We start from the raw sequence: 144,179 nt of genomic DNA, 5'->3' as shown, positions 1-144,179 counted from the left end.
CACTACTAATTTAACACAACATTGAATTTTTGTACCATATGCGATATGTCATGCTTCTTAATTAGAATGTGCCAACTCACAATAATCAATACAGAGACTATAGATTTAATTACGGATTTAACCCCTTTTAATTTGGTTGAGAGAAAAACAAGAGGAAGATAGAAATCCAAGATAGATATTTCTTTAGATGGAATAAGGAAAATCTTTTACTCAGTCTATAAATATGTTTGAGGAGTAATGCTTTGTTATTCGATATGAATTATTTGTAGAGTTATGTTAACTGTATACCAAAGTCAGCCACCAGTATAAAATATATGCTGAAATATAAATATACTATGAAAATAAATTAAACCACACATATATTTATACACAAATATATTGGTGGCTAATTTTAATGACTGATTTTGGTGTATAAGTAGCATTTCTATTGTTTGTAGTGTGTGAAAGCTAAGGAACGAAATAAAAGGAACCTGCCATTCTTGGAGGCCTTGGAGGCTGTCGGGGTTAGACTTCTTAACGGCAACCGGAATTCCAACTCCGACTTTGGAAGGCTTGAGGGTATTTTGGTCAATCCATCCTTTAAAGACGCGACCAAAACCACCCTCACCTAACATAGTGTCCGGTCTGAAATTCCTTGTCGCAGTTTTCAGCTCATCCAATGTAAATATTCTCAGATTCGGCGTCACCTTATTATTCATCACTCCCTTCTCCTTCCTACTTTCTGATGCAAATATATATTTCTTTAAAAGAAGAAGAGACTTAAACCTAACATATATAAAGAATAAGAAAGAACGAAAGAATTCAATACCTGCAGGTGGTTTATTATTATTATGATTGGAATTAGTAGCATGATGCTCATTAATCTTGTTATTACTCGGCTTCCGGAAACAATTTCCCATTGTTGTGATTTGTGAGTGATGTAATGAACACGTTCTGATCCAAGAAGGTTAATATGTTATATATATAGCGTGAGAGTGACATTGTTGGGTTCTACGAAGAAGGAGACGAGAAATTCCAAGCAAACAGCGTGAATACTCGTACTACTAGCTACTTGCTTCGTTGACTTTGTCTCTCTAATATTTTTATTTCCTTTTCGATTCTTCTTTCTCTTTTATTATTATCAATTCATTTTTCTTTTAATTGTATCCATAAAATAAATTCATTTTATATACACCTCTTATTAAATTTATTTTTAATATATATTTTATATTCTAATTACTATATCACATACTATTAAAAAAATTATTTTAAACAATTATTTATTTTATTTTAATAATAATAAAAATATAAATTACATAAAAAATAATAATCACCGTATTATTATCACTAAAAATAATTTTTATTATAATAAAAATGCATAGATAGTAATATAATGGCAGAGATTTACATAAGCGCCACTAAATAAAAGAATTTGGTGACTAATTTGTGTATAATTTTTTTTTATATATTTGGTTGTTGTATTATTATTCTGTTAAATAAATGAATGCGTCTAATTATATAATATGATCTATAATTTATAGTCCTTCAACTTTTGCATTGCTTTTGTTACTTTGTATCTGTCTATATATAAATTAAATATCTCTAATGGGTAACCTATGTTATCCACAAACAAACTTAACAAAGGAGGGTAACTATATATATTGAATTTATTTTAAAATAATAAATATTTTAATTGAAATTAAATAGAGAGAGTGATATACAATAATTTAAGAATATTGCTAGGGAGTCAATGGCTTAAGCGTACAATATGTACAATAGACTAAATCTTTGGTCCATGAATAAAATGAACATCATCCATACTATCCAGAATAACCATCCGGATACCAGGGATAATAAATATCTCATAAAATTACTCATCCCAAAAGCTTAAGCTAATTTTGGGGTTCACCAAAAATCAAATTCTTGACCTTTCGAATCTAAAACTCTAATACTATGTCATGAAATCACTCATCCAAAAAATGTAATCTGATAAGACAATGTAACATTAATGGTCATATTTCTAATACTTTTTAAACTTCCATTGTACACATTATACGCTTAGAGGTCCTATACTTTCTCATAATTTAAATGTGTAAAATATTAGAATGCAATAAAAGAACGCCAACACTTGAATTTCAAGGTCAACCATAGCTTAATAATGAAAACTAAACCCCACACGTTGATTGCTTAGGTTTTAACTTGATGAGCAAACAGAGACAATTATACATATTCTACAAACAATTTGTAAGAAACATTCTTGTATATACAGTAGTAGCTAGCCCCATCCTCCAGCATGGACCCAATCAAAAGTATCACCTACAGTATTATTAATTATTATTTTTTTTAAAATAAGTCTTTTTTTAACCTTTTAGAGTCATCAGAAAATAAATGTATTTCGATAACTTTCTTGATTTAAATGCATTATTTTTTAAATAAATTTAAAAATAAAAGAAATACTTATTTTAAAAAAGAGGAAGTATTATTTATATGAATGGAAGAAAAATCTCATATCCTAAACTATTTAAGTCATGATGTTGATGATTTGATAAACTAGAAGGAATTAAGAAAGAGAGAAAATAAGTTATTCTCATTGTTGAAGAGAATAAAAAATCTCCTTAAAAATATCTGTTGAGTTATTACATTTTATATTCTATGTATTCTTGTTAGTATTGCAAGTGTGAGGAGTGTTAAAGTTAGTCTCACATCAAAGAAAGCAAGGAAGAGTGAGGAATTTATAAGATGAGAGACCCATTAACTTGACACCTTAAGGTTTTGAGTTGGATGTGGTGTCTTCTCATCTTATGTTCTCTCGCTTGATTCCTCCTCGAAATCTCCCGGTAGTCGAGAGCTCTTCACGGTTGGCCCAACAAGTGGTATCAGAGCCGATGGTTTAATCGGTCTGGTTTTAAGGAGTATTCAAGGTGAAGCATCGAAAGTCTTCCCGGCAAAGGTGGTCTGGGCGGCGTGTCCCGCGGTGTTTTGCGGCGGTGTGATGGACGGATACTCGTGGTGGTGATAAAAAAAAAGCAAGGAAGAGTGAGGAATTTATAAGATGAGAGACCCATTAACTTGACACCTTAAGGTTTTGAGTTGGATGTGGTGTCTTCTCATCTTATGTTCTCTCGCTTGATTCCTCCCCGAAATCTCCCGATAGTCGAGAGCTCTTCACGGTTGGCCCAACAATTCTTTATAGACTCCGATTAAAAAATATATAATAAATAAGCCAACATCTACTATGGATAATGGTAATGTGAATGGCTGATTGGTTGTCACAGAATAGAGTGATAGACTTTTGAAGCGGCAAACCAATGAAATCCATTAAGAAAGATAACCAACTAGCTTCACAAGTGGCAACAGCAACAGATCTATATTCAGCTTATGCAGAGAATTTGGCAACTGTGATTTGCTTCTTACTCTTCTAGCTAACGAGAGAGTTCCCAAGTATGAAGCAATAACTGGAAACGGAACGACGAGTATCGGCACAAGTAGCCCAGTCAGAATCGGCAAATCCGGTGAGATGCAGATTAGAAGTAGAGAAGAAGAATAGATCAGTTGTAGGTCTGCCCTTTAAATATCGGAGTGTGCGAAAAGCATCCTGTAGGTGAGAAGTGGTTGCACAGTCCAAAAACTTGCTCAAACGTCCCACATCATAATAGATATCGGGTCTAGTGTTTGTGAGGTAAAGGAGTCGGTCAATGAGTTATCTGTAAGTAATGTTGTCCGTTAAAATGGTACCGGATTCCTTCGAGAGTTTCTGACTATAATCAAAAAGAGTGGAGAGAGGCTTGCAATCTAGGTAACCGAAATCCTTGAGAAGGTCCTTGACGTACTTCCGCTGATAAATGTGAATTCCAGAGTTAGAGTGTGCTACTTCCCAAGAAGTACTTGAGATCATCAAGATCCTTTATTTTGAATTTGTCATCCAAAATTTGCTTGATTTCGCCAATGTCATTCCCGATTAAAAACAAGTCATCAACATATACTAGAATGGCAGTGAAGCTTTCAGATTGTTTCTTGATGAAGAGTGAATGATCATAAAAAAACTTTTTATAACCAGCATCCACAAGAGTCTGAGTGAGCTTAATGTTCCATTGCCTGCTTGCTTGCTTAAGCTCATATAGAGACTTTTGCAATTTACAAACCAAACCTGGTTGTGACACAACCAAACCAGGTGGTATCTTCATATAAACTTCTTTGTCCAAATCTCCATGAAGGAAGGCAGTAAGTAGTCATTTTAACAATTGGACTAAAAGTATCACCATAATATACTCCTTGCACTTGAGTGAATCCTTTTACAACTAGCATCGCTTTGTGCCTCTCTATGGTACTAACAGTTTTTGTTCTATTTGGCAATATCACATTGATTGGAGGAATATTTTGAAAGCTTGTAAAATGTTTTAAGTCAAAAGTCACATGATCTATTACACCGGAGTCAATGATCCATAGTGCATATTTTGGAGTGATAATACTTATAATTCTCGCATTAAAATGTAATGCAATAGTTTTACTTAGAGTGGAGGTCTGAATGGAATTAGTCAAAATTTGATTTGCATTATGAGGTTGTTGCTGCACACTTTTGTCTTTGATAAACTCTAACAAGGCAAATCTTGACTCTGGAGTGAACCCAGATCTTGATATTCTAGTATTCTCTTGAAGACAATTGAGTTGGGATTGCTTGTCACTGAGTATATCATCATGCCCCTCAGTGATCACGTGATCGATGGTGGTGCTATATTGCTGCTGTTGCTACCATTGATAGAAATGGAAGGAGTACCCATGCTTCTTATAGCACACATCTTTTGTGTGGCCTTACTTGTTACAATGAGAGCATGCCAATGTAGCTCCACGACCTCTACTACCTAGATTTTTTCTAGGGGAAGAAAATAGGAGTTTGATTGATATTGAATCAGACTTGTGGTGTTCTTCAAAATTTGAGATTGAAGATTTGTGAGTTGATGGAAGAGATTGGCATTGCTCTAGTGGTCAAAATCACCACCAGACGATTTGTTTACCGTGTTCGCCATTTTGAGAAATCAATGAATCACAAAATAATAAGAATTCAGATCTTCTTCCTTCCAACTCGTTGATCGGAACAACTATGTTCACTAAGAAAGAATATTGCGAAATAGCCTCTCATCAAGCTTTATTGAATGAGTTTGAAGGAAGAGGTAAGAAAGGGAGAAGGAAATGTCGAAAGAAAAATTAGGAAAAGAAAGAAAATGGCAAAATTGTCAACAATTAGATCTCAATTCACAACTTTTTCAATTTGATTCACAGCTTTGTTGCTTTCCATGCTCACCACACCATGAAAAAAATCTCATGTCCTAAGCTGTTCAAGCTGTAATGTTGATGGTTTGATGAACCAGAAGGGATTAAGAGAAGGAGAAAAATAAGTTCTCATTGTTGAAGAGAATAAAAAATTTCCTTAAAAATATCTGTTGAGTTATTTCACTTTATATACTTTTTTTTTTGAAAGAAAGGAAGAGCTCAACACTCAAGGTGGAGCAAAGAAAGACAAACAACTCCTATGTCATCTCCGGCATAGCCATCGACCACATGAGTTATTTACTATACCACTCTGTAGCACATGAAAACAATTGATCCACACACTCAGCCACTCCTGTTGTCTTGCTCTGAAATAGTCCATATTACTGAGAAGAACCCAACTAGCCAAAACTTGTGCTACTCGTTTCTCATCGGCATAGATCTCTAACTCTCAAAGTGATCTTTCAGAGTACCGGGAGCAGTCCACTCTTGTCCAAACGCCGATATCCATGCACACCACACCTGCCAAGAGAGCTTACACGTAACAAATAAGTGTTGTATATTTTTAATACCTTTTTTACACAACACACACACACACACACACACACACACACTATCATTCTGTTGTAGTATTCCCAATCTACTTCGCCGATCTTTTGTGTTGACCCTGCCTACCAAAACAAACCAAACAAACAGCTCGACCCGAGGTGGGACTAGACCTTTCCAAATTTCCTTCGTGAATGTATAGCTCAGAATCTCCTCATTCATGGTCTCTTCCTACAAAACCTGCACAAATGAGTTAGTAGAATAAACTCCTTCCTTGCCAAATTTCCACACCACTCTATCTTGTACATCTGCTACTAATCTAACAGATTGTAAAATGTGAAGCAGCTGATCCAATGTATCAATCTCCCATTGGCAGAGTTTTCTCTTCCATTGGAAGTGCCAAACCCACTCTATCCCACCCCAGAACCCACAATCCCCAATTACTGATCCTTTTTGGTTTGAAATCAAGAAGAGTCTCGGAAAGGAGTCTTTCAACTTTCCCACTTGGAGCCATGTCTCCTCCCAAAACCTGGTTGATCTACCATCTCCTACTTCCATGGTAAGACCATCAATCATCTTCTGTCTGACATGTTGCTCCTTTATTTGTAATTGACATATGTCTCTCTACGGGTCCCCTCTCCTTGGTAACTCCTGGGTTGACAACAAGTGATTCGGCTTCAAGCTATTACAAGAGCACAAAATCTTCTTCCATAGAGGACAGTCCTCCTTTGAGAATTGCCACCACCATTTAAATAGTAAGGCAGTATTGTGGACCACCACATCACCCACCCCAAACCTCCAAGCTTCTTTGGTGCCTAGACCACCTCCCACTTCATGAGAGCCATACTAGGTCGTCCATCATCCTTTCCCCAAAAGAACCTCCGCTGCAAGGAAATGATTCTTCGTGCAACTGCATTTGGCATCTTATACAAGCTCAGATAATAGATAGATAGGCTGTTGATCACCGACTTAATGAGCACTAGCTTTCCAGCCTTACTAAGAACCTTCGCTTTCCACAAGCTTAGTTTTTCCTCCATCTTATCTAGAACTGGCTTCCAAGTTTTTACTAACCGTGGGTTTGCTCCTAGGCTAATGCCAAGATACCTCACCGGTAGTGCTGCCTCCTGATATCCTAGTAGTTGACGAAAAGAGGTGCAACATATTACACTTTATATACTATGTACTCGTTATGGACTCCCATAAAAAAATATATATAACAAATAAGCCTACATCTACTATGAATAAAAAAATAATCTAGGTAACATGAATTATATCCAACAAAAATTTTACTTCCATATAAACCGTTTATATATATGAAACAAATAAAGATTAAAAAAAAGAAATCCAAAAAAGGTGCACCACATAATGTCAAATGTAATAGTGAAGTGATATATACATATATACAAGAATTTTGGTATTATTAAAGCTAAAATTTGTATTAGTAGTATAATAAAAAGTAGTATTATTCATCTATATATCATCGTGGCTCATGGATCCGATCACTGAATATCTCAACATGTAAAGCAATAAAGGATTAGGTCAATTAGATTATTGACCTCTATATAAATAAAATTAAAATCAGTTATGCTACACATCTATGTATTCAAGTTATCTAAGTTGGTCTAACCCAAATTCACTAACGCACATTAATGAAGCGTGATTTCACGCACCAAAGACACAAAACACCTCTTGCTTCATTCGCGCTCATTATGAAAAAATGTTACTTCTTTCTCAACACGAAACCACTATACAAAAACGCTCTTTCTCTTCGAATCTCTCTCAAAATCACCCAAACTTCACTCATGTTCTCTACGAAAACCACTACTGGAAAAGAATCGCGAGAAGATTTTGCAAGGAACAAGTAAAAACAAACGAAAACAGCAACAGAAACTGACAAAAGTATGAGAAAAACTACTATTCATTTGAAATATTGCAATGTAGCATTTCTCCTAGTTGCATTTTAGGTTTACTGGATTGATTTACTTTGTTTGGTAGATCAACGTATTCTAATTGCATTTTTACAGTGTAACAAGGACTTTGAATAAAATTTGTTCTTATTTTTATACAGTTCAGTGGATAGTGTAACTAGAGCTTTGAACTTGATTGTTACTCTGTTTAGCTCTTCTTTTGCATAGAAGAATACTATTCTTGATGATTGAAAGATTATAATGATTCATTCACCACATTAATTGTGTTCGGTTTGGTGGCCTTGTTGATTTTCATTTACTTGATATTTAGTGTGTTCAGGGTTTAGGGTTTATTCTGATTGCATTTTTACAGTTTAACCAAGGGTTTAAATGAAATTTGTTCTTATTTTCATTTAGTTCAGTGGATAGTGAACACCATGTGTGTCCTCTCAATATTTGTTCTTATAACGATTTATTCACCACATTAATTGTGTTCAGTCTGGTGGCCTTGTTGATTTTTATTTACTTGATATTTAGTCTGTTCAGGGTTTAAGGTTTATTCTGATTGTATTTTTATAGTTTAACTAGGGTTTTGAATGAAATTTGTTCTTATTTTCATTCAATTCAGTGGATAGTGTAACTAGGGCTTTGAACTTGGTTGTTACTCTATTGAGTTGACTTCTTTTGCATGGAAAAATACTATTCTTGATGATTGAAAGTTTATAACGATTTATTTACCACATGAATTGTGTTCGATTCGGTGGGCTTGGTGATTCTCATTCACTTGATATTTAGTGTGTTCAGGGTTTAACGTTATTTTGATTGCATTTTTACAGTGTAACTAGGGCTTTGAATGAAATTTGTTCTTATTTTCATTCAGTTAAGTGGATAGTGTAACTAGGGCTTTGAACTTGATTATTACTCTGTTCAGTTGACTTCTTTTGCATGGAAAAATCCTATTCTTGATGATTGAAAGTTTATAATGATTTATTTACCACATGAATTTTGTTCGGTTTGGTGGGTTTGGTGATTTTCATTCACTTGATATTTAGTGTGTTAAGGGTTTAGGGTTATTCTGATTGCATTTTTATAGTGTAACTAGGGCTTTGGTTCACCTGATTGTTAATGTATTCATTTGAATCCTTGTACATGCAGAAACAATTTTCTTGATGATTAAATGTTTGTCACGTTTTATTCACCATATAAATCTTGTTCGGTTTGGTGGGGTTGCTCCTTTGGTTCACCTGATTGTTAGTGTGTTCAATTGAGTCGTTGTGCATGCAAAAATATTTTTTTGATGATTAAATAATTATCACGTTTTATGGAATTTTATTCAGCTCATTAGTATCATTTGGTTCAGTGGTTTGCTCATGTTAATTTAGCTGATTGTTAGTGTATTTCTCATTAAATAAGTTTCTGTTTTAGGGACTTCTCTACAGAAAGCTAATAAAGAAGCAAAAAACAAAAACAAAGAAATTAGAGAAGAAAGAAAAAGGAAAGAAAGAAAAAAAAATAAAATTGTTGATCTGGATTCTTCTTCGGAAGAAGACAAATTTTTCGAATCTGAATCTGAATCTGAATCCGACAAAACACCACCAGCAAAGAGAACAAGACAACAGAGGATGGTTAAAAAACAAAAGCTTGTTGAGACAGATTCAGAAACAACAACACGAACTGAAAGCAGTCCCACGGATTCAGAAAGCAAAAGTGAATCCGAATACCAGTAAGTTTGATCTTCATATTGATTTCATTTAACTTGTATTTGCTTAAAGTTGTTCTTATTCGCTTGTTCTTATGTATTGAAGAGAAGAAGAAATTGAAAAAACTGCCACAAAGAAATTAAAACAACCACAGAAGGTGATTAAAAAACAAAGCAAAAAAAGGAAGCCTGTGCCGACAGATTCAGAGAGCACAAGCAAATCTGAAGGCCAGTAAGTATTATGTATGCTTGTTAAGTAAGTTACAAATGTGATATTGTTTAGTGGAGTTGCTCAAGTTGAATTCTTTTTTATCCAGAAATGTTTTTCTTAATGATTGAATGTGTATCACGTTTTGTTCATCACATGAATTGCTTTCGGTTCAGTAGTCTTTCTAATTTTCATTCACTTGATTGTTTGCGTCTCCACTTCTCCCTTTGTATGCAGAAATATTTTTCTTGATGATTGAATGTGTATCACATTTTATTCAGCACATTAATTGAGTTTGATTCGATGGAGTTTGTCAGTTTCGTTCACTTGATTGTTAGTGTCTTTTTCTTGCTTATATTTTTCTCCGGTATAAATTTGATGTGTTTGTCTGTGTTGCAGAGAAAAAAAAATCGAAAAAAATAGCCATAGTAAAAAGAAAACAACCACAAAGGGTGAAAAAAAACAAACCAAATCTGACAAGGAGTAAGTTTCTCGAATCATATTTTCTTTTATTAATGCTTTCGTTTTAGGTTTCGTGATACTTTTTTTATGAACTTTTAGAACTGAACACGTAAAAGACAGTGCTGCAGAAAGAAGAAGACAAGCGTTGGAGATGATAAGAGAAAAGAGATCAAAGAAAAGAAATGATGGAGCTCAAACAGTAAACGTTGCTCTGGATCGGTTTGACTCGACGGAGGGGCAAAATGATTTCTCTGAGAAGTAAGATTGGTTTTTTATACCGAGTTATTTTTCTTTCTTTGCTAACTTTTGCTAGAACCTTTTCTAATTCCTCTGGATTCAATTACTAATATTTATTTATCTTGCTTAGACTACCGACTGTAAATCTGGGTAGTGAACCTCTCTTACAGACTCAGGCAAGCTCCATACCGTCTGTAAATGCCCCGAACATACCAGGTAAATTGGTTCATTTCAGGCTTTACTTTCGGTTCAGTGGTTTTCAAAAATGAATTTCGTTTGTTTCTAGACCTCTGCTTTTAATCTTGGTTTCTAATTATAATTTGTTATCTTTTTTTTTTAGGAAAAATACCCCGGAAAGTCCGGTAAAATATTTTAGAAAAAAGAAAATCCATCCAAAAAAGAGTTTTAAAACTCCAACAGTGTAAGTTAAAAATATTTATGTTACTCTTTTAGATTTAGGTAATAATTTTTGTTTAATTAATCACATAGAAAACGTGTTTAAATGTCACTAGCGCTACACCTTATTTTGAGGTACAAATCATTGAGGTTCGAGAAGATACTTGTTTTGAACCTTCGAAAATGTGAGTTTTTCAATGTGCATATTCCCATTTCTCAGAACCAATTCTAATTATTCAACATTAACTTCTTCCTTGTTTATATTTTTTAGAGCTCCTCTTGCATTGTCTCTTCCAAGTTCTCTTAAGGAAGAACTGATAAAAGATGACTTTATCTATGTCCCTCCAAAAAGTCAAACACAACAAACTTCTGATAATAAGTAAGTTTACAACTATTTATTCACCACATGAATGTTGTTCGGTTTAGTGGGCTTGTTTATTTTCATTCACTTGATAGTTAGTATCTTCAGGGTTTAGGGTTATTCTGATTGCATTTTCACAGTGTAACTAGGGCTTTGACTGAAATTTGTTCTTATTTTCATTCAGTTAAGTGGATAGTGTTTATGAGTAGATAGGGTTTTTATTGAACTATTTTCTGTTTAATGTAGCAGTCCCTTGGAACCGCAACAGCAGCCCTGCAAAGAAGCACCGACACAACAATCAGAACAACAAAAGCAGGCTGCTGAGGAATCTTCACCAAGGAATATAGAGCCAGAACCTCCAATAAATGTGTAAGTTTTAATTAATATAATTTTTTCTAATCTTCTTGTCAAGCTGGTAATTAGAATTCTTTTTAATAGTTTTAATGGTACATGATAATAATTCTGCGTCATTACTGAACTCTTTTCTATTTAATGCAGCAGCCCTCCCAAACAACAACAGCAACAACAAGCTCCGGTGGCACAACAATTTAAAGAAAAAGCACAGCCTGATTTGTAAGTTTTATGCTTGTTCATATCTGGATATTTTCAGTTCACCACATTGATTAATTTCGGTTCACTACATTATTTAATATCATTTTTGTTTAATATCTCTATCGTCTTGCAGTATTGCTCATCCTAGGCAATGGGAAGATGATGTGCCTTCCTTTAGCCTTGGGATAAGTCCCCTAGCATCTTAAGTAACTCTCCCCTCTGAACCAACTCAGCCCTATGAGTCGACTGTTTCACAGCTTGAAATCCTGGAAAAGGCAGTGGTAGATGCTGGGGTGACGGCAGCATTGAAGTTTGCTAAAGCAATAACTGCTGAGCCAACCTTCCCAGCTGCTGAAGTTTACAAAACTCTGGAGAAAAAGAAGGAAATCACAGAGGAGTTGATCGAAAAGTGTTATCATCATTAGATGACACATGTCAAACAGACCAAAGATAGTAGCAACGAATATGACGACATATTCGTCTTGAAGCATGAGGCAAATTACGAGGGGGTTAGACAACATTTCATGTCTCTAATACCGAAAGACAAGTGAAAAGCACGGTAAATTCTTTACCAATTGTATTAACGTTAATGATTTTTCCAAAGAATTTTATACATTATATCTCATAAATTTTCTTCCTGTAGGTGGTCACTATACATAGCATTATTCTTAACGAAATAAAAGGTCACCGGTTTCAAGAACAAATATACATTGTGCCCCTGGATATTGTGATAAGCTAAATTTCTTATTTCCTGCCAGTGGAGTTCTGTTCAGTAGAATTATTCATGTTGATTGATTTGATTGTAAAGTGTTTAATTTAGTCCTTTTGCATGCAGAAAATATTTTTCTTGATGATTTAATATTTATTAGGTTTTATTCAGCACATGATTAGTATTCAGTTCAGTGGAAATGTTCATATTGATTCACCTGAATGTTTTTCACGATTTATCTAGCATATGAATTGTGTTCGATTCGGTGGTGTTGGCCAATTAGATTCACTAGTCTGGTCGTTTGTGATTTAATTGATGTTCATTTTGCAGATATTTATGTTGGAAAGCCATGGCATGGACTACACTGATCCAAGGACAAAGAAGGCCTATCGGTTCGATATTGATCAATATGCCCACCACCGTCGTTTCCTTGACAAAAAAAAACTGGCATCGCATCCATTTGTAAGTTGTCATTTCTGAAAATTCTTCAATAATTTTTTCGTTTGCTATTGTTTTGACTGAAATATTGTATCATTTTCCCAAACTTCAGCTTTTTGTGCCAATTTGCAACAGAGGGCATTGGTGGTTGTGGATTGCCGATGTCGGGAAAAAAAAATCTATATGCTTGACCCTATCAATAAGAACAAAAAAGATATACCTGAATCGATAGTGAAATTGAACAAATTTGTCGTAAGTTATTTTGTTGTAAATTATTCAAATTATTCAGTATATGAAAGGAGTTCGGTTCAGTGGTTTTGCTTGTCTTTATTTGCTTTTTGTGTCCCTTTCAGGGATTAATAATTTTCTAGATGAGGGTTTATGCTGGGGCGGAACCCTTAATGGAGGATGGAGAGGGAGAAGAAGCAGAGTATATCACGCTGAATGGTCAACGTACAGAGTAAGAATCTTTCTCTTCTATAGTTTTATTTTTAATGTATTTTATTTTGTATACTATTAATCGTACTATACTCAATTCTCGCTTAGCTATGATTGTGGCATATACGTCATGAAATGACTTGAAACAATTGATCCACGAAAGATCAAAAGCGGGAAGAGATATCAATATAAAGCTTGGATGCAAGTAAGTACTTTCTAAATTAATAAAGTTCTTTTATTTCTTATTTCGGTTGGTTTCATTTCTTATGTAACTAATTCCTTTCAATTGAAAAGTAGGAAGGGATTGACGGCTTTAGGTACGAATATGGTCCACATATCCTGTTGCACGAAATGAACAAAATCAGAGACCAAGTGATTTGGGCATGTGAAGTAATTAGACTCCCGAAGCCATCTGCTGCCCTCTCCAGCCCTTATTGTAAATTCTCATATGTGGATTTAGAGAGTAAATAGGATATACTATGGTTCACTGGTTGTAATTAACAATTTTTTGTTTAAGTTGTTTAAAAAAGCAAACAATACTTCTTTCATTGTATTCATGTGAATATTAATGTAAATGTTAATCTATATATCTGATCTTAATATCAATGTATATATCTGATGTTAATATTTTTATCTGATTTAAGATGGATTGCTCCTTGTCCTGTCGGTCTGAGATGTTAATCAATATATCTATTGGAACTGTCTGGCTGCTGTTTTGTTCCAGCTTCACAGTGAATAGAATCAGCGTATTTATCAAGATATTAATAACCCCAAAAAATACAGTGAACTGAAATTAATACACTTGATAAAACGAAATTTGAATATATCAATATAGCAGGGAGCTAATTATAAAAAAATGTTTCTATCAGTGTTCAATTTCAAAAACACCTGAACTCTCTGACATAGCACACTATATTGACTATTAAATAAAGAAAAAAGTGACTTTTGAATAAAGAATTTCACAAAAGCAAATATCAAAAACAAAAAGAAGTGACTATTCATTAAACACTAACAACAGTCAGAAATTAACTCTTCTATAACCTCAGTGAACCAAAATTTGCTCATGAGTGAAAAGAAATTTATATTAATAAAAACTAAAATTCGTATAATCCTCTCTGAGATAATTCATATCCGGTGCATTGTAAAGGTTGAAACTTGACTGAATTGTTGATCTGCTGTCTAAAAGGTTCAAGTACAAAAGACATAATAAAATCGTATATTAGCAAAATGCACAAATGAATTTTTCCTTAATCGAAAGCAAATCAATTTTACCTCACTTGGATCTGTCTTTTTCTTTTTCTTCATGGCATTTGAGATCTTTTTTCCAGGTTTGATCCAAGTCTATTCTTGGGACGGCTTCTTGTTTTGATGCGTGGCGGGCTTTGAGGGTCGTTTACGTCGCTCAACGTCGCTTCTTCGTGGGATAACGAACTTTTTCTTTGCTTCTCTCTTGATATTCTTGCATCTCGGCCATGACCTTGTCAAACGCCCGATGCAGAATTCTGGTCAACTCCTCGGACTCGAATGCAAATTTGCATATATTGTGCAACCAAAACACTAAATCGTCAAATCTCTTGCTTCTCGGCTCCAGTAGAGGCTCATCTTGGCTGCTCTTGATGTGTGTGTGCCTCCTCTTTATGTTCTTACTCCACCGTTCCAGTATGTTTTTCGGTGCCACGTTATCCACTCGCTCGAAGCTTAGGATGCTCAGAGAATGGTGGCACAGTATGCCCCTTGACTCGAACAGCAGGCACTGGCACCTTACTCTCGTGATACTGCGTCGTAGGTGACGAAAAACTTGTTGAATGTGGAGTTGGAAACCTGCTCTACGACTTCATATGTTATAAACCTAAGGTGGAATGCATTGATCTTGTGATGCATTTTACTTTACCTCTATATTGTGCTTGAGCTTCCCTGAACTTCTCGTGGGTATACACGTGCTGAAACTGGGTAGAGCGAAAAACGAGTAACGCTAAAACGTTGGAATTTGAATTAAAGTGAAATAAACATCCTAACCATGAGTAAGTTTCAAAATAAAATTACTTATAGGAAACTAAAACAGGAAAAGAAGCTAACTACGTCCTAAACTAATCTCGTTGAAGAGGCTCCCCTACTTGCATCCTATCCTATCCTCGGTCAGGAGTCTTTAGTTATTCACGAATCGAGGTACCAGGGGTCTCCCTCCAACACCCTTTCGCGCAGTGAAGACCTGGTTCCGTTGCGTGGGATGGACCAAAACTCGACGGGGTGCCGAAGTGGGGGAATAAGGTACGTATTCTACCCTTGGACTTCCGCAAGTGTTCAACTCCTCCTCTGGATCCTCCTCCATGGTGTCTTCCTTCTGGCCAGGGTCGTCGGATTCCTCTTCCTCGGCTTCGGAGTCGGACTCGAGGTGTACCACCTTAGGTGACCGCTTTCTAGATGTTGAAGCATTCCTGTCTAGGAAGGTTATGACGGGCAGCTGGGGTTCTTCTTCCACGGGATCTCGACCTAAGTAGATAGTCTGGAGCACGGTAGTAGTGGTCGCAACTACCCACGCGTGCTTTGAGGGGTCATACTCAGAAGTTACCCTCGGGGGGCACTGCGTCGTCTCTATCCGCTGTGCCATGTTCCTCTGGAGACAGTATGGGAAAAGAAAGGGGGTGAGAACCTAGTGTCTCAGTAGGAGTGCTATGCAACACCTCCATATCCATCTCCAGCCCACGTGCGGGATTTTAAAAACAAACGTATAACACGGCATGTAATATGCATCTTTTTCTTTGTAAAACATGTGTATAAAAGAAAGGGAAAACATATAGGAAAATAGAAGGATAATCATCAACATAATCATAATTAAATCTAAGGAAAACATAGAACTTAAGCTTTCATTCGTGCCTTCTTTCTTTCTTAATTTATAACTTATATGGAGGGTATTGAGCTCAAACCGGTATAAGTGGGAGTCCCCTTCCCTTACCGAAGGTTCTTATCCCAAACGTTTTGGCGATCACCTTCCCTTACCGAAGGATCATCTCGATCGATCACCTTCCCTTACCGAAGGATCATATCGATATCTTGTCTTTGGGGGTCACCTTCCCTTACCGAAGGATCATTCCCTCAGTTTAATTTACAATCAAGGTTATTTAGACATACACAAGAATGGGGTCATATAAAAAGATATCTTATTATATAAAATTGATGGGATAGTCCCCTTCCCTTACCGAAGGTTCTTATCCCAAACGTTTTTCGATCACCTTCCCTTACCGAAGGATCATCTCGATTATCTTGTCTTTGGGGTCACCTTCCCTTACCAAAGGATCATTCCCTCAGTTCTTTAACAAGTACGGTTATTTAGGCATATACAAGAATGAACCATGCGAGAGGAGAGGCATATATCATGATAAAATAAGCATGTTTGAATAAGATTTTATACGAAAGTAGGTACTCTCGTCCCTAGAGGGGTATAAAATAGATGTACATTATAAAAAATAGGATATTAATTAGCTGAATAAAACAATTATAAGAAAACATATACTTTTGACCCTAAGAGGATATTAATGATATAATGTAAAAAGTATAATCTAAGTGCATATAGTAAGAAAGTGAATGTTTGAAATACTTGGATTAGATATTATAAAAAGTATGTACCCTTGATCTTTAAAATAAAGGAGCAATAATGATATAAGGGGTCATTTAGTTGCATATAATAAAATAGGGTTCCTTGAACAAGATATAAAAAGGAGCATGTACTCTCGATATTAAAGGAATAATAATAATGTAACGGTAGCAAAGGTCATGTAAGGGCACATAGTAAAATTAGGGAATGTTAAATAATTTAATAAAATGTTATAAAGGGGCATGTACTCTCAACATAAAAGGAATAATAATAAGGTAACGGTATCAAAGGTCATATAAGGGCACATAGTAAAATTAGGGAATGTTAGATAATTTAATAAAATGTTATAAAGGGGCATGTATTCTCAACATAAAAGAAATAATAATAAGGCAATAGTATCACAGGTCACGTAAGGGCACATAGTAAAATTAGGGAATGTTAAATAATTTAATGAAATGTTATAAAGGGGCATGTACTCTCAACATAAAAGGAATAATAATAAGGTAACGGTATCAAAGGTCATATAAGGGCACATAGTAAAATTAGGGAATGTTAGATAATTTAATAAAATGTTATAAAGGGGCATGTACTCTCAACATAAAAGGAATAATAATTAAAGGGTCATGTAAATACACATAGAAAAGATATGGGATACATATTAATGGATTTCCAGAGGGTATAATTGACAAAATAGATAATCATGCTTAATGTAGATGAGAGATAAGCAAAGAATAATTCATGCCATAAAATACATGAAAGGTGATAGCCATGCATGGATAGAAGAAGACAAAATAAAGCATACTACATGCCATAAGTAAGAAAGGCATAATTCCCTACTCTTTTTCTTAACGCTTCTTCGAGCCTGCCTCTTGTGTTTGCACACAGAATATTATTTCTTTGTAGAGAGAAGGGAGATGATTGGTATCTGAGAGGAGTGATTTTCTACCTATGGGTGCTCTCCTATTTATATACGTCTGGGGATGGAGTGGTTGGGATATTTTAAATTTCAAACTGAGGGCGGTTACTAGGTTCCTATCCAAAATTTCAAAATTCTAATCTTATCTCCTAACCGATTTTCAAACTTTGAAATTTAAATTTTGTTTCTAGAAGGGGTGGTTGTTACATTATCACCCCCGTAAGAAAAGAATTTGTCCCCAAATTCCATGTCTGAACTTGGTCGATACGGGTCATCTTAATTAACTTAGGGGCCTTACTGAAATTTTCTATTGTTGGGGAGAAAAGAAAATCCTCACCACGATTGTTACCTGTAAACAAATTTGGGAACTTCTGTCTCATGTCTGCCTCTTTTTCCCACGTGTAGTCTCTGGAATTGCCGCTACCCCATGCCACTTTTACCAGTTGTATCGTCTTGCTCCTTAGTTGCTTCATGCTTCTGTCTACAATCTCCATGGCTGGTAGTTCAAAAGTCAGGTCGTCTTTGAGTGTTACATCCTCTTGCTGCAACACATGGCTTGGATCGTGCTGGTATTTTCAGAGTTGGGACACGTGGAACACGTTGTGTAGTCTTGATAGATTTGGTGGTAGGGCAAGCTAGTATGCCGACTTTCCTATACGCCGGAGGATTTGGAATGGACCCAGGTACCGGGGGCTTAGTTTTCGTACCTTGAGAGCCCTTCCTACCCCGGTGGTGGGGGTGATTTTTAGGAATACGTGATCGCCTTCCTGAAATTCGAGGGGTTTTCTTCGTTGATCTGCATAACTCTTTTGTCGACTTTGGGTGGTGCGTATTCTTTCTCTTATCCTCTTGATATCTTCTGTGGTCTGTCTTACTAACTTCGGTCCTAAGTAGCCTTTATCTTCTGGTCCGTACCAACATAAAGGAGATTGGCATCTTCGCCCGTACAGTGCCTCATATGGTGCCATCCCGATGCTACCATGGTAACTGTTGTTATAAGCAAACTCGATCAGTGGTAGGTGACTCTCCCACTTTCCTGGTCTGTCCAGGACACAAGCTCGTAACATGTCTTCCAACGTCTGGATGGTCCTCTCTGTTTGTCCATCTGTTTGCGGGGGGTACGATGTGCTCAGGCACAATTTTGTCCCGAATGCCTTCTGCAGTGCGTTCCAAAACCTCGAGGTAAATCTTGGGTCTCTGTCCGAGACTATGGTTGTTGGTACCCCATGTAACCTCACGATCTCTTTGATATATAGCGTGTCTAGTCTTTCCAATGAGTCGGTCGCCTTGACTGGTAGAAAGTGGGCAGTCTTTGTAAGTCGGTCCACGATGACCCATATAGCGTCACGCCCTGTTTGAGTACGAGGTAGTCCCATGACGAAATCCATCGATATGTCTTCCCATTTCCACTCTGGGATGCCAAGGGGTTGCAATACCTCTGATGGTTTCTGATGTTCAATTTTTACCTTTTGACAAACCAGACATTTATTCACGATCGTAGCTAAATCCTTTTTCATCCCTGGCCACCAGAACATCTTTTTCAAATCATGGTACATCTTTGTCATGCCAGGATGAATGGTAAAATCTCCTTTGTGGGCTTCTTCCGCAATCTTGCTTTGAAGATCGCCTTCCTTTGGGACACAGATTCGACCTTGGTATCTCCACACCTTGTCCTCTCCTTCGGTGAAGCCTTTCAATTTTCCTCCTTTGACAAGGCGCAGGGTTTCTTGAAAATCGGGATCGGAACTCTGCGCCTTAGTTATTTGTTCTTTGAATTGACTTGCTACTGTTAGGTGGTTCAGACGTATGCTTTTTGGAGCGAGGGTGACTTGTAGGTTCATGTCTCTGAAATTCTTTATCAACTCTGCCTCTTTTATCATCAGCCATGATGCCTTGAGTACCTTCCGACTCAGAGCATCAGCCACCAAGTTAGCCTTTCCTGGGTGGTAATTTAGAACAAAGTCATAATCTTTAAGAAACTCCATCCACCTCCTTTGTCGCATGTTGAGTTCCTTCTGGTCGAACAGGTACTTTAAACTCTTATGATCGGAGAATACTTGAAACCCAACTCCGTACAAATGATGCCTCCATGTCTTCAGCGCAAATACTATCGCGGCTAGTTCAAGGTCGTGAGTTGGATAGTTGGCTTCGTGGGTCTTCAGTTGTCTTGACGCATATGCCACTACCTTTTTGCATTGCATTAGTACGCAACCCAATCCTTGTCCTGAGGCGTCACAGTAAACTTCGAAGGCCATATCGGGGTTAGGTAAGGCTAGTACTGGGGCGGATGTCAAGCGACACTTTAACTCTTGGAAGCTTCTTTCGCAGTCTGGCGTCCAAGCGAACGGGGTATCCTTCCTGGTTAAACGGGTTAACGGCAGGGCTAGTTGAGAAAACCCTCTTATGAACCTTCTATAGTAGCCCGCCAATCCTAAAAAACTCCTTATTTCTGTGACTGACGTCGGCCTTTCCCAGTTTAGTACCGAGTCTACCTTACTGGGATCCACTGATATTCCGTTGCCGGAAACCATGTGTCCAAGGAATTGTACCTCCTTCATCCAAAACTCACACTTGGATAGTTTTGCGTACAACTTCTTCTCTCGAAGGGTTCCCAGTACTACACGCAAGTGCTCCCTGTGTTCTTCTTCTGTCTTGGAGAAAATCAAGATATCATCTATGAATACTACCACGAAACTGTCGAGGTAAGGTCGAAAAATCCTATTCATGTAGTCCATAAAGACGGCGGGGGCATTGGTCAACCCAAAAGACATTACTGTGAACTCGTAGTGTCCGTATCTCGTTCAAAATGCTGTCTTTGGAATGTCTTCCTCTCTTACCCTTATTTGATGATACCCTGATCTCAGGTCAATTTTTGAGAACACTGTTGCACTTTGTAGTTGGTCCATTAAGTCATCTATTCTTGGGAGGGGATACTTGTTCTTCACCGTGATTTTGTTGAGTTGCCTATAGTCCACGCAGAGACGCATGCTGCCGTCCTTTTTCTTCACAAACAATACCGGAGCTCCCCAGGGAGAGGCACTTGGTTGGATGAATCCTTTTTGCAGCAGCTCCTCTAGTTGGTTCTTCAGTTCAGTGAGTTCCAATGGAGCCATCCGGTAAGGGGCTACGGAGATTGGCCCTGTCCCAGGCATCAGTTCTATGGAAAACTCAACCTCTCGTGTTGGGGGAAACGAGGGTATATCTTCGGGAAAGACATCTGAAAAGTCTTGTACTACTGGTATCTCACAGAACTCCTGATGGGAATATGCTTTTACCGAGTTTAGCAAGGCATATCCTTGCCTCGTACGTGTGTCTTCGGAGGATCTTGGAAGATCACGTGTGTCTCATGTGGGTTGGGAAGGGAAGATGACTTTTCTCTCAAAACAATCTAACAAGACGCGGTTTTTGTTGAGCCAATCCATTCCTAGGATGATGTCTAATCCTACTAAAGGGAGGCACACTAGGTCAGCAAGGTATGATCTATCTGAAATGAGGATGCGAACCCTCTGGCAAACCTGCTGAGTTTCGACACTCTTACCGGTTGGGGTGGTTACTAGTAGGACATATGGTAGTTTGGTCATGCATAAACTGATTCTACTAGTAGCAGAGAGAGATATAAATGAATGAGAAGCACCAGTATTGTATAGGATAGTTAAAGGAGCTCCATTAATTGTGCACTTACCCTCGATTCGATCTTCTGACTGGTGGGCTTCCTCGCTGCTGAGGGCAAAGACTCGTCCTTGACGTTGGGGTGCATTGGCAGGGGGTGGGGGAACTGCTGGACATTCCCTGGTGATATGTCCTGGCTGAAAGCACCGGAAGCAGACATTTTGTCCGGCCAGGCACCTGCCCCTATGTTGCTTTCCACACGAGGCACATTCCTTGAGTTCGGTGGCCTTTGGTGAGGTGTCGGTGGGAGGTTTCTGGCGGTTTGTGCCCTGTTGAGATTGCCTTCCTGTAGGTCTTCCAAGAAAGGCCTTCTTCTGTGACAGCTGCTGAGAAGATCCTTGATTTAGCTGCCTTTTCTTGAAAGCCTCGCTTCTTTCTGACGCTAGTTTCTTGGTGCATTCTTCGATCACCTGGCACTTGCTAACAAGGGAGGAGAACTCCCGGATTTCCAGTGGGGCTATTGCGGTTAGGATCTCTGCCCTGAGCCCTCCTTGATACTTCATACATTTCCACTTTTCATCTGGATTAGCCTTATACATTGCAGAAAATTTGCAGAGCCTCTCGAACCTCTCTGTGTATTCCGCAATACTCATCCTATCTTGCTTCAGTTGAAGAAACTCCATCTCCTTGGACTCTCGAACAGAAAGGGGGAAGTACTTCTTGTAGAAAGCTTCCTTGAAAGTGGCCCAGCTGATATCTGTTCCCGCATCCTCCAACAACCGTCTTGCTCCATCCCACCAGAATTCGGCATCAGCTTTGAGCATGAAGGTAGCGTAATTCACTTGCTGCACCTCCGTGCATGGAAAAATTGTGAATACTTTCTTCATTTCTGTCAGCCATTCCTCTGCCTTATCAGGGTCGAGGGCCCCACGGAAGTCAGGCGGACCAATCTTCTTGAAGTCAGCAAAAGTCGTACGGGTTTGTCCTTCCTCCAGTCTGGGAGTATTGGGGTCCCTGTCCCCAGTGGACAGTTGTTGAGCCATCAGAGTAGTGGCTTGGGCCTGCTCCTTCATTGCCTTGGCCATCTCCTTCATGTGCTTTACTAGGGTTGAGGAGCTCGAGCTCGTTCCACGTGGGCGTCCACGACTGGCCATGGGTCCCCTGTTTATGGATAACCATAGGAAGAGGTTTCATTAGTCATACCTCCTAGGATCGACTTTGCTCTGATACCAATAATGTAACACCCTAAGTTCTTATACTATCGTGGGGGTTTTTAGAATAAGGTGCCACACTTGAGCCAAAAAAAGAATGACTTAATCGTTACGCGAGGCAGGAGTAAAAACGTGTAGAGCGAAAAACGAGTAACGCTAAAACGTTGGAATTTGAATTAAAGTGAAATAAACATCCTAACCATGAGTACGTTTCAAAATAAAATTACTTATAGGAAACTAAAACAGGAAAAGAAGCTAACTACGTCCTAAACTAATCTCGTTGAAGAGGCTCCCCTACTTGCATCCTATCCTATCCTCGGTCAGGAGTCTTTAGTTATTCACGAATCGAGGTACCAGGGGTCTCCCTCCAACACCCTTTCGCGCAGTGAAGACCTGGTTCCGTTGCGTGGGATGGACCAAAACTCGACGGGGTGCCGAAGTGGGGGAATAAGGTACGTATTCCACCCTTGGACTTCCGCAAGTGTTCAACTCTTCCTCTGGATCCTCCTCCATGGTGTTTTCCTTCTGGCCAGGGTCGTCGGATTCCTCTTCCTCGGCTTCGGAGTCGGACTCGAGGTGTACCACCTTAGGTGACCGCTTTCTAGATGTTGAAGCATTCCTGTCTAGGAAGGTTATGACGGGCAGCTGGGGTTCTTCTTCCACGGGATCTCGACCTAAGTAGATAGTCTGGAGCACGGTAGTAGTGGTCGCAACTACCCACGCGTGCTTTGAGGGGTCATACTCAGAAGTTACCCTCGGGGGGCACTGCGTCGTCTCTATCCGCTGTGCCATGTTCCTCTGGAGACAGTATGGGAAAAGAAAGGGGGTGAGAACCTAGTGTCTCAGTAGGAGTGCTATGCAACACCTCCATATCCATCTCCAGCCCACGTGCGGGATTTTAAAAACAAACGTATAACACGGCATGTAATATGCATCTTTTTCTTTGTAAAACATGTGTATAAAAGAAAGGGAAAACATATAGGAAAATAGAAGGATAATCATCAACATAATCATAATTAAATCTAAGGAAAACATAGAACTTAAGCTTTCATTCGTGCCTTCTTTCTTTCTTAATTTATAACTTATATGGAGGGTATTGAGCTCAAACCAGTATAAGTGGGAGTCCCCTTCCCTTACCGAAGGTTCTTATCCCAAACGTTTTGGCGATCACCTTCCCTTACCGAAGGATCATCTCGATCGATCACCTTCCCTTACCGAAGGATCATATCGATATCTTGTCTTTGGGGGTCACCTTCCCTTACCGAAGGATCATTCCCTCAGTTTAATTTACAATCAAGGTTATTTAGACATACACAAGAATGGGGTCATATAAAAAGATATCTTATTATATAAAATTGATGGGATAGTCCCCTTCCCTTACCGAAGGTTCTTATCCCAAACGTTTTTCGATCACCTTCCCTTACCGAAGGATCATCTCGATTATCTTGTCTTTGGGGTCACCTTCCCTTACCAAAGGATCATTCCCTCAGTTCTTTAACAAGTACGGTTATTTAGGCATATACAAGAATGAACCATGCGAGAGGAGAGGCATATATCATGATAAAATAAGCATGTTTGAATAAGATTTTATACGAAAGTAGGTACTCTCGTCCCTAGAGGGGTATAAAATAGATGTACATTATAAAAAATAGGATATTAATTAGCTGAATAAAATAATTATAAGAAAACATATACTTTTGACCCTAAGAGGATATTAATGATATAATGTAAAAAGTATAATCTAAGTGCATATAGTAAGAAAGTGAATGTTTGAAATACTTGGATTAGATATTATAAAAAGTATGTACCCTTGATCTTTAAAATAAAGGAGCAATAATGATATAAGGGGTCATTTAGTTGCATATAATAAAATAGGGTTCCTTGAACAAGATATAAAAAGGAGCATGTACTCTCGATATTAAAGGAATAATAATAATGTAACGGTAGCAAAGGTCATGTAAGGGCACATAGTAAAATTAGGGAATGTTAAATAATTTAATAAAATGTTATAAAGGGGCATGTACTCTCAACATAAAAGGAATAATAATAAGGTAACGGTATCAAAGGTCATATAAGGGCACATAGTAAAATTAGGGAATGTTAGATAATTTAATAAAATGTTATAAAGGGGCATGTATTCTCAACATAAAAGGAATAATAATAAGGCAATGATATCACAGGTCACGTAAGGGCACATAGTAAAATTAGGGAATGTTAAATAATTTAATGAAATGTTATAAAGGGGCATGTACTCTCAACATAAAAGGAATAATAATAAGGTAACGGTATCAAAGGTCATATAAGGGCACATAGTAAAATTAGGGAATGTTAGATAATTTAATAAAATGTTATAAAGGGGCATGTACTCTCAACATAAAAGGAATAATAATTAAAGGGTCATGTAAATACACATAGAAAAGATATGGGATACATATTAATGGATTTCCAGAGGGTATAATTGACAAAATAGATAATCATGCTTAATGTAGATGAGAGATAAGCAAAGAATAATTCATGCCATAAAATACATGAAAGGTGATAGCCATGCATGGATGGAAGAAGACAAAATAAAGCATACTACATGCCATAAGTAAGAAAGGCATAATTCCCTACTCTTTTTCTTAACGCTTCTTCGAGCCTGCCTCTTGTGTTTGCACACAGAATATTATTTCTTTGTAGAGAGAGAAGGGAGAGGATTGGTATCTGAGAGGAGTGATTTTCTACCTATGGGTGCTCCCCTATTTATATACGTCTGGGGATGGAGTGGTTGGGATATTTTAAATTTCAAACTGAGGGCGGTTACTAGGTTCCTATCCAAAATTTCAAAATTCTAATCTTATCTCCTAACCGATTTTCAAACTTTGAAATTTAAATTTTGTTTCTAGAAGGGGTGGTTGTTACACCTTACTCTCGTGATACTGCGTCGTAGGTGATGAAAAACTTGTTGAATGTGGAGTTGGAAACCTGCTCTACGACTTTATAATGTTATAAACCTAAGGTGGAATGCATTGATCTTGTGATGCATTTTACTTTACCTCTAAATTGTGCTTGAGCTTCCCTGAACTTCTCGTGGGTATACACGTGCTGAAACTGGGCCTCTGTTGCTGATTTTGTTGCACACGGTATCACGGTGTGAAAATCTGAAGCGTCGAATTCTCTCTCTCTTTGCTCTCTGCTTGCTAGGCAATTGTCGTATTGCTTCACAAATTTTCTCAAGGAGATGTTGCATGTGATGAACTTATTGAAAAATGCGTGCATGCTCTTGCTCCTTTGTGTGCTTGTCATCCGGACCCAGAAGTGGTGATCTAGGTAAACTGGAATCCATATATGCCGATCCTCGTACAGCTCTGCAGAATGAACCGAACTGGTTAGCTGTACTAAATCGAACTGTGTGCATGTTTTGACATAAAAGATAAAGGCATGAAAATATTTCGAATTAAAACCTCGGTTACCTGAGAGCAACTTGTTGCCTCCCGAGACCAAACTTTGTGATGAAATCATTCCAGTTTCTGTCAAATGCATCTTTTGTGAACGAGTTCCAAACGACGTGGCTCATCTCTTGTTCGATTTCTTCGTGTCGCTTGTAGCTGTTTAGTTTTTTTGGAATCTTCTTCATGATGTGCCAGATGTACCAGCAGTAAATTGTTGTTGGCATGCACATCTCAATGGCCCTTTGCATTGATGCGCATTGGTCAATGAGAATGCCTTTTGGTGCCTTGGCTCCCATGCAACGGAGCCAACACTCAAATAGCCATTTTAAGGATTGGATGTTCTCATTTTTCCTCAGCGCGCATCCCAGAAGTGTCGACTGATCATGGTGATTCACGCCCACAAAAGAACCAAAAACCAGATTGTACCTGCATAAATGCACACTCTCACAAATTGGTGAACCGAAATGTGTACGTAGGGTGAACGTACAAACTTACTTTGGCTGAACCGAATACCTGTTTGTGTTGTGCGTGGTGTCGAATGAAACGACATCTCCAAAATACTAGCATGCCGCCCTGCTTCTTGCGTCAGCCCAGAATGCATTTTGATGGAGTGATCACCTTTGAGGTTGAGCTCAAAAAATAAATTTTAGTTCTTCTCTTTCATTCTTAATAGGTACTTCCCAAATTCTTTGGTGTCGTCTTATTTAGACACATTCCATACTTCCCGTGTGATGTAATTTCTCACATATTTTTCTATAAAACTTAGTTCACGGTGATTGCCGGTTGTTGCTACGAATGATTGGTAAGTTTTGCTAGGTCTAATTCCGGCTTCCTTGTTGGTTTCAATGGTGCGACGCACGAACATGCTTAGCTCTCTGTGTTGTTTGAGCATCTCTGCCCGGTCTGGGCAGCAGGGGTGTGAGTGATTCAAAACAACTTTAGAAATTGTCCAAAGACCTGCGTCCTTCAATATGTGTATATATATCCTGGCCGGACAGTTTATGCCGGCTGAGGGATTTGTCTTCAGAGTAGGAGATATCTTAGATTTCCACCTCCCGTCTCTGCTGCATACAATAAGTTGATTCTTAATCTTGTCTCCGTCCCAAGTCGTGTTCCCTTATTTTCATAGAAAAACCGGCAAGTTTAGAATAATTTTTGTAAAATTTTTCGGCTTCTTCTAATGTCTTGAAAATCATCCCGACCTTTGGTACAAATTGTTCATCCACAACACACCTGGTCTGCAGAATAAATCGAACATGTTGTTATGGTGAAACAACAGTATAAAACTAGATGAATGACATATTATCCATTATATAATTTCAAATTCAAATAGCTTTCTGCATAATGAACTGAAAACATCATTATAGTGAAACAATTCTATAGTACTGAGTGAACAAAACATAATCCATTATATAAAATCAAATTCAAACAGCTTTCTGGATAATGAACCGAAACATATACCCATGGTGAAGCAATTGTATAGCACTGAGTGAATGAAACAATAATCCATTATACAAAATCAAATTCAAAACACCTCTGTCTACAATTTAGATATTATCAATTCAATTCAATTTAGATTCAGATTCAGAACACATCCGTCCATTCAATTCAATTCAAATAAAATTAGCAGTTGCATTCTATTGAATTCAATTCAAAATTGAATAATCCAAACCTTATCAGCTTGATTCGTTTCAGAAGAATAATCCAAGTCGCTTTCATTCAACTGATTTGAAGTTGATTCATTCATTGTTTCAATTTAGAAGTTCAGAGCAAAGAAGAAAACGAAGAAGAACAAGAACGACCAACCTTATTACGTTGAAGTCAATCCAGATCCATCACGAAGAACGCGAGTAGAGAAGAAGAAGAACAAAAAAGAAAATGTCGAGAAAGGAGAACGACGAAGCCTATAACGCGAGCAGAGAAAGAAAGAAAGAAAGAAAAAGCAAGCAGAGAAAAAAGTTTACGTTGCAGCAGCAAATTTACGTTGAGCAAAGGTCATACAAGGTTTACGTTATATTAAGCGCGTGAATCACAAACGATTTGGAGATTGGAAGACGCGCGTATGATAAAAAAAACTTGGATAACATCCATGTAATTTTTACATAGATGTAGAATATTTTAAATTAAAATACCATACTAACAGCAGAATTAAATCCAGCAGCTGCTTAAATAATCTACTTAAATTCTATCCACATTGTTTATTTATTTTTGAAATCTTATTTCCCCTATTCTAAACTAATTCAATTCTCGTATAATCGTTTATATAATAATGTGAAGGTACTACTCAACTTTCTCTCTCAATTATATAAGAGATCATTCCTAATAATATGAAAATAATGCTATTTTTCTAATATCGTATAATAGTCTTACTAAACATTATTCTTATATGTGAAACATGTATCATACATTTTTTCCCGTGACTTTGAATCATCTACTAACTAGCATTTAATTTTAGATACAAGTTGCTACAAATATAATTATTTAATTTATGTTGGTGTTTTTCCGAACGTTCTATCCACTTAAATTAAAAAAAAAAGTAATTTTATAATATAATATCAAAATTTTCATGATATAAAATTTTAAAATTCAAATTTTGTTGATTACAATTTTTTTTTTAATATAAGACAAATAAAATATGTGTTAAAAATATATAACTATTCACATGTATGTGCTTCCACATTAAAAAAAATGATTTCATAATACAAGTATTGTAAATTAAATTAAATAATGAAATACTATATATGTACAAATAGATTATTCTAAGCCATAAATAAACAGATAATATGAATTCTCTTAAATATTATCAGCTGGATACGAAAAAATATTAAAAATTATAAATAAAAAATTGTGAGCTGTTAATTTTTTTTTAATTCTTTACAAAACAAATAAAAACAAATAATATACCTCATGCTATATATATATATATATATATTAACTAGTAACTAATATCCGGAAATGTAAACGAATGAAATCATGCCATATATATAAGTAGGGTTGTATTGAGAAAATAAAAAAGATAATAATAATCAATAAAAAATAAATTACATATAAAAGTTAAAAAATAATATACATCCAAAATTTAAAAATATTTATATTAATCAATTATCAGTTATTATTTTATTATTTGTTCGTATTTTTTTCTTACACATGAACATCATATGATATCTATGAAAGAAATAGAAAAATAATATATATGATTTTGTCATCATCACGTGTGAGTGCGCGCAGCAAATGGCGGGTTTAAGAAGACATTGATGGAAATTTTGACTAACTAAATATAATTCAACCTTGCAATGAATTTGGGTCATGACTCATGACCCCACCCGCACTCACACCAAGCTGATCACCGTTATTATATTTTATAACTTTTAGATATACAATTAGGTAAATTCTATTATGATTATTGGTAAAAGATATAATTATTTATATTATTTTTTTATTAGTTTAATTTTTTAGAATAAATAGTTTTATGATATGATATTATATAGAGTTCTATATTTGAGAAGTTTAGAGTTTGATTTTTGGAAAATTTTAAAAAATGTAAAAAATAACATAAAGCAAATAAAGAGAGAAAAAAAAGTCTATACAAAAATTAAGTAAATTCAAAAAGAGATTCTTATTTGAAGGAAAATTTTAAAGATATAACTATTTATATTATATTTTTCTATTAGTTTAAGCTTTTGAGATAAATGATAATTTCATGACAATTATACTATGGTAATTATAGTAATTATATATGCAAGTGTTGTTAAAATTAAAATTATATATTTTTTTTATATTTTGGTAATAATTTTTTAATTAATACTTTTTAAAAATTATTATTTAACAATAAAAAAATATTACTTTAATTTTAACCACATTTTTTAAAACATTATAATCATAGTAGTTATTATAATATAGTCATAATAAAATAATTCATACAATTAATTATATTTTTTTATTTACTTAAATCTTTGGAATGTATAGTTTAGTTTATAATTTGTACATGATATTAAATGTTTTACGAAAAAAAAATCAGCATAATAAGATAAACTGAAAAAAAAAATCTTAGCATGCAAAATCAAATAAATTCCTATAATGTCATTGAGATTTATAAAATTATTCAATTTGATTTTTAAAATTTTAATTTTACTATAATAGTTTTTAGATTGAACTTTAAACATCATAGTAATTCTTGGATATTTTTTTGATAATGACTAAATTATTTTAGTGTTAACATGACCAATAACGGATCCAAAAATTTTAAGTCGTGAGGATAAATACACAACACATAAAAATAATAAAAACATTTATATAAATATATTAAAATATATGAAAATAAATAATATGAAATATTAAAATATTAAATAATTTTTTATTTATTCATTATCAATATTGATATATTAATAAATAATAGTTATTAATTTAACTTTATATATAATAATAATAATAATAATAATAATAATAATAATAATAATAATAATAATAATAATAATAATACAAAAAAGTTGAGTAAAAAAACTCAAGGATATAAACCTTAACTAAATAATAAATTTATTAATTTATAATGCTGTAGTAATATTTTGTTTTTTATTAAATTGATTTAATATATATTTTTATCTTGTACTTTTAGATATAAATTAGAGTTTAATTTTAATATATAGACGGTATAAAATATATTTTATACAGTTGTTCAATTATGTATGTTCTTTTAGATGATCATTCACATAATCAATATAAAAAATAGATGTTTTATGATATCACATTACGTAATTGAATGCATATGTAAATTTATTTTATACTAATAATATATCCAAATTTAATTCTAAAAATTAAAAATATATATAAAATAAAAGAGTTAACTAACTTGTATCCTAAGGGAACATATTAAGAGTACAAAAATTTTTAAAATTTTAATACGTTAAAAAGTAAAAAAAAAATTTCAATAATTTTTTATCAAAAATTTTTTTATGGTGTTTTTAAAATGTGCCCTTATGGTATAGGTTATAAAAATTCTTAAAATATTTTGACACAAAATTTAATAGGTAATTTTTTTAATGTGGGGCGAATACAATTTTTCAATAAGGACACACATATATATATTTGTACATATACTTTTATGACTCATTTTTTTGGTTATGGAGGAGGGATTGGTGTTGTGCTAGGATATGGATTGAGGGGGTGCTACACCCGAATGTGGGACAGGTTTTGTCAGATTTGTAAAGGAAGTAATCGGACCCTCCGATTTCTATGTATTGAAAATTTTGTAAGCAAATCGGAGGGTCCGTTTTGCACTAGCACATAGGGGAAATCGGACCGTGCGATATGACCCAACAAAACGGATGGTCCGATTTCTTTGTTTGATTTGTTTTGGTTCGTTAAAGTAATCGCTAGGTCCGTTTTATGGTTGTGGAAAATTTTTTTTATTTACACTAATAGAAATCGGACCGTGAGTTTTCATTATTTTATTTGTTTAATAATAAGTGCATGCAAATCGGAGGGTCCGAGATCCCCTTTTCCACTCGCACGGTCCGATTTTCTTTTGCACTGACACCACATTAAAGTAAAGCTCCCCCCTCTTCCATAGCTGCGTTCAACTCATTCCAACACTCCATATAGAAAATAAAAAGCGTACTTTTATATATATATTTTTTAGAATGTTAGTAGAGAACTTGCCCTTGTAATCTACAAGGTGAATCCATCCCCTGGACGTGGCTATCCTACGTCATGCTAGAGTGTGCAACGACTAACTTAGCTAATAAGATTGCAATTTAGATCCAATTTGATCCTTCTCTTTCTATTTAATCCTAACATTCTTTAGTCCTTACCAAATTTTGTAAACGTTATCCCTTTTCTATATCAATGATTAATATTGTACTTGATTCTCTAATCTCAACCAACTACCTTCGTCTCTAATTTCTTCTACCTTATGAATATTTGGCAAACCACTGCTTAGTATTATTTTATCATGAAGCAGCGCTAATTTTCATAATTAGCATTAAGCATACACAACACAACTATTAGCCATCAAACAAAAAATATAATAATTAGCATAAATGCATTTCTATATATTCTCTATCATCACCATCACCAATCTTACCACTGAAATAGGTTGGTATCTTCGTGTGATTTCTCTACTATTGTTATTGTTGGGAGTAAAATCAAAGCCTTATTGAAGTGACACACAGTTTCTGAAAGATTTTAAGAATGGGATTCATCCAAGTTCTGTGAATTCCGGCTCCTACTTAAACTCATGCTTAAACTCATAGGACTTCATCTCGACCCGTCCGATAATCTACTCCCTCAAAAATTTACATGCAGCTTCAGGTGTGACTCCGTCATTTTCAAATTCAGTCAAGTCACTGAACTTGCTCTTGACCAGGTCGGCTACTCCAACTTGGAATCTTCTTTCCTACCTCCAAGCTTTGGATCTCTCCAACAACTTATTCTATGGCAACATCCCCGACTCCCTATCCAACTTGACTCGCTTGTACCAACTCGCCCTCTTCGGCAACTCCTTCTCCGACGCCATACTACCCTCTTCCATTAGCTCACTCTCTACTCTCGAAGAGTTTTGCCTCAATCACAACCACTTCACCGGAGCTATCCATCCACCTTCAGTAGCTTCAAGAACTTGAAAAGGTTGGAGCTTCAATCCAACAAGCTCCAGGGTTCGGTTCGGTTTCTTCATACTTGGGTCCTCTAAACCGCCTTAATTACCTCGACGCTAGTGACAATTTCCTAATCAAGGAATTGCCAATTTGGTTGTCAGCTTTTTTGATTTGTATTTTGATGAGGAACAATAAGTTGAGCAGAGTATTAAAACTAGTAGTGTTAAAAAACCTGAAGGACTAGTGGACCAATTGGATTTGAATTTGAACAAATTGAGTGGGCTAATTTATTTTGCTCTTTTTGAGTTTCCATCGTTGCAGCAATAAACAGTGTCTTTCAACGATTTTTTTTAATGGAAAGAAACTTTGTAGGATTTGAGAAGAGCAGATTGATCGCGGTAGACATAAACAACAAGAAGTTTAGGGGTACTTTGTTATGGTTCATGGTGTGGATGCCTCATCTTTTGCCATTGTCACTGGAGAACAACATGTAAAATGGCATGATACCAAGGGAGTATTAATAATTGATATGAAGAAGAAAAAGAAGAAGCATCACAAGAAAAAGAGGAAGAAGAAGGAGGAGGAGGTAACATTCACAAGATTTGGGAGGGACTAAAGAATCATAGGGTTAAATAGGAAGAAGGATCAAATCGGATTTAAATTGTAATCTCTAGCTAAACTAGCCGTTGCACACTCCAGCGTGACACAGGAAAGCCACGTTAGCACTGAACAGCTGAGTAACTACCAGAAAGATGCCTAGGAATCACTATAGTTTTCGGAGCTCAATTTGAGGGACCACTATAGTAAAATTAGAATTTCAAAGGCCAAATTGAAAAATCTCGTAAATTTCAGGAACTATTATAAAAAATTTACTTATACAAAATCATATTTTAATTTTGAAAGAAACTCCTGTATAATGTGATCTATTAAAAATATAATTATTTACATACTCTTTTTATTAATTTAAGCTAAAACCTATAAAAAAAAATCAAAATGCTAAAAATATACACTAATCTTACTTTCTTAATATTTTTTTTGGATAATTCTTAATTAACACATTAAAATAATAAAAGAATTCTTAAAAACATATTAGCCTACATATGCGCATACATACTGGCGCACACATAGAATATATCTTATGAGAATGAAAGAATAAATTTATCGCTATTAAATTTATTTAAATAGTTAAAATTAAATATACCTGCTAAATAATATATAGACAATGCAATTTCATGCCAGTGAATATTAGTAAGAATATATTTTTACTTATTGTATTTATAGTCATTATCTTTAATTTTTACTAAAATATACTTAATCATAAATTAAAATAATTAAATTTCAAAAAATCACATAATTAAAAAAAATTGTATAGTGTTTATCATTTAAAAAGCGAACCCTTGCATTTCTTTTCTTTTTTTTTTAGATATTAACCCTTGCCTTTTGAATACTACTAAAAAATAAAAGAATAAACTACTATTTCTACCTACAAAAATTTTAAACACTTACAAATCTACTTATAAAACAACAAAATTAAAGTTGTACCCATAAAAGATGAATTTCGTACGACAAAACTATCCAAAATTTCTACCAAAATAATTTTCAAATTATCCTTTTTCTAACCCTAATTTTTCTCATTTTTTATCCCCTTTTCTATCCCCACTGCAATACTATAAGCAACACAATTAATTTACTTAAATTGTCAAATACTAGGAGAGGAAGGAAAGAGGTGCAGGTAAGATTGGGAGCGGCCGTCGCCGTTACCATCGAGCAACGGAGGAAGAGTGAGAGAGAAAGCCGAAATAGAGAGAGCGAGAGAGAATGACAAAACGTGAGGACAGGAAGGAAGGGATGTGTTGTCACCGCCAAAGCTTCCCTCGAAGTCACGGTCCCCACACTTAAACATTAGCATGTCCTCATACTTAGCTTAAGGAGATAAAATAGATGAGTAGGGAAAATTAAGACTCATGCAATGCAATGCAACCTATGTATATGAATGTAACTATATGATAAAATGATTTTGTCTACTTAGTTAAAAATAAATAAGTTCTTTTAAGGCAAAAATAAATCAAATTCCACTAATTAAAATTCATACAGTAAAAGCAATTAAACTTGTAAGAAGACAACTCATGAAATGAGGGAACACAAAATTAAGCATTGAACCTTCACTAATGGTGTATATGTACTCCAGTCACTCTTAGTGTATAAGGTAATCACTTTGCTCTTCTCTAATCATGCTTTCTAAATCTTGTTCTTCACCTAACCAATCAACAAGTATTTAATGTACCAATACAAACATCATGAGGTCTTTTCAAGGTTGTAATGGGGCCAAGGTAAATGTGAGGGTATATATATGGCCAAGTGAGCTATAAATTGAATCCTTGATTATCCTAAGCTATCACCTAATATACGTACTTTATTTTCTTCTTAAATCATCCTTAGCTACCCAAAATTTTTTCACTTTTATTTTACATACTCATGCATCAACTTTTCTCTTAACTTGTATCACATATGCATTGGTTTTTATTGAACTTAACTTAGCATTGGGATAATTTTGTCCCCTTATTCATTTATCTAATTACTTATTTATTTGAATATTTTTGGATTTTTTTGGCAGCATAAAAATAAACATAACATTGCCAATGCACATAGATTTTTTTAATTTTTCTAGTTTCATATGAGTAGGTACCCAAATTCTCAATATTTTATCATGACACATTCCCTTATTAACCCATGTTCCCACAATTTTCTCATACTTAATTGACACACAATTTCTATTTTAAGCTAACCAAAGATTCAATTTGGGGTATTACTTGTTTTCCGCTTAAGCCTAGTAATGTGATAAATTATAGAACAAAGGAGATTTAAAAGGCTCAAAGTGGCTAACAAAGGTAAATGAAAGGGTAGGCTATTTGGGATAAGTGAGTTAATAAAATAATAGCCTCAATCATATGCATGCATATAACACATTAAATATTGGACATATAGGATGGAACCAAATATAGATCACAATCATAGAGAAGCAAACACACAAGAATAAAATTTTATGGTTAAATAATGTAACCATGTCATTAGGCTCAAGTCTCACAGGTTGTGTGTTCTAGCTTTTAACTATGTTCCAATTACAACTTCTAAACAAATTAAACATAAGAGTTTTGATTTAAATTAGTGAATTTTTTCAAAAATAGGGTCTTAAAAAGAAACTTTATTATTTTCTAACCAAATAGAACATGCATGCAAATAACCTATTATTTATGCTATCTATCCTATCCTAATAAAAGAAAAATAATTAAATATTCTATTTTATTGGTGTTAAGGAAGAGAAATTACCTCCAGAAGTCAGGTACTGACCGACCTCCTCACACTTAAAGCTTGGCACCGTCCTCGGTATCATCAGTCAGGAACAAAGGGGAGCTGGTAGCATCTCCACAATCGGGACCGTCCTGGCTCCCTGTGCTGGTAAATGAAGTGGAGTCCGGTGTATTTGGATCTTCTTTAGGTGGTGACCAACAAGCAGCTCCTTGAGGTATGTGAATCGGCACTTGTTACGGTGCTCCCTTTGCTTTCCTTTTCGGTCAAGCCAGTCTAATCTCTCAAGTATCTAATGGAGCAGTTGGTTTATTGAAGGTGCTTGTGATGTGGAAGGAGTAGGAATATCTTCGGCCGGGTCTGCAGGCCAACTAGTAGTGGCTGCTGGAGGTCTGATATACTTCCTGTTAGGGACGTATTGATCATCTCGTGGAATGATGGCCTTGGTGTCCCTAGCTCTGTAGGAGACTCCGGCTGCTGAGACTAGATCTGAAACCAAGGCGGGAAAAGGTAGGTTGCCCGCAATCTGTACGTGTCCCATAGCGTGCCGAATGTGTCTTGGTAAATTGAGGTGCTGGTCTGTAAGGATACACCAGAGTAGAACAGCCATGTCTGCAGTGAAGGAGGACTCGTGAGTGCTCAGAAAGACGTAATGGGACATGATCTATGCCCATACTCGAGCCTCCAAGGTGAGTGCTGAAGCCAATATGCTCTTAGGTCGAGATCGATGGTATCCATAGATCCATCTGTTGCCAGGTTGTGCTATAACTCTGAGAACTGCGTCCCAGTCAAATTGGTATGTCTAGCGTTTGAAGGAGGCTTCTTGGAATGCGTCCAATCCTTATGGAACAGGGGGAAGATCTAAAGCTCTTTGAATGGCCTCTTCAGTTATAGGGACTTGCTTCTGACGGACATAGACGGACTGCATAGTTGGCATGTGAAAATTGGAGTAGAATTCAACTACCCATGAAAGATTAACCTGCCGTGGCTGTCTCCGTAGGAATCCCCATTGTCTTTGCTCAATGTGGGGCTCAACAAATTCAACAATGTTGGTCGGGAGGATGAGTAGATACTCATTGTTATAGTTTCTCTCAGCCAGGATGGGGAACATCTGCTCACAGTAGCGGTTAGTGAACTGCGCAGTGTCCTTTGCTGGAAAATTTTTCTCTTTTTCATCGACCTTGATGATCCTCTTGATTCATTTGGTTGAGGGCTTTACTGCTGTTGAAGATGGCTTTGCCACTAGTGTTCTTTTTGTTCCTTCCCTTGCTGGTGGTTTGGGAGTAGCTTTCTCTTTACCTTTCTTGGTGGCCATCCTGAAAAGGGAAAAAGAAAGTAAAGCTAAGGGTTCGAGCAAGGGAGAGGATAGTATAGGTGATAATCAATGCACGGTAAAGAGGGATGTCGTTAACACATGGTCATGACTACATGTGAAAAGTTCATCAATGGGAATATATCAAGTGCATGTGGTGGATATAAAATGCAAGATGTTTATTGGCATGCCAGTAAAGACATGAGTAGCATAGATCAAGCATTGAATGTCCAAGTTAGATTATCAACTCTTTCAAACTAACAATCTGTTTGTATTGACAATTATATTTAATCAATAAAATATAAAAGGGGTGTTGTGAAAAATAGGAATTAGAGTAGTAGAATAGAATAATATAAAAATTAATGCACAATGCCATACAGGCTTTTTCACAAATACATAGCATGCATGGTGAATATGTTATTGAAAGTATTAAAGTGAACATGCAAGCAACCCTTTAAGAAGTAATATTAATTGTCAAACAATTCCACAATAATTCACAAACAAAAATGTAAAAGAAAATAATCACCCAATTAAATTTCTAACACCAATTAAAGGAATAAAAAGAAAAGAAAAAGAAAGTAAAAGAAAATATAGATAATGAAAGTAAAAGAAGAAGAAAACATAAATAAAAATAATGGAAAAGTAAAAAAGAATAAAGAGAGAAAGAAAAGAACCTTGATAACGGATGTGAAAAATAAGAAAGGGAGAAAGTAAAAAGTGAGAAAGAATAAGGAAGGAAGAAGGAAGAAGAAAGAAGAAAGAAATAACAAGGGGAAAGAAAAGATTTGGATTTGGGGAAGAAAAGATAAGATATTAGGCGCTGATTTGGATAAGCTGTGCGTCGCATGTGACGCGGACGCATGGGTCACGGGATCGCGTGGTGTGTGATAAGTTCAGGTTACGTGGACGCATCGCGTGACCTGATTTGTGCTATTGGCGCGAGTGCAGCCTCGCGTATGCATAACTCTCTATTTTATACGCATTTTGCCAAAAATCTGGGTGACGCGTTCGCGTGAATGATGCGATCGCATGAATGGCCATATTTTGAAAACGACGCGGACGCGTGGGGCACGCGTTCGTGTGATAGGGCTTGTGCTTCCAGCACCCTTCCAGCCCTACTCCACCATAACTCTCTGCCATACACCCATTTACGTCGATTTCGCAGGGTCACGCGTGCACATGGGCGACGCGTACGCGTGCACATGGGCGACGCGTACGCGTGGGAGGCTAGTTTTCAAAATGACGCGAACGCATCAGCGACGCGTTCACGTGGGCACGGTTGTGCCTAAGGCACGCCTCCAGCCACGCTTTCGCGTGACTCTCTGCTTCTTTTCTTCCTTGTTTCTAATGCACTAATGACGCGGACGCGTCAGCGATGCTTATACGTCGCGTGCATTTTTTTTATTTATTTTTATATGTAGAATGCAAATGCAAATGAAAACTATATGCAGAGATTATGAGAAGAGTCATAACAAAAGAAAAATAGAATAAAGTAAAATAAAACTAAGACTGAAAAGGAACGATCATACCATGGTGGGTTGTCTCCCACCTAGCACTTTGCTTTTACGTCCTTAAGTTGGACGTTCTTCAGGCTCATTCTGCTTCTGTTGGTGGGTCTTCCAAGAGAAAAACCTCTAGTTCTTTGTGATCCTTAATCTTCTCTCCATGATAAAGCTTTAGGCGATGTCCATTGACCTTGATGAATTTGGAGCTAGAAGGATGACGCAGGTGAAAAACTCCGTATGGCTCTGCCTTTTCTACTCTATAGGGGCCTTCCCATCTTGATCTCAGTTTACTTGGCATAAGCCTCAGTTTGGAGTTATAAAGAAGAACTAACTCCCCTGGTCTGAATTCTCTCCTTTTTATGTGCTTGTCATGGACAGCCTTCATCTTCTCCTTGTAATGCCTGGAGTTGTCATATGCTTCTAGGCGAAGGTTCTCTAGTTCTGCTAGTTGCAGCTTCCTTTCAGCACCAGCTTCTTCAAAGTTCATATTGCACTCCCTTACAGCCCAGAAAGCCTTGTGTTCCACCTCTACTGGAAGGTGGCAAGCCTTTCCGTATACTAAGCAGAAGGGGCTCATCCCAATGGGTGTCTTGTACGCTATTCTATATGCCCAGAGTGCATCTTATAGTCTGGCACTCCAGTCTTTCCTATGAGGCTTTACTATCTTCTCCAAAATGCGTTTGATTTCTCTGTTAGATACTTCTGCTTCTCCATTGGTCTGGGGATGATAAGCTGTTGCTACTTTGTGAACTATCCCATGCTTCTTCAGTAATCCTGTTAGTCTCCTATTACAAAAGTGAGTGCCTTGATCACTCACGATTGCTCGTGGTGATCCAAAGCGACAAATAATATGGTTTCTAACAAAGGAAACAACAGTGTTAGCATCATCAGTACGGGTAGGAATGACTTCCACCCATTTAGAAACATAATCTACAGCTATCAGTATATAAAGGTAACCATTAGAGTTTAGAAATGGACCCATGAAGTCAATGCCCCAAACATAAAAAATTTCACAGAAAAGCATAATCTGTTGAGGCATCTCATCCCTCTTGGATATATTACCAAACCTTTGGTATGGGGAACAAGATTTACAAAATTCTGTAGCATCTTTAAAAAGAGTAGGCCATCAGAATCTACAATCTAGAATTTTCCTAGCTGTTCTTTGAGGGCCAAAATGTCCTCCACTCTCAGAAGAGTGGCAGGCCTCTAAAATGGACTGGAATTCTGATTGGGGCACACATCTTCTAATTACTTGGTTAGCACCACATCTCCATAAATATGGGTCATCCTATATATAATATTTAGATTCGCTTTTCAGCTTGTCCTTTTGATGCTTAGTAAAATTTGGAGGGAAAGTGTGGCTAACTAGATAATTAGCTATAGGTGCATACCAAGGAACTACTTCGGATACTGCTTGCAAGCTATCAAATGGGAAAGTATCATTGATAGGAGTGGAGTCATCCTTAATGTGCTCAAGGCGACTCAAGTGATCTGCCACTAAATTCTGGTTACCACTCCTATCCTTAATTTCTAAATCAAATTGTTGCAGCAGCAGTATCCAACGTATTAGTCTTGGTTTGGACTCTTTTTTAGCTAATAAATACCTTAGAGCTGCATGGTCCGAGTACACTACTACCTTAGTACTAAGTAAATAGGCTCGAAATTTATCCAGAGCAAAAATAATAGCTAGAAGCTCTTTTTTAGTAGTAGTGTAATTAGACTGAGCAGCATCTAAGGTCTTAGATGCATAAGCAATTACGAAGGGATCCTTACCTTCGCGTTGGGCCAGCGCTGCTCCTACTGCATGGTTAGAGGCATCACACAAAATTTCAAATTGCTGGCTCCAGTCTGGTCCTCTCGCAATTGAAGCTTGAGTCAGTGCGATCTTCAGCTTATCAAATGCTTTCATGCAATCCTCTTTGAATTCGAACTCAATATCTTTCTGCAACAGTCTGGATAAAGGTAATGCTACCTTACTGAAGTCCTTAATGAATCTCCTGTAAAAACCTGCATGGCCAAGGAACGAACGGACTTCCCTCACGGAGGAGGGGTAAGGTAAACTAGAAATGACATCCACCTTTGCTGGATCTACAGAAATACCAGTACTAGAAATAACATGTCCTAGAACAATCCCTTGTTTTTACCATAAAGTGACATTTTTCAAAATTCAATACAAGGTTTGAACTAACACATCTGTCTAATACTCTAGCTAAACTATCCAAGCAAAGGTTAAATGAATCACCATATACACTAAAATCATCCATAAATACTTCCATACAGTTCTCAATAAGATATGAAAAGATACTCATCATGCATCTCTGGAAAGTAGCCGGTGCATTACACAAGCCAAAAGGCATCCTTTTGTACGCATACGTTCCAAAGGGACATGTAAAAGTAGTCTTCTCCTGATCTTCAGGAGCTATATGAATTTGAAAATAGCCTGTATAACCATCTAAAAAGCAGTAATGGGATTTACCTGACAAGAGATCAAGCATCTGATCAATGAATGGCAAGGGGTAGTGATCCTTGCGAGTAGCTTGGTTGAGACGCCTATAGTCAATGCAAACTCTCCATGAATTCTGCACTCTAGTTGTCAGAAGCTCTCCATGCTCATTCTTTATTGTTGTGACTCCAGACTTCTTGGGCACCACTTGTACTGGACTGACCCATTCACTATCTGAGATGGGGTAAATGATATTTGCTTCAAGTAGTCTGGTCACTTCTTTCTTAACAACTTCTAAGATGGTAGGATTCAATCTTCTTTGGGGTTGACGGACAGGTTTTGATTCCTCTTCTAGATATATTCTGTGCTTACAAACTTGAGGACTGATACCTACTATATCCGCCAAGCTCCATCCAATTGCTTTCTTGTGCTCTCTCAGTATAATAAGCAGTTGCTCCTCCTGTTGAGAAGTGAGTTTCCTTGCAATGATAACTAGGAACTTCTGATTATCCTCAAGGTAAGCATACTTGAGGTGTGGAAGAAGGGGCTTCAATTCCAATTTATGCTCTTGGCTGGGCTCTGGATCATCCGGGGCTAGTGATAATGGTAAAATGTCTTCATTATGTTCAGAGGGTGTCCCCACACTTGGACCTTGCTCCATGTGTTTCTCTTCGAATTCTTCTTGGTGAATTTCAGCTATAGTTTCATCAATGATGTCGTACTGGAAGATAGAATGATCTTCCAGAGGGTGCTTCATAGCTTCATTTAAACTAAAACTCACTGTTCTGCCATCTATCTCAAAGGAGTAAGTTCCTGAGAATGCATCCAGCTTGAACTTTGAGGTCTTCAGGAATGATCTTCCAAGCAGGATTGATGATGGTCTTCCTGAGTCATTAGGGGGCATTTCCAGGATATAGAAGTCAATGGGAAATTTGATCCCCTTAATGCTTACTAATACATCTTCAGCAATTCCAATTACTGTAATAATGCTTTTATCTGCTAACACAAAACGAGCTGCCGACCTTTTTAAGGGAGGGAGCCTTAGAGTATCATATATAGACAATGGCATTATACTAACACACGCTCCTAAGTCACACATGCAATCAGAAAATATTACACCTTCAATGGTACAGTTAACCATGCATGGACCTGGATCACTACATTTTTCAGGTATACTTCCCATTAAAGCAGATATAGAACTACCTAAAGGAATAGTTTCTAATTCATTAATTTTATCCTTATGAATGCATAAATCTTTCAGAAACTTTGTATATTTAGGTACTTGCTGAATAACATAAAAAAGGGGAACAGTTACCTCAACCTTTTTGAAAATTTCTACCATTTTGGGATCAAGTTCTATCTTCTTTTTGGACTTCCTTGCAAGATGTGGGAATAGGATAGGGATGGTGCCACTTGCAGCCTCTGCATCCTTTGCTGGTCCATTCCTTGGCTGAGCCATTTATTCTTCAACCTTGTCTTGTACTTCATCTTCTTCTTCAGCATCTTCCATTTTAGCATCTTCCACTTCCACTGAGTCTTTGATTTGGGCATGTTCTATTGGGCTTAGCTCTTCCTGATTCCTCTTTGGCAGTGTGGTTCCGGACCTTAAGGTGATAGCCTTGATGCCACCCTTGGGATTAGGTAAGGGTTGAGAAGGAATTCCACTGAAGCTTAAAGGTTAGTTAGTGGAAGTAGGCTGGTGTTGTTGTTGTTGTTGATTCAACTGCATCTGCTTCAGCAGGTTGGTCATTTCACATATACTCTGTGTAAGAGCAGAAGTCTCAGTGCTAGAGGAAATTTCTACAACAGCTTTTGAGTGGCTGTTCCTGTGCCTGTGATTCCTAGTAGACTCAACTAAGTCGCCGATCAGTTGCCATGCTTCATCTGCGGTCTTGTATTTCTTCAGAGAAACATTACTAGCACCATCTAGTGTAGTTTTATCCTGAGGCTTCATGCCTTGGGTGAAGTAGCTGATTAACACTAGTCTGTCAATCATGTGATGGGGGCATTGATGAGAGAACTTTTGCGTGGTCTAGAAATTTGCGGATAAATCCTCGTTGCAAGTATAGTTTCTAAACCTTCAAAAGTCCTTTCATACAAACATTTTGGGTGTCACAAGTAACAAACCCCTTTAGAAATTGTTAACCGAGTATTCAAACCTCGGGTCGTCTTCTCAAGGAACTGCGAGGAAGTATGTTCTTATTATTGGTTATAAAGGTTGTAATCGGGGTTTAGAAGGTGAGAAGCAAGTAATTTAAATGACGAGTGAATTAAATGGCAATTAAAAATAAATAATAACTGTAAAACAACTTTTGGCAAGATAGGGGAAATTAGAAGTCCAACTTAGTTATCCCTCTCAACAATAATGAAAGTTGTATTTTAATTCCACTTGGTCAACCTTTACCAGGGCAAAGGAAAGTCAAGGGACTAATTAAATTGACCTTGGAATCCTAATTATTTCCTAAGAAAAGGTTGGGATTATTTAGGTTCAGCTTAATTAGCAAAATAACGATTATCAATTACGTTGAGTTTAATAACTGTTGAGTTACTGAATTCTTAAGCAAGACCAAAAGGGGAAAAAGTAAATTGCTGGAATAATAAAAGTGTCCTTAGATGGGAAGCAATGGCAACTTAATTCAAAGAGAACAATCATAAACTGAAAATACCTCAAATATCATTAATTCAAATAGAAATCTGTAACATGGAATAATTCATAAATCAAATTATAATAATCAATTCAAATGTTGGGATAAATAAATAAAAGTAAAACTAAAATAAAAGAACATTAAACCTGGATCCAGAGTTACTCCCAAAACAAGAAGAAGTCCTAAATCCTAAAAGAGAGAGAATCTCTCTCTAAACTAAATCTAAATCATGAAAACTAGAAAAATTGGCGAGCTCTCCTGAATGGATGTATTCCCACACTTTATAACCTCTGGTCTATGCTGTCTGTACTTGGATTTGGGCCAAAAAGGGCTTCAGAATTCACTGGGGGCGCATTCTGTAAATTCTGATACGTGGCCCTTGTCACGCGTCCGCGTCGGTCACGCGGTCGCGTCATTCAGAGCTTTTCCTTGCCACGCGGTCGCGTCAGTCATGCGGCCGCGTCGCTGCTGATTCGTGCTTGGCACGCGATCGCGTCATCCATGCGATCGCGTGGATACCAGTTTCCTTAAAGCTCCGTTTTGCTTTCTCCTTCCATTTTAGTATGTTTCCTTTTTCATCATTTAAGTCATTCTGCCTTAGAAAATCTGAAACTACTCAACACACTAATCACGGCATCGAATAGAAATAAAGGTAATTAAAATAATTAATTTTAAAGCTTAGAAAACATGTTTTTTCATTTACATCACATAATAAGGAAGGAAAAGTAAAACCATGCAATTAATGTGAATAAGTAGATGAAGGATTGTATAAATCACTCAAATTAAGCACAAAAGAACTCATGAAATATGGGTTTATCAACCTCTCCACACTTAAACACTAGCATGTCCTCATGCTAAATCCAAGGTAAATAACTAAGGTTAAAGTGATGGAATGTCATGCAATGCAACCTAATTTAAATGCAACTACCTAAATGGATGATGCATCATGCAACTCTAATTTATTCACTTATATATAGAGCTTACATGTAGTCAAGTTAATTCACATTCTCAAGGAGTCATGTATATATATATAGCTAACCCTTAAGTAATAAAGCATTTTAGCAAATGAGATGGGAAAGAAAACATTGTACAAACTTGCAAAACAATTAGTAAATATAAGCATAGATATATGTTGATGAGTTATAGAACCCTCACCGGATTTTGTGTTTACTCTCTAGTCACTCAGTGTTTATTGGGTTTATTCACTCTATTTTTCTTTTTATTCTTACTTTCTATAACTTTGTTCTTCATCTAACCAATCAACAATTATAGAATATAGTCATACCAAAAAGTCATGAGGTCTTTAATTGAGGTTGTAATAGGGCCAAGGTAAAGGTAATGATTTATGTATAGGGTTAAGTGAGCTAATAAGCGAATCCTTAATTAGACTAAGATCTCACCTAACATACATTTCTAGCAAGATAAAACTTCTTTACCTATTCTCCCATATTATCCCACTTATTGTTACATGCTCATGTTTCACTCTTTTATTTTTATCCCATGTGCATTGTTTTTATTTTGCATTGGGGAATTTCTTATTATCCCCTTTTATTAAAATGCTGAAAAAAAAAACTTTCTCTCTCTTCTTTTTTTTTTAATGCACATGGTAATTGAATCACTTAGATTTTCTCATGAGCATGCTTCCCAAATTTTATTTTATTCCTTTTAACTTTTCTACCCTTTTGTTTCTATCATCCATGTTCCCAAAAGATTTCCCACATTCTACTCTATTTATAATTTTCTATCTTAAGCTAACCAAGGATTCACTTGGGATTTTCTTTTGTTTTTCTGCTTAAGGCTAGTAATTTAGCTAAATAGAATAAAGGGGTTTTAAAAGGCTCAAGGGGGCTAACAAAGGTGATGTAAAAGGTAGGCTAATTTGGGGTGAGTGAGCTAAAATCAAATGATGGCCTCAATCATTCTTTTGGTATGTATCTATTCTATATTCTATAATTGGACATATAGATTAAAGCAAAGGAAAGAACATCAGAATAAAAAGAAATGTAACACACAGAAATGAAATTATGGTTTGAATGCAACCATACAATTTAAGCTCAAGACTCACAGGCTGTGTGTTCTCTAACTCAAGCATCATATATAATTTATATATTGTATGCAGGTTTAGTTAAAAATTCCCATTATTCTCATAAAAAAATTATTTAGGGTGGCTTTTAAAGTTTTAATGTTCCTCCTTGATGAAATGTTGTCAGCTTAACTACATCATGTAATGCTATATACAAGTTTTGTGGATTTAAATCTGATATGTTCAATTTCCTAGCTTACTTCCTTTCTATATTTTTCAATTTAAACTATACTGTCTTATGCTAAAAAGGGTAAACTATACTAATTAATCCATTAATAAATCAGAATTGCAAACTAAACTAAATAACTAAAATAAACTAAATGGCTAAAGTATGAACTAAAGATGCAAAATGTAGAAAATAGAGTAAAATACACAAGTAGCAATGTATAAGTACTCAGAAAATAACAATAAAAGAAAAAGAGAAAAATACAGAAAAATATCCAAAATAAAAGAAAAAGTATGTAGTAGTTCACCAAAATAAACGCCAAAGATGGCGACCTCCCCACACTTAAAATGAAGCATCGTCCCCGATGCTTAATCAAGCCGTGTGTGAAGGAGTGTCATCACTGGGAGGGATGGTAGCTGGGGTCTCTGTGGCGGTGGTGGGCTGAGAGTCTGGCTGTTGTAGAGGAGGGACTGATTGGAGCGGGATCTCCGGATCTGTAGCCTCTATCTGGGGCATAACCTACTGATGCGGGGCAGTCTGCTCTGTGGCTGCCTGCTGATGGGTCTCCGCCTGGGAATGAGGCTCCTCCTCGTGCTCATCCTCCTCCTCCTCTGATGGCTCTGATGGTGTGTCGGGCTCGGAGGGGATGTCGGCGCCCTGTCTGATCATCAGCTTCAGATGGGAATAGCGTCGCCTGCTGCGGCGCTCCAATCTCTCATACCGGCGCCTGTTACGGCGCTCCATCTGATCAAGCTGGCGGAACAGACGGTGCACGAGGCGATAAACCGGCTCAGAGGTGGGTGGAGGTGCAGTGGTGGCAGCAGGGGCAGCTGTGGCAGCTGTGGATGAAGAGGGTCCAACAGACGGAGGGGCTGTCTCATCAGTAGCAGTGACAGGTGGTGGTCTGTAGCCCAAAGCAAGGAAGTTCCTGCTGTGAGGAATGATCTTCCTGCAGTCCGCTGCTGGTGGTCGCTCATCGGCATCCTCCCAAGGCACATCAGCCTGACGGCCTAGCCGTGTAACCAGATAAGGAAAGGGGAGTGTGCCTCGGACGTGGACCCTGGCCATATAGTGCCGAATGAAACGTGGCAGATAAAGGTCCTTACCCTCCAGCACACACCAAAGGAGGGTGATCATGGTAGCCGGGATCTCCGTCTCGTGAGTACTCGGCATCACAAAATTACTCAAGATCTGATGCCATAGCCGAGCCTCATCATTCAAGTACACTCTCTTGATCCCTCTAGGCATAGTGGTGTTCTGACCCATCTCCCAAGGAACAGTAGGGTCGAGAGCTATCCGTGCCTTCACGGCGTCCCAGTCAAACTGCATCTGGCCCATGTCCTCCTCAGCCTGTGCAAAACCATCTGGCTTATCGGACTTGGCTGGGAGCTGGAGAATGGTCTTTATGGCCTCCTCAGTGACCAGAATTTTCTTTCCCCTCAGGTTCACTGCATCTAGGGTAGTAAGGTAGTAGTTGCAATAGAATTTCCGAACCCAAGATGCATTGACCTCTGTCAATGGTCTCTCCAGAAAGAACCAGTCCCGTTGCTTGATTTGCTCAGTAGTGTACTGCTGGAGGGCTTCTGGAATCTTTAAGGTACGTTCCAGGTATAGATTTCTGGAGTTCGCAAAAGCCGGGTACTTCAGTTCACAGTACCGGTTTGCAAATTTTATAGGATCAGTCGAAGGGAGCAGCTGGTCAGCTTTTTCCTGCTGTGTAAAGTTCTTCTCCTGCCATGAGGAATCGTGCATTAGAGCAATGATGAACTGGGAGGAATCTCCTCTCTTGCGCTTGCCAGTAGCCTTGCCTTTGCCTTTCCTCTGTGAGGCAGACATCCTGAAAAATAGAAAATCAGGAATGGATAAAAAAATAGGAAAGCAAATAGGCAATTAAACAAAGGAAACTCAAAGCGGTAAGGGAGAAATAGAATAAGGAAAATGAGCAATTGAAATGTGACTGAATTAATGTTAAATGGAAAGAAAAAAAATCAATATGCCATAGTGAGAAAGTTAGAGGAAGTAAAAGTAATAAAAAAAGAGATCAAGAGGGTTAGTATGGTAAAAAGAAATTAGTAAATTAAAATTAGTGAGTTATGAAAGTAAGTGGCATAGAAAAAATTCCATATAACAAGGATTCACAGGTAAGAATAGAAGTACTCATAATCAAATAAAGAAAACAGGGTGATGCTGATTCGAATAGAAATAAAGAAATCAGAAATTGGAATCAGTGAATCACAAATACAGGTTATGAACCAGGAAATCAAAGAGGATAAGAAAGTCTGCCATAGCATTCATGAAATGGTTTGGGTAAAGCAGAGTAAAACAGATTTCAGAAATGCCAAACCAAAACATGAATGAAAACAATTTAAAAAAAAATTTAAAGTGTGTGGAAACTGTGGGAACATGTGTTAATAAAGGAAAAGTATAATGTTTCTAATTTATTTGAATATCAGAAATTTGGGAACCTACTCATGAAAAACCAAAATAGAAAAATAATAGAAAATCCATGTGCATTGATAAGCTATGTTTGTTTCTCTACAAAAAAAAAAGAGAAAAAAGAGAAAAATCCAAAAATACTCAATAAATAAGTAAATAAGGGGACAAAATTACCCCAATATTAAGTTTAATAAAAGATCAATGCACATGTGATAAAAATTAAAGAAAATTTTGGTACATGAGTATGGGAACTATACAAAAGTGAGAATTATGGGTAGCTAGGCATGAATTTAAAAGTATATAGAGTATATGTATATTAGGTGAGAGCTTAGGTTAATTAAAGATTCAATTTATAAAGCTCACTTAGCCATATACCTTTACCCTTACCTTAGCCCCATTACAACCTTGAAAAAGACCTCATGATGTTTGCATTGGTATATTAAATATTGTTGATTGGTTAGATGAAGAACAAGGTTTAGAAAGCATGACTAGAGAAGAGTAGAGTGATTGACCCTAGACACTTGAGAGTTAGAGTGATATACACTACCAGTAAGGGTTCAGTGCTAAATTCTATGTTCCCTGCTTTCATGAGCTATCTTCTTACAAGTTTACTTGTACCTTATTTTGTATGATTTGAATTAGTGGAATCTGATTTATATTTGTCTTGGAAAATTTATTTATTTTCAACCAAGTAGGTAGAATCATTTTGCATGTAGTTGCATTCATATAGATAGTTGCATTTCATACATTCTTACATCCATCTGCATCTTTATAGCTTCTCTTGAGCTTAGCATGAGGACATGCTATTGTTTAAGTGTGGGGAGGTTGATAAACCACTATTTTATGGTTTATCTTGTGCTCAATTGAGTGGTTTTTATCTACTCTTTACCCACTTATTCATACTATTTGCATGGTTTTATATTTGCCTTCCTAATTATGTGCTTTGATTGAAAACATGCTTCTTTGATCTTATATTTGCTTATTATTAATCCTCTCTTATTACCATTAGATGCCTTGATATGTGTGTTAAGTGTTTTCAGATATTATAAGGCAGGAATGGCTTGGAGGGTGGGAAGAAAGCATGCAAAAGTGGAAGGAATGCAAGAAGTTGGAGAAATTGCTAAGCTGTCCAGCCTGACATCTTTCCACTCAAATGGCTATAACTTTAGCTACAGAGATCCAAATGATGCGGTTCCAGTTGCGTTGGAAAGCTAACGTCCGGGGCTTCGATTTGATATATAATATGATATAGTTTCCCTGACGCTAGGCGACGCGACAGCGTGATCCATGCGGCCGCGTCGCAGTGACGAAAATCCAGCGTGGCAAAATTCGAAACCAGCGAATTCTGGAATGTTTCTGACCCAATTTGCGGCCCAGAAAATACAGATTAGAGGCTATAAAGTGGGGGACTGCATCCATTCATGAGAGGCTCTCATAATTCACTTTTCATGTTTTAGATGTAGTTTTTAGAGAGAGAGGTTCTCTCCTCTCTCTTAGGATTAGGATTTAGAATTTCTCTTAGTTTTAGGAGTAGCTCTCAATCCCAGGTTCTTTATTTTTATTTATTTTTATTTAATTTATGAACTCTTCCGTATTACATATAATTTTCTTAATTAATGTTATTTGAGGTAATTCAGATTTAAGATTGCTTTGCTCTGTTTAAGATTGCTTTCAATTTAATTTAGATATTTTTCTCCCTTTTGACTTTGGTCAAGTGATTGGTAATACTTGAGTTATCAAACTTAGCAAGTGATTGAAATTGGCAGATTTTGCTTGAGCTAGGATTGCTCTAACACTAGTCTCTCCACAGGAGTTGACTAGGACTTGAGAATCAAGCTGATCAGTCCACTTAACCTTCCTTTGTTTAATAAAGGATGACCAAGTGGGATTAAACCCAATCTTCTCCACACCTGATAAGGATAACTAGGATAGGAATTCCAATTCTCATACCTTGCCAAGAGATTTTATTTTATTTTTATTTTTATTATTTTATTTTACTTGTCATATAACATATTCCCACCTTACTTCCTAAACCCTAATTTACAAACTCATAACCAATAATAAGAACATACTTCCCTGCAATTCCTTGAGAAGACGACCCGAGGTTTAATACTCGGTTATCAATTTAAAAAGGGGTTTGTTACTTGTGACAACCAAAACGTTTGTATGAAAGGACTTTTGAAGGTTTAGAAACTATACTTGCAACGAGGATTTATCCGCAAATTTTTAGACCACGCAAAAGTTCCTCTCATCAAAATGGCGCCGTTGTCGGGGAATTGCAAACGTGTGCCTTATTATTGGTTATTGTAAATATTTGCATTTTTATTTGTTTTTATTTTTATTTTTACTTTTTTTTTTGCTTTTTCGTAAATTAAAAAGGTTATTGGTTTTTATTTTAAAATTTTTATCTTATCTTATCTTATTTAAAAAAAAATCAAATTTCAAAATTCAAATTTAAAAATTTTCAAAATTCAAATTTTAAAATTTTCAAATTTCAAATTTCAAAAATTCAAATTTCAAAAATTGAGCTAACTCTTATTCAAAAATTCAAATTGAGCTAACTCTTATTCGCAAATCCTAGTCCTCTCCCTTGGGAAGGTCTAGCGTTAGTAAATACAGAACTAGCCAACAATTTCCAATTCAACCATCACTTAAACCATCCAACTCAAGTGTCTCCTTTTTATCAACCCCATGTCAAGTATGGAGTCTACTCCATTGACATGAATATAATGCTCATAGAAATATAAAAAGAAGACATAATAAATTGAATAAAATAAAGCTTTGAAAATTAATTAAAGATAAAGTAATCCTTTTTACTAACAATCCATGAAAATAATCCAACTACCACTTTAAACAAGAATTAAGAATATGGAATAAATAAAAGAGTAAGTAAGGAAACAAACTAGAATAGTATCTTCAACGGAAGTAATGACTCTTCAATATCCAAAAGCAAAAGCAATAAACTGGGAATGTAAAGAGAACCTAGAGGAAGAGTAATTTCTCTCTAGATTCAGATCTAAAAACCTAAAACTATCCTCATGAGAATGTATCAATGTATGTGTAAAGTTGTTGTTATGAGTCTCTGCATGTTCCCTGGCTTTGTTCTGTATTTCTGGGCCGAAAATTGGGTCAGAACGCGGCCCGAAATCGCCCCCAGCATTTTCTGTTAATTCTGCAGATCGCGCAGGTCACACGTACGCGTCGTTCATGCGTTCGCGTCATTCAGCGATTTTCCTTGTCATGCGTACGCGTCAGGCACGCGCTCGCGTCACTGCATTTTTCTCTATTCCGCGCGCTCGCGTGAGCCATGTGCGCGCGTCGGTGTTCGCTGGTCATCTCCTTAGTTTCTTGTGTTCCTTCCATTTTTGTAAGGTTCCTCTCCATTCTCTAAGCCATTCTTGCTCTTATAAAGCTTGAAACACTTAACACACGGGTCACGACATCGAATGGTATAAAGGAGAATTAAAATATACTAACTAAAGTTCTTTAGGAAGCAAGTTTTCAATCATAGAATAATACTAGGAAGAAAAATGTAAAATCATGCAATTAGTATGAATAAGTGGGTGAAGACTTGATGAAACCATTCAATTAAACACAAGATAAACCATAAAATAGTGGTTTATCACACGGCTATCAGAGCTTTTGTCAGAGGAGGACTTTGTCGTTGTCGTCGTAGTTGGTGGCACAGATAACGAAGAGAGGGAGAACTCAGGTTAGTCAGAGAGAAAGAGGAGGGTTGCGATAGAGGAGGAATTGTTCTACCATCGCCTTGCTTGCTGTCACTGTCAACGAAGCTCGCCACTGGAGGCATTATCCTTGCTAACGTCCCCAACTTTAAAGGCCGCAACATCATAGCCAACGAGCCTCAATCCATGGCGATGGCGGAGGTGATGGTAATGGCTTCAAAAATGGAAGAAACTGTGGATATGGTGGTGGTGTTGGTGGATTTTACCACGATGGTGGCCATTGAAAAGGTGGATACAAAAGAAACGGTGGCAATGGAAGTGGCAGTTATGGTAGTGGCAAGGATTGTGATTTTGGGGATGGTGACAGTGACTGGTATTTTGTTATGGTTTTATGGTGTTGTTATGGTTCTATCTAATTTTTTACCTCTGAATCTAGTTGTTTATTAGGAGAATGGTGGTGGTAAAGAGAAGGAGGCGACGGGGTGGTGGTTGGAGTGATGGTGGTACTGACAGTTATGGTAGATATGTATGAAAGTTGAAGAGGAAGAATTTTATGGTGGTAAAGCTATAAAGGGGTTAGGGATTAGGATGGGTTAGGTTATGCTAAGAAGGGTAATTTGAGATTTTTGAGTAGTTTTTTAGGGTTTTGATAATTTTGTTGTACGGAACCCATCTTTCATGGGTACAACTTTAATTTCGTTGTTTTAAGGGGTAAATTTATTAACGTTTAGAACTTTCATAAATAGAAATGGTAGTTTGTTCAAAACAAAAGAAAAAGCACGTTGAAAGCCACATAGTGTTTTTATTTTCCCACTACTACTTTTGTTGTCTGTTACTTTCATAGAAAGCGTTGCTTTTTCATTTTCAATTTTTTGACTTATATAAGATTTATGTTCTTTTAAAATAAATATTTTTTATTTTATTTTTAATTTGGTCTTTATATTTTTTTTTTCGTTTTGGTTATGAAAATTTAGATGTTTTAAATTTAATTTCGGTTTTGGATTTTTAACCTATTCTAATATATTAAATTTGACATTTAATTTGTTACGTTAGTATTTAACGAAATGGGCTAAGAATAAACACTATAATAAAAAAATTTAAATTTTTTATAATCAATTACTAGAAAAAATTTTCAAATACAAAAATAAATTAAATAATTTATAAAGATTAAAAATTTATTTAGACAAATGCCAAAATAATCACATGATTAGATTTTTAATTATGCGATTCCATTTTTTGGTGACCATTTAAAAAAAAAAAACATTGCTTGTTTAGCATTTTTTTTAATTATGTGATTTTTTTACGGTTATATAAAATTTAATTATTTTAAGAGTTTATCTATTTTATACTCTAAAAACACATATCAAGATTATAAATTAATTTTTTTTATTGAAAATACAAGAAATTTAAGTTTTCGATCCATTTTGTTTTATATTTATTAAATAAAAATTTAAAATCCTCTACTAATCAATAATTATTAAGCATATTTTAATAAAAATTTAAAATAATAGCTATAGATGAGATAATTATAAATATATTTTCACATAACTTTAATAACTATAAATATATTGTCTATATACCACTTATTTTATTTTTTTGAAACAAAGAACTCAATACACCATGATGGAGCAAGTATATAGCAACAAGAATAAAATTAGAACATAAACCTATCTCCACTCTTATATCCTATCCAGCATTGCTATCAATAACTGATGGAGTTGACATCACTCCATTCCTTTAGTTCTTAATTGATGTAGCAACCACTTCTGCAACACTTGAAACCCTATTTTGAAGGTAACATTCTAATCTTTAGCACCTTATGATTGTACTAAAAGTTCAGGCATTACTTACATCTAAACTTTTTTATTTTATACTATCTTTATTTAATATCGAGCCTTTCCAAATACGAACTAAAATTTTAATCAAGAAAACAAAAAATTTGCACTTTTAAACACTTAATCAAAATGATACATACATATATTTACGTAGCATTATATACATAAACTTATTTCAAGTTTCTCAAATACAAGCCCTACCCCTTTAAAAATCAAAGACAATAAACGACGAGAGAAAAATAAAATCTAAGACTAAACCAAACATGGAAAATATGAATACATATGTATACAAATTTTCGTGGTTCAGTTGCGGCTCCGCACCAAGGATTCCTGAACCTGTTGCTAAAAAGAAAACTTGTAAGGGAATGACAATTTCATCCTCGCATGTTCTCAGTAGGATAAGTAAATGCCGTAAAAATACAGAATAAACTACAAATAGTTAATTCACGTCCCAAAAAAACAGTTCTCTCTATTAAATCCTTAGAGTTTTCCTGAGTCTTACTTAAAACCATTTAAATACCTTTCTCTAAATCACTTTACTTAAATAAAGTCTCAGTTATGTTAATAGTTCGTCAGCCACAAACAGCATTCCTCAATGCATTACTGAGTTCGCAACATCAACAAAATATCCAATTCAGCACACAAGCAAGTCATCAAGGCAAACAACACAATCATAGAAAAATTAAATAAACAACCACAATAAAATGCAAGTGTGCAAACAATATATGATGCATGCCTGTTCCTAGTGCAGGCCATGAGCTCATGCATCGGTTGTCTTCCCGCAACCCAACGTTACTCGGGACAAACCCCGAATATGGTTTTTTTACCGTGTCAGTTAGGCACAATTATTATCATGGGCAAACCCATGTCAGTTAAGATATGTTGGCATCACGGTAAGAAACAGGCTATCAATTAGGCGAACATTCTCGCATTAGCAACCTCAAGCTATCAGTTAGGCTGGCATTTTCATATTAGGAATTTGGCACAAGGCCCATTCACATTCTATTTTCATGAATCATAATCCATTTCAATTATCCTTTTTCATCCTTGGTTTCTCATTTTCATTCTTTTCATTATGCCTCCACATCACCAATTACATACACACTCCTCCGCATTACCTACATTATTAAACGTACCTCCGTATCACCGCTTAATTACACGTACCTCCGCATCACCAAATAATCAATCACACCTCCGCAACACCACATATCCATTCATCTATCATAACATTAAATTGATTAGTTTCTAAGTATTCAAACTTCATAACGTTTAATAAAAACTCTTTTTCTTAATAAACCAACCTCAAATTATAACTTAAAACAAGAATCTTTTCTCAATAGGTTAAACTTAAAACATAGTGCTTTTCTTGATAAATTGAAAACCAAGTAGTATGAATCTTAAATCAAATTTTCTTTTGAATAACGATTTAAACAAAGCCTCAGAGTTTTATAAAAATTTAGCTCCCTTTCAAATCTTGTGCTATTAAATCAAACCAATAATTATTAATAAATCAAATCAATATTTTCTCAAAATAAGCTTATAAATTGGATTTTCGAAACAAAAATCACTTTTTCGGTTATTTTTATAAGAAATTGGACAGAATCTCCCCTTAAAATTGGACTTCACGATACGATTCTATTCTTTGTAAAATCATTTATAAATCCCCAAAGCTACTACTTTTAGTTAAGGGATCACTTTTAAGAACTCAAATTGAAAATCCATACGTAATATTTTCATCATTCAACAAACCTCCATTTCATAAATTACACATTAGAATTTGATTCAGTCACCAATCATAAGGCTATTAAATAGAAGTCAGAACTTCTGACAAACATTCAATCCCAAACAACCTTATAAGCACTAAAAGAATTCTCAATTCTCACGCACATAATCATCATCATACTTCCAATTAAATCATTTGGTTGGGATCGTGTAGTTAGAATCTTAGTTTGAATTTCACTAACCTTTTCTCTATTGTTTCAGTCGGGGTTGGGTTGATACCGGAGTGACTAATGTACCACGACACCTTAATGTATAACCTTGTCATTTTTCCTCCAATAGACGAAAGGTAGATGGATTTTTGTCATTCAATTCACAATTACCTAATGGTATTAAATTCTTTGATCATTACTAGAAGTTTTTCTGCCAGAGCGTCGTCATGGCACCATGAGGTTTCATCCACCCATGTCCAAAGTCCTTGGTTAATGTGTCGTTAGGTTCAGGTGTGATAAATCTCGACACAAAGGTCGCTTTCTCCTCTCAAAGTTCGAAAACTGGTTATATCGAGGCATCTAAATAATCAGTGCGTATTGACGCGTCAATTGAACCGCAAACAACACGGTCGATAAAATTAAAGCTTCAGATCTCTTCTTGTTGTGGTATACTACTCATTCTGTCTTCTGTATTTTAAAATTTTTGCTCTTAATGAGTGATTGCCTTGATAGCTATATATTTAGGAACTATACAAGTTGTTCACCAAACTCGAGGAAACTTCTGGAAAATATCAAATTGAAAAACATTCACAAGAAGAAAAATCAAAGTGCATTGTAGGAAGGAATTCAACTTGATCCTGTGATAGAGAGAGAACAAAGAATATCGAGTCAAGTAAATCTCAACTTACTTCTGGAGAGTACAGATTCCAGAGGTGAGCAACTCCACTTACGGCGAATTTCTCAAGTTCAGGATTTACATAAGTATGCCCAGACAAGGCTCATACAAGTATGAAATAGTATTGGGAATATAATTGATCCATTATGAATGTCGAAAAGATTATCAAGTAATCGCGAATTTTTATAATTGTTTCATAGGACCAAATGACGAGAACTGATAGAGTTGGGAATTTGTGGGAGATAGCGAGTAGGCTTATGATGAGATTGGCTCTAGTTTGTATGATGACATAGTAAGGGTTGAATTCGTGATTGATTATGGTGAAAGTTGATTGCGTGTGAGTTGAGAACAAGTACATGTTTTCAAGTTAAAATGTGAAGCTGAGGCATAGAGGAATCGAATAATTTAAAAGGATTATCAACTCAAATTGTTAAAAGGGCTTCCAAATTTAAACAAAGCTATGAACTAAGAAGTAGAATAGGGAGAGATACCAAATAGCCAACGATGTATTGAGATAAGCTCAAGTAATGAGTATGGAGATGCTTGGGCTGCTGACTTGTGATGTAACCATGGTACACAGACGATTTAACAAAGGTGATATTGTAATTGACTTTTAGATTGAACAGCAGTAAGTTGATTATCGAAAGTCTTTCTGTTGTTATCTTCCTCTTCCTCTGACATCACCGGTATTTCACATGGAGAGCGCTTAATTGAACGGACTTTGTTTCTATCACATATCTCATCTGACTTTCTAAGCTCTGCCGATTTTAATGGTGTTATGGTACACAAGGTACCCATGAATAATTTGGTCCTCGACTCTAATTCTTATCGCTACTCACTCTCTCTCGCCACCTGAGTAATTTGCAGCTAAAAGCTAAATCCGTGTCATGCCTCTTCCTCGTAGATTTGGGTTGTTAAGTTTGACATCTACAATTCTAGTTTATTTTAAGTATGGATAAATGCGATGTCTCACTTCCTATATGCAAATAAAATTTCAGGTATCAGTTTCAGTTTACCTCCTCCTTCTTGTGACCCACCGTCACCTTGGGCCCTCCTACGTGGACAAACTATTGCCTTATGCCCCTGATTTGCTTATCTCTAAGAGTCTTGATTATTCGTCCAACGCCAACCAAAAACTTCACTAAGCTCTGCAAGCTTTGACGACAATGACCTACTCGGAACGATTTAGTTTGGTTCTAAGTCCTATACTGGGTTTGACATTTCACTGTTAGGACTTTCTTCCCTATCTTAGACTATAAGTAATCATGGTATCCTAGAATGATACATTACTCCTTAAATTCAATCATTGCAATTACCTTAACCTGGCGATCGTGATCGATCTGCATCATGAGTTTCCACCACGTGGACTAGGACAATCCTTAACTAGATGCCCGGGTGATCCGCACCGGTAACACAGACCTTGCTTATTTTTATGCTGCCTATTGGGTCGGTAGTTCTCAATTCTCTTGAATTCTTGACTCCTTGATGCCAAGTTTTGATGGTGGTCTCTTCAGCGGGACTCCCGGTTATCATTCCTTGCCATGGCTGCATTCCTCACACATTCTTCAGCTATTCAGCTCTTGTTCACAAGTTCAGAAAATACCCTGATCTCCATCGGTGCAACAAAGCTCAGAATATCACTCCGAAGGCTCCCCTCGTACTTAATGCACTTCCATTCTGCAAAATCCTCAGGTGCACCATGGCAAATGCGAGAAAATCAGCACAGTTCTTCGAATCTGTTAGTATACTCAGCAACAGTCATTTGTCCTTGTCTTAATTGAAGCAGTTCAAGTTCTTTGGCATTTCTGACTGAATTTAGAAAATATTTTTTGTAAAATTCTGTGCGGAACACTTCCCAATAGATTACAACACCCTCTGGCTGCAGGATACACTGTGTTCCTTGCCACCAGTGTTGGGCCTCGCCTTGTAGTTGATAAGTCCCAAATTCAACCCACTGCTCTTCAGGAACCTGTTGAGCCTGCAGTGCCCGCTCCATTTCCTGAATCCAGTTATCCGCCTTAGTGGGGTTTGAAGTTCTTCTGAAGGTCAAAGGGTGAATCTTCAGAAAAGCCGCTAGTGTCATTGGACCCTCATCACCATTATTTCCATTATTCCCATTTTTCATTTGGTTTCCCGGAGTTTCGGCTATCGCCTGCATAGCCGCAGCCATGTTTCCCAAGGCAGCCATAAAGTCTATAGGGTTAGGATTATTCCCTGTCGCTTCAGGAGTAGCATTTCCTAATCTGCCTCTACCTCGCCCGCGACCGCGTCTGCAAGTCGACATCTGGTCCCTATACACGCCAAACAAGTGATATTAAGTTGATCAGTCTCAATATCGCAAGTCTAGTAGTGCTTTAAGTCCCAAATGCATGCTCATGAACGTTTATACCACATATATCAGTTAGATATCATAATGGCACATAGACACATATACAGAAAACGCAGAGAAGCATAGTCAGTCCATCCCTCGGGCTCTATATCAACGAACTGCTCTGATACCATAATGTAACACCTTACCACACAGAGCTTTACGCTTAAGTTGTAAAACAGAGGTGGTGTGGTATTACGACCTCTAAAATAAAATATAATATGCTAATAATTGAAAGAATGTAATATTCTAGGAGTCTTGAAGAATAGGTCAAGCAAAATCGCAAAATTAAAAACGCAACGCTCAGAAATAAGGATTACTTGCGTGAAAAGAAAGCTAAAGTTTAAAAGCATAACTAAATAGGAAACAGGAATAGAGAGTCAAGAGAATGATATAACAAGCTACTAGCTCAGCTTGCGGAGCTAAAGCTGGCCGGAGAATATTTACATACATATATACATGTCCCAAAATACCCTTAACTCTCCTTAAACCTCAAAGAGGGACAAAATAAACAAGTTTCTTGGAGAGGAAACTAAGTACATATATATTCAAAACTGTACATCAAAATAAAACCCAGAGACTACTCCACTTCAAAAGTCCAGACGCCTAGCGAAGAGCCTCTCGACTTGCATCTGAAAACAACAACACAGTATGGGGTGAGAACCGGAGGTCTCAGCATAGTAAAGGTGCCACGCACATAATATATAAGGTCCTGGGAATGCCAAAGGCAATCCTAGAATGCCAACACTCAGATTATAAAACTTAAAATTACTAAACAGAAACCATAAAAGGGGGTAAGTGTTTAGGGAATTCTAAACTCAACTTAAACTTTATCTTAACACCCAACCTGACCACCTTTCCTCCGTTCCTCCATCTCCAGTGGGTTTACAAATATAGACAAACAGGCAATTGCAAGCACAGGTAGGAGACAAGTAGTGCAAGTAGCAATTATCACAATTATCATAATATATTCAGTTAGGCAATCCCAAATAAGGTATAGCAAACAAACAAACAAAATGTATATGATGAATGTCTATCCTACTGGCCGTGAGCTCACACGTCGATTACTTTGCCAGAACCCGACACATCTGGTAGCTAACCCAGACATTAGTCTCTAGGTTGCGCATCTCCAGGAGGATCGTAAACGAAGGAGAGTGCCTTTCCACCTTCTCCTGGTGGTTTCACGAAGGAGAGTGCCTTTCCACATCGAAGGAGTGTGTCTTTCCACCTTGCAACCAGAGAAGAATGTGGGGGAAACAATACAAAGAAAAGTGCATTTCCACCTTCCCCACATCTACATCATGACAAGAGAGGGAACTTCCGTCCTCAACTTGCCAACCGAATACATTTTCGAATTAATACGCAAGCGAGATCACACCTAGACCTTGCTATCTCGACCATTTCGACCACATACACATCTCGACCATTCCGGCCACACATAGTCATCCCAAATCTCATCATTTATCATCATCATTTTCTTACATTCATTCTTTATAGCCATAGTTTAGCATGGTCTCATATATACACCTCATATCATTGCAATATGTACCTAATTCATCAGTTAAGATTATTACTTCACTATCAGGTTATCACCTTTTCCTAGCTTCAGCTCATTACTAGACTTACTACTATAGTTTAGGGCTAAAAGAATGAAAAAGGAGATTTAGAAGTTTGAAATTCAGTTTAAAAACTCAAAATCTAGTTTTTGTAGAAAACAGGGCCACACGTACGCGTGGGTATGCGTTTAGCCCAAGACGCGCACACATTCCCTGATTACGCGTACGCATTAGCGCTAGGTAGTAGCCACCTTCCACGAGTGAGGGTTATACGTACGCAAAAGTCTCATGTCACGCGTACTCGTGGGCGTAAGTTTTTTCAAAAATTTCACCAAGTCTGAATTCTACAGATTTGCTAATTTAAACACCAAACTTTCGACACACATAACTTTTCCGTTTTAAATTATTTTCCTCTGTTCTTCGAACGGCGTAAACTTCACACACTCAATTTTTATACAAGACAAGTTTGAAATCGTTTGAAGGTCCGGAAGTCAAGTTATAGCTCACCGAAGTTTGGCCCAAAGCCAAAATTTTACAAAACTTCAAAACCTTATTTTCATATTAAAAACATCCCATCCCATTCATTACCAAACCTACAATTATTAACATAATATGTCCTTCCTCAACACCACCACAACCACCACAATAAACCATACCTCAAATCAACAATAATACACATACACTTCCCAAATTCATCAACCAAAACCATAGCTCACCAATTCTAGGCTTATATGCATATGTCCTCAAATCATTAATCAACAATTCATCAAATCACCAACTAGTCAACAAGAACCAAACTAAAACATACTTCTCAACAAGATACTAAGCAATAAATATACACATACATTCCAACTTATCCTATGGTCATCTAGCCTAAGTTTTCACAGAACATTATATATTAATTGCAAGAAACCTAAACCATACCTTGACCGTTTTCCACGTATTTCCCGAAGTACCACCAAGACACCAAACTCAGCCCCAAAAGGTCCAATTTACCAAGGCACAAACACTCAACTTCCACCAAGATTCAACTCTAACTCCACCAAGCTCTCAAATCAAGCTTCCAAAGATTCCAAAGTCTCCATATCATGCATTCATACACCTAACACATATATATATACATACATATACCCAACAATTCGATATCCAACAAAATACAAACAAGAAATAACTAGGGTTTAGAACTCTCACCATGCCCACGGACTAAACGAGCTAAATTCGTCAAGCTCCACAAGCTAAATTGAACTTAGAGCACCAAATCAAGCAAGATTTCAACATGGGCTCCCTTTAATTTCGAAAATTGAGGGATAGAGAGGTTGTGGTGAGATTAAAGCTTACCTATGAAATTGATCTAATAGAATTGTAGAGCTCAATGCGCTGGACGCATAGCCGCAAACAGTGCGGCGATCGGAGCTCAGATGAAGAAGTTTTGGTGGATTGATGTTATGGTGAGGGTTTGGAACCCTTTTTCTCCCTTGGCTGTTCATCGTTGGTTTCTGCTGAAATGGGGAAGAAGATGAGCCCTGGGCTCATTTATTTGATGGGTTCGGTTGGGTCCACAGGCCCGGTCCAATCGGTTTAGTCCAACTTTGGGCCAAATTCTTTGAAATTAGTGTTAAAATTCTCGTTTTAAAGAGCTCTATCCTATTTTAATATAATATTCATATTTCTAATTTTCTTTATTAAAAAAATAATTTATTGGCTAATTATTTGCTAATTTTTTGGGGTTTACACTCAAAATCTACTCTAAAGCCCAACCAAGTATTTTGTCAAAAACTTGGAAGGCATAAAAGAAAAGTATCATACAAGTGCAACAATAATAAAATCTATAACTACCCAATGTAAGAAATTAACAATAACAACTCAAACAAGCAAGAAAAGAACATAAAATCTCAAATTGCATTAAATGAAATTAAAATTGACAAGAGTTCATAAACTAAAAAGAAGCATAAAAGAGAAATTAACAATGTAAACTAAGAGAACAAAGATGTAGAAACAAGAAATTGCAAGAAAAACTAATTGAAAACAAGAATTAAACCCTAAACCTAAGAGCAATTAACCTAATCTACCCTAATTCTAGAGAGAAGAGCTTCTCTCTATAGAAAACTACCCTAAAACATGGTCTTAAGCTACACTAATTGCTCCCCCATTGACCCTTCTTGATTTCTGCATCAAATAGCCTCAGAAATGAGTTGGATTTGGGCCTGGATGGCTCAGAAATCGCCCCTATACTACAACAAATTCGGGTTGAGGCAACTCTTTGAAAACGTTGCCTATAATATGAAAAAGTGTTGCCTTTGATCAAAGGCAACACTTTCCGACAAAACGCAACGCTTTTGGGGGGTTGGCTATACGGCCGTTACCTTTGGTCTAAGGCAACGCTTTTTGTGTATCAAAGGGAACCCTTTTTATGGCAACATTCAAAAAACGTTGCCTTTTCTACAAAAAAAAGTAACTCCACAAAAGGGTTGCCTTAGGGGACCCAAACACAACGCTTTAGATAAGACTTTATGGCAACACTTTTTACGAGTTGTATTTTCTAATACATAAAGCAACACTTGTCCAGATTTTTTTAAGTTTCCTTTTCATATACCTAAAGCAACACTTATATAAGTTTTTTCTAGTTATTTTTTCATATACCTAAAACAACACTTATCCAGGTTTTTTTTAAGTTACTTTCTTCATAGACCTAAAGCAACACTTATCTAAGTTTATTTGCAGCTGTCTTTCTCTAATACCTAAAGCAACACCTCATTGAGTTTTTCTTAAATTCTCTTTTTTTATATCTAAAGCAATATTTTTTTACCTTTGTTATATGTATATGACATTTGAAGAATATATAGCACACACTAACAATATTTAAATATTTAAATTTAATTTAATTAATATAGGGAGAATAAGCTAATAATATATATTGCATATATATAGAAAGGTCTTCCAAGTGCCAATTAACATACTTGCTAAGTTACCAAGTCAAATAAATAAACATAAGTAACAAAATACATATTTTTCCTGCTGTGCGATATTGCAAATTTGGCAATGCACCTTGCATGTGTATTTCATCACCAATAAGGCAGTAATCAACACACTTACACCCCATGAAAAATGAACCTAATTCTAAATCTCAGCATACCAACTAATAGAAAATTATAACCGAACTACTTGCTTGAGATCCTGTGGTGCTATTCACAAAATTCTATGGTCACAAGTAGGATATCAACTTGTTTCGATTTGTTCCCCACCTTCCTCACCATTTGATTTTGTTGCTTCAGCACCATTGGCATCTTCAGGGGGTTGTGGCAATGTTCTCTTCACAATCTCAACTATTTCTGTGAGCTCTTCATCCGAAAACGAGTATCACAACACTCTATGATCTATGTAACAAAAGCAAAGCACACCAAAACTCTAATTAGAACTACTCAAATAAATGCTAAACACAAGTGAAGATAGACAACAAACTCAAAAGCATATCACCGAGTTCATCGATTGTCAATGTCAAACATAAAAATGACATAACATAGCAAAGTGATTCTATGGCTTAATAATTCATGCACCATCATAATTACTTTTCTCATTTCAAAACAAATGCAACCAATCAAGAATTGACATACCCCAAATTCACATTGAACAAGGAACTTAGAAGACAAGGTTTTGTCATTTATGTTATAGGCTACAAGGACTCAGATATGGGTTCAAGGATGATTAATCACTTTTCCTTATGAGTGTCCGAATCATACTAAGATGAATTCAGAGCTAAGCATTTTCCATAGTATTTAGAAGTTATGTAATAATGTCAAGGCACCTATTAATTCTCAGAAATATTCTATTACTTATATGTTAGTGTGTTACTGCTAACCAGTTTACTAAAGCGAAAGACAAGGTTAAGTGGGTAAAAGCTAAAAAGTTGAGAGCAAATATAACTTGTAAATATTATTGGCAATATAAGGGGAAAATTTCGACTATGTTGGTGGGCCTGATGTTGATTATGTTGAGAATCTCAGCTTTTGCTAGATCATGGCTTTTAACACTTTCCAAGAACTCATTGATGCTCTCTCTTGTTTGATCACGAGCAGCAGTATCAAAAGTAAAAGGACTGCTTTGTAGTTGAAAAATAAGACAGACAAAAAGAAAATCATACCATGTTCATCCAGTCTGATAGATGTTCCCCTACAGAAGCTAGAGCCTTATTGCGGTGCCTCAACCCCGCATCCAAAGTTGCCTCTAAGTCAGTAAGGCGCGACGAAACCTATATCCAAAAAAGCAAAGTCTTGACCCCTAGAACATCATTGCAAGAATATGCAAAACTCAACAGTTAAAACTTAAAAAACAACATCCCACTGATAAATTTTAAACCAGATGGAATTAAATAAGGGAGTTAAAAATAAGGAAAGAGTACTAATATGTCAATAACGGTATATTTGTTCCATCACATCTTAATTCTGAGCCAATGTTAAGCTAATATACAAAGGTATTTGTGAGAATAAATAGCATGAAACTTTGTAGTGCTTTTTTAAATTAAAAAAATAGAAAAATGAGGCTTAATCATCCATTTTGTATTCAAATTGTAAAATGGATTTTTTAAATCCAAACAATTTAATAGTAAATAACTAGCAACAAACCTATGGCTAGTTGAAACCAATGAACATGCCAATTAATCACCATGCCATAACTAATAAACACCTCTAAAAAGTTATTTTACAATTCAAAACACAGTTACACAAGTCCTATGTAAAATTTGCACATACCTCAGAAACATTAGAATACCTCAGAAGGTTTAGTACCCCATAAAAACACTCGCAGTCTAAATTGAGGCAAGCCATATGCTCCAGCGGCCAGAATTCTCAAGCTACACCACATATTCAATCAGCATCTCCCTATAAGACAACAATGATGATATATATGACATCAAATAGCATTCAGCAGAAAACTAAAGAAAAAAACAGACACCTTGAAAACTAAAATCTTAATAGTGTCACGAACTGCTCTTTTTGTTCCTTCTTTCTTGTTCTTTTCCCTTTAACTTGAATCCTATTGAAAGAGAGATATCACACAGAATAAATGAAAGTAGAAAAAAGAAAAGAAAAGAAAAGCCACTACCTAAAAAAATGAAGATACTTATTACCATATATTGATAAATGATAATTCAACCATATGAATATATGATCTATGAGGTGCCTAATACTATTCTCACATACATCATCATATAATTACTAGTCACATTATTTAACTTAGGTACATAAATTCTAGCATCAATTTCTCTGAATGTTCTGACTTTACCTATAGTAATCCATACCAGACCAGCTTTTGAACTGGATCACCATGTTGGTGGCATGAACTAGTGTTTTAAGTAGCTTGTTAATCATTTTTACATGATTAGCTAAATAATTAATGAACTACTCTTCATCAAAGATATTAGAGAAATTGTTACAAAGCAAACTAGAGAATATAAAATCTAACTATAACCAGTTAATCAGTTAATCATTTACCTATTGTCCTGAAAAAGAAATGGAGACATAAAGCTTAACATACATAAAACTAGGGTTCAAGCCTTCTTCTCAAAGGATTGGGGCTTGGATTTGAGTTCAGTTTTGAATTGGGCCATGGACAGCAACTTCTTGCCACCCTGCTACTTTCAAAATTGTTTCAAATATAAGAGTGTAGTTAAACTTAGCACAGTTGGAATTGTTGTCCAAACAGCCATTATGAGTGTATTTTTGGGTTGAATTTATAATTACAGTTCAAACCCTTTAAGCAAGTCTAAATTACCAACATTATTATGCAAATTGTCATTGAAAATCATCACATGAATAAAAAAAGTCAACAAAACCACAAATTACCACCGAAATTGAGCAGCAACAACAAAAAAGGAGTGAAAAGCTTAAGTAAAACGTAAAATTTTAGTTATAAAGCTGAAAATTAAAGAAGAAAGAACACAAAAGAAGGTTTTTCAAATGTATGCTTATCAAAAATAACGCAAAACTATAATCAAATTCAAAATAAAAAAGAAAACCCAAAGAAGCAACAATCAGAACCATATAAATTCAGAAAAATTGAAATAAACCCCCCAAAATCAGATCTATCAAAAAGCCCCAAAAATTCAAAATTAATGCATTCAAAAATTCCATTCCCAGAGTAAAATTTAGAATCAATGCATTCAAAAATTTCATTCCCATACTAAAATTTAGAACATTTGCATACTAAAATTCAAAATTAAAACATTCAGAAATTCCATTTCTATACTAAAATTTAGAATATTCCCATTCTAAAATTCAAAATCAATGCATTCAGAAATTCCATTCCTATAGTAAGTTTAGACATGTCTTACCAATACGCAGAGGAGGAGGAAGACGGTTACAGCTGCGTGTAGCGTTGTCAGAGCTCGTGAAGGGGAGGAGGCGAGACAGGGGAAGAAGAGGAAGAAGGAGAAGAGAAGGTAGAGGGGTTTCTCGACGGTGGTGGTTCGGCACAAAACAAGGAGCGCACCGCGCCATCACCGTGGAGTAGCGTCCGTGGAGGAGATGACCGCGTCGACGCCCGTGGAGGAGAGCACTGTGCCGACGCCCGTGGAAGGAAGCACGCGCCGTCGCCCATGGAGGAGAGCACCGGGCAGTCGCCGTACGTGGAGAAGAGTACTACGATCGAGAGCTGCGATCGCAGATGGTGTATTGCCATTTGGAATTGCTTTTGAAGTGTTAGGGTTAGCTTACGGTAGTGATGATGAACTGAAGCACATTCCTTCCTTTCATTTCTTTATTTTTTTCTAAGTTATTTGATTGGAAAAATAACTGGTGGAAATATAATTAAAATTTCACTCTAAAATTTTTAGTTATGAATAACTTTAGGTAACTTTTTATAAATGTTATTTATTTAGTTTTTTTTAGAATTTTTATAAAATGTTGTATTTTTATTTAAAAATGTTGTCTTAAATTTTGTATAATGTAACATTTTTTAAGTGTTGTTTTAGATATTAAAGACAACTATTTTAATGGGTAGCCAAAAATTTTGTTATCTTTGCCTTATTCAAAGACAACTCGTTAAAAATGTTGCCTTTTTCTGTCTAAGACAACATTTATTAAATGTTGCTGCGAATAAGGGTTACCTTAGGCCAAAAATGTTGTAGTGAGCTAATGTATTCACTTTAATGAGGTCACGTGAATAACGTCACACGTGCGCGTGGGTGACGCGTACATGTCACTTGGCAGACTTCCTTCCCATACATACGCGTGCACGTATACGCGTCACCCCGAATTCTGCAAATCCTCATTTCTTCATGAATTCTCAACTTTGCCTGCTTTTCTCTTCACTTCTTCCATCCAATCCTTGTCTTATAAACCTGAAATCACTCAACAAACATATCAAGGCATCGAATGGAATTAAAGTAAATTAAAATTAGTAATTTAAAAGTTTAAAAAGTATGTTTTCACTCTTAAGCACAAATTAGGAAGAATTACAAAACCATGCTATTCCATTGAATAAATGTGAGAAAAGTTGATAAAACCCACCAAATTCAACACAAGATAAACCACAAAATTGGGATTTATCTGTGTGGCACTTGGGCTTGTGGTGTGACACACCAACTTGTTGTGAGCTTCAAGGCATTGCATGCCTGAGCTTGATGTGGCACGCCAACTCTATGGTTTCATTGAAGGCGTTACACGCCAACTTGAGGTGTTGCACACCAGCTTCCTTGCTTTGTTGAAGGTGTTGCATGCCCTTCTTTGGAGTGGCATGCCAACTTGTTGTTCTGTTGAGGGCATTGCATGCCCTTTTGGTGGAGTGGCATGTCAACTTCTTCTTGGCTTACTGGGCTTCATGGCATTACACGTCATTCTTTGGAGTGGCACGCCAACTTCTCTGTATTGTGGAAGGCATTGCACACCATTCTTTGAAGTGGTACGCCAACTTCTCTACCTTGTAAGGCGTTGCACGCCATTCCTTGGAGTGACACCAGCTTCCTATGTTTTCTTAAAAGTACTTAGAAAATATATTAGCAACAGAAAATACTTCAAATCAATCAGTTTAGATAAAATAAAATGTAATTAGCTTAATGAAAATGCAAAAAGAATGCAAGAAAAACTACTCAAGATACGAATGCATCAACTGCCTAGGTCGCTGCCTTAGCAACTCCACCAGTGGGACGACGCTGACAATGATAGGGATCTTTAATGACTAGGGTTTTCTTTATACACAGTTTGATTGTATCATATCCTCTGTTATTTGACTTTTTATTTTGTTTGTATACTGGATAATTTAACATATTTGGCTTCTATTATTTAGAATTCGACTACTAATTGAGCAAAAAAGAATTTAAATAAAAAATTTAAAATTTGACCACTAATTTCGTCAAAAAATCTAAAAACAAAATGAACTTACTGTCAGATTGCCCGGGAAAAAATCTGACGGTAATTATGCAGGAACAAAATAGTTTGGCACCAAAATTATCGTAAAAAAAAATTCGCCGATAACTGACATCAGATATTCGTAACTTAAAAAATCAATTCCGACGTTAAATTCACCGCAAGTTAATGGCGAACAACAAAATTCGACGATAAACAGTTATTAGTGGGTTTATACCATCAAATTAGATCTGACGGTAAATTTATTACCGACGAATTATTTTCATTTTTCTGCCGATAAATTGAATGTCTGTTTTTTTATAGTGTTACCAGAATTTGAATTTTTCAAGCCACAAATTGAACCCTAAATTTTTTATTTCCGTCCACATAAAATTGAGGCTCCGATTTGTTCATCAACAAAATTTGAATTCACCAAGTCACATATCAAACTTTAGATTTTCTACCCCATCAAATTTAAACATTGGATTTATATTTTGTAATTTAAAAAAATATTCTTTATATCCATAAAAAAAAGACACTCAATTAATCCATAACCATAATAACACATATTGAGAATTCATTACTAACAAAATTAGCCTTATAATTGATCATAGTGATCTGATATTCTGCTCGAATAATATAGTAATCTTTATGGTCTTGTCCGATCTTTTCTAAGATTTACTTTATTCAAAAGCGTCAATCGTCATATTTTGTTCTCCATGTGTTATCGCAACACTATTAATTGTTATCTTAGCAAATGGATATGGTGTGTGTGAATGTATGACATATGGATGGAGAAAAAGCAACGCTCAGTTCAATCATTAAAATATTAATATACACCATACCAAATTTTTTAAAGGATACTTTTAATTTTATCACATCAAGATAAAGAGTTTCTTCTAATAGTATATAGTAATGGAAGACATAAAGACAAATGAAGGAAGAATTTCGCTAGAACCCAACACCTAACCAACCAACTAACAGTCAATTTATTATTAATTAATAATTATTTAAATTATATTTTTTAAAAAATATAAAATTAATAAATATTAATTACAGTTATTTAAAGTTGACTAATTAAAAATTATTTATCTATACTTTTTAATGAAGAAAACCTAACCAAGCTAAGTCAACCAATTAAATTGTAATGCATGCAAATTATATTCATTATGTGACCAAGCCTGTCTTGCATGTCCAAGGTATGTGTACTCAACATTCATGTTTGACATTTCCATTTATTTCTATATATAAATAACAGCTAATTAAGTAAACGATTTTGTGAATGATAAATTTTCATGTATAATAGACTATTAAATTATTAATAGATTATTTGAACTATTAAGTGTTATATATAATTGGGAATGGAATTAATTAGAACCCTTCATCAGGAGAATCTTCTAATTAACCTAATTCAAAGAAATGAGGGCCCGGGAAAGAAAAAAAGAGAATATATGCATGGAACATGCGCAAATACGCGGTGGTAGGAACACTATGTATTCATGTATGGAAATTGGTTTAACTTTATAGCTGACTTTGGTGTCTCATAATATCTAACCTAAATTTTTTGTCGGTCCCTTTGGCTTAAATGGTCAGTGTAGTCACATTCGTATTCAATTTGCAATATTTTAATAAAAACACACTCACAACTTACTTTATTTAACATTTATTAATTCTGACTATTTTTTACTAATTCTCTTTACTTGCTAAACATTTCTATTTTTCTTATTTAGCTACAATTAGCAGTATTTGACATTTGCTCATACATATACTCCTTGTCTTTATTGTTATTACGAATCTTATACATGTTCCTTCATTTTCTTTATATTATTTTCAATGCAAACGACCCAAATGCTAATAATAAACTAGTTTAAGGTTAGGTTAGCTTATTTGATTTAATGAAAAAACACGTGAGTAACAAATCTATTTGTTAACATACATTTTTTTTTTGTACAACTAAAATATATAACGAAATTTTGGGGCCAAGGATTTTTTTTGTTTGTTTTTATTTGCATTCATTAAATACTGCTAGAATAAATGCATAATATTAAATATAATAAATATGTATTATGAATATTACATATTTGAAACTATAGATTTTAAATTTAATAAAATAACTTTAGATTATTGTCTCTTAGCATTATTATTCATAGATAATACAAGTCATTCTTATTATTTATAAATTAAATTATTTTTTTCTTGCTTTCACATTATTTTTTTCTCTCTCAACAAACAATATACTACCCTGAATTACGCAAGCCTAACCTGGTTTCGCGTTCACATAAGTAGCACCACATTCTATGCTCCTAAGAAAACCAACAATGAAGGAAGTTTCTTAGCTCTAATTGATTATTAGATATGACACACACACGCAGCCACAGAAATGCAAGGAATAAAAACAAACTTGACATTTTCTTGGTCTCTTCAATCAAGAGGAAATTCACTCCATCTCCAATAGTATTCTAGATTATCATTGTTACGGTCGGTGGAACCAGGGTCAACCTTAGCTTCATGTACCATATATAGAGCTATAACAAGGTGAAAACTCAGGTGCAGTCAACTTCATATGAAGTTGATAACTGAAAGTCGTTAAATGATTTGACTGATTTGACTAAATTTTCATCTAATAACTCTCAGCTATCAACTTCACGTGAAGTCGACTGCACCTGAGTTTTTACTCTATAACAATTTGTCTTCCTCTTATTATTTGCAAAACTGTCACCTATTGTATTATTCAGGCCAAATTGCGATGTTTCAGCATGTGGAACATTTGGTTTCTTCGTAATAATATGGCTCCACATAAACTAGATTAGGTGACGAGAAATCTAGAATGAGAGAAAAAAAAGATAGATTCGCACTGAAGAATTTATTAATGAACGAAATCCTGGAAAAGAATTTCACGCTTTTGCATCATTGAGTAGCCACATTAATCAATAATCATCAGAGAGTTAACGTACCTAATATGAGTGTTTGGCACATGGTGGGGACCTATGACCCAACAAGAAAACTGGTTAATGGCGTTATGCGAGAATATTTTACAGAAAAAAAAAATACAAAACTTAAATCCTTGTTGTTGTGATAAGAACAAATAAGGTGGATACCCATTAATAATATGGGCAGTTGAAGTTTTTAAGGGAGAGACTTAAGATTTAACCTTTAATAAAGATTGAAAATATTTTTTTTCGGTAGGTTTTTAAGTTGCAATATACTAGTAAATATATAAATTACTTCTATTGTAGTGAGATAATTATATTGGTGAATACTAATATTAGTGTCTTCTATTTATACATCTTTATTTTATATTTAGTACATCTTCCTTATTTATTTATTTTACAACACGTCAGCACGAGACTCTTGATCAAATTTTAGAAAAACTCAGGTAATAAATTTTCATTATGTCAAAATTCTCTCATCTTGAATTTAATACCCTTGATATATTTGGAAACAACTATTTATCATGGATACTAGATGTTGAAATCTATCTTGATTCAATGGATCTTGGAGATACCATTAAGACTGAAAATAATGCATCTCAGAAGGATAAAGTCAAAGGCATAATCTTCCTTCGTTGTCATTTTGATGAAGGATTGAAAAATGAATATCTTACATTAAAAAATCCTGCAGATATGTGAAAAGACCTTGAAAAATGTATAATCATCAAAAGACAGTGATACTTCCTCAAGTCCAATATGAATGGACGCACTTGCGTCTATAGGATTTTAAATCCATAAATGAATATAATTTAGCAATGTTTCGAACCACCTCACGAATGAAATTATGTATAGAAAAGATAACTGATAATGACATGTTAGAGAAAACTTTATTGACCTTCCATGCCTCGAATGTGCTCTTGCAGTAGCAGTATTGAGAAAAGGGATTTAAAAAATATTCTAAGTTAATTTCTTACTTTCTTGTTACTGAACGCAACAATGAGTTATTTTTAAAAAATCATGAAGCTGTCCCGTTTCCTGAAGCAAATGCGGCAAATCATAACCCCAGAAGAGGTAAATGGCAAGGTTTTAGCAACAAGAAAAATTATGGAAGGAAGAAAAATTATGTTCACAAGAAAGGATCTCACCAGAAGTAGGATAAAGAAAGAAACAATGAGCAAAATAAATCAGCAGAGAATAAATGTTTCCGTTGTGGTGGAAAAGGTCATTCACCATTGGTCGCGTACTTGTCGTACCCCAAGGTACCTAGTCAATATTTATCAAGCATCTTTGAAAAAGGATAACAAAGGAAAGGAAATAAATTTTGTTTCAAATGATGCTGAAAATTACACCACTCATTATGATATATCTGATTTCTTTGAGGATCTTGAAAGAAATATTGGTCATTTAAAATGTGCCAGTTCTAGAATAATAATAATAAAATTTTTAGTATATAATACTATGTACAATATTTCTCAGAAAAACAATCAAGAAAATAATTTTAGTGCGCATATACTTCTATTCATTTTATTATTATTATTTGTCTTTGAAGAAAATGGCAAGGACATATAGTGAAGATGTTTGCCTTGCGGATAGTGCCAGTTTGCATACTATTCTCAAAAGTGATATATATTTTACTCATCTTGTAACAAAAGAAGAATATGTTAATACTATTATTGGCTCAGACAATGTAATAGAAGACTCCAGAAGAACTATAATTTTATTTTTTGGAGGAATAAAATTCATAATAAATAATGCACTATTGTCTACTAAGTCTCTAAGGAACTTATTGAGTTTCATAGATATTCGCCGAAATGGATATCATATTGAAACAATGAATAAGGAAAATCATGAGTACTTATGTATCACAAATCATGATTCAAATAAAAAGGTTATATTAGAAAAGTTACCCTCACTTTTATCTGGGTTATATTATACCAAAATTAGTGCAATTGAATCATATGTCATTGTAAACCAGAAGTTTACTACCCCAAATGAATTCATAACTTGGCATGATCAATTAGGTCATTCGAGAACAACCATAATGCGGAGAATTATTGAAAACTCCCATGGACATTCGCTAAAGAACCAGAAGATTCTTAAATCTAGTGAATCTTGTTGTGCTGCATGTTCTTAAGGAAAGCTGATTTTAAGGCCATCACCAGTAAAGATTGGATTTAAGTCCCCTAAATTCCTAGAAAGGATTCAAGGCGATATATGTGGACCTATTCATCCACCATGTGGATCTTTTAGATATTTTATGGTCCTAATAGACGCATCTTTGAAATGGTCACATGTGTGCTTATTGTCTTCTCGCAACCTGGCGTTTGCAAGATTACTTGATCAAATTATTCGATTGAAAGCACAATTTTCAGAAAATCCAATAAAAGCAATTCGCCTTGATAATGCTGGTGAATTTACTTCCCAAGCTTGTATGACTAACGGAATAAGTGTTGAACATCCAGTAACTCATGTTCACACACAAAATGGGTTAACAGAATCACTTATTAGATGCCTCCAATTAATTGCTAGACCCTTACTTATGAGAACAAATCTCTCAACCTCGGCTTAAGGGCATGCTATTTTACATGCCACAGCATTCATTCGTTTGAGGCCAACAAGTTACCATTAGTCCTCTCCTATACAATTAGCTTTTGGCCAACAGCCAAATGTTTTCCATTTAAGAATATTCGGGTCTGCGATATATGTTCCTATTGCACCACCTTCTCGCACTAAAATGGGACCCCAAAAAAAATTGGGGATATATGTTGGATATGATTCTCCCTCTATAGTGAGGTATCTTGAGATACAAATTGGAGATGTATTTAAAGCCCGATTTGCAAATTATCATTTTGATGAATCAAAATTTTCAACATTACGGAGAGAGAATAAGCTTCCTGAAAAAGAACTTAATTGGAATGCATCATCCTTGATGCATTTAAATCCTTGATCAAGGCAATGTGAACTAGAAATTCAAAAGATTATACATTTGCAAAGAATAGCAAATGAATTACCTGATACATTTTTTTATACAAAGAGGATAACCAAATCTTATATACCAGCGAAAATGTCCCAATTCGAATTGATGTCCCAGTTGGACAAGTGACCACTGATACAAATTTACACCAGAAGCGTGATAGACCTGTCAGTTCCAAAGAAAAAAATTCTCGAAAAAGAAAAAAGGTAAATGCTATTCTTGTTGAAAAAGTCATAGTAAAGACACCTATAGTTGTCTAAAATTTTGATATAATTTTGACGCTAGAAGACATTCAAATACCTAAAAATTGTGAAAATGACGAGATCTCGATAAATTATATCTTTACAGGAGAAAGATGGAACCGAAATAAGACAATTGTCAATGAAATATTTGCATATAATGTTGCATTAAATATCATACATGAAAGTTAGGATCTTGAGCCAAGAATATTCAAAGAATGTCGACAAAGGAATGATTGCCAAAATGGAAAGAAGCTATGAAGGCTGAGTTTGACTCACTTAAAAAACGTGAAGTATTTAGACCTGTAGTCCGTACACCAGAAGATGTAAAACCTGTTGGATACAGATGGTTATTTGTGAGAAAACCAAATGAGAAAAATGAAGTTGTACGCTACAAAGCTCAACTTGCGGCACAAGGTTTTTCACAAAGGCTTGGTATAGATTATGAAAAAACATATTCCCCTATAGTGGATGCAATAACATTGTATTATTTGGTCAGTTTATCTGCATACCATAAACTACATATGCATTTAATGGATGTGGTAACTGCCTATTTATACGGATCATTAGATCGTGATATCTATATGAAAGTCCCTAAAGGATTAAAGATATCTAAATCATCCAATAAATATTTACAGGGGTTATACTCAATCAAATTGCAAAGATTCTTATATAGTCTAAAGCAATCTGGACGAATATGGTATAATCATCTTATTGAGTATCTGGCCAAAAACGGATTTAAGAATGATATCTGCCCATGTATTTTCATAAAGAAATCTGCATTTGAATTCATTATAATTGCTGTGTACGTTGATGATTTAAATATCATTAGAACTTCTGAAGAGATTCTAACAATTATAAAAACTCTAAAAGAAGAGTTTGAGATGAAAAATCTTAGAAAGACTAAATTTTGTTTCGGCCTGTAGATCGAGCATACAAAAAATGTGATCTTTATTCATCAAACAACATACACAGAAAAGATCTTGAAGAGATTTTATATGGATAAGTCACATCCATTAAGTACCCTAATGATCGTAAGATCTTTGGACGTGGAAAATGATCAATTCCGTCCTAAGGAAGAAAATGAAGATATCCTTGATCCTGAAGTACCATATCTTAGTGTCATTGGAGTGCTAATATATCTTGCTAATAATACACGACCTGACATATCATTTGTGGTGAATTTACTAGCAAGGTATAGTTCCTCTCCAACCAGAAGACATTGAAATGGAATCAAACAAATTTTTCGATATCTTCATGAAACGGTTGATATGTGATTGTTTTATCCCTATGAATCCAAGCCACAACTAGTTGGCTATGCAAATGTAGAATACTTGTCTGATCCACACAAAGGAAGATCTCAAACAGGATACCTGTTCACATATGGTGGTACAGTTATATCATGGAAGTCCACAAAACAGACGATAGCAGCAACATCCTCTAATCGTGCTGAAATACTAGTAATACATGAAGCTAGTCGCAAGTATTTTTGACTCAGGAGTTTGATCCAATATATTCTGTCATCATGTGGATTGATTGACCAAAAGATAGCTCCAACTGTCCTGTTTGAAGATAATACAGCATGCATAGCTCAACTTAAAGACGGATACATCAAAGGTGATAGGACAAAGTATATTTCTCCCAAATTTTTCACTCATGATTTTCAAAATCAAGAAACAATTGATATCCAACAGATCCGCTCAAACAATAATCTGGCAGATCTATTTACAAAGTCACTTCTAAAATCCTCATTTGAAAGATTGGTATATCAGATTGGAATGCACCGATTCCAAAATATTAAATAATATCAACAAGAGGAAGAGACGGTACTTTTTTCCCCTTGATCAGATTTTTTTCTATTGTGTTTTTCTTAACAAGGTTTTTAATGAGACAGTCCCCATCACAAAGGATATTGTATTCTCTTTTTTTTTACTAAAATTTTTTTCTATTGAATTTTTTTTAGTAAAATTTTAATAAGGCATAATTCTAAATGGTTATCCAAGAAGGAGTGTTGTGATAAGAACAAATAAGGTGGATGCCCATTAACAATATGTGTGGCTAAAACTTTCAAGGGAGAGATTTAAGATTCTTACAAAGACCAACTTTTAATAAAGGTTGAAAATGATGAATTTGTATATGTATAAATAAAACTTCATAACCTAAAATATAAGACACATAATAATAAAATATAAAACTCTCTCTTTTCTATTTTACTCTGAGTTTTTAAGTTACAATATACTAATAAATATATAAATTACTTCTATTATAATGAGATAATTATATTAGTAAATACTAATTCTAGTATCTTCTATTTACTAATCTTTATTTTATATTTAGTATATCTTCCTTATTTATTTATTTTTCAACGATCCTTTAAATTTTTGTTCTTAATTAACTACAGGTATAACCGTATAACAATTCCTACAGGATGTTTAGAATTATTATTTAATGTAGAAAACGTAATAGGCCAAACGGCCCAAGAAACTAAGACAGAACTTGTAGACGGGGGCTAACTCCTGACCTAAAAAAAAAAAGATGGGGGCAAACTCACATGCTTCTACCTAATCCATCATCTTAAAACACAAGAATAAGGTTACAAACTTGCAGAATTACCAAAAAATAAAAAATAAAAAAAAAAGTTACAGACTTGCAGAGTAAGGCACACGGTTCCCCTGACCTAACATCTTAAAGCATGTTTCCTTTCTAATAACATATCTTTCCCTCTGACCACCGTCTTCCTTAATTGTTTGAAATGATAAGAATATTGCTAGATTCGCCAAGTTTAATTAGTCATAAAATTCACGTCCATTGCAATTAAATCAAATCGACATTCAACAGGACTAACTTTCACAGTTTCACTACTGCAATGGCAATAAGTTTAACTAAAGAAATAATGCTTGACTTTCAAAATAGGTACAAGTTTGTAGCATACACCACCCAAACCAGTAAGTAAATCTGTACTAAACATGAACAGAAATCGAACTCAATCTACCTTCTGATACCAACGGAAATTAACTTCTGTCGATTTCTGAATATTGCGATGGTGGGTTCTGTCTATGCTGTTCAGGGATACTCTGAGAGGCTAGATACTCCAATGCAACAACAATATCCCCGATTAGCGGCCGGACTTTTGGTTGCTCCTGTAGACACATTGCAGTAATGGCAATTGCCTGATGTAAACAGCGCAAGGGGAAGTTCCCTTGCAAAAGGGGATCAACCAATTGTATGAACTTTCTCCGGTCCCCAAAACATGGGCGAGCCTGGAAACCAAAACAAAAGAGAAGTGTTAAAGAAGTAATTTCACATATGAAACGGAAGAATACAGATACATCCATCTATTAAGCTAAAGACGAATTTGCATGTTAAAGGCAGGAATCAACCTAATTCACCATGTCAGTTCCTTTATGCTGAAGCATACTCTCTTTTTTCAAGGCTTTTTTCACTTTTTGCCATATAGAAACTACATATATAGGGGTAAGCTATATGGCAATGGAAACAATACACTAAAAGGAGCTACATATGAGCAAAACTATGACAAATAATTTACTCAAAAGGGGAAAAATTCATTTTGGGAACCAAACAAGCTAAACATTTACCCATGAAATTAAGTTTTGCTCCCCTGGTCTTCTGCTACTATCTATTGCCCTACGCCCAGTGATCAACTCCAACAAAACCACGCCAAAGCTGTATATATCAGATTTAAGTGTTAATTTGCCACTCATGGCATATTCTGGTGCACAGTAGCCATATGTTCCCATCACCCTTGTTGAAACATGGGTATTGTCTCCAACAGGTCCAAGTTTTGCAAGCCCAAAATCTGACAGTTTGGGATTGAATTCATTGTCTAATAAGATATTTGCAGACTTCAAGTCTCGATAAATAACTGGCGGATCAGCTCTACAATGAAGATACTCAAGACCTCGGGCAGCCCCAACAGCAATCTTCATCCGCGTACTCCAACTTAGTGGTTCTTTGTCTTGGGGAGGATCTGAAATAGAATAAGTTACAACAGAATCAGTTAATTAATTATATAACCGAGAAACTAATGTTAGGATGTATTTAAAGAGGAGTAGAGGATTTCTGAATAAATAAACATAATGAGAACAAGTTTGTTCTTCCAATAAATTATACATTATACATCTAAGCTGTAAAAAAATTGCTCTTTAATTTTAACAAAGATCCACACAGACGAACATCGAAGAACAACTGCAGTTTACTTTTAGGTAATTCTAGTTCACAAAATCAAATTTCAAAACCATCCTTACTGAAAAACTAGAAGCTGTTTTGGTTGTCTACAGCACAATAGTGTAAACCTAACAGAAAATAGATAAACAGAATTTATGATTTTATCCACTTGAAGCCTATACTCATATGCCGCATACTTATTGACGAATCATGGATGGGTGTCACAGAAGAAAAATCAGAAAGCAAAGACTAAGACCATTTTTTCTCCACATTGGACGAAGTTTATGACACTCCTTACACAGTTGGACACAGGCCATAAACCAGTTTACAGTAGTCACTATGCAATCACAAGGAACACCGCAACGCATATCAAAGTAGACAAAATCTGTTCATTCTATATACACAAACTCCTTCTGTGGTTAATGGGAACAAAATATAAACAATACAAACGAAATATACAAAATTATGAAAATATACTTGCAAGAGCAACACAAGCAACAAAAGTTTTCCTGTAAGTAGCAGGTGTTGCAATGTGCTCTGTTGCATCAACTTCATTATAAATAATGGTCAATACCGAGATATGAAGAAACTAAAGATACCTATTCCAGTCACAAATTTACATTGACTGTTGACTAATGACTATAAAACCACAAAGTTGTCTGGAACAATCCAATCAGAGCTTCTACAGCATTGCAACAGTCAAGCACTTGCAAATTAAGTGTAAGTGCGAGAAACATAAACAATAAATAGTTACCAAAGAGATGATCTTCAAGGCAACCCATAGGCATATACTCATAAACTAAAAGCCTTTGATCTCCATCGGTGCAATAACCTATGAGCCTGACAAGGTTAGAATGGTGAAGAAGGCTTAACATAAGAACCTCCATCACAAATTCCTGAAAGCCCTGATGACCATCATGACTTAACTGCTTTATGGCAACAACCTACACAAGAGGACAATTCAAATTTGAAAAACATATCCAAATAACCACAATAAATTGATTATTCTGTTGTTAATTGCTAAATTGTTAGTCATGTCATGTGATCTGAAACTCTGAATTGAAAAGAAAAGAGGTAGTTAGTTGCCTGGCCAGTAGAGAGGCGACCCTTGTAAACGCGTCCGAAACCGCCCTCACCGATCAAATTGACTTGGTTGAAACCCCGTGTTGCCGCCGCCAGCTCTCGGAATCCAAAGCTCGCCGCCGCCGTGCTGCTTTTCCCATTACTCGTACTCTTCCCCTTCCCCTCCGAATACGATTCCTTCTTCCTCCTTTCACTCTCTAACCACCCAAAACTAACTTAAATAATCTGACACTTGTTTTAAGATTTTGATAAAAAAAAAATCTACTCTGAATTTAAGTACATTAAAATAATAATAAATAATCATAATTACAAGGCAGAAGAATCGCAAGGCATACCAGTAGCAGCAGTGTATTTCCCTCCACCAGAGCCTGTAAAATCCACACAGAACCCTCGTAATTCAATAAAATAAACGAGCAAAAATAAAATAAAAGAGAAAAAAGAGAAGAAGGAGGAATGGACCTGAGGAAGCAGATCGAGAACCAGTGTCAATTTCGACTCTGCTGGCATCTTTGGCGCGAGAAACAAAGCACGAGAAGCAGCTCATGTCGCTTTTCTAACCCAATTTCACTTCAATTTAAAATATCCAAATCCCTATTCTGCGGTGTGGAAGGGGATCTTTGCATAATTCACTCTCTCAGTCTCTCTCACTCACTCACTTGAAATAAAGTTGCTCTTCTTTTTCGCCTAAATACTACAATGCAATGCGTATATTCAAACAAAAATGGCTATTGTTTCCAAAGCGGTTTCATTAGATTCGCGACACACTCCTCCGATGTTTTCCCTTTTAATTCGTTTGCGTGTGTGTTTTGTTTAGCAGAAATGAACTGACGCTAGTTATGGTAGCTACAATTAATTAAGCATCTATTATTTATTCACGATTTATAAAGAAGGTTTTTGCCTTTTCTTGCTTTTTCTCTTTGGTATGTGTATTTTTTTTTTTTCTGTTTTTGTCATTTTATAATTTAGTGGTATTTTTGTTTAGTATTAATTTTGGATTTTCACTTTGGTTGCATTAATCTCTTTGATTTGCAGGGTGGGTCGCTCTCTATCCTCTCTATTAGGGTCTTATGCGCATTTATAAATGTTACGGTCCCAGACATCATTGTTTTTTCTTTTTCCCCTTCTTTCGCCTTTTTATCTTTTTGCCCTCCTTATTCATCTCCTCCAGGCTCCAACACTCCGAATCCCGCATTGTCTATCCGACCGTTTTTCACACGAAAGTCATTCCGTCCTTCCACATCAGCTAGTCATTGGATAAAAAGTCTCTTTTGTTTCTTTGGTGTGAAAGGTACAAGTCATCAAGAGACCGTTGGCCATTTTCTGGATTTGGCTTATTGGGCTCTCTGGTATTTTTAGTCCACTAGATATGCTGGACCCATTTTGGCCCAGACTTGAGAGCCTACGATTTTCATAAGAAAAATAAAAATGAACGAGTTAATATTCCTGGTTCATTTTTTTTATATATGAAAAAAATTTAAGGTACTTTTGATGGAAATGAATTTATTTGGTGTAATTATAGATGGGTAGATGTTGTAGGAAGAGTAGGCCCAACACGCAGGTGGCGTGCTAAGCTAGCATGCAGAACGCGTATTGGACACGAGATAAGCTCCTAGCCAGCACGCAGGAGGCGTGCTGGACACGTGGCGAGTTCTCATCCAACATGCAAGGGGCGTGTTACATCACGTGGGTGGCATGTTAGACATGTGTCACATATTGATTCGATGTGATTCGTATGTGGCCTGCATGTTGAGTGCTTTGTCTATAAAAGCGAAGTTCGTTACCATTTAACTTCATTGTGAGGAGAGTTGTTTTAGTGTGTTGGTGATGTGATGAACAAATATAACTAGGGATGTCAATGGGGCAGGGCGGGGACGGGGATGCCTCCCTACTCCCCGTCCCTGCCCTCAAATTTTGTCCCCGTCTTCGTCCCATTTTCCGCCATGGGGGGATAATTGCTCCCATCTCCATTCGCCATGTTCTCCGTGTTCCCCGCGAGTCCCTATTCCCCATCTGCTTATGTTGAACATTTATATGAAAATTTTCATAAAAAATTTAAAAAAATATAAAAAAATCACAAAATGTCAAAACAACGCACAAACATACATATCTTATCCAAGATTACAAAATTTTGATAAATACCTTTTTCTCTAATAACAAAATGTTCGTGCATTCTAACACAGCAAAATGAATTTACTAATTTGCTTTACCCTTACAAAATGTTCGTACAACACATAAAAAAAGGTTCACATACATCGTTGTACTAGTTAAGAAAATTTCAATTTAGGATTTAAACAGAAATGTCTATTGCAGTAATATATTTGTATGTTGTTAGGAGATATGAATCCTAATGAAATTGCTTCAATCTTGCTTAAAGTCATAAATAGAACAGCTAAGATCACAATTCATAAACAGAACAGCATAGCATAAACAGAATAGCATAGCATAAAGTCATAAACAGCCAAGAAAATCAAAACTCATAATTAATGGAAAATAAAAAAATTGAAGTATGAAAAAAATAAAAAAATAGCCACTAATTATCAGAAATTCATAGAACAAAACATTCATTAACAAAAACAACAGTCACCAACTTCAAAACATCAAATTCATGAAAAAAAAACAAAAACCTAAAGTGAAATACCAAAATACAAGAAAAGAAGAGAGTAGTGAATCTTACTAGGGATAAAAGAGAAATGGCCGAAGAGGTCAGAGACGCCGGTGAAGAGAAGAGCGACGAACGACGCGGAAGAGGACGAACGAAAGAGGGCGCACGGGGTGGTGCGGTGATGATGCAGTGAGTGGGCCGGCTGAAACGGACAATGGCGAGGCCGTGACGATGGTGGTCGGAGGTGGCTGGCTGGGACGAGGGAGAGAACGTAGATGAAGGGTGCAGATACGAAGGGTTTTCGCAAGAAGTAGAGTGAGGGACTGAGGGTGTCTAGGGATTGAAATGCGGTGGTGGGAACTGGGAAAAGGAGTTAGGGTTTTAACTTTTCTATATATATATATTTGCAATGTGAAATGACTAAAAAACCAAAATAAAAACTAAATTCTTAAGGGTATTTGAGTAATTTAATATATTCGGGGATTGTGGGGAATACGAGGACGAGGACGGGGATCCCCACTCGGGTCCTCGCATCTGCTTCGGGGAAATTTTGTCTCCTATCCCCGTCCCCACAGGGAAAATTCTCCGTCATCGGGGCCCCATTCGGGGCGGTCCCCGTAGGGATCCCCGCCTCCTGGGAATTTTTGACACCCCTAAATATAACGGTATATCACAATAGTAAGATTATATGAAATACACATGAGAATTCGTTTGTGATTTCATGCACTATGATGTTTGGAGAGCTATTGATACGTGCTTCAAATGTTCGTGATATGAAGAGTTCAATCATAATATAAAGCCCAACTACCCATTAATTATGTTTTTCACATATTCATGCATCCGAATTTGAGTACAACTCATATGCATTGCTTTCACCATTTACTTTATGGCATTTTCTCCCCTTTTATTATTTGCTCTTTTTCTTTTCTTTCTCTTCTTTTTTTTTATTTTTCTTTTCTTAATAATTTTTTTCAATTCATATGATTAAGATATTGAATGCATAAACATGTTCTTTAACATTCTTGTTCATATTTTCAGAAAATTCTAACATACTCAATTCTCAAACCAAATGTTTCTAAACCCAATTTTCCCACACTTAAATCATAAGCACTCTCACTAGTCTAATCTAACCAAGGATTCAAATTAAGGACATTATTATTTTTCGCTTAGAGTTAATGATGTGCTAAAGTAAAGAATAAAAGGGGTAAAATAGGCTCAAATTGGTTTGCAAAGGATAATGAAAGGTTAAGGCCATATGGGTATGTAAGCTTAGTGAAACAAGGCCTCAATCACATAAGTGCATGCATATATTAAACAATGGAAATATAGAATCAAGCAAGACAAAGATCACAATTTTAGAGAGAACAACACACACCAAAAATAAAATATTAGTTGATAGAATGCAACCAATTCAAATAGGCTCAAAATCTCACAGGTTTTGTGTGTTCGAGCTCTAAACCATGTTCCAGTATAATATTCCTTCAAACAAGTTTATCAAAAATTTTAAATCAAATTAGTGAAATACTCTAAAAAGTTTCTTGAAAAAGTAAATATTACTTCAACCAAGTAGTTGGTAAAATATGCACAAAATGTAACAAACATGCAATCAAACATGCAAATGCAACAACTAACTACAAAGAAAATTTAAACATTGGTGTTGAGACAAGAAGGTACTAACCCACGGAGATCGGTATTGACCTCCCTACACTTAAAGATTGCACCGTCCTCGGTGCATGCTGAGATGCGCAAGTGGGCAGGTTGCTCCAACTAATGCTATTTCTTCAAAGATTGTGTAGATGGAACTTGTTTGTTGCCCATGTAAAGGTTTTCCGTTTCCCTTCCTCGGTGGCCATCCTGAAAGAAGAGGAAAAAGAAGAAAATTAACCCATGAATAAAGAAGAGGCGACGCGTAAGCGTCGTCCACGCTTACGTGTGGGTGAGCAAGAATCCTAGTGACGGGTAAGCGTCGGTCACGCGTATGCGTGATCACTGGTTGTGCTAAACGCACAATACCAGCACCAAGGCAGCACAACTCTCGGCCAAATCACCCATTGACGCCGATCTGGCAATCCACGCGTACGCGTCGCTGACGCTTACGCGTGGGGTGACTAAAATACGGGTGTCGCACACGCGTCGCCCACGCGTATGCGTGGGTTGGCTCGTGCACAAGGCACCCTTCCTGCACAGCTCCCATGTGACTTTCTGTAAGGTTTAGTGTCGCATGTGACGCGTGCGCATAGTTCACGCACACGCGTGGGACGCGCTTTTCTTCTTTTTTTTTTCATATGCAGAATGCAAAATGAAGATGCTGATGCAGATGTTATGAATGACACTAATAAACAAAAAGTAGAATAAAATAAAATAAAACTAAAAATAAAGAGAGACGATCATACCATGGTGAGTTGTCTCCCACCTAGCACTTTTAGTTAAAGTCCTTAAGTTGGACATTTGGTGAGTTCCTTGTCATGGTGGCTTGTGCTTGTACTGATCCTTGAATCCCCACCAATGTTTGTAATTCCAATAGCCTCCGGGATCCCAAATTAGGCGCAAAGAGCCTTCAAGCAAGATTAAACAAGTGACAAGGCCCCAAGAGTGTTGATTGCTAGATTGAATTCCAGGGTCCCAAACCTTGCTTTTGCACCGTTTTCTTGTTGACCATCTTTGTTCCAATCGGGTGGTAAGCAATCCGAATTCTTACTGAAGCATCCAAACAGCTTCCTAGACCCATACAATTTAGTATTCTTCCAACCATGATAATTCAACCGTGAGCTTCCTACCATAATGAACCTAGGATTATGTTGCCAACCACTGACCATCTCCCTCTTACTCTTATAGCCACAAAGAGCTCTAAGTTGCCTATCCGTCTCAAGCAAAGCATATTCAAGTGGGCTAATTAAGCTTAGAGATGAGAGATTTACCCACTTGAATGAAGGGATGGATGGTGATGGCTTTGGGGGAGAGGTCTCCAACAACCTTGGCAAGGTGATCTCCAGCTCCATTCCCTTGGGCTCTTTGACAACTTCCACCTCCTTGCAAACTTCTTTAATTTCAACATCTTCCTCTTGGTAGCTTTCTTCCAATTCGACCTCTTCTTCATTGTTCACCAAGGGCATGGGAGATTGTGCTTCTTCTTCTTTAATCTCCATGTCAAGTCCAATGGGAAAGGATTCAAATGTAGATAAGAATTCATCAATGATTGAATCCATCTCTTGATCATCCCCTTCAAAGTCTTCAATCATGATATGCCTTGGAGGTTGTACACCCTCCTCAACATCAAATTCAAACTCCTTAGAAGGGGGCTCTATGACTGGGCTTTTCCATGGACGTTCCACATCTCCTAAGTCTTCAACCACTTCTTCCTCTTTAACGATTACGGCTTCCTCTAATTGTTCCAATACAAAGTCATGCTGCTCACTGTCCACCGGAGTTTCTAGTGTCTCCTTCATGCTACGTTCTTCATTAGATTCTCCACATGAAGCCATGGGGTTCCTTGAGTGTTCGAACGTCGGGAAGCTAATTGATTTATCGCTTGTTCCAGTTGATGAAGGGTTGCATGAAATTAATCTACTGTTTCCTTGAGGCGAGCCTGTGATTCTTGGGTCGATGGATATGGACATGGTGCATATGGAAGTGGTGGTTCTTGGGGGTAATTAGATTGGAATTGGGGTGGATAAGGGTTAGGGTCATATGGAGGTGAATGGTTGTAGGTGGCTTGTGAGTATGGTGGTTCAAAGCTATGTTGAGGAGGTGGTTCATAGGCATATGATGGGGCTTGTTGGTAACTACAAAGGGGTCCACCATATCTATCATCTTGGTACGCACCTCGGAATGGCTCTTGACCATAGTAACTTGGTGGAGGTTGGTTGTCACGAAAAGGTCCACCATAACTATTGTCTTGGTATGCATCACAGAATAGTTGTTGGTTATAGCGCATTGGAGGGGGTTGTTACCAAGAGGGTTGATCAAATCCTTGTGGCTCCTCCCATCTTTGATTCTTCCAACCTTGATGCCTGTTCTCACTATAACTTCCATTCCTTACAACAACATTAGAACCAAACTTGAAACCAGAGGGGTGAGAATTCATAGTAGCTAATAAAAATTAAAAACAAAAATAAAAACAAATAAACAAGCAAAAGAAAATATTTACAATAACCAATAATAAGGCACACAATTGCAATTTCCCAGCAATGGCGCCATTTTGACGAACGAATTTTCTGCTAGTAAAGAATTTTCACAAATAAATTTTCGTTGTAAGTATAGTTTCTAAACCAACAGAGAATCCTTTCGTACAAAAGTTTTGGTTGTCGCTTAAGCAAATCCAATAAAATTTATAACCGAAGTATTTAAACCTCGGGTCGTCTCTCAAGGAATTGCAGGGATGTGTGTTTATTATTGGTTATGGAAAAAGTATCTTTTTGGGTTTTTTTAAGATAAGAAGCAACAATAGTAAATGACAATGGAAACAAACTAACTATAAAAACTCTTGGCAAGGTATGAGAACTGGAAATCCCATCCTAGTTATCCTTATCAATTGTGATGAGAATTGTTTATTGCTCCCACTTAGTTAACCCTTACTAAATAAAGAAAAGTCAAGTGGACTGGTGCGTGGCGGAAGTTAAGCCAATTAAGAGATTATAATATAATAGAACAGCATTGCGAGTATATCTCTTAACCAGCTAAAATCTGCCTCACCAATTTAGAAGAGTGTCACAAAAATTTAGAATAGAAAAATACTGGGAGTATGAGTCTCAGGTCGTCTCCCAACGAGTTGCGAGAAAGGATGATATTTTATTAATTAGAAATTTCCACGAGAGTTTGAGAGTTGAATAATGAGCAATTAAATAATTGTAAATTAAAGCAATAAAAACTAAGAATGATTATTAATATTCTAGATAAAAAGCCTTGACTGGGGGAATGATTAATTGGAAGTTATACCCTTGTTGGGATCTCTTAAGTGTAGTATTAAAAAGGTTGTTGTTTTCACTTAGTTAACCCTTACTAAATAAAGGAAAGTCAAGTGATTGAGCTAATTCTTATTCGCAAATCCTAGTCCTCTCCCTTGGGAAGGTCTAGCGTTAGTAAATACAGAACTAGCCAACAACTTCCAGTTTAATCAACACCTAAGCCTTCCAACTCAAGTGTCTCCTCCTAATCAACTCCCATATCAAGTATGGAGTCTACTCCATTGACATGAATATAACGCTCATAAAAATATAAGAAGAAGACATGATGAATTTAAATAAAATAGGGATTCAAAATTGATTAAAAATAAAAGTAATCATTTGCATTAACAATTCATGAAAATAATCCACTTACTACTTTAAACAAGAATTAAAAATATAGAATAAATAAAAGAGTAAGTAAGGAAACAAACTAGAATAGTATCTTCAACGGAGGTAATGACTCTTCAATATCTAAAAGCAAAAGCAATAAACTGGGAATGTAAAGAGAAACTAGAGGAAGAGTAATTCACTCTAGATTCAGATCTAAAACTATCCTAATGAGAATATATCAATGTGTCTAAAGTTTTGTTTTGAGTCTCTGCATGTTCCCTGACTTTATTCTATGTTTCTGGGCCGAAAACTGGGTCAAAACGTGGCCTGAAATTGCCCCCAGCATTTTCTGTTATTTCTGCAGATCGTGCAGGTCACGTGTACGCGTCGTCCATGCGTTCGTGTCATTCAGCGATTTTCCTTGTCACGTGTATGCGTCGTCCACGCGTTCGCGTCATTTGTGCCGACTCCAATCCACGTGTTCGCGTCAGGCACGTGCACGCGTCGCTGCAATTTTCTCCATTCCGCGCGCTCGCGTGAGCCATGTGCGCACGTCGGTGTTCGCTGGTCATCTCCTTAGTTTCTTGTTTTCCTTCCATTTTTGCAAGCTTCCCCTCCATTTTCTAAGCCATTCCTACCCTATAAAGCCTGAAACACTTAACACATGGATCACAGCATCGAATGGTATAAAGAAGAATTAAAATATACTAATTAAAGTTCTTTATGAAGCAAGTTTTCAATCATAGAATAATACTAGGAATGGATTATAAAATCATGCAAATCATATGAATAAGTGGATGAAGACTTGATGAAACTACTCAATTAAACACAAGATAAACCATAAAATAGTAGTTTATCAACCTCCCTACACTTAAACATTAGCATGTCCTCATGCTTAGCTTAAGGAGATAAAACAAATGAGTAGGGAAAAGTAAGACTCATGCAATGCAATGCAATGCAACCTATGTATATGAATGCAACTATATGATAAAATGATTTTGTCTACTTAGTTAAAAATAAATAAGTTCTTTTAAGACAAAAATAAATCAAATTCCACTAATTCAAATTATATAGTAAAAACAAGTAAACTCGTAGGAAGACAGCTCATGAAAGCAGGGAACATAGGATTAAGCATTGAACCCTCACTGATGGTGTGTATGCACTCTAGTCACTCTAGTGTATAGGGTTATCACTCTATTCTTCTCTAATCATGCTTTCTAAACCTTGTTCTTCACCTAACCAATCAACAAGTATTTAATACACCAATGCAAACATCATGAGGTTTTTTCAAGGTTGTAATGGGGTCAAGGTAAAGGTAAGGGTATATATATGGCTAAGTGAGTTATAAATTGAATCCTTGATTATCCTAAGCTATCACCTAACATACATACTCTATTTTCTTCTTAAATCATCCTTAGCTACCCAAAATTTTTCCACTTTTGTTTTACATACTCATGCATCAACTTTTCTCTTAACTTGCATCACATATGCATTGGTTTTTATTGAACTTAACTTAGCATTGGGGTAATTTTTGTCCCCTTATTTATCTAATTACTTATTTATTTGAATATTTTTGGATTTTTTTTGCAGCATAAAAATAAACATAACATTGCCAATGCACATGGATTTATAATTTTTCTAGTTTCACATGAGTAGGTACCCAAATTTTCAATATTTTATCATGACACATTTCCTAATTAACCAATGTTCCCATGACTTTTCCACACTTAATTGACACACAATTTCTATCTTAAGCTAACCAAAGATTCAATTTGGGTTATTACTTATTTTTCTGCTTAAGGCTAGTAATATGGTGAAATATAGAACAAAGGGGATTTAAAAGACTCAAAGTGGCTAACAAAGGTAAATGAAATGGTAGGCTATTTGGAGTAAGTGAGTTAATAAAATAATGGCCTCAATCATATGCATGCATATAACACATTAAATATTGGACATATAGGATGGAACAAAATATAGATTACAATCATAGAGAAGAAAATACACAAGAATAAATTTTTTTTATTATGGTTAAATAATGTAACCATGTAATTAAGCTCAAAATCTTACTGGTTGTGTGTTCTGGCTTTTAACTATGTTCCAAATACAGCTTCCAAATAAGTTTAACACAAAAGTTTTGATTTAAATCAATGAAATTTTTCAGAAATAGGCTCTTTAAAAAGAAATTTATTATTTTCTAACCAAATAGAACATGCATGCAAATAACCTATTACTATGCAATTTTATTCTATCCTAACAAAAGAAAAATTAAATAAATATCCTATTCTATTGGTGCTAAGAAAGAGAAATTAACTTCGGAAGTCAGGTACTGATTCTCTAATGAAACATTATGTAATTTAATTAAAATAAATCTTTGACGATAACCTTGCTAGCAAGCGTGCAAGCTTTGGCTATTATTATCTATAAAATTTCATTGGTAAATTAATTAAGTAACTTTGTAAATATTTGTGTTTAACAGATCCTAAAATTGTGAACCGAGGTGAATTCGATTTAAGAAGTGTAGACACTATGGGCAACCACGACATCATCATCGACGGCCAGTTCAAAGCCAGTGGCTCTATCAAGCTCGAGATTTTAAAAAAAATTTATGTACAAATATAAATAATATGTAACATTTTACGAATTTATACTCTATAGGGGGTAAGAACTGAGGAGTCTTTAGTAGGGCCGGGGTTATTAGTTACATTCATTTATTCGGCGTCGATTAGCAGGCAAATAATAGGATATAGCAAAGCAGTAAATAGAAGATAAAGATAGATAGAGAAAGTAGAGAAAACAGAAAGCAGAACACAAACAGAAGAATACAAAAAAATAAAACACAGATATAGCATACACACAGACAAACATAGAGCAATAGATCATACACACAAGAAGAAAAGCAACAGAGAATAATGTGTAGACAAGAATGATGCATGTCTAGTCCTAGTGCAGGTAATGAGCTCATTTGTCGGTTTCTACCCGCTCCCGACGTAACCCAGCATTACCATCCGGATATGGCTTTCCTGTTGGCTATACCCCTGTGTACAGGAAATAACCCCTCTACCACCACAGGGTCTTCTGCACGTAGGAAATAACACATCTGCCACTGTAGGGATGTATGCCGACACACCTTCTGTATACAGGAAATAACCCCTCTGCCACTACAGAAATGGAACAGGTGGTCACGGTACTTCTGTAGCAGGAAATAACCCATCTGCCTTATAGAATTAAAATATGGATCTGTACTGCTGGAAAGCGTTCTCAGTGGTCGCACCACCATCTATCTGACTGCCACAATGCAGCAGATGAACATATAGATATCTCTGGGATTGCCTTAATGCAACAAATGACCTCTCAATAGGTCCTCTGCTCTTTATCATATTACTTTTTCTCTTTGTCTCTTTACTCTGCTCTGATTACTCTTTTCTCATTATCTTTTTACTCTGCTCTGATTTCTCTGTTTAACATTAGTATTTAAAGCTTATGTAAATTTCGGTATGAATAGTTAGCCTGTCCCAAGTATAGGTTCATTAAGTCTATACTGAAATATTTTAACTTTTCATACAATACCTAACCTTAGTCGCAATTCAATGACTAACTATGTTGCCCTAGTTCGTTCGCTAGTCTCTATCTATTTTTCTGTCATTAATACTTTACAGACTTTTTCTCGATTTTTATCTTTTCTTCAATTTTTTATCTTTCTTTTATCTTTGCCTCACTAATATGTTCTTACCACTCCCTAAGTGTTTTATGAAAGTAATTATGAGATTCTGCGCTTAAAGTTTTCTTTCTAAAGCTTTTACAGAAAACTGTATTTTTCGCATTATTTTATTATTTTTATTAAAATATTATTTTTTATTAAATATTATTATTTTATCATTAAATTTTTGAAAATTACCTCACTTTATCTTTTAACCTTTAAAATTCACTTTTTACCGCCCGTAACTTTTAATATTTCTACTTTAACCACCCTAACTTTCAGAAATTACCAAATAACCCCTTAAACACCAAAAATTTTACTTCCTTGACCTTTTAAAGATCTAAATCCTGTTCTTCATTTTTCTTCATCACACTCAAAGTGTTCTTCATGTTGTTCATAAATTCTTCAGATTCTTTCTCTGTTTTTACCCGTTTTTCAATCTTTTCAGCAACTGATTTTTACCATAGTTCATAATAAATTTGCAGCCACCAAAACCCCATCTTTTCCACATGATTTCAACACAAATTGAATTCCAATTTAAGCTCTAGGATTTGTTTTTCCAGCAGCTCCAAGAACACAAACTCAAAGCTTGAATTTCATCAAATTTCATCAAATTTGCACCAAAATCTCAACAAGAATCACTCATATAAATCATCAATTTCAAGCACAACCAAATCATATCATAATTACACAACTCAAACACAATCAATCAAGATTGAATTCGTCAAACCCTACCTGGTTTTGCTGCTCCAAATTCGATTATACTTTCAGGTGGTCCTTAAGCACTTTTTCCTCCTAAATCACATCAAGAACAACTTTAAATCCAAAAATCCTCAACTAACCAAATCTCACTCAGCATGTTAGGAAAGGATTTATCACCTTAGAATTGATGGAAATGAATGTTTCTTGGTCCTCAAGTCAAGTTAAGCATGATTCCTAAGGAAGAACATCAAGAAAACACATGTTTAAGCATGTTTCCTTGAAACCGAAGCAAAAGGGAGATGGTGGAGCCAACTCACCTTGATTCCAGCCTTGATAAGTCATATGATCATGTAGAGAAAGAAGAGAGAATCATTTTGGTCGGATTAGAATTTTGATTTGAGTTTTAGTTCAGCAGAAATCAAGCTTTGAAGATTTGGAACTAAGAACTTTTCTCTCTTTTTCTCTCTTGGAAATTTCGGCCACAAGGAGCAAATGAACCAGCCTTGGGCGTTTTGGGGGTGTAGGGTGAGTTGTGATTGGTTGGCTTGGAGGTGGATTAAAATAATATTAAAATATCTCAGGTGTATAACTACTAAAACTAGATGTATCGGAACACTTGTGAAAACATCTCTAAAAATTCTTTTCTGAGCTACTAGCATAAATAACACTAGTAACATATTTATTATGAGAATAAAACATGTATGATGAGGCCTTAGCATTGCTAAAGTCATCAGAGAATGCTGGTGCTAAGCTGCACTAGTAAACTGTGAACCCGGTTAAACCGATTTTCTGTTTTTAACTAAAACTGACCAGGTAACCTTATAATATCATTCAAGAAGCTTCTAATACTCATAAAATGATAATATTATCCTATTATCTCTCTTCTCTCATGAATCGAGTCCGGTTCATCAAACTGGGATTATTTACGAAAAGTAAGATCAAAACTCCTAACTGATACGGTTCAAAAACTAGGTTCTTCGTGAATGCGTTATCGAGCTTGCCTCAAAAAACGTTATAGCTTAAAAAAGATATAATGACAATGAGGATCGAGATACTTGATGATATATCAGAGGTTCTCCCCTTACTGATCTTCCGGAGAAATCCGTACTTTCAGAAAAGATCTCACGTACTCGAAAATCAGGGTTGTTACATTCTACCCTCCTAAAAGAAAATTTTGTCCTCAAAATTTCAATTACCTGAGAACAGACGTGGGTAATAAGCTTTCATCTTATCTTCTAGTTCCCAAGTGTGCTCTTCTTCTCATCTTTGTCCCCATGCTACTTTAACTAAGTGAACAATTTTGCCTCTTAGTTACTTATCACTTCTTTCTACGATCTGAACCGTTGATGTTTCATATGTCAAATCATTTCGTAACTGTACTGTTTTTGGTTGTAAAACGTGACTCTCGTCGGAAATATATTTCTTAAGTTGCGAGACATGAAAAACATCATGAAGATTTGACAGGTATGGAGGAAAGGCTACTTGATAAGCTACTGGACCGACTCTTTTAAGTATTTGGAAAGGTCCTATGTATCGAGGGTTAAGCTTTTTAGTCTTAAGGGCTCTACCTATTCTAGTAGTTGGAGTTACTTTTAGAAAGACATGATCTCCCTCACTAAACTCTAAGGGTCTACGTCTATTATCGGCATAGCCCTTTTGACGGCTTTGTGCTGTCTAGATCTTCTAACGAATCCCCTTTATCTTCTCAGTAGTTTTATGCACTGAGTCTGGACCTAAGACACTAGCTTCTCCGTCATCATTCTAACACAATGGTGTCTGACATCTTCTTCCGTAGAGAGCTTCATAAGGTGCCATCCCGATACTTTGTTGGTAGCTATTATTGTAGACAAATTCGATCAACGGCAAATACTTATCCCAACTTCCTTGGTTATCCATCACACAAGATCTTAGCATGTCCTCTAATGTCTGGATTATCCGCTCTAATTGTCCGTCTGTCTGAGGATGGTATGCTGTACTCATGTGCAATTCTGTCCCCAATGCTTTTTGAAAAGCTCCCCAGAATCTAAAAGTAAACCTCGGATCTCGATCTGAGACAATTGACGAAGGTATCCCATGCAATCGTATGATTTCTTGAATATATATCTGTGCCAGCCTTTCTAATGTATAGTCAACTCGAATTGGAAGGAAATGCGCCGATTTTGTCAATCTGTCCACAATGACTCAGATGGCATCATGTCCTGTTGAGGTTCTTGAAAATTCTGTGACAAAATCCATGGTGATCTGCTCCCATTTCCATTGTGGTATTTCTAAGGGTTGCAGGGTTCCTGACGGTTTCTGATGTTCCACCTTCACCTTCTGGCAGGTTAAATATTTTGAGACATAATTAGCTACTTTTTTCTTTAAGCCTGGCCACCAGAACATTTGTTTCATATCTTGATACATCTTTGTCACTCCAGGATGCATAGAAAATCTGCTTTGATGAGCTTCTGCAAGAATCTTTTGTCGCAATTCTTTAGAATTAGGCACACAAATTCTATTCTTGTATCTCCAGAGACCACTATGATCTTGTCTTACAGCTTCTGGTTCTTCTACTCCCACACGTCTCAGCATCGTCATCATTTCTGAGTCTTGAACACAGTCTTTGGTATATCTGGCTTGCTTACTCAAATTTGGTGATAACTCAATCGCAAGTCAATCTTCGAGAACACAGTTGCACCTTTTAATTGATTCATCAAATCATCAATCCGTGGAAGTGGATACTTGTTCTTGATAGTGACTTTATTTAACTATCGGTAATCCATGCAGAGCTTCATTCCACCGTCCTTCTTTTTTACAAATAATATTGGAGCTCCCCATGGTGATGCACTGGAACGAATAAATTTCTTTTCAAATAACTCATCCAACTGCTTCTTCAACTCTTCCAGTTCCAGTGGTGACATCCGGTATGGTGCTATGAAAATCGGTCTGGTTCCAGGTACGAGATCAATGCTGAACTCCATCTCTCGATGAGGAGGAAACTCAGGTATGTCGTCCGGGAAAATATCAGGAAATTTCTTTACCACTAAACTGGTTAACGCATTTTGGGATGTAGGTGTATGGACAATTAAATCAAAGTTTAATTCAGAGAAATCTAATCCCAACTCATGAGCAACAGTTAAAGAAATAAAGCAATGCGATGCACCCGAATCATACAGCACAGTTAGAAATCGATTCTTGACATAACACTGACCTTGGATCAGGGCGTCTGATTGCATAGCATCATTAGCAGTCATAGCAAACAGTCGACCTTGTTGTTGGGTTCGTACTGGATTCTGAGCAAATCTTTTTGGGCAATTCCTCGCCAAGTGTCCAGGTTCCCACAAGTGAAACAAGTGTTCATTCCTTACAGCATCCAAATCTAACATAGCCATAGCTATGGAGATTATAACAGCTATGATGATAGCTGTGCCTCGCATCGATTAGTCATTCGGAACTCGGTTCAACTATGCCTATTCGCAATCATTAAGGTCCTATCCGCACCAAACAATCAATATTAAGGTGACCAGTCTTAATATCTCAAGTTAGGCACGAACATTCCTAAAATGAGAACTCATAGACATTCATGCCAAATGTATCTTGAAGATATCCTAACAGCATGAGACACACAAGCAGAGTATGCAATGAAGCATAGTCAGTCCACTCCCCAAGCTCTATTGGGACGAACTGCTCTAATACCAAATTGTAACGACCCAACTCCCAGTATGCCATAGTCGTACAAGAAGCTAAGTGTTACTAGCTTGTCCTTCTTAATTATTAACTATTATTTAATATATGAGCCTGTTCCTTGTTAGAACGTTGCCAATTTTATGAGTAACTTTTTTTTAACTTATATTATTGCGAGCGAGGGAGTAAAATAAATAAGCACACACTGATAGAAATGATAAGGAAGTATAAAGAAACATAGAAACACAGCTGATAATATACATCATGTACACTATAACAAAACATGTAGCATTCACCAAAGATCAAGTCAGTTTACATCCTCGTCATCCTACGTAGTTAATATATATACGACACTCCCAGGGCCTGGCCCATACAAAAAGCCGCTAAAATGGCGCCCAGGCTAGTCTAACCACTATATAGCTCCTAGCTCTCGGGTGTACTAACACAAGTGAGAGACTAACTAACTGATAATGTCAGACTAGAGTGTCATCAAAAGAATGCCCCTACTGCTGTCAGACTATATCTACACATGGCCGTTCAGAAGATCGTCATGAGGCTCGCCCGTCTCCTCATCCTGCTCTATCTCTATCTCAGAATCCTCCTCCTCATCCTTGTCTGCAGCTACATCTATACCCTCAGAACCACCAGAAGTACTACTGTCACTATGTACAAAACCATTCGCGGGCACAGGTCCGTTCGCATATATAGGAGCTACCCCGTCGTCCGGTAGTGTCGGCTCATCAGGCTGTGGAAAGTTAGGGATCGGCTCAGGGGGAAAGTCCCACTATGGTGGAATCACAAGTACGTACTCTCCAGCTAACTCAGGCTCATCAGGAAAGATAGGCTCAGGTGCCGCCTCATTCAAGGGTTGAGCTGGTATAGGGTGTCGGGGACCATCAGGAAAAGGATATCCAGGTGCGTCAGGGTGTAACCAGGATAAGGAAAAGTCGTAAAGAGCGTCAGGGTCAAAATGCAGGCTAGACAGAGGATGTTGAAAAGCTCGATTAGGTAACGCATATCGTCTAATACGAGGCTCAAATCCCATAATGAAGTAACTGTGATGTACTGGGTCCTCGTAGACGTAAGGGTCCTCGAACTCATAGAATATCACGCCCGTCTCCATCTGAAGGGGAGGAAGGAAGAGAAGGGGGTAAGAACTGGGGAGTCCTTAGTAGGGCTGGGGTTATTAGTTACATTCATTTATTCGGCGTCGATTAGCAGGCAAATAATAGGATATAGCAAAGTAGTAAATAGAAGATAAAGATAGATAGAGAAAGTAGAGAAAACAGAAAGCAGAACACAAATAGAAGAATACAAGAAAATAAAATATAGATATAGCATACACACAGACAAACTGATGGCAGGGCATTTTGGCCAGTTTCACTGACCTTTTCTTTACTATTTTAGGGTAGTTTCATGCATTTTCTTAGTTAATAAGCAAGTTTTGGGTAGATAATCACTTACATCTTGATTCAAGCAAACATTGTGAATTTTACAAGATTTTATGAGAATTATGCATGAATTGAATGATAAAATGGATGATGCACGATCTCATGAGTTAGAACCTAGCTTTGATGCACTTTACTTGCTTGATTTCAGAACAAAGGAAGCAAGGAAGATGCCACGTTAATAGCCACGTTAGTCTAACTAACGTGACCAATAACGTGGAATGGAGGCTAGCTTGCAACGTTAATAAGAAAAGTGAACACCAATAACGCCTTCGTGAGCCATCATAGCCCACGTTAGTGTCCACGTTAACTACATTAACGTGGAAGCTAACGTGGAGAAAAAAGAAAGCCCCAATGTTAGTGGTAAAAGTGAATACCACTAACGTTCCAAAAGGTATAATTGGCCACGTTAAGAGTCACGTTAACTACATTAACGTGAACTCTAACGTGGGAGGAGCAAGGAATCGCCAACGTTAGTAACACTCACCTTTGTCACTAACGTTGGACCAAGCCACTATTAACCACGTTAGTTGCCACGTTAATTACCTTAACGTGGAAGCTAACGTAGAGGAAAAAAATGATGAGCCAACGTTAGTGACACTCACCTTTGTCACTAACGTTGGAGATGGCAATCACCACCACGTTAGTGGTCACGTTAATGCAATTAACGTGAGGCACTAACGTGGGAAGGGGCGTTTGGAGCGTTAGTGACAAAGGTAAGTGTCACTAACGCTCTCGAAGCTGAGGCATGCCCACGTTAAGGGTCACGTTAGCTACACTAACGTGGACTCTAACATAGGGAGAAAGGGCAACAAGCAAACGTTATTGGAAAAAGGTGAATGCCAATAAAGTTTGTGAAGGACCAAGAGGCAACGTTAGTGGTCACGTTAGTGCCACTAACGTTGAAGTTAACGTGGACATTTTGGGTTAGGAACGTTAGTGAAAAAGGTGATCATCACTAACATTCTCGAACCCACATTTTCACTTAACGTAAACACCACTAACGTCCTAACTAACGTCCATGCCTAACTCACACTTTTTCTGCAAGCAAAGCTAAGCCCACTGAAGATGATAACTGCTTCAACTCAAAGATCCAAAGGCCCATATCCAAGACTTGAAGAGCCAACTAGAAGATTAGAAGAGTAGTATATATAGGAGTAGTTTTGAACTAGAAAAAAAGAGCTTTTTGGCATTGGGAGAACTACTCTCTGTATAATTTTATTTTCTCTGCAACTTCTAGTTTTACTTTTAGAATGTATTTCCCATCTTTGTTTTCCATTCCCAGAGCTATGAACAACTAAACCCCTTTCATTGGGTTAGGGAGCTCTGTTGTAATTTGATGGATCAATAATAGTTTTCATTATTCTTCTTCTTTCTTTTCTCTTGATTTTACTAGAAAGCTTTCAATCTTCATCCAATTGGGTAGTTGTCTTGGAAAAGAAGCTATTCATACTTGGATCTCTTCGGAACCTTGGAAGAGGAATGAAGAGATCATGCTAGAAATGCTTTCTCATGTTGGACCAAATTGGGGTTTGGACGGATATAGTGACATATAATTCTCCCAATACTTTGATTTGGAAATACATGTGGTATAATCAGTGACCATACTTCATCTCTTCTCATGAGTAATTAGACCAAGGAATTGGCTATTGATCAATTTGAGAGATTGAATTACCAAGGAATTGGAATTCAATCACTTAAGATTGCCAAGGATATCAATGAATGCATTGATTGAGGAAGAGATGAAAATAAACTTGATCCGGAGAATACAACATCTCCTGAGCCCAATGAACTCCCTATTTCTGATCTTACCCATTCTCTTTACTTTCTGCCATTTACTTTTATGCTCATCTTCCCCATTCCCCATTTAAGATTCTGTAATTTAGTTTCCGTTATTTACATTCAGTTCTTTATTTCCAGCAATTACATTTTCTGCCATTTACTTTCCTGCCATTTAATTTTCTGCAATTCTCAAATCAAATTCTGCTTAGCTCAACTAGAACATTCCTCCAATTAAAGTTGCTTGACCAATCAATCCCTGTGGGATTCGACCTCACTCTATTGTGAGTTTTTACTTGACGACAATTCGGTATACTTGCCGAGGGAAATCTGTTGAGAGACAAGTTTCCGTGCATCAAGTTTATGGCGCCGTTGCCGGGGATTGATTTTGTATCAACAATGATTAAATTGGTGGATAACTAGATTGAGCACTTTTTCTTTATTTTGTTGATTTAATTTCTATTTGAGTAATTTACTTTCAGTTTCAGTTATTTTCTTCCCTTTACCCCTTACCCGTTTGTGATATTCTCTTAATTGTCACAATTCAGTTCACTAACCCACTAACTGTTTGATATATTACATCACTCACACTAACAGCATTTTTAACAAGAATACTCTCTATCTCCCTTTTGCTTTGGCCTTGTTGGTTGTATGACAGGTAGAAGAAGCGGGGCTTCAACTTCTTTTGATTCTGAACCTGAGAGGACCTTCCTTAGATTAAGGAGGGAAGCAAGAGGAAAGAGAGTTGTTGGTGCTGAGGAAGAGGAAGACTACTTTGAACCAGACATGGATGAGAATATGGAGAATCATCATGAAGAAGAAGCTCACAACCATGGCAGAGAAGGTCCAGTGCATCATGCTGGGCAAGAGAGAAGAGTTATGGGCTCTTACATAAATCCAAACCCAGGAAACTGTGGAAGTAGCATCCAAAAGCCAACCATACATGCCAATAACTTTGAACTAAAGCCACAGCTCATCACCCTTGTTCAGAACAACTGTTCATTCGGAGGAAGTGTCCAAGAAGATCCCAATCAACATCTCACCACGTTCCTGAGGATATGTGATACTGTGAAGTCTAATGGTGTTCATCCTGACACCTATAGACTGCTTCTGTTTCCCTTCTCACTCAAGGACAAAGCATCTAAATGGCTTAAATCCTTCCCGAAGGAGAGTTTAACAACCTGGGAAGATGTGGTGAACAAATTCTTGGCGAGATTCTATCCTCCTCAAAGGATCAACAGGTTGAGAGCTGAGGTACAAACCTTCAGGCAACAAGATGGTGAAACTCTCTATGAAGCATGGGAGAAGTTTAAGGACTTGACAAGAAGGTGCCCGCCAGATATGTTCAATGAATGGGTGCAGTTACACATCTTCTATGGGGGTCTTTCTTACGAATACTAGAAGGTAGTAGACCACTCATCTGGGGATCTCTGAACAAAAAGAAGACCATTGAAGAAGCCATAGATGTCATTGAGACTGTAGTAGAGAATGACTACTTCTATGCCTCTGAAAGAGGCAACACTAGAGGAGTGATGGAGCTAAACAACGTGGATGTATTGCTGGCTCAAAACAAGATGATCACCAAGTAGTTGGCTGACCTTACCAAGAAGATGGAGAGGAACCAAGTAGCAGCAATCACTACCTCAGCAGCAGCTCAAAAAGGAGTGAATGAAGAAGCAGATGGTGATCAGGAACAAGCCAACTACATTGGAAATTCACTTAGGCATAACCATGATCCATACTCCAAAACTTATAATTCTGGTTGGAGGAACCACCCAAACTTTGGGTGGAAAAATCAACAAGATCAAGGCCAAGATCAGAGACGCCACAACCCCAACAATAATGCAGCTCACCAACATTCCACACAGAGATCACATCAGCACCCACCTAACAACACCTCTCAACATCCATACCAAAACCAAAATAGCCCTTCTCATCCCTCCAATCTCAATTCACCATCATCTGAAGATAGACTCTCAAGGATTGAGAATCTACTTGAAGGCATATGTAAAGAAATTCAAGATAACAAGGTGTTCAATGAGGAGGTACGAGCCAATATCAAGAACCAGGGAGACACCATCAAGAGGCTGGAATTTCAAGTAGAATACCTCCCTGAGAAGATTCCCAAACCTACTGATAGCTTTCCAAGTGACACAGAGAAAAACCCGAGAGGTGAAGCAAAGAAAGTAAGATGGAAAGATTGCAAGATGGTCACTATAAGTGATAAGGGGACTGAGGAAGAGCTGAACAAACCATTAGAACAACCTGGAGACACCTCAGCAGAGAAACAAGAAGAGGGTTAGCAAGCAACCAAAACTACACAGAAGGAGATTCTGAACCTCTATGCACCCTTTCCCCAAAGACTCAAGGGTGGTGTAGAAAAGAGAATATACTCAAAGTTTCTCGACATGTTTGCATCCCTTCATGTGAACATACCATTCATCAAGGCTCTCCAACAAATGCCCTCATACATTAAGTGTATGAAAGAGCTGCTGACCAGGAAAAGCTCACTCAAAGGAGGACAAACAATAGTGATGAATAAGGAGTGCAGTGCTCTTATACAACCAGAGTTGCCTACAAAAAGGAAGGATCCAGGGAGTTTTCACATCCCCTGTGCCATAGGAGACACACTGATTGACAAAGGACTTTGTGATCTGGGAGCAAGTATTAATTTAATGCCTTTATCTCTCATGAAGAAGCTGCAGATCAATGAGCTAATGCCCACAGACATAGTCATCAGGCTGGCTGACAAAACTCAAAAACAAGCAATAGGAGTGGTTGAAAACGTGTTGGTAAAGGTTGGAAACTACTTCCTTCCCACAGACTTTGTCATATTGAAAATGGAAGAAATTCACCTTCACCCAATCATATTGGGAAGACCATTTTTAGCTACAGCCAGAGCACTTATAGATGTAGAGCGAGGAGAGCTAATACTGAGGATACATGATAAACAACTTACCTTCAATGTCTTCAAACCCTCGCAAGAAGCAGATCAAGAAAACAAGGAACCAAGGGAAGAGCATGACAGGGCACTGGTGGAAGAAACAAGCACTGGAGCACAAACTGTACACCTGGGAATCCCTTTGGTTGGTGAGCAAGACAGTCAGAAGGTGTCACAGCTAAAGGAAATCCAAGAGGAACCAAAACCACCAGAGTCATATGAAACCAGTAACAACATTTCCTTGGAAAAAGAGGCCACAAAGAGCAGGACAACATTAAAAGAAACAAAGAAGAAGGTACCAAGGAGATGGAGGCACAAGAAGATCCCAACAGAGGATTTCTCTCCAGGGGATAAAGTGATCTCAGCTTATCTCCCAGCTATCCCACCTCATCTCCCCACTATCCCATCTCAGCTACCTAAAGTTTTTACCATCAACAGAATTCTCTCCCTAGAACATGTGGAGATCCTTGATGAAGCTAATGGAGATAGATTTACTGCGAGGGGGGAAGATCTGAAGCATTACCACCCCCAAACAAGCGGGCAAACTGAGATATCTAACAGAGAGTTAAAAAGGATTCTGGAGAAGACTGTAGGAGCATCAAGAAAGGACTGGTAAAAAAAGCTAGATGATGCTCTTTGGGCATACAGAACGGCATTCAAAACACCGATCGGGATGTCCCCATATCAACTGGTATATGGAAAAGCCTGTCATTTACCACTAGAGTTGGAACACAAAGCCCTCTGGGCTCTCAAGCTACTAAAGTTTGACAACCTTGCTGCTGGTGAAAAAAGGGTCTTGCAGCTGCAAGAAATGGAGGAGTTTAGATCTCAAGCTTATGAAAATGCCAAGATCTATAAAGAAAAGGCAAAGAAAAGACACGACCTCAATCTGACACCCAGGAGCTTCGAAAAAGGACAGCAAGTACTCCTCTACAACTCCAAATTGAGACTTTTCCCAGAGAAACTCAAATCAAGATGGTCAGGACCCTTTCTTGTCACAAAGGTCTCGCCATATGGATACATAGAAATCATGGAGGAAAGTTCAAAGAGGACTTTCACTGTGAACGGACAAAGGCTCAAGCACTACATGGGCAACATGGGAGAAAACCCCAAAATGAAGTATCATCTCAACTAATGGAGGAATCGTCGAGCTAGCGACGCTAAAAGAGCGCTTCGTTGGGAGGCAACCCAACCTAAGGTAGTTTCCTTTTCATGATCATTTCAATAAAAGTTACAAGTAGTTTCCCCTGTATTGTGAGGAGCTAAGTTTGGTGTTGCACACCAAAACAATCCAAGAGTGAATGTGTAATTCTAAGTTTGGTGTTCCACCAAAGATTTTAGTTAGAATCACACTACACTTCTTCAATGGCAAGTTGCTAGCCCCAACCAATTAGGAAAACCACTTAACATCAGTTTAGTTTCTAGTTCATAGCCATTTTGTTAATAACAGCACATGAGGTTCTTTGCATATATTCAATATGTGTATTAGGCAAGGAACTAAGTTTGGTGTTCACACACCAAGTTAAGTTCAGAATTTCACAAGCATACATGCATGCTAACTATTTTTCAAGTGCTTTGGGAACAAGCAACTTTCAATAACTCTGTAGGAATTCAATCAATCTTCTGGAAAATAGTGCACCATCATCCAAGGAGGCAAAGAAGGATGCAGAAGCTATGGATGATGACAACAAAGGGATAGCTAGAAGTCACCACTAAAAGGTTATATTGTTACTTGATTTCATATGAGTGCTCAAATTGGAAGTCTGAATGTACCCTTGATTAATAGTTACTCTTCAGATTAAGCCACTAGAATTTAATGTTTGTTTTCTTTGCTTTCATCACATGTGTGCTAGTCCTAATGTCACTGCTACATTTTTACCTTGCTCACTTGTATGCTTGTCCTTTAAGTCAAATAAAAAGAGAATGTTATGAAAGACCAGAGTGAGGTTCAATTTGTGGAGTAAGTTCTTAAGCTTGTGGTGTAGTAATTACTTAGCTAAGTTGGTTCACCAACAAGGTAGGAAGGCAACTATCTGTCCTGAATCATATACTTGAAACAAAACCCATGAGACTAGCTAAATAACAAGATCCTAATAAGAAAAAGGGAAAGAAAAATGAAAGTTGAGAAATAAAGAAAAAGAGTAAGAAATAAGGCTAGGCATCAAAGGTTGAATCTTGAGGCATGTGTCTGTGGTGCTCCTGTGTAAAGGATATGCTTGGATGAATAAGCTCTCAGGGGTGCCTTATCACTTGGTAACTTGGGTTAACTAACCCGGGATTATCAGCTGAAAGTCCACTATCAAGAGTAACCTTTGCTACAGAACACTTAGTAACCCAAAGAGGTGCTGGACACCAAGGTCTCAAGTAAGAAAATAACAAATCATGTGCCTGTGGTGTGTATGTATGGGGGAAAGAGACTTGAGGGAGTAAGTCCTTAGGGGTGTCTTAACACCCAGCACCTTGGACCAACTGGTTCGGGAGTGCTGGCTGAAAGCTTATCTTAAAGAGTCGCCCCCTCACAAAGCACCTAGTCTAAGAACACTATTAAACCCCGAAAAGACAAAGGGATCAATGAATAAAAGTCTCAAAGGGTGCAATCAAGTGAGTATTCCAGGGCATGATAAAGGTCTGAAAGCCAGTGAAGGAATGAACCTGAGTTGCTATGCATGAAACCCCATAAAACCAAGGACATGACTTCCACAATAATGACTCATTTCTCTTGTCATTTCATTCATCATTCTCATGTTTCAGTACTTGCTTAGGGACAAGCAAGCTTTAAGTTTGGTGTTGTGATGCCAGGGCATTTTGGCCAGTTTCACTGACCTTTTCTTTACTGTTTTAGGGTAGTTTCACGCATTTTCTTAGTTAATAAGCAAGTTTTGGGTAGATAATCACTTACATATTGATTCAAGCAAACATTGTGAATTTTACATGATTTTATGAGAATTATGCATGAATTGAATGATAAAATGGATGATGCATGATCTCATGAGTTAGAACCTAGATTTGATACACTTTACTTGCTTGATTTCAGGACAAAGGAAGCAAGGAAGATGCCACGTTAATAGTCACGTTAGTCTAACTAACGTGACCAATAACGTGGAATGGAGGCTAGCTTGCAACGTTAATAAGAAAAGTGAACACCAATAACGCCTTCGTGAGCCATCATAGCCCACGTTAGTGTCCACGTTAACTACATTAACGTGGAAGCTAACGTGGAGGAAAAAGAAAGCCCCAACGTTAGTAGTAAAAGTGAATACCACTAACGTTCCAAAAGGTATAATTGGCCACGTTAAGAGTCACGTTAACTACATTAACATGAACTCTAACGTGGGAGGAGCAAGGAATCGCCAACGTTAGTGACACTCACCTTTGTCACTAATGTTGGACCAAGCCACTATTAGCCACGTTAGTTGCCACGTTAATTACCTTAACGTGGAAGCTAACGTGGAGGAAAGAAATGATGAGCCAATGTTAGTGACACTCACCTTTGTCACTAACGTTGGAGATGGCAATCACCACCACGTTAGTGGTCACGTTAATGCAATTAACGTGAGGCACTAATGTGGGAAGGGGCGTTTGGAGCGTTAGTGACAAAGGTAAGTGTCACTAACGCTCTCGAAGCTGAGGCATGCCCACGTTAAGGGTCACGTTAGCTACACTAACGTGGACTCTAACATAGGGAGAAAGGGCAACAAGCAAACGTTATTGGAAAAGATGAATGCCAATAAAGTTTGTGAAGGACCAAGAGGCAACGTTAGTGGTCACGTTAGTGCCACTAACGTTGAAGTTAACGTGGACCATTTTGGGTTAGGAACGTTAGTGAAAAAGGTGATCGTCACTAATGTTCTCGAACCCACATTTTCACTTAACGTTAACACCACTAACGTTCTAACTAACGTCCATGCCTAATTCACACTTTTTCTGCAAGCAAAGCTAAGCCCATTGAAGATGATAACTGCTTCAACTCAAAGATCCAAAGGCCCATATCCAAGACTTGAAGAGCCAACTAGAAGATCAGAAGAGTAGTATATAGAGGAGTAGTTTTGAACTAGAAAAAAAGAGCTTTTTGGCATTGGAAGAACTACTCTCTGTATAATTTTACTTTCTCTACAACTTCTAGTTTTACTTTTAGAATGTATTTCCCATCTTTGTTTTCCATTCCCAGAGCTATGAACAACTAAACCCCTTTCATTGGGTTAGGGAGCTCTGTTGTAATTTGATGGATCAATAATAGTTTTCATTATTCTTCTTCTTTCTTTTCTCTTGATTTTACTAGAAAGCTTTCAATCTTCATCCAATTGGGTAGTTGTCTTGGAAAAGAAGCTATTCATACTTGGATCTCTTCGGAACCTTGGAAAAGGAATGAAGAGATCATGCTAGAAATGCTTTCTCATGTTGGACCAAATTGGGGTTTGGACGGATATAGTGACATATAATTCTCCCAATACTTTGATTTGGAAATACATGTGGTATAGTCAGTGACCATACTTCATCTCTTCTCATGAGCAATTAGACCAAGGAATTGGCTATTGATCAATTTGAGAGATTGAATTACCAAGGAATTGGAATTCAATCACTTAAGATTGCCAAGGATATCAATGAATGCATTGATTGAGGAAGAGATGAAAATGAACTTGATCCGGAGAATACAACATCTCCTGAGCCCAATGAACTCCCCATTTCTGATCTTACACATTTTCTTTACTTTCTGCCATTTACTTTTATGCTCATCTTCCCCATTCCCCATTTAAGATTCTGTAATTTACTTTCCGTCATTTACATTCAGTTCTTTATTTCCAGCAATTACATTTTCTGCCATTTATTTTCCTGCCATTTAATTTCCTGTAATTCTCAAATCAAATTCTGCTTAGCTCAACTAGAACATTCCTCCAATTAAAGTTGCTTGACTAATCAATCCCTGTGGGATTCGACCTCACTCTATTGTGAGTTTTTACTTGACGACAATTCGGTATACTTGCCGAGGGAAATCTGTTAAGAGACAAGTTTCCGTGCATCACAAACATAGATCAATAGATCATACACACAAGAAGAAAAGCAACAGAGAATAATGTGTAGACAAGAATGATGCATGTCTAGTCCTAATGCAGGTAATGAGCTCATTTGTCGGTTTCTACCCGCTCCCGACGTAACCCAGCATTACCAGCCGGATATGGCTTCCCTGTTGGCTATACCCCTGTGTACAGGAAATAACTCCTCTGCCACCACAGGGTCCTCTGCACGCAGGAAATAACTCCTCTGCCATTGCAGGGATGTATGCCGACACACCTTCTGTATACAGGAAATAACTCCTCTGCCACTACAGAAATGGAACAGGTGGTCACGGTACTTCGGTAGCAGGAAATAACCCCTCTGCCTTATAGAAATAAAATATGGATCTGTACCGCAGAAAAGCGTTCTCAGTGGTCGCACCACCATATATCTAACTGCCACAATGCAGTAGATGAACATATACATATCTCTGGGATTGCCTTAATGCAACAAATGACCTCTCAATAGGTCATCTGCTCTTTATCATATTACTTTTTCTCTTTGTTTCTTTACTCTGCTCTGATTACTCTTTTCTCAGTATCTTTTTACTCTGCTCTGATTTCTCTGTTTAACGTTAGTATTTAAAGCTTATGTAAATTTCGGTATGAATAGTTAGCCTGTCCCAAGTATAGGTTCATTAAGTCTATACTGAAACAGTTTAATTTTTCATACAATACCTAACCCTAGTCGCAATTCAAGGACTAACTATGTTGCCCTAGTTCGTTCGCTAGTCTCTATCTATTTTTCTATCATTAATACTTTACAGACTTTTTCTCGATTTTTATCTTTTCTTCAACTTTTTATCTTTCTTTTATCTCTGCCTCACTAATATGTTCTTACCACTCCCTAAGTATTTTATGAAAGTAATTATGAGATTCTGCGCTTAAAGTTGTCTTTCTAAAGTTTTTACAGAAAACTGTCTTTTCCGTATTATTTTATTATTTTTATTAAAATATTATTTTTAATTAAATATTATTATTTAATATTTTATTATTATTTATTATTTTATCATTAAATTTTCAAAAATTACCCCACTTTAACTTTTAACCTTTAAAATTCACTTTTTACCGCCCGTAACTTTTAATATTTCTACTTTAATCACCCTAACTTTCAGAAATTACCAAATAACCCCTTAAACACCAAAAATTTTACTTCCTTGCCCTTTTAAAGATCTAAAGCCTGTTCTTCATTATTCTTCATCACACTCAAAGTGTTCTTCATGTTCATAAATTCTTCAGATTCTTTCTCTGTTTTTACCCGTTTTTCAGTCTTTTCAGCAATCGATTTTTACCATAATTCATAATAAATTTGCAGCCACAAAAACCCCATCTTTTCCACATGATTTAACACAAATTGAACCCCAATTTAAGCTCTAGGTTTTATTTTTCCAGCAGCTCCAAGAACACAAACTCAAAGCTTGAATTTCATCAAATTTCATCAAATTTGCACCAAAATCTCAACAAGAATCACTCATATAAATCATCAATTTCAAGCACAGCCAAATCATATCATAATTACACAACTCAAACACAATCAATCAAGATTGAATTCGTCAAACCCTACCTGGTTTTGCTGCTCCGAATTCGGTTATACTTTCAGGTGGTCCTTAAGCACTTTTTCCTCCTAAATCACATCAAGAACAACTTTAAATCCAAAAACCCTCAACTAACCAAATCTCACTCAGCATGTTAGGAAGGGATTTCTCACCTTAGAATTGATAGAAATTAACGTTTCTTGGTCCTCAAGTCAAGTTAAGCATGATTCCTAAGGAAGAACATCAAGAAAACACATGTTTAAGCATGTTTCCTTAAAACTGAAGCAAAAGGGAGATGGTGCAGCTAACTCACCTTGATTCCAGCCTTGATAAGTCATATGATCATGTAGAGAAAGAAGAGAGAATTATTTTGGTCGGATTGCAATTTTGATTTGAGTTTTAGTTCAACAGAAATCAAGCTTTGAAGATTTGGAACTAAGAACTTTTTTCTCTTTTTCTCTCTTGGAAATTTCGGCCACAAGGATCAAATGAACCAGCCTTGGGGGTTTTGGGGGTGTAGGGTGAGTTGTGATTGGTTGGCTTGGAGGTGGATTAAAATAATATTAAAATATCTCAGGTGTATAACTACTAAAACTAGATGTATCGGAACACTTGTGAAAACATCACTAAAAATTCTTTTCTGAGTTACTAGCATAAATGACACTAGTAACATATTTATTATGAGAATAAACATGTATGATGAGGCCTTAGCATTGCTAAAGTTATCAGAGAATGCTGGTGCTAAGCTGCACTAGTAAACTGTGAACCCGGTTAAACTGATTTTCTGTTTTTAACTAAAACTGACCAGGTAACCTTATAATATCATTCAAGAAGCTTCTAATACTCATAAAATGATAATATTATCCTATTATCTCTCTTCTCTCATGAATCGAGTCCGGTTCATCAAACTGGGATTATTTACGAAAAGTAGGATCAAAACTCCTAACTGATACGGTTCAAAAACTAGGTTTTTCGTGACTGCATTATCGAGCTTGCCTCAAAAAAAGTTCTATCTTAAAGAAGATGTAAATACAATGAGGATCAAGATACTTGATGATATATCAGAGGTTCTCTCCTTACTGATCTTCCAGAGAAATCTGTACTTTCAGAAAAGATCTCATGTACTCGAAATCAGGGTTGTTACACATACAGTTCGTCAACGACACAGGGAGGTTCCTCTTTCCGATTAATGTTCCTGACGATCATGTAGAAGACACCCCAAGCAACGTACCTCAGCTCAACACTAAGCAAAGGAGATCGTCTATACATGCGTCGTATCCTCCCTATGTTAGCTGCCTTAATCCAGAACCTGTCACCGTCTCTCTTGGGCGTCAGGTGGAGGCAATTTTCTTGAGTGTCTATTAAATAAAGATCCCTCGTGGTATACCACTTGAATAGATGCGTGATATAAGGTGGAAATTCGATATCATCCTGTAGTTAAACAACACACAACCATGGCACGTTAATGTTCGAAAGATATTTGAACATATGCATATCAATGAACCAAGTAACAGTTTTATATGAACGTACATCTTTTGCGAAGAGGCCGAAGACATAAAACTGGTTGTATGACTGTTGTATGTTCCTCAATGCGTTAACATACCTAACCAACAGGAAGAGACAAAAACTAATGAACAACCCAGGAATGAAAGCTAAATAACAGTTGATTTATAGCCTATGTGTGACTCATTATTTGCTTTAGCACAAAGACTTGAACACATTCTACATGCATATTTGAAAATGTGATCCGTTTAATGCTTGACAGATACAGCATGGAGGTGAGTTGTGATCGAAGGTGATTGAAGATGGAGAAGCTTACTGGAATGCAGGTTCCATGGTGGTCCGATCGCTGGAAAGCTGGATGAGGTTTTCGTGTCAAGGGATAGCCCATGGGAGTGCAGCAGAGGAAGGGAATGATTAATGGACGATACGACTTTTTGTTTTTGATATGTTAGTTGAGAATTTATAGATGTTGTTAATGAAAATTAAAACCTTTAAATTCGACTCGGTGGTATTCAAGTGGAGGAGTTAGTATTAGAAAATTACTTTACTTATCCTAATGTTTGAAAAACTTAAATTGATATTCCCCTTAAATTGATTACCCAAATGGGTTGGGAATGTCTCGTTTAGAATAAGAAAAATTTGCATAGGTACCCTTTAATTGAATCACATTTGATCTGAAAACAAATTCTTTTTGAAAAATATTATCCCAGGCACTGGATTTTTGTAAAATAAAATTTGAAAATTATTTATTTTTAAAACTAAATTGTATGGAAACTAATTTATTTGTTATATAGTGTTAGTTATCAAGAAACCCAGTACTCAAGTGAATTGAAATTTTAAATTTTAGTAATAAGGTGTGTTAAACCAGTCATATTGTTTTCATGCATTTATTTGGGTAGTAATAAACAATAAAGAATTTAATTTTCCAAGTATAATCCTAATTTTTTTTTCTTGATGTTTAATTAAACTCATAAAGTGTGTTTCAACCAGTAACATTTTCTTTTAGCATCAATTTCGTTAATAACAAACAATAAAGAATTTAATTTTCCAAGAAAATACTAGTAGTTATCTATAATCCCTGTAATCAAAGGAATTCGAAATTTAAATTTAAATCGTAAACTGTATTTCAACCTTCAACAAGTTTTTTTTCTAGCATTAATTTGGTTAGTAACAGACATTGAAGAACTTAATTTTCCAATGAAATTAAATGTTTTTGAAGGGAAAATAAATTTTTTGACGTTTTTATAAATTGCAAGCATTGATAAGGGGGATTTATGGGGAGTTAGCATTGGGATAGAAGTATAGAACGGATTATGTGTTTAAGAGCTTTAAAAACGGCACGTTTTAATACTTAATTTAAAATTAAAATTTCAAAATTTTTTTATATCTCAAAAGCGTGCAACTTAAGTTCCCTTTTCAGTATCCATATTCTTTCATAAAACACTCCTCCTTGTAACCCCAAGCAACACCCTTTGCTGCTGAAGATTTCGACTCCAAGAGCTTCAACCCAGCAAAAACGCCGACCAAGATAAACCTCTATGCTAACTCTTCTCCTAATAGCGATCAGTAATTATCACCATCTTCAAGCAATGTCCAGTTAATAAAAATTTAATGGTAGTAAAATCAATAAAAACAACTTAAGAGTTTTGAAAGGAACTAGTGAAGGATATTGGTTTCACATTTGTTCATCTGAAAAAGAATTTTTGCATTTAGGTTTGCTTAAGATTGTTCTGTTAAGGATTCGAAATTTCACGACATTCACATGTTTCATGAAACGGAAGTTGCACTGTTTGTGGAAAAATTGAACCACTTGCTTTCCAATAACAAAAAGATGCATGTCTGTAGATTTTAAACCGTAAGTGTCACTTGTATGAGGTTTTTATCATGAACTCTGATTTGATTCGAATGTGGCTGTGAACTCTATTTTGCAGTTGCCATAGATGACGTCTTCCAGGGACAAGGGTAAGAGAAAGCTACATGTCGATCAGGGTAGCACAAATAACTACAAGTTGAGATTTCTGAAGCCAGTAATAAGGCCATCAATGTTCAAACTGGTAAATCACCTCCCTTGACCACAAACCTTTGAATTCAAACATTATGTGACGCTATCGATGTTTTGACCGAACTTGACTTCTGTGTAACAGTCATTACCGATAACTTCGGATGAGCTCCCAAACCGTACCCCGTTCCTGGACCTGGTTGTGCCTGATGGAAGGAACAACCACTTTCGGTGCTTTTGGTCACCGATGCAAAATGGCAAAATTGCCTTGACACGTGGCTGGCAGGAGTTCTACCAGACGTACAAAATCGATCTGGACTTCATGCTCTATTTCAAACACAAAGGAAACTCTAATTTCCAAGTCTGGATATTTGATTTTGGTGGCATTGAGAATTCATACCAGCTTCGTGATCCGGCAAAACCACCATATGTAAGGACTGGTAACTTTCAAACTACACAGTGTATCAACATCCTTCCTTCAGCCAGGGCTAAAGCCGTTGCCGATAACGTATCTACCAAGTGGCCTTTTTTTTGTGATGGAACTAACTGCTCGCATGATATCGTCTAGATTGTTGGTAAGCGTATACTTGTCCCAACCTGTTGTTTAAAATATTTTTTAGTGAAGAAAGATTAAATTAGCTAATAGTTACTTAAATATCTTGTGTTAAAATCAGCCCAATGTCCCTCATCTGAGTCACTTTACTGCTTAGAGGCACCCTCTCATCCTTACACACGGCCACATAGAGGTCGAAGCTACATACACAAGGTACAGTGGAAAAAGGGACGGTAGCTTCGGTATTATTTCCGGAGGATGGGAAAATTTTGCTTCATTGTGCAACTTCAAGGCAGGTGGTGTGGGATCTTCGAGGTGATATCTACTGAGCCAATCACGATCATCCAGGTTCGATGCAGATAGGATGTCTTAGGATGAGGACCAGACGGCGTTCTCCGCCTGTGTTTGACATGTTTGTCCATCTATGATGCTAAAACTTTTCCCATAGTTTTAGGAAGTATGAAACTCAATTATCTGTTAGTTAGTTGTTGAACAATTATATTTGCTTTTTGGTATGTCATGTATTTTGAAAACAAATTTGGATATTAACTTCATGCAGATTCGCATTCGCCAATGATGTAATTTGTCGTACGGTTATAATTGGCATTTTGAACCGTAACTAGCTGGAAATCTTTTTTTTTTGTTAAGATCAAATGGCAGAATAGCCTTTTTTTTTTTGGAAAAATGCCATAATGGGCTTATTCCTTTGGGAACAAACAGTTTTTTTGGTTGGCCTTTAATATTTAGTCAACATTTTTTTAAACTACAATTTATAAACCATTCTTCGTTGGAGAACTAATTGTTTTTTTTATTTTGGAATTTGGTTACATGAGAATTTTTTTCCCGTAATTGCACATACTTTAAAAAAAATCCAGCCTAATTCCGCACAACTAACCAGCAAGTGCACTGGGTCGTCCAAGTAATACCTTACGTGAGTAAGGGTTGAATCCCACGGAGATTGTTGGTTTGAAGCAATCTATGGTTATCTTGTAAATCTTAGTCAGGATATCAATTATAATTATCAGTTTGAATTGCTAAGAATAAAAGAGCATGAAATAAATACTTGTTCTGCAGTAATGGAGAATAAGTTGGAGTTTTGGAGATGCTTTGTCTTCTGAATCTCTGCTTTCTCCCTATCTTCTTCTTCACGCACGCAAGGTTCCTCCTATGGCAAGCTGTGTGTTGGTGGATACCGTTGTCAATGGCTACCATCTGTCCTCTCAGTGAAAATGGTCCAGGTGCGCTGTTACCGCACGGCTAATCATCTGTCGGTTCTCGATCATGTCAGAATAGGATCCATTGATCCTTTTGCGTCTGTCACTACGCCCAACACTCGCGAGTTTGAAGCTCGTCACAGTCATTCAATCCCTAAATCCTACTCAGAATACCACAGACAAGGTTTAGACTTTCCAGATTCTCAAGAATGCTGCCAATGGATTCTAGCTTATACCACGAAGATTCTAATTAAGGAATCCAAGAGATATTCATTCAATCGAAGGTAGAACGGAGGTGGTTGTCAGGCACGCGTTCATAGGTTGAGTAAACTAAGATGGATAGTGCAAAAATCCACTTCTGGGGCCCACTTGTTGTGTGCTGGGGCTGAGACTTAAGCTTCTCACGTGCCTGGGCTATTTCTGGGGTTGAACACCAGGTTGTAACCTGTTTCTGGCGTTGAACTCCAACTTGTAACCTGTTTCTGGCGCTGAACGCCAGACTACAACATGGAACTGGCATTGAACGCCAGTTTACGTCATCTATCTTCGTGCAAAGTATAGACTATTATATATTGCTGGAAAGCCCTGGATGTCTACTTTCCAACCCAATTGAGAGCGCGCCAATTAGATTTCTGTAGCTCCAGAAAATCCATTCCGAGTGCAGGGAGGTCAGAATCCAACAGCATCAGCAGTCCTTTTTCAGCCTGAATCAAATTTTTGCTCAGCTCCCTCAATTTCAGTCAGAAAATACCTGAAATCACAGAAAAACACACAAACTTATAGTAAAATCCAGAAATGTGATTTTTAATTAAAAAAATAATAAAAATATACTAAAAACCAACTAAATTATACTAAAAACTAAGTAAAAACAATGCCAAAAAGCGTATAAATTATCCGCTCATCACAACACCAAACTTAAATTGTTGCTTGTTCCCAAGCAACTAAAAACAAAGTAGGATAAAAAGAAGAGAATATACAATGAATTCCAAAAACATCTATGAAGATCAGTGTTAATTAGATGAGCGGGGCTATTAGCTTTTTGCTTCTGAACAGTTTTGGCATCTCACTTTATCCTTTGAAGTTCAGAATGATTGGCATCTATAGGAACTCAGAATTTAGATAGTGTTATTGATTCTCCTAGTTCAGTATGTTGATTCTTGAACACAGCTACTTTATGAGTCTTGGCCATGGCCCTAAGCACTTTGTTTTCCAGTATTACCACCGGATACATAAATGCCACAGACACATAACTGGGTGAACCTTTTCAGATTGTGACTCAGCTTTGCTAGAGTCCCCAATTAGAGGTGTCCAGGGTTCTTAAGCACACTCTTCTTTTTGCTTTGGACCTCGACTTTAACCGCTCAGTCTCAAGTTTTCACTTGACACCTTCACGCCACAAGCACATGGTTTGGGACAGCCTGGTTTAGCCGCTAAGGCCAGGATTTTATTCCTTTAGGCCCTCCTATCCACTGATGCTCAAAGCCTTGGATCCTTTTTATTACCCTTGCCTTTTGGTTTTAAGGGCAATTGGCTTTTTGCTTTTGCCTTTTGGTTTAAAGAGCTTTTGGCTTTTTCTGCTTGCTTTTTCTTTTTCTTGCTCTCTCTTTTTTTTTTTTGCATTTTTTTCTGCAAGCTTTGTTCTTCACTGCTTTTTCTTGCTTCAAGAATCATTTTTATAATTTTTCAGATTATCAAATAACATTTCTCCTTTTTTATCATTCTTTCAAGAGCCAACAATTTTAACATTCATAAACAACAAATTCAAAAGACATATGCACTATTCAAGCATTCATTCAGAAAACAAAAAGTATTGCCACCACATCAAAATAATTAAACTATTTTAAAATTCGAAATTCATGTACTTCTTTTTCTTTTTCAGAAAACAATTTTCATTTAAGAAAGGTGATGGATTCATAGGACATTCATATCTTTAAGACATAGACACTTAGATACTAGTGATCATATAGTAAAGACGCGAACATAATTAAACATGAAGCATAGTAAATGAAAAATAGGAAAATAAGAACAAGGAGATCAAGGAATGGGTCCACCTTAATGAGGGTGGCGTCTTCCTCTTCTTGAAGAACCAATGGTGCTCTTGAGCTCCTCTATGTCTCTTCCATGCCTTTGTTGCTCTTTCCTCATAGCTCTTTGATCTGCAGTCAATTGCTCTACCACTGAATTATGGAAAAACAAAAGCAATGCTTTTACCACACCAAACTTAAAAGATTTGCTCGTCCTCGAGCAAAAGAAGAAAGAAGTGGAGAAGATGGAGGAGATGGAAGTGTGTGAATGGGTGGGTTTAGGAGAGAAATGGTTTGAATTTGAATAGTGAGGTAGGTGGGGATCCTATGGGGTCCACAGATCCAGTGGGGTCAAGGATTTAGCATCCCTGCTCTAATTAGGCGTACAAAATGTCCTTACTGTGCAATCCTGGCGTTTATCGCCAGACTGCTGCCTGTTTCTGGCGTTAAATTCCCAAATGTAGCATGTTTCTGGCGTTTAACGCCAGACTGATGCTTGTTTCTGGCGTTTAAACGCCAGAATGATCTTCCTCCAGGGTGTGCTATTTTTCATGCTGTTTTTCATTCTGTTTTTTATTTTTCATTTGTTTTTGTGACTTCACATGATCATCAACCTAAAGAAAACATAAAATAGCCATGGAAAATAAATAGATATAATTAAATAACATTGGGTTGCCTCCCAACAAGCGCTTCTTTAATGTCAATAGCTTGACAGTGAGCTCTCATGGAGCCTCACAGATAATCAGAGCAAGGTTGGGACCTCCCAACACCAAACTTAGAGTTTAAATGTGGGGGTTCAACACCAAACTTAGAGTTTGGTTGTGGCCTCCCAACACCAAACTTAGAGTTTGACTGTGGGGGCTTTGGTTGACTCTGCAGTGAGAGAAGCTTTTTCATGCTTCCTCTCCATGGTTACAGAAGGAGAACCTTGTGTCTTATAGTTTGCAATGTCTGCAAACCACAGAGCTTCCTGAATAGCAAACAATTGCTCATCCGGAAAGGTTTCAGAGATCTCAGTAGGAGGGAGGGATGCTCCTGCTACTGGTTCTATCCGGGACAGGTGATCAGCTACTTGATTCTCTGTCCCTTTTCTGTCTCTTATTTCTATATCAAACTCTTGCAGAAGTAACACCCATCTTATGAGCCTGGGCTTTGAATCCTGCTTTGTGAGTAGATATTTAAGAGCAGCATGGTCAGTGTACACAATCACTTTTGATCCTACTAAGTAGGATCTAAACTTGTCAATGGCATAAACCACTGCAAGTAATTCTTTTTCTGTGGTTGTGTAATTTTTTTGGGCATCATTTAAAACACTGCTAGCATAATAAATGACATGCAGAAGCTTGTTATGCCTCTGTCCTAATACTACACCAATGGTATGGTCACTGGCATCACACATTAGTTCGAATGGTAATGTCCAGTCTGGTGCAGAAATAACTGGTGCTGTGACCAGCTTAGCTTTCAGGGTCTCAAACGCCTGCAGACACTTTGTGTCAAACATAAATGGCATGTCAGCAGCTAGCAGATTGCTCAGAGGTTTTGCAATTTTTGAAAAATCCTTTATAAACCTCCTATAGAATCATGCATGCCCCAGAAAGCTTCTGATTACCTTAACATTAGCAGGTGGTGGTAATTTTTCAATTACTTCAACTTTAGCTTGATCCACCTCTATTCCCTTGTTTGAAATTTTATGCCCAAGGACAATCCCTTCAGTCACCATAAAGTGACATTTTTCCCAGTTTAAAACTAGGTTGGTCTCTTGGCATCTTTTCAGAACAAGTGCTAAATGGTTAAGGCAGGAGCTGAATGAGTCTCTAAATATTGAAAAGTCATCCATGAAGGCTTCCAAAAACTTCTCTACCATATCAGAGAAGATAGAGAGCATGCACCTCTGAAAGGTTGCAGGTGCATTACACAGACCAAAAGGCATCCTTCTATAAGCAAACACTCCAGAAGGACTGTGAATGTTGTTTTTTCTTGGTCCTGAGGATCTACTACAATTTGGTTGTAACCTGAATAGCCATCCAAAAAGCAGTAATATTCATGACCTACTAGTCTCTCTAGCATCTGGTCTATGAATGGTAAAGGAAAATGATCCTTCCTGGTGGCTGTATTGAGCCTTCTGTAGTCAATACACATACGCCACCCTGTAACTGTTCTTGTAGGAACCAGTTCATTCTTTTCATTATGAACCACTGTCATTCCTCCTTTCTTAGGGACAACATGGACAGGACTCACCCAGGGGCTATCAGAAATAGGATAGACAATCCCAGCCTCTAGTAACTTAGTGACATCTTTCTGCACCACCTCCTTCATGGCGGGATTTAGTCGCCTCTGTCGTTGAACCACTGGCTTAGCATCATCCTCCAATAGGATCTTGTGCATGCATTTGGCTGGGCTAATGCCCTTAAGATCACTTATGGACCACCCAAGAGCTGTCTTGTGTGTCCTTAGCACCTGAATTAGTGCTTTCTCTTCCTGTGGCCATAAAGCAGAGCTTATGATTACAGGAAAAGTGTCACCTTCTCCCAGAAATGCATATTTCAGGGATGGTGGTAGTGGTTTGAGCTCGGGTTTAGGAGGTTTTTCCTCTTCCTGAGGAGTTTTCAGAGGTGCTTTTATTTCCTCTGGTTCCTCCAGATCAGGCTGAACATCTTTAAAAATGTCCTCTAGCTCTGATTCGAGACTCTCAGTCATATGGACCTCTTCCACCAGGGAGTCAATAATATCAACGCCCAGGCAGTCGTCTGATGTGTCTGGATGTTGCTTAGCTTTGACAACATTCAACTTAAACTCATCCTCATTGACTCTCAGCGTTATCTCCCCTTTTTGGACGTCAATGAGGGTCGTCCAGTTGCTAGGAATGGTCTTCCTAGAATGAGAGTTGCACTCTTGTGCTCCTCCATTTCCAGCACTACAAAGTCAATAGGGAAGGCAAATGGCCCAACCTTGACAATCATGTCCTCAATTATGCCTGATGGGTATTTAATGGAGCCATCAGCAAGTTGAAGACATATCCGGGTTAGTTTGACCTCTTCAATCAAGCCAAGCTTTCTGATAGTGGATGCAGGGATTAGGTTGATGCTTGCCCCAAGATCACATAGAGCTGTCTTGGTGCAGTTACCCTCTAATATGCATGGTATCATAAAGCTCCCGGGATCTTTAAGCTTTTTTGGGAAGCTTTTCAGAATGCCTGCACTGCATTCTTCAGTGAGGAGAACTCTTTCGGTTTCTCTCCAATCCTTCTTATGACTCAAGATATCTTTCATGAACTTGGCATAAGAGGGTATTTGCTCAAGTGCCTCTGCAAACGGAATCTTTATTTCAAGAGTCCTGAGATAGTCTGCAAAGCGGGCAAATTTCTTATCATGCTCCTCTTTGCGGAGTTTTTAAGGATAAGGCATCTTGGCTTTGTATTCCTCAACCTTAGTTGCTGCAGGTTTATTTCCTACAGAGGTAGGTTGAGAAGCCTTCTTGAGGGATTTATTATCAGCACTTGCAGGTGTCTGATCCCTCACTGGAATTTGAAAGCCAGGGTTGGAAGCTGGAGTGGCGTTGGATGCTAACTCCTTACTTGTTCCTGGCGTTTGAATACTAGAACTGAGCTTCCATTGGGCGTTCGACGCCAACTCCTTGCCTGTTTCTGGCGTTTGAACACCAGAGTTATTCCTCTTTGGGCTCTTACTATCCTCAGAGGGATTTTGGATAGCCGATTGTTCATTTCTTGGCTTCCTGCTGCCTTGAAGTGAGGTATTTAATGTTTTCCCACTTCTTAATTGAACTGCTTGGCACTCTTCTGTTATTTGTTTTGATAACTACTGTTCTATTTACTTCAACTATACTTCCATATTCAGATTAGCCATTCTTGTGTCTTGTAGTATCTCTTTGAATTCGGCCAACTATTTTGTTAGAAAGTCTAATTGCTGATTGAATTCTGTAATTTGTTCTGTAGGACTGAGTTCAGCAATTACTGTTTTAGCCTCTTCTTTCATGGAAGATTCACTGCTTAGGTACAGATGCTGATTTCTGGCAACTATATCAATGAGCTCTTGAGCTTCTTTAATTGTTTTTCTCATATGTATAGATCCACCAGCTGAGTGGTCTAGAGAAATCTGAGCTTTCTCTGTAAGCCCATAATAGAAGATGTCTAACTGCACCCATTCTGAAAACATTTCAGAGGGGCATTTTCTTAGCATCTCTCTGTATCTCTCCCAGGCATCATAAAGAGATTCATTATCTCCTTGTTTAAAGCCTTGGATGTCCAGCCTTAGCTGTGTCATCCGTTTTGGAGGGAAGTATTGATTCAGGAATTTTTCTGTCAGCTGTTTCCATGTCCTTATGCTAGCTTTAGGTTGGTTATTTAACCACCTCTTAGCTTGATCTTTTACAGCAAATCGAAACAGTAATAATCTGTAGACATCCTGATCTACTTTCTTATCATGTACCGTGTCAGTAATTTGTAAAAACTGTGCCAGAAACTCTGTAGGTTCTTCCTGTGGAAGACCGGAATACTAGCAACTCTACTGCACCATGATAATGAGCTGAGCATTCAACTCAAAGCTACTGACTCCGATGGAGGGTATACAGATACTACTCCCATATGAAGCAGTAGTGGGGTTAGCATATGACCCCAGAGTCCTTCTGGACTGTTCATTTCCACTTATGTCCATGATGGAAAAATGGAGATGATGCGGATTGCAAATTATTTTTTTTTTTTGAAAATCGAAATTAAAATAAAATAAAATAAAATAAATAAAAAATTGAGTATAATTTCAAAAATTAGAAGAAAAAGAAATAAAAGAAAATTAAAAACTAAATTAATTAATTAAAAAGATTTGAAAAAGATGTGGGTGAGGATTTTCGAAAAAATGAAGAGAGAGAAAGTAGTTAGAAAGTTTTGAAATTTGAAATTCGAATTTTGAAATTTGAAAATTTGAATTTTGAATTTTGAAAAAGTCAACAATATAAGATAAGGATTTGAAAGAGATTTAAATTTTGAAAAGATTTGATTTTTAAGTTTGAAAATTAAATTTTGAAAATTAAATTTTGAAATTTGAAATTTGAAATTTGAAATTTGAATATTGAATTTTGAATTTGAAATAAGATAAGATAAGATTTTGAAAAAGATATGATTTTTGAAATTTTAAAACTAAGATAAGATGAAACAAAAAGTTTTAAAATAAAAATCTGAATTTTTAAAGGAAAATTTCGAAAATTACTTAAAATAAAGAGAAAAGATATTTTTGAATTTAATGATGAAAGAGAAAAACACACAAAAGACACAAGACTTAAAAGTTTTAGATCTAATGCTCTTTGTTTTCGAAAATTTTGGAGGGAAAACACCAAGGAATACCAAACTTAAAAATTTTAAGATCTAAACTTAAAGAAGACTCAAGAACACTTTGAAGATTCACAAGAACAACAAGAACAACAGAAAGAACACCAAACTTAAAATTTTTAGAAAACTTCAATAAAATTTTCGAAAGTTATAAAAAGATTAACAAGAAAACACCAAACTTAAAGTTTGGCACAAGATTCAATCACAGAAAAATTATTTTTGAAAAAGATTTTAAAAAGAAGATACCCAATCACCAAGAACATAAACCAATGCTCTAGCCAATTGAGCAGTAAATGTAACACTTGTTTTAAAGATGTATTTTTAATAACTAAAAATAAATTTTTTGAAAACTAATGTTTTGAGAAAGCACAAGTAAAACAAGAAAAGACATAGAACAAGAAAAATCAAAGATCAAACAAGAAAAATAAACAAGAACAACTTGAAGATCAAGGAAGAATAAAGAACACAAATTCGAAAATTTAAGAGAAAAAGATAAGAATGCAGTTGACACCAAACTTAAAACATGACACTAAACTCACAAAAAAAATTAAAAATTAATAAAGAAAAATAATATTTTTGAAGAATTTTTTTTTGAAAATAAATTAAAGGACTCAGATTTGATGACTCTATAGCAACAAAATAAATTATTCCTAATCTAAGCAACAAAATAAACCTTTAGTTGTTCAAACTCGAACAATCCCCAGCAACGGCACCAAAAACTTGGTGCACGAAAATTACTTCACACTATGTAATTCCGCACAACTAACCAGCAAGTGCACTGGGTCGTCCAAGTAATACCTTACGTGAGTAAGGGTCGAATCCCACGGAGATTGTTGGTTTGAAGCAATCTATGGTTATCTTGTAAATCTTAGTCAGGATATCAATTATAATTATCAGTTTGAATTGCTAAGAATAAAAAAGCATGAAATAAATACTTGTTCTGTAGTAATGGAGAATAAGTTGGAGTTTTGGAGATGCTTTGTCTTCTGAATCTCTGCTTTCTCCCTGTCTTCTTCTTCACGCACGCAAGGTTCCTCCTATGGCAAGCTGTGTGTTGGTGGATCACCGTTGTCAATGGCTACCATCCGTCCTCTCAGTGAAAATGGTCCAGGTGCGCTGTCACCGCACGGCTAATCATCTGTCGGTTCTCGATCATGTCAAAATAGGATCCATTGATCCTTTTGTGTCTGTCATTACGCCCAACACTCGCGAGTTTGAAGCTCGTCACAGTCATTCAATCCCTGAATCCTACTCGGAATACCACAGACAAGGTTTAGACTTTCCGGATTCTCAAGAATCCTGCCAATGGATTCTAGCTTATACCACGAAGATTCTGATTAAGGAATCCAAGAGATATTCATTCAATCGAAGGTAGAACGGAGGTGGTTGTCAGGCACGCGTTCATAGGTTGAGGATGGTGATGAGTGTCACGGATCATCACATCCATCATATTGAAGTACGAATGAACATCTTAGATAGAAACAAGCGTGTTTGAATAGAAAACAGAAATAGTTGCATTAATTCATCGAGACACAGCAAAGCTCCTCACCCCCAACAATGGAGTTTAGAGACTCATGCCGTCAGAGAGTACAAAGTTCAGATCTAAAATGTCATGAGATACCAAATAAGTCTCTAAAAGTTGTTTAAATACTAAACTAGTAACCTAGGTTTACAGAAAATGAGTAAACTAAAATGGATAGTGCAAAAATCCATTTCTGGGGACCACTTGGTGTGTGCTGGGGCTGAGACTTAAGCTTCTCACGTGCCTGGGCTGTTTTTGGAGTTGAACGCCAGGTTGTAACCTGTTTCTGGCGTTGAACTCCAACTTGTAACCTGTTTCTGGCGCTGAACGCCAGACTGCAACATGGAACTGGCGTTGAACGCCAGTTTACGTCGTCTATCTTCGTGCAAAGTATGGACTATTATATATTGCTGGAAAGCCCTAGATGTCTACTTTGCAACCCAATTGAGATCGCGCACATTGGACTCCTGTAGCTCCAGAAAATCCATTCCGAGTGCAGGGAGGTCAGAATCCAACAGCATCAGCAGTCCTTTTTCAGCCTGAATCAAATTTTTGCTCAGCTCCCTCAATTTCAGTCAGAAAATACCTAAAATCACAGAAAAACACACAAACTCATAGTAAAGTCCAGAAATATGATTTTTAATTAAAAAATAATAAAAATATACTAAAAACCAACTAAATCATACTAAAAACTAAGTAAAAATAATGCCAAAAAGCATATAAATTATCCGCTCATCAGTATGCCATTAGAAAATAAGCTGTTCAAATTTTGTCCGGAGAAAACCGAATAAAAGGAGTTTTGTTTTATTTTCTTGTGGGTCATTTCGAAGATTAATGTCATGGGTAAGCATTATCTAGATAGTGGAGCATACTCATAAATTGGAATTCGTTGGAATTATCAACCGGAAATGAAATAAATGCAAAAGAGAGTAAGAAAGAAGAGGTTAGCGTTTGGTTGAATGAAGGTTTGGTATAGAGTTCTCGAGTTACATGAATTAAAGTTTGTGTATTTTGTGGTATGTACGCGTTACGGTAAATCCTAGTTTAAATTTGTTGTGATCCATTAGGGTGACTCGGAGGTTGATTATTCGAGTTTGAGAACTTTCCATGACGATCACTGCTGTGTGGGAAATGATTTTTCAATTCGGACGGTGGCGATCGTTATGAAAATTTCTCAAACTTGAATAATCAATCTCCGAGGTACTCGAACGAATCACTGTGAATTTGAATTTGAATTAACTGTTACGCTTAAAAACCACAAAATATCAATGTTTTAATCCTAGCAACTCATAAATTCTGTGCCAACCTTCATTCAGCCAAACACTGATATCTTCTTTCATGCTCCATTTTCCTTTTATTTTATTTCCAGTTGGTAGTTTCAACGATATCAGATTTACCGGTTGTCTATGACCTTTGTTACAAATTACAAACTAACAACTGATTTTGTTATACTGCTAGTAGCTTAGTATTAATTAACACAGAATGTTTTAATGGAAATTATTCTAACACATTCTCAACAACATGCATGAGGAGGAGCCGGAGTTGGAGGTACGCGTTCTGTATGTCAGATTGATGTGGCGACGCCCTCTCAGAAATCGGTTAGTATCAGAATAGATAAATTTTATGTATATAGTTCATATCGAAATGAATAATTGTTGGGTTGTCAAAATCGATGAAAAACTTGTAAGACAAATTCATTTTCAATCGTCTTGTATGGGATAAATGTAACATGGGGAAGGAGGGAGATGGCAGTGCTTAGTTGTGTAAATGCTAGTCCAGAGTTGTGTAGTTATTGGAATTAAAGCTTTGATATTTCGTGGTTTTTGAATATGAAGGAGATTCTAGGTTTAGGATCTTAGTGAGGCGTTCGAGTGAATCGGAGATTGAATATTTGAGTTTGACCAATTTCCATAGTGACGATCATTACCATGTGGGAAATAATTTTCCGATTCATATAGGAGTGACCATTATGAAAACTTCTCAAACTTGAGTATTCAATCTCCGAAGCACTCAAACGGATCACCACGAACTTAAATCTAGCTTCTCCTTTGTATTCAAGAATCACAAAGTACACATGCTTTTATTCAAATAACTCTACAAGTCCGTTTCGGAGTGCATTCAACCAAATACTATCATCTTCTTTCTTGCTACATTTTACGTTCAAGCCATCCCATACGTTCATTCCATCTCCTCTGGAACTTCCAAGGCCATCGCTTTTGATAGCCCTTTCCAGTTTCTATTTAAGACAATACAATGAGAGAGAATGAAGTGGGCAAACCCGACGCGATACAATTAATAACACAAGCTTGTTGTTGTAGTGTCCCTGTGAATTAACTATATATGTTGCTTCTATAATTCCTTAATGACTTTCATTTACTTAATATAAATTATAAAAGTTCCATTGTTGTTGTACTGTCATTGTTAATTCACTATATATGATGCTTTTATAACTGCTTAATGAGATTCGTATGCTTAATACAAATTGATGACAACTTTAATTTTTTTTTTTTTGCAAGAGGCGACTGTTGGGTGTTGGGTGACTATATGGGTGAGTTGCATGTTCAAATGGCTGGATGAATCAAGTAATTATAATCTTGCAGTCTTTGCTTTCTTGAAATGTCTTCACATATACTTTTGTTACAGTGATTATTTATTAATTTTTTATATCAGGTAATAATACTCTACAATGTTACAGATGCCAGATGAACACATTTTAAAAACATTCAGGCAGAAATCCCAGGAAGCAAAACTCTTCCTATCAAAGTCATGCTGTAGTCAAAAAGCTGAAAACAGAGAAACATTCGCTAATATTAAAGGAAATGTCTGTTCGGTTTCAAACTGTTATTGTTCCTAATGTTAAATTCTGTCAGTTTCTAAGATCAACATATTCAAAATATTATTGTTCCTAATAATCGAAAGTATGATATGCTCAGATATAAATGTGTTTATGTTTACTTTTTTGCTTTATCTATAACAAATTCATGACACATAACGAATCTCCTAAAATGGTTCGCTATATTTGAAACTTCTTTCATACACATGGGGCCATTTTTCCGAAAAAAAAAGTTTCCGATGAAGATAAGAAATTCATAATAACAAGAGATTCACAACCTGAAAGTAACAAAAGATATTTACAACCATCAAGGCACAATTCAACCCTGGAGACTACGACATATTCAATCTAATAATCTGGTTGGGAAAAAATCCATTAACACAACTCTAATTGATCAACTGTATTGCAAAATCACAATGGTAGGAACTCGTTACCCCCAAATGCAACCACAATTAACTGCAACTAAAATACAGCAATGTAAGCAAAACACATACATATTATTGAACATAACTATCATCATAATACTAAGTAAGGAAAAAAATCCATTAACACAACTCTAATTGATCAACTATATTGCAAAATCACAATGGTAGGAACTCCTTACCCTAATTGCAACCATAATTAACTGCAACTAGAATACAGCAATGTAAGTAAAACACATACATATTATTGAACATAATTATCATCCTAATGGACATATTCACAGTTAACGTAAATAACTACAAATTAAAACTCCTCAATACCAAGCAATGGCAATTACATTGCGGTTAGTAAATCATGATAAATCATGATTATATAACCAAATATTTGCATTGCACTAAATTCAAAAGACTAATTCTTCGAATTGGTCAAAGTGTCCTATCCATCGACACGAACAATGCCATATACGATCCTTGTTTGTTGCGACAAGGCATTGACGATGGTAATGGATCTCGGACATCGTTCTGTACATGTGGTGTGTCACATTTTTCATCCATGACATCATTAAAGCATTCATAGTTTGTGAATGAATGTCCCTTGTCCTGCTGTGACTCCTTCACCTGGTTATGACATGATAATCGCCAATCAGAAACCATAATCATGCATAAAAGCATAATGATCATTCATCACAAAGTGGTTAACATGAGTTTTACGCATCGCACCTGTATTAACGAGTAGAGATTTTTGTTGAAAAATCCATTCATGGACGCGATGTCAATGGATTCACTGCTTTCATGGAGGATCCGCTGTTTTATAATTTTTTTTTAAAACAAGAAGAACGAGATCTTCATTAATTTACCCAGTTCATGTGACGGAAATTAGAGGTTTACATTCAAAAAAATTACCTCATCAAATGTGTTGTCTTTACCCTTTCGGTTCTTCATACCCGTCACCGTAAACTTCTTTGTTCCACCCTTTTTAAAAGGTTGCGCAAATAGAGGAACATTCACATAGTTTAATGGTTTTTAAAGGGACACCCACCGAAGAAGATTTTCGCAGCAGGAGCTTAGTTAGAATAAACTAACAAATCGTACCTTGGTCTTAGGTCCTAAGTGGTTGATAAACCACTATTTTATGTTTTATATTGTGTTTAATTGAGTGGTTTTTATCAATTATTTACCTACTTATTCATATAAATTGCATGATTTTATAATTCCTTCCTAGTATTGTTTATGGTTGAAAACTTGCTTCCTAGAAACCTTTAATTAGTACATTTTAATTCTCCTTTATACCATTCGATGCCGTAATCCATGTGTTAAGTGTTTCAGGCTTCATAGGGCAGGAATGGCTTAGAAAATGGAGAGGAAGCTTGCAAAAATAGAAGGAACACAAGAAACTAAGGAGATGACCAGCGTGCCTGACGCGTATGCGTGGATAGGAGTTTGCACAAATGATGCGAACGCGTGAACGACGTGCTCGCGTGATAAGGAAAATCGTTGAATGATGCGAACGCATGGACGACGCGTACGCGTGACCTGCGCGATCTGCATAATTAACAGAAAACGCTGGGGGCGATTTCGGGCTGCATTTTAACCCAGTTTTCGGCCCAGAAACACAGAATAAAGTCAGGAAACATGCAGAGACTCAACACGCATCCATACACATAAACACACATTCAGATACATTGATATTAGGATTACTTTTAGTTTTAGATCTGAATCTAGATTCGCTTTACATTGGTAGTTTATGCTTTTGCTTTGGATTTTGGGTGTTGAAGAGTCATCACCTCCGTTGAAGTTACTACTTTAGTTTGTTTCCTTATTCCTTTACTCTTTTCAGTTATTCGTTAATCCTATTCAGATAATTATGTTGCATTTTGGATTTATTAATATATAGAGTTACTTTCACTTTTGAATTAATTTTCTATTTTATTTTAATTAATTTATTATGTCTTCTTATATTTTTATGAGTATTATATCCATGTCAATGGAGTAGTTTTTCTACTTGACATGGGGGTTGATTAAAAGGAGACACTTGAGTTGGAAGGCTTAAGTGTCGATTAAATTGAACGCTGTTGGCTAGTTCTGTATTTACTAACGCTAGACCTTCCTAAGGGAGAGAACTAGGATTTGCGAATAAGGGTTAGCTTAATCACTTGACTTTCCTTTATTTAGTAAGGGTTAACTAAGTGAAAACAACAACCTTTTTAACACTACACTTAAAAAATCCCAACAAGGATAGAACTTTCAATTAATCATTCCCCCAGTCAAGACTTTTTATTTAGCATTTTAAGAACCTTCTAGATGCATGCCCCCATTACATGATTGATAGACTAGTATTAATCAACTACTTCACTCAAGGCATGAACCCCCAGGATAAGACTATACTAGATGGTGCTAGTAATGGTTCTATGAAAAAGTACATGACCGCAGATGAAGCATGGCAACTGATCACCGACTTAGCTGAGTCCACTAGGAATCACAAGCAGAGGCGCAGCCACTCAAAAGCTGTTACAAAGATCTTCTCTATCGTTGAGACTACTGCTCCTACACAGAGTATATGTAAAATGACCAACCTACTGAAACAGATGCAGTTAAATCAACAACAAGCATATAAAGCTCAGCCTCCCCCACTACAACAAAGCCAACAGTTGGTTCCACAAAGAGTATGCGGGATCTGTGCTAATTATAGTCATTATATTGATGAATTTCCGCAGCTCCAACAGGAAGACAACACTGTGGTAGCCACTCATAACTTCTATGACTGCCCAAATCAAGGATACAATCAACAAGGCGGCAACTACAACCAAGGTGGAAACTATAACCAAGGATGGCAAGACAACTCCAACCAAGGTTGAAGGGACAGCTATAACAGAGGGGGCAGAGATAACAATGGAAACCAGAGGTGGAATAACAACAACAGGCAGTAAAATCAGAACCAGCCTTACAGAGCACCTCACCTAAGACAGTCCCAAGGACCCCATCACAACCAACAACAAGTTTCCCAGATCACCTATCCTAATTCCTCATCAAATGATGAGATGCTTTCGTTCTCTTGTACAAGGACAACAAGATATGCAGACACAGCTAAGCTCTACTTTAAATGGTCTGAATGCCACTTTACAAGCTCTCACCTCCAGGATAGATTCATTACCTACTCCCATTAACCAACCTTTAAGCTCCAGTGGAATTCCTTCTCAACCCTTACCTAACCCCAAGGGTGGCATCAATGCTATCACTTTGAGGTCCGAAACCACACTGCTAGAGAGAAATTAGGAGGAGCCAAGCCCAATAAAATACGCCTCAGCTGAGGATGTGATAGAAGTAAAAGATGCTGAAATGGAAGATGCTGAAGAGGAAGATAAAGTACAAGACAAGGTTGAGGAAGAAGTAGCTCAGAAAAGGAATGAAGCACCAATGGATACTGAAGAATCAAGTGGCGTCATTCCTATCCCATTTCCACAACTTGCAAGAAAGCCCAGAAAGCAGATGGAACTTGATCCCAAAATGGTAGAAATATTAAAAAAAGTTGAGGTAACTGTTCTCCTTTTTTATGTCATTCAGTAGGTACCTAAATACACAAAGTTTCTAAAAGATTTGTGCATATATAAAGATAAAATTAATGAATTAGAAACTGTTCCTTTAGGTAGCTCTATATCTGCTTTAATGGGAAGTATACCTGAAAAATGTAGTGATCCAGGTCCATGCATGGTTAACTGTACCATTGGAGATGTAATATTTTCTGACTGCATGTGTGATTTAGGAGCGTGTGTTAGTATAATGCTATTGTCTATATATGATACTTTGAGGCTTCCTCCCTTGAAAAGGTCGGCAGCTTGTTTTGTGTTAGCAGATAAAAGCATTATTACAGTAGTTGGAATTGCTGAAGATGTATTAGTGAGAATTAAGGGGCTCACATTTCCTATTGACTTCTATATCCTAGAAATGCCCCCTAATGACTCAGGAAGACCATCATCAATCCTGCTTGGAAGATCATTCCTGAAGACTTCAAAGTTCAAGCTGGATGCATTCTCAGGAACTTACTCCTTTGAGATAGATGGCAGAACAGTGAGTTTCAGTTTAAATGAAGCTATGAAGCACCCTCCGGAAGATCATTCTATCTTTCAGTGCGACATCGTTGATGAAACTATAGCTGAAGTTCACCAAGAAGAAATAGAAGAGAAGCACATAAAGCAAGGTCCAAGTGTGGGGACATCTTCTGAACACAATGAGGACACTTTGCCATTATCACTATCCCTGAATGATCCAGAGCCTAGCCAAGAGCCTAAATCAGAATTAAAGCCCCTCCCTCCACACCTCAAGTATGCTTACCTTGAGGATAATCAGAAATTTCCAGTTATCATTGCAAGGGAACTCACCTCTCAACAAGAAGAGCAACTGCTCAGTGTGCTTAGAAAACATAAGAAAGCAATTGGATGGAGCTTGGCGGATATAGTAGGCATCAGCCCTCAAGTTTGTGAGCACAGAATATTCTTAGAAGATGGAGCAAAGCCTGTCTGTCAGCCTCAAAGAAGATTGAATCCCACCATCTTAGAAGTTGTCAAGAAGGAAGTGACCAGGCTACTTGAAGTAGATATCATTTACTCCATATCAGACAGTGAATGGGTCAGTCCAGTACAAGTGGTGCCCAAGAAGTCTGGAGTCACAACCATTAAGAATGAGCATGGAGAGCTCCTGACAACTAGAGTGCAGAATTCATGGAGAGTTTGCATTGACTATAGGCGTCTCAACCAAGTCACTCGCAAGGATCATTACCCCTTGCCATTCATTGATCAGATGCTTGATCGCCTGTCAGGTAAATCCCATTATTGCTTTTTAGATGGTTATACAGAATATTTTCAAATTCATATAGCTCCTGAAGATCAAGAAAAGACCACTTTTACATGTCCTTTTGGAACATATGCTTATAAAAGAATGCCTTTTGGCTTGTGCAATGCACCTGCTACTTTCTAAAGATGCATGATGAGTATCTTTTCAGATCTTATTGAGAACTGTATGAAAGTTTTTATGGATGATTTTAGCGTATATGGTGATTCATTTAGCCTTTGCTTGGATAGTTTATCTAGAATATTAGACAGGTGTGTTAGTAAAAACTTTGTGTTGAATTTTGAGAAATGTCACTTTATGGTAAAACAAGGAATTGTACTAGGACATGTTGTGTCTAATACTGGTATTTCTGTAGATCCAGCAAAGGTAGATGTCTTTTCTAGTTTACCTTACCCCTCCTCCGTGAGAGAAGTCCGTTCGTTCCTTGGCCATGCAGGTTTTTATAGGAGATTCATTAAGGACTTCAGTAAGGTAGCATTGCCTTTATCCAGATTGTTGCAGAAAGATATTGAGTTCGAGTTTAGTGAGGATTGCATGCAAGCGTTTGATAAGCTAAAGATCGCCTTGACTCAAGCTCCAATTGTGAGAGGACCAGACTGGAGCCATCCATTTGAAATTACGTGTGATGCTTCCAACCATGCAGTAGGAGCGGCGTTGGCTCAACGCGAAGGTAAGGATCCTTTTGTAATTGCTTATGCGTCTAAGACTTTAGACGCTGCTCAATCTAATTACACTACTAATGAAAAAGAGCTTCTTGCTATTGTTTTTGCTCTGGATAAATTCCGAGCCTATTTACTTGGTACTAAGGTAGTAGTGTACTTAGACCATGCAGCTCTAAAATATTTATTAGCTAAAAAGGAATACAAACCAAGGCTAATATGTTGGATACTGCTGCTGCAAGAATTTGATTTAGAAATTAAGGATAGGAGTGGTAACCAGAATTTAGTGGTAGATCACTTGAGTCGCCTTGAGCATATTAAGGATGACTCCACTCCCATAAATGATACTTTCCCATTTGATAGCTTACACGCAGTATCTGAAGTAGTTCCTTGGTATGCACCTGTAGCTAATTATCTAGTTAGCCAAACTTTTCCTCCAAATTTCACTAAGCATCAAAGAGACAAGCTGAAAAGCGAGTCCAAATATTATATATGGGATGATCCATATTTATGGAGGTGTGGTGCTGACCAGGTAATTAGACGGTGTGTGCCTCAATCAGAATTCTAGTCCATTTTAGAGGCCTGCCACTCATCTGAGAGTGGAGGACATTTTGGCCCTCAAAGAACAGCTAGAAAAATTCTAGACTGTGGATTCTGGTGGCCTACTCTTTTTAAAGACACTGCTGAATTTTGTAAATCTTATTTCCCTTGCCAAAGGTTTGGTAATATATCCAAGAGGGATGAGATGCCTCAACAGATTATGCTTTTCTGTGAAATTTTTTATGTTTGGGGCATTGACTTCATGGGTCCATTTTCAAATTCTAATGGTTACTTTTATATGTTTCTAAATGGGTGGAAGCAATTCCTACCCATACTGATGATGCTAACACTGTTGTTTCCTTTGTTAGAAACCATATTATTTGCCGCTTTGGATCACCACGAGCAATCGTGAGCGATCAAGGTACTCACTTTTGTAACAGGAGACTAACAGGATTACTGAAGAAGCATGGGATAGTTCACAAAGTAGCAACAGCTTACCATTCCCAGACCAATGGGCAAGCAGAAGTCTCTAACAGAGAGATAAAGCGCATTCTGGAAAAGATAGTAAAACCTCATAGGAAGGACTGGAGTGCCAGGCTACAAGATGCACTTTGGGCATATAGTGGGTTCTATGCGTTTTCCAAATTCTGAGACATGCATGTTAAATTTCAGGAAGAGATGGAGGGTATTTTTTAAAATAAAAAACAAGTTAGAGATTTTAAATTATAATTATAAATGTTTCCCAATACACTATACAGTATGTGTATACAATAATTAATGTAGTATTTGTTATGGTATATGTTCATTAAAGGCTTTTGCTATAACCAATGAATGAATTAATGAAAGGTTGAAAATTTTTTTGATCAATGGCTGAGATGATGACACATATGCAAGAGTAATTTACCCACAAAATTGCCATGGGTTTGGAAGAAATAGAAGACTAACACTCAGTAACCCACGTCATCATTTCCAATGATTCTTCCATTTACTCCACTATTGGTGTCATGGTATATTCTTTACCACTCTCTTGTATCCCTTTTAAGATTTCTTTTTGTGGATTTATCTTTCAATTCCAAATGCTTCTTTGTCATTTCTTTATATTATTAGAAATGGAGGTTGGAGTGTACTATATTCTCATTCTTGAACTTGCCAATTCATAATCATTGCTATGAATTTGTTTTGATCGTTTGGTTATTAGAAAAAAATTTATATTTATTTTGATGGCAGCAGATAAAATATAAATCCTCTTGTGGTAGTTATGGTTGGCCATAGAAAAATATGAGGAGGCCATAGCATGGCGGTGGAAGAAAAGGAGGAAATGAGTTTGGCAACAAGAATTTAAATTGGAGTATGTCTTTTACTTAAGGTGTTTGGAGGTTGTGAACAAAAAATTAGAAGTTAAGAAAATAACATCACAAATAAAACAAAGAATTTCACTAGTATGAGTTGTCGATGAGAGTTAGTACTCGCGGTATCCAATTCAGTTGGGTAGGATTGTCACCCTAATCTATATTGGGTATGGTAGGGTGGGGTGTGGATTGAGTCTTAATCCTATTTGACCAACCTGCACCCTATATATGTATATATTATATACTTTTATAAAAAAGATTTAGCTAACATGTGTCATAAGGATATATGATAAGCTTACCACTAGTAAAAAGTTTAAATGTTTTTTCTTAGTGAATATAAAATAAATATATTAAAAATTTAAATTTTTTATCTTTTCAATAAAAAATTTCTTATTTTGTAATTTTAATATGTGTCCTTAGGGTATATGATAGATAAGTCCATATGAAAATATGTTTCAAGTGGATGTTGAAGTAAAGACCTCTCACTAAATGCAAAAAATCTTTAGCTACTAAGAGAAGATCATTAATTAATAATTCAATATGTTTTTTTACATAAAAATCAGTTATATTTTAAATTATCATCAAGTTATATAATAATGTTGCATTTTTTTGTAATCTGCGGATAGGATTGGGTACTTGCGGATTAAGAACAGATAGGATTAGGGTTGAGATATTCTCAACCGCGGGTAGGATAGAGTTGAGTTTATATAAAAATCTCAACTTGCGAGTAGGATTAGGATTGGATCCAAACCCTACCCTACACATTACAACTCCTAGTGGCATATTTGTCAGAATCGAACCGGTGATATAACCAATCAAGCTACTGGTTCACTGATTTATTGGTTCAACCAATAAATTACTGGTTGAACCGGTAAAATCGATTTCACGTAAATAAAAAATATAAAATAATAAAAAACTTAAAATTAATATTTAAAATACATATTTTTACTAACATTTTATGAAGAATTAAGTCTTAAATTTTAAAAATAACTAATATAAAAATAAATATAAAATTTGTCAGTACTACTACAATAGTATTTTAATTTGACATAATAAGAGTAACAATTAATTCATAAAACTTATCATCTAACTATAATATTAGTAGATTTTAACACTAATATCAAAACAAATAACATTAATTACAATACTAGCATTGAAATAGATTAAGCAGATTAATAAATTTTTAGTAAAATTTATATTTATATTAATAATAGTACGTAATTAAAATATAATTAATTCAAAAAATAGAGAATACAAAATTAAATTAGATATCTATAAAATTATGTAATTAAATGTATAATATATAATTTGTTTTGGTCATATATAATAATCAGGAGCACCATATAGCGCACACTTGGTGTTACCATACCAGTTTGGTTAGACCATTTTCTTCGATTTTTACCGGTAATTACCAGTTTTCTTTCTTGATCGGTCTAAAGAGTTTGGTGTTACTATATTTTTTGGACAAAAATAATAATAAATTTATTCATTAAATTCTTAATATATATATATAGTCACTCAATAATAATAATAATAATAATAATAATAATAATAATAATAATAATAGAAATTATTTTACAAGAAATTCAAAGTTAAAATTATTTAATATTTTTGTATTTAATATAATCAAAAGATGTCTTATATAAAAAAATATATATATTTGTATTAAAAAATATGTATTAAAAGAAAATATTTTAATTTGGATTTATATTAAATATATATTTTTTTTAATACAAACATATTTTTTAAAATAGTACATCTTTTGATTATATTAAATACAAAAATATCAAATGATTTTAACTTTAAATTTCTTGTAAAATGATCTTTTTTATTATTATTATTATTATTATTATTATTATTATTATTATTATTATTATTATTATTATTAATTACATAATAATATTGTACCATAATTTTTTGTATTTTCTAGATAAAAATAATGATAAATTTATTCATTAGATTCTTATATATGTATTTATATATATATAGTCACTCAATAATAATAATAATAATAATAATAATAATAATAATAATAATAATAATAATAATTTTAGACGGATGACTGTTATGTCTAACAGAGAGAAACGTTTGGGATTGATTTGTACATTAATTTTTTTGGAACTAAAATGTCTATTTTTAAAATCTTTGGGACTGATCTGGGTAATTACTTTGCCAGAAAATAAATTGAGGACTAATTTGTCTGTCGGAGTAAAACCTTGGAGATTGATTTGTGTATTAATTTTTCCTGGGGACTAAAATATTCGATTTTAAAATTATTGGGGACTAATTTGGATAATTACTCTATTGAATATATACTTAGGGTTAGGGTGTGTTTGGTTTAATGTTGGGAGGAGAAAAGTGCGTTTAAATTTCTTGACGCTGTTTTATTGTGTTTGGTATTTTTTTCTCTGAATACAAACATGATTTTACATCCTAAACGCAAGTTTACCTGAAGTAAGAAGTTGTAATTTCTGCGCTTACTTAACGTGCATTTATATTTAATTTTCTGGTCCTTATTGTTTCTAATAGTTTTTTCTATACGAATTTTTAGATTTATTTTAATCAATTTTAACGTAAATATTTCAAAAAAATTTTATCGTTTTTAATATTCTCTTTCATATTTTGATTTTTTATTTTTTTATTAAATTTTTTATTGTAATTTTATTATAATATAAATTATTGATCCATTAAAAAAAATAAATAAATAAAAAACTGAATATATATAACAAGAGAACCATAAATTTTTTGTTTAACATTGTAAACTTTATTATTTTAATTTTTGTATACTATTTATTATTTTAATTTTTATAATATATATTATTATTTTTATTAAAAATGATAAATTAAATAAAAAATTAATAATAAATAATAATAAAATTATAATTAGTAAAAAATTAGGAGTTAAAACAATAATAAAAATAAGATTATTAAAAATATTTAAAAAAATACTAAAAAAGTTATTGATCGTTATTTTTATTTTAATATAAAATATTTTTTATTAATTTTTATATATTATTTTTAATTTAATAAATAAATATTAATTTTTATTATAATAATAAAAAATTATAACATGCTAAAATAAAATATTAAAACAAATATTATATAAAAATATACTAAAAAATATAAAAAATTAAATATATTTAAAAAATATTATAATTTAATATCGTATTTTTTTAATAATTATTTATCAAAAAAATAATTTTAATTAATATTATCTAAATAATATTATTTTATTAAAATTAATTTTAATATAAAATTATCAAATATAAATAATATTGATATAACTTACTTCTATCTAAAATTAATTTTATAAAATTACTTTTATTAAAATTTTAATTTGACAAATACCAATATAAATACATACTTAAAAGTTCATTTTATTAAAAAAAATGCTAAGATCTATTTTATCAAAATCAGAATTGTTTCAATGCCAAAATAATTATTTACTTTTTCTTTTAAAATTTCTGCATTCCAAACAAATGTAATTAGGGCTTCCTATGTGTCTTCTCAAACGCTGGACCACCATCGAAGAGACCTTGCTGAAGCCTCTGCCATATCGCCGCCGCCAGGATCACCACCTCTTCTCCGTCGTCGTAGCCGCTGTGACCAAGGTTAGTCGTCGTCGTATCTTCATCTCTGTGGTCACTGTGTTCGTAGCTAGTCTGTTCGTGTTTCTTCGTGTTCTTCTCTTCCATGCTCTCTTTGCATGTCTTCTATTCTCTTCTCTTCTCTTCTCTGTTCTCGTTGCTATTGTCGTCAATGGGTCCTCTTCTCTTCGGGTTTATGAGTGCTCTTTCTTCTCATATTGTTGCAGAATTTGTTTTTGTTTTGTAGAATTTGTTTTACATGAAGCTTGTATTCTCTGGGTTCGATTATTTGTGATTAATTCTATATATCAGTGTGATTAATGATTTGTATGGAGCTTGTCTTCGCTGTATTCAATTTTTTTGTGATTAATTCTATACATCAGTGTGTTATTCATTCTGATTTTGTTATAACTTCAATTTGTTACTAAAGAGGGAGATGTAGTGATGAATTTGTTATTAAAATGAGAGTGCTCATGAAGAACAAGTTATTTTGATGAATTTCTGCCTATTATAGCTTGGTCAGTTTGGTGCATCTATCTTGTTTGCAATAGTTTTAATTGATTCCATTTATGCTTGATTTTAATGGAGGGGATTAATTTTTTGGAATGCTTTTGGTGCTTTCCACATGATCAGTTTGATGGTTTTTCTTTGGCCAATATGATATACAAAGGGATTGTCATACTTTGTTGCATGTTTTTATCCTTCACACTGGAATTACCGTTTGTGAATCATATCATCAAAAACAAAGACATCCTTTGCCCTCATCTGAAGACAGTGGTCCTGGTCCACATTCGACGACGGTTGGCGACATAGCTTCTACCGGAAATCCCCTTAACGCATGGATCAAGGTTGGTTCATGCCTTAAACTCGTTCTCTCTGTTTCTATTTTGTTTTTACCCCCACTTTGGCGTCGATCTATGTCGCTGCCTAAAAGGTATTTTCTGGCATTGAGTTGTTTCAAATGGCAACGTTGTGTATAACAGCTTCATGTTGTTTTATTCTCAAAATTAGACCGTAATGGCAGTATAACATTGGAATAGAGAGTTCAAAGTGGCTGATTTGATTAATTAAACTCTTAATATAGTTAATTTTTCTTGATCAATTCTTTTGAATGCACGTTGTGTTGCTAATGGCTATAATTTATGTTTATCAATGCATCATTGCTCAAGAATTGTGTTGTTGTTGTTTTGCTTCCTAGTCTTTGTTTTTTACGTTGTAGGATGTCATTACTTGTTTCTATAAGCATTGAAGATCCAGTTATTCTTATCTAATAAATTACAATAATCTTTTAAGCAAATTGTTTGTGCAGTAGAATTCTATTCACTTAGATCTTGAATTTGACTTATGCACCTAGTAAGCCCTCGAAGCACTTTGCAATATCATAATTATTATTGGCGTAGGAACTACATTTTGCCCAACTTATGCATGCATGTTCTATTTTGAGGAACTCAAGTACATTAGAAATTACCACGGTTCTGAAAATCGGAACGGATCGGCCGGTTGAACCGGTCCAATTGGGAACCGGCAATGCAAATGGTTCGGTTCTCTACTCAAAACCGCTCATCACAGAATCGGAAGCAAACCGATGAACCAGCCGGTTTTCCGGAAACAATGCCGTTTTGGTTAAATTAAAAAAAAGAATGCGTTGCTCTGTGCTATGCCCTCCCCCCCCCCCCCCTTTCGTTCCTAACTTCCTTTCCTTCCTTTGTTCTCCTCAACTCAAAGAAAGAAAATCCTAGCTAGCCTCCACCACCGCCGAACAGAGTGAGTGAGCCATTGCCGCCGTCCGTGGTTGTCTGAGGCTTCTCTCTTCGTCCTGTCTTCAACCCCCTGTTCGCTTTCTTCTTCCTTGCTCGGTGTCCATCCTCCATCGTCTTCGGCCTGCGTGCCGTCGTCTTGTCGCCGTTTCGTTTATACACCCCCCCCCCCCGGCGGAAAAAACACAGCTTCGGTATCACTGAGAGCCCCTTGCCCCCTTCTCTCCTCCTCCACTCTCCAAAACTCAACTCAACCTCAAGTCCTCTCAACCAAAGAAAAAGTTAAAAACCCTAGCCTCGGCCTCCGTTCGTCTATCCATTGAGCCACTGCCACCGTCTGTCGCACGCAGGGCTTCTCTCTTTGTCCTGTTCTAGAGGTCTCCAACCCCTGCTCTCTTCTTCCGCGAGCTTGGCCCATCCATCGTCTTCATCTGCTCGCCGTCCTGCTCGCCGTCATGTGGTTGGCATCGTCCATCGCAGCAACGTACTCTTCCCAGAGCCCCAAACTTCGAAGGTCAGTTCATTGCTCACTTCTTCTGCATTTTTTTATGCCTTGTTCAATGATTATTTGATTACTGATTATTTGAATGTTCTGTTAAATTTTTTTGAATGATTATTTGATTGTTGACGAGCTTTGATTCTGCTGTGTTCCTGTTTTGTGTGTTGTGATTTCACTAATTATTGAAGGTCTTGTGATAATTGATTATTGATTATGATTAGTGATGTTCTGCTGGTTTTGCTGTGTTGTGTTTTACTATTTTGTGATTTAATTGTGCTTTGATTGTGAGGTTTTGTGCCTGTTGATAACTTGTATTGTGTTGTTTGTGCTGAGGTTTTATACTGCTGCCTATTTGTTTATTTCGCCGCTTCATGTTTTAGGAATGGTTTTTATTGGCCTCATTTTTTAAGTATTTGTTTTATTTTAATAATTTGTTCCTATTTCATGATATGTTTTCAGGTCTCTAGAGGTTATGCTAATGTTCCATGGGCAAAGGAAGATAAAGTTAAGGTAATTGGATATTGTTTGTGTCATAATTCCTTAATATATTTCAGACTGATGTAAAAGAAATTGTGCTTAGACTGTGATTGATAGAAGAAAAATATATGAACTTATAACTGATTGAACATGAATCTAAATTAAATTTTCACTTAGGTAGTTGTTATGTTTATCATCTAAATTCAATGAATTGTTGATTTGTATTTCATTTATGTCCAATTGAATTGTTCTAAAAATTTTTGTTTTGTCCTTGAGCCACTGTGCTTGTTATTCATGGGATTAGAATTTTTTAGTCTTATTATTTCTTGATTGCATCTATAGGTCCCACTAGTTATGTTTGGTGGCTCTAGAAAATATGCCTTTGCATGTATGTTGCAGCAGTAAAAGCTAATTCAGTCGAAAATGTTGAGTCTGAGATTCTTCAGTTTGTTGAGGCAATTAAAAATAGTACTATAATTTTCCAGGTTATAAGTGACTTGTCTGTGAAGAAAAATCATAAGATTTGGCTGATGACATTTCATATAATGCTTTAAATTTGAAAGATATTTTAAGGTTTATATTAAATTATAATTATGTTTTAGAGTGTTTATTATAATTTAATTTTATTTTTATTATATAACGGTTTTTCCGATTGAACTAAGGTTAGATCGGTTGGACCAGTGAATCAGTGAACTAGTAATTAGAGCGGTTTGATGATCGGTCCGGTTTTTAGAACCTTGGAAATTACAGATTCAATGGTACGGACTCTAGCTTATATTTTCCCCATTTCTAATATTTGCTTTCAATAGAATAATTTTATATTTGATTGGTTCCATCCTTGCAGATGAGCAAGTTTGATGACCATTGATCTTGGTGCTTCCTAGCATTCTGTGAGGTTAATTGTATAAATTGATGTATGGTTCGGTTGGAAGACCATATTCTAAGAACACGTTTTGCTTCAACTGTGTCCTACGATAAAAATCATTACATATATTTGTATTATGTTTATTTGGATTAATTGTGTTACCAGATAACACTATTTTATTGGTTAGGAGTTGTCCAATGTATTTGTGGATGTGTAAGTGTATAACTATTTTATTTACCAAACTATAGGAAAGGTAATTATCCTTTGCTCTCTATTCCATATCTTGGCATTTATGTTTATTCTGAAGCTAATTTTGTAGCTTCTTGAGGGATGTATATATGCAAGAGTTCAACCTATTAACTGAGTTTAAATTAATTTCACTTTAGTTACCTTGTTTCACAATAACCTATCTTCATCAGGACAAGGCATCAAACAACACCCTAAGTCATGAACATTTACAAACTCACCTGCCATGGTCCAGGTAATGCATTCTTCCAAAGAAGCAAAATTTTGAACTTTTTATTTTAATCAACAATTACTATTACTTGTACATAATAAAATTAATTCAAGCAAAATAAAACAGGTCATTAAATTTACAATATCCATAAAAAATATACAAAATTTACTAAACAAAAAAGCTTTACTAATTCCATTTGTTTGAGTATGATTATATCATAGTAACCTAAAAAGATACATAATTTTTGTACAAGTTGAAGGATATAAGAGCACCTACAATGGTGAGTTCCTCCTTCACTTTTTTCTAACACATAGGAACTTTAACCATTGGAGGAGAGAAGGAATGAGTTCCCGGGTCTCAAGGTGAGGGAGTCCTTCTAAACAGGGACTCAAGTTAACCAATAATAACTTGCCATTTGGTAAGTTATTTTAAAAAAATAATAATATAAAATCTGAAATAATTAAATAATTATATTAAATAATGAAATAATAATTAAATTAGTAATAATTATAATAAAAATTATATTAAATAATTATATTTTTATTTAATTAATAATTTATATTAATTATTTAAAAAATAATTAATTAGATTAAATAATTAAATTTTATTTAATTAATGATTTATATTAATTATTTATATCATAATTAATATTAAATATTATTTATATTATTATATTAAATTATAATTAATTAAATTTACTTATATTAAAAAATAAATTTAATTTTTACACCTTACAAAATAATTTAGTTGAGTTAGTTATTTTTATTTTTAAAATTTAAAATGCTAACGATATTATTAAAATTAGCAATTGTAAACACAAAACTATAAATTAGTGTAGTTCCGAATTATATATTGTGTATTATTATTATATATGAATTTATTTAATATTAATATCTTTTAATAGTGAATTATTTTTAAATTTATAAATTTAAATAATATTATTAAAAAAATCAATTACATTAATTTTAAGTATTTTAATTAATTAATTAATTAAGTGGGACCACAACAGGGACTAAAGTTAGTTCCTCCTAATGGAGAAGAGAGAGATGCTTTGAGTTCCTATTTACCGTTTATGACGCAAAAACTGATGTGGAGTTACTTTTTATGACAGGTGGGCCATAAATAGGGACTGAGATGAGTTCCCTATTGGAGATGGCCATAAGACACTTATTATATCTAGGTATTTGATATCTTTTGGTTTATTGAAAATTTAAAACATGAGAAAATAAAATATGACACACGCAAATCACTTGTTCCTAAAAAAAACAAAATTTTAGTATGCCACAGTACATAATTCTGATCCCTGAAACAAAAGAATTCACTATGGAAAATAAAAAGGACAAATCTATTCGCAAAATTCTACCTCTACTCAATCTCAATATTCAACAAAAGCATCAATAGATTCTCTTCATGATTTTGAAAATCGGATCGGACTGATCGGTCAAACTGGTTCAATCGAAAACCGAAAACAATCAGAGTTCGGTTCAACAAATAAAACCGCAAAAGTAAAAACCGTTTGAAAACTATTGAATCGATCGAGAATCGGCCAATTAAATCGAACCGAAACCCGGCTGGTTGTTCAAAAACGATGTCGTTCAATTGTTTTTTAAAAAAATGGAAACTTTGAAACCTAGTTGATCTTCACCCTTCTCTTTCATCATTCTCAATTTCTCAAAATATAAAGAACATCTCTCTCAAAGGAAACCCTATCCTCCTCCACCGCCACTGCTGCCGTCGTTCTTCTCATTGTCGCCGTCCGTTCCGCTCAAGATCTTCGTCTGTTCATCGTGCTCCAGCCCCTCTCCTCATTCGCCAGTCGCCAACTTCTTCGTCGTGCTCCAACCCCTCATCCTGCTCAGTCGTGCTTTGCCCATCATCCATCGTGATCGTCTGTCGAGTTGTTAGTCGTGCTTGTCTCTCGAAAGCTCAAACCCTCACTGTTCGTCTCATCATTCTCGAAGCCTCGAACCCCTTCCCAGATTCGCCAATTACCAGCGTTCACGTCCACGTGCCCTATTCTGCCACTCTTTACCCTTCGTCCGTTGTTGTGGTCATCGTCAGGTCGCCGTCGTTCGCCACATTCAACTGCTCTTTCTCAAATTCTGCTCACTGCCCTCACTCAGCAAAGGTAATGGTTGCGCTGCTTAGTGCTCAAACTCGTTCTTGGTTGATTAGGTTTGCTCAGTCACTACTTCAAAATTTCATTATGTATCACTCAATTAAATGGTCATTTGTAATTTATTGTATTTCCAGAAATTTACTGTTGCTGTTGTAGAACTCAATGGTGCACTTTATGCTACTGGCGAATATAGTGGAGTTTTTTTATTTGAATTAAGATTTTGGTTCATTTCTGCTTCTTTCTTCATATCAATAATAGATATTATATTTTCCTTCTTTATTACTTGTGAGCTCAACTCTTTTATTACCTTCTATTTTAATTTTTGCTGATCTGTTAAAGACAAGGTTCTGAACATCAGACCGGACCGGCCGGTCTAACTGTGAACTAATACCATTAACGGTCCGGTCAACCATGTAAAATCATTGATAAAAAAATCGGTAGTGAATTGTTGAACCGGCCAAGAACTTGGGGTTTAATAAATTCGAGACATTAAAATCCTAATAGGAGGGTTGGAAGGGGAATATCATAAAAAGAATGACACAAAAGGAAAGGATATTGGCACACCCCAAAGACACAGTAGAAACATAAAGGATAGATAAAAGTTTTCTTACTAGATCTTCAAGATACCTGTTCTTAGCAACCTAGGTCACTGGAAGGGATTTCCTACTAAACCTTCAAAGAATCT

At 36.1% G+C, this 144,179-nt stretch overlaps 5 protein-coding genes, 1 long non-coding RNA gene and 1 pseudogene across 12 annotated transcripts in view; 2 read left to right on the top strand and 5 right to left on the bottom strand.

Annotated features, from left to right (window-relative positions):
- Positions 1-957, bottom strand: part of LOC107610007 (putative serine/threonine-protein kinase PIX13) — a 3,556-nt gene extending 2,599 nt beyond the window's left edge. The window contains exons 1-2 of one of the 3 annotated variants that reach the window (XM_016312075.3): positions 809-957; positions 471-721 (exon numbers count right to left, since the gene is read on the bottom strand). In XM_016312075.3, coding sequence (XP_016167561.1) covers positions 471-721; positions 809-899 — 342 coding nt within the window. In that variant the 5' untranslated portion in view covers positions 900-957. Of the gene's footprint in view, positions 1-470 lie in introns of all 3 variants that reach the window. The other 2 variants (XM_088493549.1, XM_088493548.1) reach the window with 2 other exon arrangements.
- Positions 958-20,506: 19,549 nt separating this feature from the next.
- On the bottom strand, positions 20,507-22,399 carry LOC148553751 (uncharacterized). Its single transcript, XM_088494872.1, has 2 exons — positions 21,221-22,399; positions 20,507-20,959 (listed from the first exon to the last, which is right to left on the bottom strand). Exons 1-2 carry the CDS (start codon positions 22,397-22,399, stop codon positions 20,507-20,509), a joined length of 1,632 nt encoding a protein of 543 aa, XP_088350998.1.
- Positions 22,400-25,763: 3,364 nt separating this feature from the next.
- On the bottom strand, positions 25,764-27,703 carry LOC148553750 (protein FAR-RED IMPAIRED RESPONSE 1-like). Its single transcript, XM_088494871.1, has 4 exons — positions 27,629-27,703; positions 27,190-27,194; positions 25,978-26,382; positions 25,764-25,872 (listed from the first exon to the last, which is right to left on the bottom strand). The coding sequence occupies exons 1-4, from the start codon at positions 27,701-27,703 to the stop codon at positions 25,764-25,766; spliced, it is 594 nt and encodes a 197-aa protein (XP_088350997.1).
- A 4,288-nt stretch (positions 27,704-31,991) lies between these two features.
- LOC148553749 (receptor-like protein 35) lies at positions 31,992-33,067 on the top strand (annotated as a pseudogene).
- Positions 33,068-77,759: 44,692 nt separating this feature from the next.
- Positions 77,760-81,531, bottom strand: LOC107607470 (putative serine/threonine-protein kinase PBL21). Its single transcript, XM_088493357.1, has 6 exons — positions 80,701-81,531; positions 80,577-80,609; positions 80,245-80,438; positions 79,913-80,102; positions 78,570-78,961; positions 77,760-78,233 (listed from the first exon to the last, which is right to left on the bottom strand). Exons 1-6 carry the CDS (start codon positions 80,783-80,785, stop codon positions 77,985-77,987), a joined length of 1,143 nt encoding a protein of 380 aa, XP_088349483.1. The 5' UTR covers positions 80,786-81,531; the 3' UTR covers positions 77,760-77,984.
- A 45,235-nt stretch (positions 81,532-126,766) lies between these two features.
- Positions 126,767-127,282, bottom strand: LOC148553748 (uncharacterized). Its single transcript, XM_088492883.1, has 3 exons — positions 127,244-127,282; positions 127,061-127,144; positions 126,767-126,958 (listed from the first exon to the last, which is right to left on the bottom strand). The coding sequence occupies exons 1-3, from the start codon at positions 127,280-127,282 to the stop codon at positions 126,767-126,769; spliced, it is 315 nt and encodes a 104-aa protein (XP_088349009.1).
- A 9,919-nt stretch (positions 127,283-137,201) lies between these two features.
- On the top strand, positions 137,202-141,191 carry LOC107609643 (uncharacterized). Of its 5 annotated transcripts, none has more exons than XR_015892310.1 (6): positions 137,202-137,344; positions 138,069-138,168; positions 138,721-139,591; positions 140,036-140,086; positions 140,721-140,811; positions 140,898-141,191. It is a non-coding gene; the product is annotated as an uncharacterized LOC107609643 (long non-coding RNA). The 5 variants fall into 5 exon arrangements; XR_015892312.1 differs by having other exon boundaries at positions 137,205-137,344; positions 138,774-139,591; XR_015892311.1 differs by having other exon boundaries at positions 137,208-137,344; positions 137,954-138,168; positions 138,774-139,591.
- Positions 141,192-144,179: the final 2,988 nt, after the last annotated feature.

This window comes from Arachis ipaensis, chromosome B7 (genome assembly GCF_059453495.1).
Source record: "Arachis ipaensis isolate K30076 ecotype BB chromosome B7, ASM5945349v1, whole genome shotgun sequence".
Taxonomy (NCBI): domain Eukaryota; kingdom Viridiplantae; phylum Streptophyta; class Magnoliopsida; order Fabales; family Fabaceae; genus Arachis; species Arachis ipaensis.
Note: the sequence above shows the minus strand (reverse complement) of the source record. Positions and strands in the feature narration are given on the sequence as shown.

Bases quoted from the DNA above. Each gene is read 5' to 3' on its own strand.
- LOC148553751 (XM_088494872.1), bottom strand. From the start codon at position 22,399: ATGGCCAAGGCAATGAAGGAGCAGGCCCAAGCCACTACTCTGATGGCT. The intron at 20,960-21,220 runs GTTTGCCAGAGG...TATTCCCATCAG, and splicing joins AGAGTGTCGAAACTCAGCAG to GAGTTCTGTGAGATACCAGT.
- LOC148553750 (XM_088494871.1), bottom strand. From the start codon at position 27,703: ATGAATGAATCAACTTCAAATCAGTTGAATGAAAGCGACTTGGATTAT. The intron at 25,873-25,977 runs GTAACCGAGGTT...TTCATTCTGCAG, and splicing joins AGGCAACAAGTTGCTCTCAG to AGCTGTACGAGGATCGGCAT.
- LOC107607470 (XM_088493357.1), bottom strand. From the start codon at position 80,785: ATGAGCTGCTTCTCGTGCTTTGTTTCTCGCGCCAAAGATGCCAGCAGA. The intron at 80,439-80,576 runs GTATGCCTTGCG...TTGGGTGGTTAG, and splicing joins GAAATACACTGCTGCTACTG to AGAGTGAAAGGAGGAAGAAG. The intron at 80,103-80,244 runs GCAACTAACTAC...CCTCTTGTGTAG, and splicing joins GTCGCCTCTCTACTGGCCAG to GTTGTTGCCATAAAGCAGTT.
- LOC148553748 (XM_088492883.1), bottom strand. From the start codon at position 127,282: ATGAAGAACCGAAAGGGTAAAGACAACACATTTGATGAG. The intron at 127,145-127,243 runs GTAATTTTTTTG...ATTATAAAACAG, and splicing joins AAGACAACACATTTGATGAG to CGGATCCTCCATGAAAGCAG. The intron at 126,959-127,060 runs GTGCGATGCGTA...TGTCATAACCAG, and splicing joins ATCTCTACTCGTTAATACAG to GTGAAGGAGTCACAGCAGGA.